The sequence below is a fragment of the Artemia franciscana genome, unplaced genomic scaffold (genome assembly GCF_032884065.1).
Source record: "Artemia franciscana unplaced genomic scaffold, ASM3288406v1 PGA_scaffold_1180, whole genome shotgun sequence".
NCBI lineage: Eukaryota > Metazoa > Arthropoda > Branchiopoda > Anostraca > Artemiidae > Artemia > Artemia franciscana.
Genome location: NW_027062618.1, coordinates 1,830,792 through 1,960,222, shown reverse-complemented (window position 1 = coordinate 1,960,222; position 129,431 = coordinate 1,830,792). Strand labels below are relative to the sequence as shown.

Below are 129,431 nucleotides of genomic sequence, written 5' to 3'. Positions count from 1 at the left end.
CAGACAGACCGACAAAATTTGCGATTGCTACATGTCACTTGGTTAATACCAAGTGTCATAAAAACAAGAATTATGTGTTCTTCATTTACTCTTAAGTTTATAAAAACACAGTAATGAAACAGATGGACTAGTTTGTAAGTACTTCTTATCTTCCCTAGGATCAATTACTAAGGCAGAGGCTTCACCACCGAAATAAATTATCACGTATTGCAAAAACTTTTGCTAAATACTAGTGAACTCGGTATTTGAACCATTTTACCTTTTGAAAATCGAAACGGTGAGAAAACTGCAAAGTCCCTGCTGCAAAATGTTTATTTGGGTCATTGCTGCTAATCTAATAACATATTTTGCTGGTTAGACAGATTTATGTAGATTAAACAACGCTTTATAAGAAAATTTATTGTTTGGATACAACTGCATAAACCAGGGTGCAGAAAGATACGGAGATTGGTGTTGCACCCACCTGCAGTTATTCTATCGTGGTACTTTGTCTGTGCAGCAAATAAAACACATATATAGATATTCCACAAATCAGTCGGTATTGACAGTAGACAAAATTAATTTTACCGGATCTTGGAAGTCATAATTAAAATGAAATTAAAAATCTAAAAACAAGTAAAAATTTAAATTAAGGCATGTTGCTTTGGAAAAAAACATGTTTTTAACAGTCGCCTGTGATAATTAAAAGGGCGTCATAGGCTATTCCATTTTTGTAACTTTCCAGAAGAGCCAAAAACGGAAAAAAGCCAAACGGAGTGTATGTCTCTTTTTACCTTCAAAGGTCAAACAATGTAAAAGGAAAATGAAAAAAAAAAATCAAATATGATAAACTAGAGTTGTTTGAAAACAAAAATTCGATGTGACAGTCGAACAAGGCAGGAAAAATATTGTATTATATTTATACAGCCATGGTTCTGCTCTGATATAAGGTTCTAACATAATGAAATTAAAAATCTTGTGTAATCTAGGTTAAATTAACAAGAATCGCAACAGGTCAAAAGTCTTTTATTAGTAGGCTTCTATGTTTTAGTGGAATATTCTGTAATTTCAAATCAGTACACCCAGATTTAATTATATTTTAACCTTCATAAGTTCAAACTACTTTGGGGTTGAGCGTCGAAAATTTCCTTCTCTTCTTTATTACTAGAAATGTTTTACGTAGTTAAAAACATATACTTATATCTATCTCTATTCACAGTTGGGACACAGGGACACAACTACAATGGCGCGTAACGACTTACGCGCGCGGGGGGGCTTGGGGGGGCGCGAAGCGCCCCACCAACTAGGTGTTGGGGTGGCGCGAAGCGCCACCCCAACAGCTAGTATATATATATATATATATATATATATATACTAGCTGTTGGGGTATAACAGCTAGTATAACAACTAGTATAACAGCTAGTATATATATATATCTATACTAGCTGTTGGGGTGGCGCTTCGCGCCACCCCAACACCTAGTTGGTGGGGGCGCTTCGCGCCCCCCCAAGCCCCCCCGCGCGCGTAAGTCGTTACGCGCCATATTAAAAATAAGTTGTCTGTGTGTGGATCTGTGGATCAGGTGACGTCATGTTTGTTCGCATATGACGTCTGAATTATTTCACACTAATACAAAAGAAGAAAAAAACTAAAAAAGGTAAAAACTACAAAAAAAAACTAAAAAGAAAAAAAAACTAAAAAAGCTAAAAAACTAAAAAAAGGTAAAAATCTAATAACTAAAAAAAAACTGAAAAAAATAAAAAAAGGCAAAAACTACAAAAAAAATAAAAACTAATAAAAAAACTAAAAAAGCTAAAAAACTAAAAAAACTAAAAAAAGGTAAAAAACTAAAAAAAACTAAAAACTAAAAAAGAAAAAAACTAAAAAAAAGGAAAAAACTGAAAAATAAAAGAGAAAAAGAAAACTAAAAAAATATGAATAAATATATATAAAATAAGTTGTTTGTGGGTTATGTCTGTCTGTCTGTCTGTCGAGTGACGTCGTGTTTGTCCGCATATGACGTCTGAATTATTTCACATGACCGGGACACAGGGAGTATAAATGACGACCAGGACATAAGTAAAAAAAAAACTAAAAAAATGGTAAAAACTACAAAAAAACTAAAAACTAATAAAAAAACTAAAAAATCTAAAAATCTAAATAAACTAAAAAAGAAAAAAGGAAAAAATAAAGAAGAAAAACAAAACTAAAAAACGAATGTATATACAGACCGGGACACCGGGATACAAATGACGACCGGGACACAGGGAATATAAATGACGACCGGGACACAGGGACACAACTACAATGGGGACGCCGGGGGGCACAGGGGGATATAAATGACGACCGGGACACAAGGAATATAAATGACGCCCGGGACACTCAAAGAGAAATCACAGACTGGAACACCGGGACACAAATGACGACCGGGACACAGGGAATATAAATGACGACCGGGACACAGGGACATAACTACAAAGGGGACGCCGGGGTGCACAGGGGGATATATAAATGACGATGGCGACTCAGGGAATGGTCGATTAGCAATCACCATCAACAAAGCTCAAGGGCAATCATTAGAATCATGAGGTATAGATCTGAATACGGATTGTTTTCCCATGGACCATTATATGTTGCATGTTCAAGAGTCGGTAAACCTGACAATCTATTTATATGCACAGACAATGGGACAGCAAAGAATGTTGTATATTCGCAAGTTTTACGTAGTTAAAAACATATATATATATATATATATATATATATATATATATATATATATATATATATATATATATATATATATATATATATATATATACATATATATATATATATATATCTATCTATATTCACAGGTGGGACATAGGGACACAACTACAATGGCGCGTAACTAATATGGCGCGTAACGACTTACGCGCGCGGGGGGGCTTGGGGGGGGCGCGAAGCGCCCCCACCAACTAGGTGTTGGGGTGGCGCGAAGCGCCACCCCAACAGCTAGTATATATATATATATATATAAGTTGTCTGTGTGGGTCTGTTGGGTGACGTAATGTTTGTGTGTTGACTGACGTCATGTTTTCAACTGACGAAATTACAGACCGGGACATCGGGACACAAATGACGACCGGGACACCGGCACATAGGGAATATAAATGACGACCGGGACACTCGAAGAGAAAGCGACCGGGACACAAGGAATGTTCGATTAGTAATCACCATCAACAAAGCACCGGGACACAAATGACGACCGGGACACAGGGAGTATAAATGACGACCAGGACATAAGTAAAAAAAAAACTAAAAAAACTAAAAAAAGGTAAAAACTACAAAAAAAACTAAAAAGAAAAAAATGTATACAGACCGGGACACCGGGATACAAATGACGACCGGGACACAGGGAATATAAACTAACTACAACGGGGACGCCGGGGGGCACAGGGGGATATATAAATGACGACGGCGACACCGGGAATGGTCGATTAGCAATCACCATCAACAAAGCTCAAGGGCAATCATTAGAATCATGAGGTATAGATCTGAATACGGATTGTTTTCCCATGGACCATTATATGTTGCATCTTCAAGAGTCGGTAAACCTGACAATCTATTTATATGCACATGGGACAGCAAAGAATGTTGTATATTCGCAAGTTTTACGTAGTTAAAAACATATAAGTATATATATCTATCTATATTCACAGGTGGGACGTAGGGACACAACTACAACGGCGCGTAACTAATATGGCGCGTAACGACTTACGCGCGCGGGGGGGCTTGGGGGGCGAAGCGCCCCCCAACAGCTAGTTGGTGGGGGCGCTGTGCGCCCCCCCAAGCCCCCCCGCGCGCGTAAGTCGTTACGCGCCATATTAGTTACGCACCATTGTAGGTGTGTCCCTGTGTCCCACCTGTGAATATATATATATATATATATATATATATATATATATATATATATATATATATATATATATATATATATATATATATATATATATATATATATATATATATATATATATATGTTTTTAACTACATAAAACTTGCGAATATACAACGTTCTTCGCTGTCCCATTGTCTCTGCATATAAATATATTGTCAGGTTTACCGACTCTTGAACATGCAACATATAATTGTCTATGGGAAAAACAATCCGTATTCAGATCTATACCTCATGATTCTAATGATTGCCCTTGAGCTTTGTTGATGGTGATTGCTAATCGAACATTCCCTGTGTCGCCGTCGTCATTTATATATCCCCCTGTGCCCCCCGGCGTCCCCGTTATAGTTGTGTCCCTTTGTCCCGGTCGTCATTTATATTCCCTGTGTCCCGGTCGTCATTTGTGTCCCGGTGTCCAAGTCTGTAATTTCTCTTTGAGTGTCCCGGTCGTCATTCATAATCCCAGTGTCCCGGTCTGTATATACATTCGTTTTTGAATTGGTCTTTTTTTAGTTTTTTACCTTTTTTTAGTTTTTTAGTTATACCTCATGATTCTAATGATTGCCCTTGAGCTTTGTTGATGGTGATTGCTAATCGAACATTCCCTGTGTCCCCGTCGTCATTTACATATCCCCCTGTGCCCCCCGGCGTCCCCGTTATTGTTGTTTCCCTGTGTCCCAGTCGTCATTTTTGTCCCGGTGTCCCAGTCTGTAATCTCTCTTAGAGTGTCGCGGTCGTCATTTATATTCCCTGTGTCGCGGTGTCCCGGTCGTCATTTGTGTTCCGTTGTCCCGGTCTGTAATTTCTCTTTGAGTGTCCTGGTCGTCATTTATATTCCCTGTGTCCCGGTCGTCATTTGTGTCCCGGTGCTTTGTTGATGTTGATTGCTAATCGAATATTCCTTGTGTCCCGGTCGCTTTCTCTTTGAGTGTCCCGGTCGTCATTTATATTCCCTATGTCCCGGTGTCCCGGTCGTCATTTGTGCCCCGATGTCCCGGTGTGTAATTTCGTCAATCAACAAACATGACGTCAGTCGACACACAAACATGACGTTACTCGACACACACACAATCACAGACAACTTATTTTTATATATATAGAAGATATATAGATGTCCCGGTGTCCCGGTCGTCATTTGTGTCCCGATGTCCCGGTGTGTAATTTCGTCAATCAACAAACATGACGTCAGTCGACACACAAACATGACGTCACTCGACACACACACACAGACAACTTATTTATATATATATATAGATATATATATATATATATATATATATATATATATATATATATATATATATATATATATATATATATATATATATATATATATATATATATATATATATATAATATATATGTATAAATATTTATATATGTATATATATATATATATATATATATATATATATATATATATATATATATATATATATATATATATATATATATATATATATATATATATATATATATATATATATATATATATATATATATATATATATATATATATATATAGTATATATATATTTATATACATATATATTGTGATTCTTCGGCACGCTTTCTGTTCTTACTTTCTCTATCAGCCGCAAGCCTGTTTTCTTGCTGTTCTTGTGATTCCTCGGCACGCTTTCTTTTCTTTCTTTCTCTATCAGCCGCAAGTTTTTTGGCATAGACTCTTTGAGCAGCTTCTTCGGCTGTTACCATTGTAGGTTCTTCAGTCATTTTACAATTAAACATTTTTCCGTCCATGATCTTCTTACAATTAAAAATTTGTCTTTGAACGATTTTCTTAAATACCTTTAATGACATCATCATCCTACAGTGGCAGAAGAAACAGCAGAGGAATCTGCTCAAAAGGTTAATGCCAAAAGGCTTGCGGCTAAAGATGCAAAACCACGCAGTTAGATGAAAATCAACCTGGACAGCGAGAGTCAAAACGCATCAAAACTGAAAATGATAGCGATGATGATTGGGCTTGGGATTTTGACTTGGATAAGGTCATCAATGCCTACCAGATTTTCGTTAAAAACAGGGGGATATGTAAATGACGACGGGGACACAGGGAATGTTCGATTAGCAATCACCATCAACAAAGCTCAAGGGCAATCATTAGAATCATGAGGTATAACTAAAAAACTAAAAAAAGGTAAAAAACTAAAAAAAGACCAATTCAATATAATTCCTATCCAATTCGATAGTATAGATCTGAATACAGATTGTTTTTCCCATGGATAATTATATGTTGCATGTTCAAGAGTCGGTAAACCTGACAATCTATTTATATGCACAGACAATGGGACAGCCAAGAATGTTGTACATTCGCAAGTTTTACGTAGTTAAACTAGATGTTGGGGTGCACCCCAACAGCTAGTATATTATATATATATAAATAAGTTGTCTGTCTGTCTGTCGAGTGACCTCATTATATGACGTCTGAATTATTTCATCATATACCAATTCAAAAACGAATGTATTCAAGCCGAAGTAGCTGAGTTGGTAAAGCGTTATGTTCCAGGTTCCAGGTCCGAGAGGTTCCAGGTTTGAACCTTGGCTTTAGCATTAATACAAAAGAAGAAAAAAAACTAAAAAAGGTAAAAACTACAAAACAAACTAAAAAGAAAATACTAAAAAAACTAAAAAAGCTAAAAACTAAAAAAAAACTAAAGAAAAGGTAAAAACTAAAAACTAAAAAAGAAAAAAAACTAAAAAAAACTAAAAAAAGGTAAAAACTACAAAATAAAACTAAAAAGAAAAAAAACTAATAAAAAAAACTAAAAAACTGAAAAAGAAAAAAATATTAAAAAAGGAAAAAACTTAAAAATAAAGGAGAAAAAGAAAACTAAAAACCGGGACACAGGGAATACAAATGACGACTGGGGCACTCAAAGAGAAATTACAGACTGGGACACAAATAACGACCGTGAGATATAAATGACGACCGGGACACTCAAAGATAAATTACAGACCGGGACACAAATGACGACCGGGACACAGAGAATATAAATGACGACTGGGACGCTCAAAAAGAAATTACAGACTGGGACACTGGGACACAAATGACGACTGGGATACTGGGAATATAAACGACGGCGACACACGGAATGTTCCATTAGCAATCACCATCAACAAAGCTCAAGGGCAATCATTAGAATAATCAGGTATAGATCTGAATACGGATTTATTTTCCCATGGACAATTTTATGTTGCATGTTCAAGAGTCAGTAAACCTGACAATCTATTTATATACACAGACAATGGGACATCGAAGGATGTTGTATATTCGCAAGTTTTACGTAGTTAAAAACATTTACAACACATTTTAATGTGTTTCTGCTGTTGCATTGGTGATTTCTCTTTTCGTTACATATATATATATAACGAAAAGAGAAATCACCAATAGAACAGCACAAACACATTAAAAAAAAAGAAAAAAAAGAGAGACAGAAGGAGAAAAGGAAGACTGTTTTCCTAAATCAGTTATTAATATAGACCAGCACTGGAATGAGGCCTTAACCCTACTCATCCATACAATCACATAGGTCAAACAGCATAGCCATACACAATCAACCATAAAGAATAATCCATGGACAGGCAGTCATGTCGTCAATAAGTATAAGTCGTCATTTACCAAACAATAAAGACAAATAATTCAGAGGCAACAACCCAACACAAGGGCTCATCAGGAGAATACACTTGCCTATAGGGATTGTCTCAGTGTTCATTGAGACAACAGCCTCTAAACATGCAACTCATTTTTACTTTGCCAGATGGTGTAGATTATAAACGGTTCAACCCTCCTGTGTGTAATGAAGTATGCACTGTGCTTACTCTTAATGCTGACCATCAAATGAAATGGCTTCCCATCAAATGAGTTTCCCATCAAATGAAATGGCTGTAAAAGAACGTGGCGAAAATCTTGTCAGTAAAAAAATACTAACCATCGTCTGGAGCCCTTCACCTACCCAATGCTTTATCCACCTGGAGCTTCGGGATGGTCAAAGGCTATTCTACTACCTTATATAAGTCGTCCACATATGACACGGCTTGCATTACCGAGGTATCCTATCGCTTTATGGCGTCATAAAGCGATACGAGGCTACGAAAAGCCTTTCTGTGCAAGCTGTAACACCTCGCGTCAGATTGGTTTTAATACTTTGTATTTTGGTGGAAGACTTTTCCAACAGTACCTCGTTGATACCGATATTCGTGTTGATCCTGATTGTATTGACTGAATGAAATATAACCAGAAAACTATTATGGATGAAAACTACTTAGGTGTTACACGACTTCTTAGACTTAGCCTCGAAAAAGGATGCATTTGTTGGTGAAAAAGTAATACTACCGTCATCATTCGTAGGATCAACGTACTACTTTGCTGAACATTTTGAAGACACCTTGGCTATTGTTCGTCGCCTTGGACCCCCAGATTTCTATATTACTGTGACTTGAAATCCTGATTGACCTGAATTTAAAGAAGCAGCAAGTAATGAATTCCGCCTTATTGTTACTGAATTATGCAACAACATAATCAAGGCGAATATCATTACTGGTAGAAAAACAGGAGAAGAAGTTCACATTTCTCGACTTACAGTGGACAACTTGTATGTACTGTTCAATGACATAAATTTCCACTTCGATCCGAGTTTGCCATGACTATACATAAGTCGCAAGTTCAAACTTTTGATTTTGTTGTTGTCCTTAGTACTCCAGTTTTTAATCATGGAATGTTATACGTGGCACTTTCTCGAGTGAAAAGACAAGGTAGCTTAAAAATTCTGCTACCACCTGAAATTTATATAACGACCATATAACGAAGTGTTGAAAGGAAGGCCTGACAACTACCAACAAAACTTCTTATTGTTGGAGTGATATTTCTTTTAAAAAAATTAATTAAACAATTAATAATTGTAATATATATTACATCATTGACATTTCAGGTCACAAGAACATTCTAAATAGGTCAGGACTTTAGGAAAAAATTTATATTTTTCCCAGGTTGCTTGTAACGAACCTATGCCACGTATATATATATATATATATATATATATATATATATATATATATATATATATATATATATATATATATATATATATATATATATATATATATATATATATATATATATATATATATACATATATATATATATATATATATATATATATATATATATATATATATATATATATATATATATATATATATATATATATATATATACATGTGATATATTTTCATATATATTATTTTAGTTTTAGATACTAGTTGTAGTGTTTTTTTTTCTATGCTGAAGACGCCTTATTCTATACGGGTGAAATATTCGTCTGATTTTTGTTCTTTTCGTGTAACTTTTACAGATCATAAAAGTTTTTTTTGCAACCAGTGAGAAAATGTTTGATATCCTGTACAACCATTAACTCTATTATAGTACAACTATTAATCCCTACTTGTGAAATCCGAGATGAAACAGTTTCAGAAACAAGTTTATTTTGCTTCAAATATTTACATTTTTGCTAAAAATGCTACAAAAATAACAGCATCAACCATGGTGAGGGATTTGTAAAAACTGCAAAGGGTTACTTTTTTTAGACCGGATAAATTCACAAAGAAATAAAGTGTATCTAAGTATGAAACATTCAAGGTCATAAATTGAATAAGAAAAATGTAGGTCAAACTAAATAAGTATGGACAGTACATATTATAAACAACCGAATTTTAAACACCATAATATAAACACCAAATAAGAAAACTGATCAGGATGCAAGAATATACTTGCCGATAATAAAAGTCATAATTGCAACGAAAATAGTAGATTAAAATACAGATTCAATCAGTACAAATACAAAATGTTAACATATAAACAAGGTCGTATCCAAGGGGAGGGTTACCTAATAATTTTCATGTAATTTTTCAAACACTTTTAAATTTAAAAACACAATCGCTATTTTACATAGGGGGAGAATTTTCCAGAGCTGACTTTCCGTGGGGGATACGCTGCACCCCGGAAACAGCAGGGTTGAATTCAGCGATTCAACCCTTCTTTTTCAGTGAAACCAACTGAAGGCTATGCAACAGTTCACTTTGCAAAAACAACACAATTATTATGTCATATTTCAATTTTTGCGTCATTGAATTTCCTTTCTTTTCAGATTGCAGTAATGCGCAACGGGTAAGTTTTTTCAATCGACACCACTGAAAAAAAAACACCTTGTTAACATATAAACAAGGCCATATCCAGGGAGTAGGTTACCAGGCTTGGCACCCCCCTAAAAAAATTCTTGTCCAACTCATAAAAAGGAAACAAAAAACCTTTAAACAAACTTTTAGTGTTATGTAATTTGTTTGTACCCATCCCCCCAATCCTGCAAAAGACCCCTCTCCGAACCAAAAAACCCTGGATACGCTCTTGCATATAATCCAACACATATACGACCATGATGAAAGACCAGGACACAGTGGCTGATTTAAAAGACAGCACCCCTTAAAACAAAACAAAATGTTGTACAAATATATTTCTTAAATTCAAAAATGCTTCCCTTTGTTGAACGTCCCCCCCCCCTCTCCCAGTCTATGGAATTCTGGAAACATAATCCTTTCGTAGTACCACGAATTGGACAAAAAACTTCAATTATTCTCCCATGAAAGATATTACATTTTGGGAGGTATTTTACGAGGCTGCAAAAATAAATATTTGAAGAGAATCTTCTAGCATTTAAAAACTTTCTAATATTTTTTTCAGAAGTGCACTAATTTGCCCATGCCTTGTGAGTTAAAATATTATCGTGAACTCGAATGTCGACAGAAATCTATTAGGGAGTCAAGGATAAATTTCAGAAAAAAGACGGAAAAACGCAAATCATATGAAAATACAGAGAATTATGAGAGAAATCATAAAATGTCGAAATTTTGGGGTTTGACCACGTATTACATCTAATCATACCATATCCAGTGGCGTCAATAAGGGCAGTGGCCTGCCCCCTTCCCCTGAATACTACCTTTCTGAGGGATAATTTTATTGAAAAATGCCTTTTTAGTATTTTCTGTAAAGAACGGAAAAACGAAAAATTTACCCCTTAAGTTAAAAAAATAAATTTGCCCCTTCATCAATTTTTATGGTTTGATCACATGCAATAGAAAAACGTTTAATGCTTGGAATAAAGCTTCTAGGTATAAAACCTAGTCCCACTTAATGATGTCTAATAATTAATTCTCCTTGAAAGTCAGAATAAAATACTTGCAATAGAACTAAAAAACAAAAAAAAATATTTATCTGTCAATAACGAAACCAGCTTTTTACTAACTAAATAATACTTATAGATATACTCTTTTGAGTTTATACATCTTGAAAATAAAATCCCACTAAATGAAAGCCGAGTGAAAGTAATATTTTTGTATTCAATAAACTAACTAGTCAGTTTAAGACACCTCTACACAATAGACTCCCCCCTAAAAAGGTCCGCACAAGGAGGGGTCTTTAGAATAGACCTATATAAATGAAATTGTATATATAAAAAGGATTGTTTTGTCATTTTCGGCCTGATTAAATAAACCGCTCTTGAAACTGCTCATCTTGTATATTTGCAGTAAACACGATTGGCTGCTTAACTTCTATTTTTAACCATAAAACTGGTAGTTTCATCTTTTTTCTAAAAATAGGCAGTTGTCCTAATTCTAGGAATAAATAACGTAGAATCATCAAAGCAATAAATCTGTAAGTTTACTGAATATCAGTAAACTATACGTTTGTTTAGAACTAGACCAAACAAGGTACTAACTGTGAACTAGTTTTCAAAAGGTCTAGAGAAGCCATAAAAATTAAATTATCTTCAAAATACTAAATTCAACAACATATCAAAAAATTATAGGCTAAATAAATTCTGTTTTTACCCTATACACAATTAATCCTAGATTCACTCTAAAATTACATTAAGGCTAGGAAAAATGTTAGCAAAATGAATGAATTTCGGATGTTTTGAGAGTTTAAGGTGGAAGAAAAGACTTTAATTTTTATTAGTAAACATGGCAGTGAAGAATAAAAGTAGTATAGCCAAGGCGCAGGGTATTTTTGGCAGTTGAAAAAGTTTGGAAGAAATGTCTTAAAACCAAGATTAGAATATTAGGTGTCATGGTAATAACAACGGCCATGCATCTCTAAAACCTGGGCACTTTAATAGGTTGACGGAAATTTTTTAGGTACTGGTTTGACTGACCGATTAGACTGGTTTGACATCAAACAATGAGGACTAATTTTAATTTTTAAAATTAATTTTTCTTAGATATGGCTGATATGCCATTTTGACTACCTACACACACACATATATATATATATATATATATATATATATATATATATATATATATATATATATATATATATATATATATATATATATATATATATATATATATATATATATATATAGTCTATTTTGATTTTGTTCAACACTGCCTTCACCTTTCCCTCAAACTAATAATAACTCAACTCAGCACCAGGCTGCCTGAGATCAACACAGCTATACATGTTCCCCCTGCATCTCAATCAAAACCTTCATTTTTGTACCCTTCTAAGAAGTTTCCATTTCCCTCAAATCCTTTTTCTTACAACACCCTCTCATCCCATTTGGGGGCAACCATCAAACAATGAGGAATCACTAATGTGGTTGGTTCCCACTTTCAAGTGGTGTCATAAAAGAAACACAATCTACCTAGGACCTTCTTCATGGATGGTAGATTGCCCAAGATTGTGCTTCTTGACAATCCATCAGGGACCAAATATAAAGCAGGTTGCCCTTGAAGGGGCTAGGAATAGGTCATAAGAAGGATCTAAAGAAAACTAAAATTTCATTGTAGGAACTGAAGAGACGAGCTTTGGACAGGATGAGGTGGAGGAGGAGCCTGTGCTGGTCTCAGGTTAGGCGTTACAATAATCTGTTAGTGGTAGTAATACAAGTAGTAATCATGAATATTCAGAGGCAATAGCTTGTAAAGGCATTAGTCTTTTTAAGAAATCCTTTAATAGCAACAAAAAACTATTGTATATTAACACTATTGTCTACACCTTCAAACTATTTGTCAAAAAATGGAAATCAGTTTTTATTATTATACCTTTTATACAAACAGTATGTCTTATTTCTACTTATGATTTTTACTTATGAAGTATCCCTCGATTTTTACGTTTACTTTACATGAATACCTTTTTAGATACAGTGTACTTTTTTTCTATTTTTATTTATTTTTTTTCTTCCTATAAAATATCTACTATACAAGCGAATGCGGAATTTCTATTGTATCGTGATTTTCGTTTGTTGTTAAATACAAGTTCAGACTAACTATTTGGCTGTTTATAACTCATGTGTCATTTGAAGTCGTTTCTTCTATAACAATAAAAGTGCTCAGATAAGAGGGAAACCCCCTGATCAGTAAACCCTACTTGGATGATTAGAAAAAGTTTGGCACAAAATCACTCTTTTGAACTGACGATTCATCCTCCCAAGAAAATTTCTGGTCCTTCATAGAAAGTTCGAAGCATTGTGCATTTGTCTACCAAAAGCTGTTATACGGGTAAAAATAAAGACAGTATAACAAGTAGTTTTAAGTGTTAAAGTTGCCGCAAAATATTTAAAATTTATAATACCTTTAAAATATTTCTGTGTTCGAAATTAATTATTTAATTTGTTTAATAATACAATTTAATGTTTAAGTTTTCTCTCTTTTGCATATTTTATTTTATGTTGAAACTTCATTTTCTGTTTTTGTTCAATTTATTCAATCAATTAATTACGATAAGATATTTAACTAATTAAATTTATTTATAGATTTCACAGGAGAAACTGACAACCATTATAATGTACTTAAGTGTTGCATTAAAACAAAATGTTTTGAGAAAAACCAGTCTTATATGACTTTATCTATGGTATTTAGAATGGGGAAAAGGACTGAAAGTACAAAAAAGGATAGGTTTCAAAATTAAAAGCAAAAAGAACTGTTACTACTTAAAAAACAAAAAAAACAACTCATTTTTACATATTCTTGATCTCCAAGGGGGAAGTGGGATCATGTCTCAGATTTCATACCATGGCTCTATCCATAAAAATATAATACACTACTGAAAGCCTACGCTATAAGAAATCAAACTCTTTCAAACACTTTAAACAACAAAGGATAAGAATAAAATAAATCGTTCAAAAAGTAGGTTTTTACAAATCACTTATTTCAGTCTGATATTTTTACTTTTTCCTTCAAAGTTTATTGTGAAGCACAATATATTTGCCTCAAAATGTGCACTCTGATTGTACAATTTTTTTTTTATTTCAGTTTGTTAAAAAGGCCTGTCTTTGCAAGTTTTCACTTTTAGCTTAACCCAAACACGAGATCACCAAGACCCACTCTGAATGAAAATAAATTATTTTGATAATTTATTTCTTCTAATAATCTCTAGGGCAATCAAAAAGACAACAGGAAAGATAACTGCCAGTGCCACTTTCCTAGCCAGATGCTTTCCCTTTTTTCTTCTTTTAGTAGGTCGGGGACTATTATCATCATCTTGATTCCTTTTAGCAGGATCCCCAGCATTTATATTACTTTTTGGAATAGGTAGAGTTGTTGTTTCCATGTTATTTATGAACTGATCAATGAAAATATGAGGTATGGAATTAGCTGAGTTGAAAATCGGAGATGATGTTCTGTTGGAGACAGCTACAATGGTAAGGTCAGACAATATCCTAGAAAATAAATATTCTAAGTTTAGTAAATTAAATCTAGGTAATTCCCCTGTAAAAAAAAAGAATTGTTTTGTTGTCGATTCCACCCTTCTGAAAGAGAAAAATTTGTCCTTTAAGAGGCATTTTAGATTTTATACTCTTTTTTATGGTTAGAGTTGCATTTACAACAATTCACCTCCACGATTCACTGGATTCTCCTTTATCAAAAGTTTATCAATTCACGATTCTCCTTTATCAAAAGTAAGAAACTAACAGCAACAACAAAAAACGCACGCTTTAAAAAAAAAAGAAAAAGAGGAAAAAAGAGCAAACTTTCACTATGAAATGGCCTAAAATAGCCTCCATGGTTCAAAATCCGAAAAACTGTGCTTAAGAATATTTTTAGTATGGTATTTATACCATTTTTAGTATTTATAGGATGGACATAAACATGTTGAACGGTTCCTTTCGCATCAGCAAATTTTCAGCCCTGATTACATATTGTAATATATTTTTGACGAAGAAAACAAAAGTAAAAATAAAGAAAGTAGTGTTGATTTTCAAGAATCGATAGTGATTGGAGGGAACTAAAACCCCTTCCACGCCCACCATTTCCCAAACACATCTAACCAAAATTTTGAAGTAGCCATTTTGTTTAACGTAGTTGAAAGGTCCGGAAATTATTATATTTTCCCATTGAAGAGATACAAAGTGTTTTATAAATTCCTGTCAACAGAAAAAAAAAACAAAAAACAAGAAGGCCGAGTGGGGGAAAAATTAGAAAAAATGAGGTATTTGTAACTTTCGAGTGGGTGATCGGATCTTAATAAATTTTGGTGTTTAGAAGGGCTTCGTGTCTAAGAGCTCTTATTTTAAATCTCAATCGGCATTAGGCCTCTCCTTTTAAATCAATCTATTGATTCTCAGAATTTTGCTAGAGCTCATACCATATGAGCTCTTAGCTCTTTTTTTTTATTTAGATCCAAGTGCTCCAACCAATTTCCAAAGATAGCCATTGCATACATTGAACTGATATTTGTCTTCATTTTGAACTGGATTTGTCTTCATTGGTAATTCATTGGTAAGTCATCAAAAAGTTTGGGAAGGGAAAGGAGGTACTCCAGGATTTATCTTCATTGGCAAGTCATTGGAATTCATTGGTAAGTCATCAACAGTTTGGGAAGGGAAAGGAGGTACTCCAAAATTTGTCTTCATTGGTAAGTCATCAACAGTTTGGGTAGGGAATGGAGGTACAAGATTTGTCTTCATTAGTAAAAGGTCTCAACTAAGCTCACAAAAGTATCGAGAAAATCTCATTTCTGAAAAAAATTAAGAGATTCAACCCCCTAATCTGACCCATTCACCCCTTATCAAGTGTATTTTGCCAAATTAAATTACATCTGCCAGTGAGATATGGTAGAGGTCCTCCTAAAGTTGGTAAGTCAACTTCAGTTGATAGGAGAATTTCTGTCCAGCTTCCAGTCAACATGATCCAATCTATGCTGACTCCTGCTTTGAATGAATAGAGGGTAACTGACTGCACTTATTTGACATCTCACTCAATAGTTCAACAGTTCTAATAGAGAAAATGTTTTTCTACTGTCACCTTTGGGACCAAGAGAACTGGAGGTTTTTTTAACCTCTAGTATGGTGTAAAAGTGAAGGGATAAATAAATCCTTCATAGCCTCAGAGTAACAGCTTTTGGATCAAAATTACGTCGCCCCTCCTTCGGCAATATGCAATGGTGGCCATCTGCGGAGCTGGTGTGTGCTGTTCATATGGAGTTTGTTGCGGCTTGGAGACAAATTTCCTTGTCTGGACTTCTTGGAGCACACTTTATGGCCTTAGCATCCATGTTCTACTGCAGTGGTGCTACCACCATACGAAACTCAAGGTGGCAATGGGCAATGGCTTTAATTAACTTCTTAATCAAACGTTGTTTTCTTGTAATAAAAGTATGGTTAATAAGCCAAAAGACTGGGTTAACTTTGGCTACTAGGGTTTGTGTATGACTACAAAGTTTTATCCCATTCTGAATTATAACTCCAAGGCTGTTCTCTTCTATCTTTCTTTTGAAAATGATGCTTTCCCAAGTGCTTAAAACCTTATTCTTGGTTTTTATTATATTAATCTTGTTGAGTAATCTTGGTTAATCTGATTTATCTTAACCTGCCTGAAATAGGGTTTGGTCTTCCGCAAGGATCTGCGGTTGGGCTGATACTCCTTTTAATTTATGTTAGTAACCCCACAAAACGAGGTTAAAAATCTAAAACCTACCAGTTGCTGCCGTCTCTGTCAACCTGTATCTGTCACTAATTGTGACAAGAGTTTGTCCTTCTCAGATTCGCTCATTGCTTTTGCGGATGACAGCACTCTCGGTACAGATGGCATAAATGCGTCTGATCTCCATTCAAAGTTTTATGTCAATTACCTTGCCTTAAATGTTGGAAAGGCATGTTCTCTTATTTTTTTCAATAGTTTCAAGGGCTTGACATAGTAGATCCAGGGATCGATGTGTTCGATTCCTAAACATCTTGTTTGATGAAAATGTTTGTTTTTTCTAAATGAAAGTCTCCAGAAGCAATCGTCTTATTATTTCTGAACTTGCAATAGCTTACGGATACCTTATACTCCATGAACTTGGTCTGACTTCAACCCTCTGATAGCTTATAACATGATCTGGAACACTCTCCTAAAGTCTACAGAGAACTGCCACTCGTTTAACATCTCCAAAACGCATGTTAGAGAATTTCTTGTTACTAATTGAGTTCCCCAGCTTTCCTTGGAGTTGATGTCCCTAGATTGGGCTTTCTTTTTAATCCAGTTGGTGAATCGTACAACTCCCCTGCCTGGTGATTTTTGGGATTGTTTAGATTGGCAACGTGAATGCATTACAACAAAACGTTTATTGTATGTATTTATTTCATTTTTGTTTCTCACCTTTTTTTTCCTGGCCACTGAGCCTTATGGGGGAGACTAAGTTGAAGTGTTTGTTGTAAATTAATTGATGAATAAATAAAGTCTGAAACTCTGTACTTAGTTATTGTTTCAAGTTGATCACATTTAATATAGAAGTGCAGCAAGTGTTGTTCTACCCAAGATGCAAAACTTTATATCTTAAGATATTGGTCATGTGACCAGTCTTTCTAAATCTTATTGAAAGTGGGAAGTCTGTTCTTCCGTCTCAGTGGCCTAGAGAGTTTAAAATTGTCACCATACAGAGTAAACAGGCTGTGCAATCATTTATGTATATGCTAATTGGAGTTGCTCCTCGAAAGGTTCCTTGTGTTACACCACTGATAATACGAGATGGGGTTGAGTAGGTAATGTTGTCATCATCATACTCAATACCTTTCTTTGACCTTTCGGATGATGCCTCAATTTCAGGTTCAGTAATATACCACGGTCTCATTGCTTCCTGTAATGGCGAGTTCGAAATGATATTTACATATTTTGGAGTGTAGTGAAAAGAATCCTTATTTCGAGTTGAACGTTTCTATTTCTCATAATATAAAAAAAAAAACCATTGCCATAGCTATGATTACTGAAAAAAAAATGAATGTGGATTGACAGTTTAATAATGCATCTACTGATATATATATATTTTAAAGTCTTCATAATTTGGGATTAGTTAAAGTCGAAAAAGTGAAAATATTTAAAATGTATTTTGTTTTCTGTATAGTGCCAATTATGCTCTGGTCCTCAGAAGGCATGGGGGTTGTCACTGCTACTCATTTTAGTTTTTGCTCGTTTTGAGTTTGACTTGGTTATTTACTGTAATTTCAGTTTGTTTCGGGTTTCGTTTACTTATTAACAGTCATTAATGGTAGGTTTACCCTTGGAAAATTATTTGACTTTATTTCTGCTCATTCTTGGGTTAATGCAGCTCTTTAATTTTCTTTGGAAAATCTATTAGGTGGAAAGATTTTTCAACTATTGTCTGTTCAATTGAAGAAAAAAGAATATTTTAATCTTTTCAGTTTTTTCTTTAAGAATCCATGTTGGAGAAAATTATTCAATAGTTTTCAATACCAGAAACTCTTTTGAAGAACTGGACATAAACATTACTCTTTACTTTAGTTTTACACCTCTTCAAGTTTTCTTGAAAAATAAAACTTATTACCATTCCCAAAACATTGTATCAATGCTATCTTAACAACCTGGATGCACTTACACTCTTTTTATTTAGTTGAATTGTAATAGCAGAAGTAGTAACAGAAGCAATCATGAAAGTTTCAACTTAATACCCGCAGTCGTTCTTGAGATATTTCTGAGACGTCTTATTGGCAAGCAGCCAATAAACGAAGTGTCAATTGATTTAGTTTTACAGCAACATAAACTTTTTTTGGAAGTTTTCACTTTATATCCTATCCTATTCTAGGATATACCCTTTACATTACCCTATAACCCAGCAGAAGTAATAGTATGAGCAATAGGAGTAATATTAGTGATAGCAGTATTAGCATTAGTAGTAAGCAGTGATGGTATCCACATTGTGTCCCTCTTCATGTCCCGGTAGTTAAACTTACTACTTTAAGCCGTTTCTGAGATATTTCTGATTAGCTCTTTTGATAACCTGCATACACATAATATGTTTCTATTTAGCCCAACATCTCCTCATCAGTTAATACCAATGGCCTTAGTAATATTAGCACTAACAGTAGTGGTAGCATTACTACGAGTAGTGGCAGTACACACACAATGCATTTTCATTAGCTCAACATACTCCCAAGTACGTTCTGAAAGTTTCAACCTAATACCATAAGCTGTTCTTGATAAACTTTTGATACTGCCATTTGACGGCCTTGTTCGCAAGTATCCGTTGATGGCAGTTCTAATTTTTTGGATTCTGAGCTAATCGCAGAGATTGGCGAATGGCTTGCATTGTGGTTGTTAGATATTTGGTTTTAATTCTTACAATTTTTGGCTTTTATTGAACTTTATTTATCTTTTAATTTTTTACTTTTTTCATTACTTTTGTTTTTTCACATTGACTTTCCACGTTCGTCTGTTTGGTTTTTTCTTTGACATTTTCCTTGAATTCTTAGAATATTATTTTGTTCGGGCTGATGAAGAGAGGTGGTCATCCTCTCAAAATATTCGCTTTGTGCGTTTTTTCAGTGTTTTTGTTTGGCCTAAAAAAGCCCCATTTTTGATAGTTTTCTTTTTTTATAATACCCCCAACATTTTCTAAAAAAGTCTCTTTATTATTCTTAGCCTTAATAGTAGTAGTAGCAGTAGAAGTAGAAGGGGTAGTATACATATAGCATATTTTGGTTGGTTCAACATCCCCCATAACATTCCCTGAAAGTTTCACTCTAATACCATTAACTTCGGTAGTACTAGTAGCAGTTGTTGTAGAAATAGTTGTAGCAGTAGCATTTGTAATAGTAGTTGCAGTAGCAGTAGCTGTAGTAGTGTCAGTAGTTGTAGTAGTAAGCATGTTTTACTTAGTTCAACATACCCCATAACATGTCCAGAAAGTTTCAACTTAATATCCTAGACCATTCATAGTATGCTGCTGATACGTCCTTTTGACAACCTGCTTGCACAGTGAGTGTTTTTATTTGGTTCAACATTCCCCTAAACATTCTTTGAAAATTTCAACTTCCTACCCTTAGTCTTGGCAGCAGTAGTTGTAGCAATAATACTAAAAGTAACAAAAGTAAGAGCAGCAGTACTAACAGTATGCACAGAGTTTCTTTTGGTTAGATCACCTCCTTGTCAACACACCCTGAGAGGTACAAATTATTACTCTAAGCTATTCCTGAGAAATTGCTTGTACATTCTTTTGGCAAACTGAATCCACACAGTACGTTTTGAATTACTTCAACACACCCTAATGTTCCCTGAAAGTTCCACCTTAATATGCTTAACCTTAGTACACGTAGTAGTCGTAACAGTAGAAACAGTGGTAACATGTACATAGCACCTGTTGGTTATTTCAACATCCCCCTCAACATGTCCTTGGTCAATTGGTAATCCTCCTCATCGTTCCCTTAAGTTCCAACTTAATACCATCAGTTATTCCTGAATTTCTCACTTTTACCAACCTGTATGCACATAAACTGTTTTTATTTCGTTAAACACTCGCCTTTACATTTTCTGAGAGCTTTGCCTGAGTGCCTTTTGTCTTTTTTAACACCAAGGTCAACCATTCCCTTTTTCAAATTGTACATAAACAGTGGCCAAATTACATAGCTTACAGCCCTTTTTCTGAGGGCTGTAGAGGGTTGACACAGCCAACATCACAAAGACATAGTTACTGGACCTTGCACATAAATTGAACAAAACGGCTATCACAAAAGTTTGATTGAATGAATTTAAGAATTATTAAGCTTGAGAGAGGGGTTACTTGCCCTCCAACCACTTTTAAATCTTAAAAAGGGCACTAGAGCTTTTAAGTGCCAGTCAATATTTCTATGATAGCGCTGTGCTGTCTATGATATTGCTTATATGCCCTTTTGAAAACTTGCATGCATATAGTATTTTTGTGTAGTTGAAACTTCCCCTAGAGGTTCCCTGAAAGTTTCTCCTTAATAACCTTAGCTTCATCAGTTACAGCAATTGTAGCAGTAGTATTAGTAGTATACAGACAGTACCTTTTGTGTAGTTCAAAATCCACCACATCATACCCTGAAAGTTTTAAACTTAATAATGTAAGCTATTCCTGGTATATTGCTACTACACCATTTCAACAATCTACATGCTCTTAGTTTGTTTTGATTTAGTTCAACATCCATTTAAGTATTACTTGAAAGCTTCACCTTAACACCCTTAGCTACAGCAATAGCAATAGTTGTAGTAGTAGCAGTATGCATAAAGCACCTTTGAGTTTTTTCAACATCCCCCTCAACACTTGCTGAAAGTTTCAACTTAATACCAAAAACCTTTCCAGAGACATTGCAGATACATCCTCTTAACAACCTGTATGCAGGTAGTGCGTTTTGATTTAATTTAACACTGTTTCAATATTACACAAAATTTCCACCTTAGTACCCTTAGCGTTATTAGCAGTAGTAGTAGTAAAAGCAGAAATATCTGTAGCAGTAGTAACAGAGCTGGTAGCAGCAGTAGGATGCAAATATTGCCTTTGGTTAGTTCAACATCCCCCAGAACAAGCCTTGTAGGTTGCAACTTCATGCACCAAGTTGTTCTTAAGATATTGATGATATGCCCATTTGACAACCTGAATGCAGATGGCATCTTTTGATATTTTGGCATGTTTGATGGCATTCCTGAGATATGACCTTTTGACAACCTGTATGCATGTTTTGATTTACTTCAAATTTCCCCTCAATATTCTCTCTAATTTTCACCATCATACTCTTAACCATAATAGTACTAGCATCATAGTAGCAGTGCTAGTAGTAGGAGCAGTAGTGTTTATTAGTAGCAGTAGTAACAGCAGAAGCAGCAGAATTAATAGCAGTGGTAGAATGCTCATTTTGCCTTTTGGTCAGTTGAACATCCACCTCATGATGCCCTGGAAGTTTCAACTTAATACAGTAAGCTGTTCCAAAGATATTACTAATTCACCCTTTTGTGATCTGCATATACATAGTATCTTTTGATTTAGTTCAACTTTCCCATCAGGATTTCCTTAAATTTTCACTTAAATATCCTCAGCCTTGGTAGTACTTACTACACATACAGTAGTTGTAATAGTAACAGTAGTGGTAGTAATTGTTACAGTAGTTTTAGCATGCAAATATTGCCTTTTAGGTCAATTGATGATCCCCTAATCGTTTTCTGTAAGTTCCAAATTAATAAACTCAGTCTTTCCCGAGTTATGCCCTTTTGACAACCTGTAGTCACATAACATGTTTATATTCAGTTCAACACTTTCCTTGGCATTCTCTGAAAGGGTTACCTAAATGTCCTTTGTCTTTTTTGACACTACAGGCCAAACATGCCTACTTTTCTCAACAACAAATACAATATGTAAACAACAGGTGAGTTGCATAACTTATAGCCCTTGCCCTGAGGACTGTGGAGGGGGGGTAACACTCCCAGAGACATAGTTACTGGACCTTTCAACAATGCTAAACAAAAAGGTTATCAAAAATTTTGATTGGATGTGTCTGGGTAATTGATGGGCATGACAGGGGGGCTGGTTGCCCTCCAATCACTTTTGTCTCTTAAACAGAGCACTAGAACTTTCAATCTCCAATCGAATGAACTCCTTCCTTCTATGCGCAGTGCATTGGTGAAAAAAACAATTAAGTAAAAAAACACAGTTTATTTCGGTATTTGACCAGTTAACAACTAATTGGATTTAAGCCAGATTAACTCTGTACCTGTTTAGTACAGAACTTGAAGGATTATTTAGAGATTGTGGCTTTAAGTTAATATTCGGTACTATTATCGTCTGAGTCATGCATTGAAATTATTGGATTACTTGCAAAGCCTTTTGCCAGTGACTTTGGTTTTCAGGGGTTTTTGACTTGCATTGCATTACCCATTATATTGATTATTGAATATTGTATGGGGTTGAAGTACAAAACATGGACCGAAATTGAAAATGGAGATATGATTGGTTATCAGCCCTATATGGAACTTTATCCAAAGATCCATTAAGAAAAATATAGAAAGAGACAAAATTTTGAAACATGAAAAATTCTTTAGCAAAAAAGCCTTAAAGGACGCTATCAATACTTGCAAAAATAAATTTAACATTGACTTTCTTGATGGTCGTGGAGGCAGGCACCCACCAGCTTTATTTCTGGGTGATATGTATGATTTACTATGTTCTCATTTGAGTGATGGTCGTTCTATTGCAGGATTTGTAATAACTGAGCCTAATTAAGTTCCTGATTTGTCTAATGACATCAATTGGGCTATTGCGTCAAGATTAAATGACTGCAAAAGTTTATTTTATTTTTTAGTTGAAAAAAGTTAATTCAGCACTTAGTCCACTGGTTTGGCCTTCAAAGCCAGAAAGAGAAACAAACAATTCCCGTTATTATATCTAATACCCCTCCCAAACTAAAGAATGCCAATCCTGTTAAACAGAGTGAATTTATTAAAAATCTAAAAGTTGATGGTATAGAGAGAATTATCAAAAAGAAAGATAAGACAATCCTCCATGTGAAGGATAAGTGCTCTGCAGTGGCAGCTGTTAGAGCCATGCCTGTGCAAATAAAAAGCAGTGATCAAAAAATAGTTTTTAGGGATTGTTCATACCGATAATGATTTTGATGTTGGAACTATTCCAGGTATGTGTAGTGATATCATGAATGCTAAGCATTTTGGTGTCTCTAAAACGGGTCTATTTTCTTTTCAACATGGTGGGAACCTTGATTATGCATTGAAATATGGAATTAAAATCGAATATACATATTCCAAACTTTATAAGCTGACAGAGACCCCTTCAGTGTTAACAAACCAGTATTGGTCCAATAAGAGAGGCACACTTATTCCCATCATTTAACCATGTCATTTAACCAAACACTTGGAAAACTATAGGTTCTATGACTATCCTAGCTCTATGACTATCTACCTTAGTCCTACTACTCTAAGAATGACGTATGGACGGATAATAGATAGATATATCTATTAACAAATGAGCCAACATAATTTTTTACAATCCTAATAAGAGGGGGGGGGATTAACGCCAGAATTGCCTCTCAATCAATTGGACTATCTGTCTTGGCTTTTTCTACAATTAGACATGAATTGATGCCCAGAACTATTCAATTTTAATTCAAAACTTTCAATCGTTTCAATTCAAACTGTCAATTGTTTGGTCACACAGCCTCTAAGTGTACTAAAATAGCTAAAGACTCATGATGTGCGGGAGACAATTAATCTTCAAAAAAGGAGCCCTGCCACAGCGTTCAGGTGAAGTGCAGCAACTGGTGGCAATCACACTCGTTTCAGTTTTTATTGTACCATACTAAAGAAATCAGCAAGCAAAAGCACATATTTTTCTCGTTATTGTTTCTCTCTATGATTCTAACTAGTTATGTTTTTTTTTCAGAATGTGAATGTTACTAAAGAGAAATTGGACTTAATAAATATAACAATCAGTGAATTTGATATTGTTTGTATTTCTGAGCATTTATTACTACCAGCTAATTGCCAGGCCTTAAAATTTTTTAATGATTTTAGTTATTACATACAGCCTGCCAAGAGTACTAAGGGTCACCCATCTGGTGGTCTCTTGATTGTAGTTAGAAACAGGTTTTGGAATACTTTACTTGAGCTTTTGGAATTTTTCTACCTGTTGATTTGGGAAAATTTGCTATTATTTGTGTTTATTTACCAACAAATTACCTAAATATTCAGATCAGAGATTTGCAGCAGAGTGTGTTTCATTTTCTAAGTTATTAGCAAAAATCAGGGCCAGTAATAAATTGATTTTAGCTTTGGGGACCTAAACACTGACTTGACTGACGTTCCCCTAACTCATTTACAAATTTTGTTATCTTGTTTGCCCAGTGACTTATTTATTATGGACAAAACACGTTCTTTCACTTACAAATACTTTTTTGGAAGTGTTTCTCATATAGATTTTGCATTGACCAATATATCTGAGTTATGGTCTCAGTTGGTGTTCATCTCCAATGAACTTGTTTTAAGAAACCATTCTCATCTAGAGCTACTAGTCCCTAATAACCCTTCATCCTTGCCTACTAACCATGTGCCCAAATGGTCCAAAAAACTGAATTGGAATTATATAAATCTACATTATTATCAGCTTACTCTAGATTCTCTACTAGATAAAATTGAAGTTCCCTTCCATCATTTAGCTACTTCTCCTTCATCTAATCTTCTAGACCTTGATCTTTATCTGGCCCAGATAGTTCACGCTTTGGAAATCTGAGCCACTACTTCTGTTCCTCTTGAAAGAATAAGGAGGGGTACCAAGAAAATAGGCTGGGGTTCAGAGAGAACATTTTGTATCTCACAGATTGGGATCTATTTGAAAGAAAACAAATATAAAGTTAACTAAGAGAGGGTGTACCTCAAATTTATTCAGTGATAAATTAATTAGGGTGTTGTAATCAACCAAGTCAGGTGCTTAAAAATATGGACTTGTTGTTGAGAAAGTACCCATAAATACAACAACTATGTTTTTGTTAGAGGACCCTTTAATTTTGACACCAATTGTTTCTTGTTTGTTTTACATGTTAAGTGAAGTTTTGACAGAGTCAACTATATTTCAACAGGGCCTGTTGCTGTCTCAAAAATTTCAACAAGATATTCTCAAAAGAAATGAATCTCATAATAGAAGCTAATATCTATATTTGAATTTGGCTGAAGGAATATTTTTAATCAGTCTGGTATTCTACTACATCAGACAAGAATTTTACACACTTGGAACAAAGTTTTGTCAATATAATATTAGCTGCCATTTTAGCTTAATTTTATCTAGAAAATGCCAATATGGCTATATTTTAGAGAAGACCAGATGCATCTTGATGCATTGGTGCTGACCCAAACTTTTTCTAGCAAAAATTAACCAAGTAATGACAGTTTGAAAATTACATAGCTAAAAAATTGCCAGGGGCTCATTTTATGATGAAAACAGGAAACTGATTGAATATTCTTTTCTTATCTGGGTGCATTGGATACAGTGTCTACATTTTCTGCATTTCTCAAATCTCATATTTCTCACTTCTGTTATATTAAAGCAGCAGTTCCTCAGATGATGGAAAAATCTAGCATCAAATCAGTAAAACTACAATTTAAAAAAAAATTCATGTGAAATATTATTACAAATAATAATCATCAAAATCTCTTGTTGTTGAGAAAGTATCTGTAAATTTGACAAATATGTTTTGGTCAGAGGACCCTTTAGTTTCAACAGCAATTGTTTCTCATCTGTTTTACATGTTCAGTGAAGTTTTGACAGGGCCTGTTGCTGTCTGTAAAATATTTCAACAAGGTTACTACAAGATAGTCTCAAAAGAAATTAATCTCATAATAGAAGCCAATATCACATTTGAATTTGGCTAAAGGAATATTTCTAGTTGGTCTGACATTCCACTACATCAGACAAGAATTTTTGACACTTGGAACATAGTTTTGTCAATATAATATAAGCTGCCATTTTAACCAAATGCAGCCATTATGGCCACATTTTAGAGAAGATCAGACCTATCTTGATGCATTGGTGCTGCTCCTAACTTTTGTTTGCCAAATAACAACCAAGTAATGACAGTTTGAACATTATATAGGGTAAAATTCTAGTTAATTGACTTCTTGCTATCTCAGAAAGGGTTTAGGTTAGGATAATGAAACTTTCAGGGATGACTCTACTGGCTAAAGTATGTTCCGGGAAGGTATTTTAAAGTACCCAACTCTACTCCTTCTCCCTCTAGAGGGCCCTGAAATTTGCCTACATGACAGGTCTATATCTATTGAAATTTTGACAAAACAACATTTTACCTTAAATTTCAGTTAGGCCTACTAGTTGCTTTTTCTCTGACTTTAGTTATGCAAATCAATTCCTGTTATTTGAGTAGAATTTTGAGCCATATCAATGTTTTTTTTTTAATTTAGGAAATGTATTTGCATATTTATAGAAACCTTATAAAATGGAATTGAGCAAAGTTATGAAGCTGAAACAATTTCATTGTATTTCAATTAAGCAGAAGATCTATTTTCCAAGGTTTCACTTTTATAACACACACATTTTTAAAGGTCATCAAAGGTCAGGGCCCTCTAGAGGTAGAAGGAGTGGAGATAGTTGCTTCAAAATACCTTCCCAGAACATACTTTAGTCTAGATTCATCCCTAAAAGTTTAATTTTCCTAACCTAAACCCTTTCAGAGATAGCAAGAAGTCAATTAACTAGAATTTTACCTTATATAGCTAACAATTGTCAGGAGCTCATTTTATGTTGAAAACAGGAAACTGATTGAATTGAATATTCTTTTCTTATCTGGGTGTAGCAGATATAGTGTTCATATTTCTTATTGTCAAAATATAATGAAGGCTCCAAGAGATGGAGGTTGAAGTTACAACTAAGCAGAGCTATCCTCTTTTGAAGGAAAATTTTGACAGTGCGTGTTAGGCTACTAGAACAAGCTGTTAAGCTACTTCAAGGTTCCCTTCAATGCCTTTCAGGGATTTGTAATTATAAAATTAAGTACATTTAATAAAAACTATAAAGCTAAATCTATTTGATTTTTCACCTCCTACCTAACAAATTAGTCGAGAAAACTGAATATTTATCAGAAAATAGCCTATGCTAATTTTAAGCTAGCCAGTTCTGATCTATCAGCCCAAACTAATCATATATTATATAGAGCTCGGTATAACATATTCCAATTTATGTATCCCAACAAAAACCAAGTTGAAAAAACAATTTAAATGAAAGAAATACTCATGCAGATCAGCTTCTACAGTGGCAATCCGTCTACATGTGGAATTTTCAAATATTTCAGCACTGAGCCAGTGTTGCCAAAAAAATATTTTAAATACCTTTTCAAACTAATGCCATTACAAACCATAGAAATATTTTGAAAATTAAATGTCCATTTAAATAATACAAACTCTAAAACATGGTCATCCATAATGAAGGATAGAACGGGATTATTTTTTGTTGGTCCCTGAGGCTAGAAGTGGGGAGGTACTCTAGATGTAGACCTAAAATTTTATTCAGCACGTTCAACTGCCAGATACACATTGTCCTTAGTAGCTCAAGTTAACTAGCATAAGTTGCAAGATTTTACTTAAGTCTCTTCACATTGAAATTTTTCTGTTCACATTGAAGCATAAGGACTATTTTTATTATTCCAAAAAGAAGGGTTATGAAAATAAAGATTTAAAATTTTCATTTTTAGGGAATGAAAATGGATGAGACATAGTTTATAAATACTTTACACAAACTTAACATTTCGAAAATTCCTCGTAGAAGAGAGGGGTCCATTTCTCCCCAAGGATTAGTCTAAACATTTTGTTTCCTTTTTTTATGCTATTTCAAAAAAAAACAGAATCAACCTCAAGCTTACAAATATAACTAGATAACTGCCAGTTAAAATACATTATGAGTTTCTGCTATTATAATAACAGTTTAGAGGCTGTGACAATCATCATCCCTCTTGTGTTCCCTCAAAATGGTTAAAGGATGTTTTATGTTGGTATTGAGATGTCCTTTTATTAGCCAAAAAAACTTTTTATACCCATTAAATTTAAGTTGGAATTGAACAAAGCTTCAATTATTAATCTGTTTTCTTTAAACAGACAGGAGGAGTAAGTCTCCCAGCTTTGGCAAATTCAATTTTGTTTTTGGGACTAGCAAGGGAGCACAATGTAGGTCACAAATTTATAGCCCGAATAACCTTCTAGTACGAATAAAAATGAATTTCAATATACAAAGTAGACAAAAACATTCTTTTAGAAAAGAGAAGATGACAAACGAATAAAGAAAAATCCCTTTTACCCCATTAAATAAAACACATATGCATTTGTCTTGTTTAAATATAAGTTGAGTGCTCCACCAGTTTTCCCTTTACAGAAAGAAACTTGGTAAAGTTTTATACTATTTACTTTTTAATATCTTGAAAAGTGGTTTTGTTAGGAAAATAAAACTTTCAGTAGTCAGTCCAGTGTCAAAAGTACACTCCATGAAGGTACTCCCAAATTAAATTAAGCCTCTTTTTATTTCAGAGTCTTAGAGATTTTCCTTCTAAACAAGTCTATACCTATTGAAGTTTAGACACAATAGTATTTATCGTATTTTTTAGTTTCTTTTTCTCTTGCTTTTATTTTGAAAATAAAAAATTGAAGCTAAAACAACTTGTTTTTTCTTAATGAAATTTAATTGCGGCTTTTTAAAATCATATAAATTGGGACTGAGCAAATTTATGAAGTGGAAAATAATTTTCTTGCATTTCGTTTGAGCAGAAGATCTATTTTATAAGGTTTCAATTTTCTAAAACAAAAATTTTTAAAGCTCATCAAATGTCAGTACCCTCTAAAGGGAGAAAGAGTGGAGGCAGGTAAGTCAAAATATCTTCCCATGGCAAACTTTAATATGCAGATCCATCTCTGTAAGTTTTATTTTCCTAACCTAACCACTTTCTGAGATATTAAAAAGTACCTTGTCTAGAATTTTACCATATTAGCTGCGTTTTTGATTGCCTTTTAATCGCCGTTTTGCATAAAATCTGTTTTTGATGGTCGGTAAGTTCGCCGTAAGTTATTTTTGTTTGCTCGACTAAAACTCTAAACAGCGATGTCAAACGTCCAAGGCAAAAAACAATAGAAAAGCGAACCTTTCCATCCATTCATTGGATGGAATTTTTGGGGGGCGAGGGTGACTAATATTGCCTTCCAGTGTTGCAAAACCATTAGCAATAAATTGGAATTTCTAAAAATTTTTGGGGCGTTTGGACGATTCATTTTGGGCGAATTTAAGACATGAGTTTACACAATTTTCACAGCATTCATGTTCTCTTTTGGCGAGATATTCAATTTCAAATTCAAGAATGGAAACATAACGGTCTTAATTTGTTAAAGAGGTTACCTATAGCTAATTTTTGTTATTTTTATTCTGTTGCTCACTATTTTTTGTCTGTCTACTCTACAAATTGCTTGGCTTGGGCTATCTTCTAATATCTGGGGAACTTTAATAGGTTAGACTTGCTTGAATATTCCCAAAAATCAGTGACTTGGTTACAGTCTAGTGCACCTTACATTTTAAAATTTGAAACTCTGCAACAGGGTAATACCCAATATACTAAGATCTGCCCAGCCTAGCTGACTCTTGGAAAAAAATATTTTAATTCAAATATATCTCATTAACATGGAGCTGACTGTTGGAAAAATATTTCAATTCAAATATATCTCATTAACATGGACATTAGGTTCTTGATCTTGGAAACAGTTTATGCCCAGATAGTCTTAGTCAGCTAAGACTAGGCTATTTAAAATTGGTTGACTACAATTTAGGACGATTTTTATATTTTAACTAGAAAAATATTTAGGCAGTAGCCTATAGCCTACCAGTTAGGCAACATCCTAGTCTAGTCAATTTAAATGAACTTATTCTAGGTAAAATTCTAGTTAATGGCATTCTAGATCTCTCAGAAATTAGTTGAGTCATGTGAATGAAACTCAGGAATGTATTCAGAGCCTTAATGATTTCTTCTGAAGATTTCCCAAAATTTAAGAAAAAAGAACCTTGATATTGGCTAGCTTGAGATTTCTACTGAAATGACAGCAATCACATCTTCAAAAACCAAAACCAATGTAAAAGAGAGTGAAAACTGAAAATTATGGTTAAATACTTTTTCAGAATTCAGATAGACATGGGTCTGCTATATAGCCTTTGCTACTGCTACTAACAACTCACCACAGCACCAAGCTGCCTGAGTCCAACACAGATATACACACTTCTCTACCCCATTCCATTCAAAGTCTCCCTCTTTACACCCTCCCAAGAAGTTTTCATTTCCTTTAAATCTTTCTTTTTGACCTCCTCCCACCACAGATGATTACAGCCTGCTTTCCATTTAGCCATGAACAGTTAGCTGAAAAGGGCAATCTGTCATCCTGCGTTTGCAGAATGTTCCCTAGCCATTACCTTAAATCACAGCTTAGAGTGAAATAAGGACTCTTGATCCTGTTGAATCACTCCTTGTGATAACAGTTACATATATGTTTGATTAGATTCTGGTGCATCCTAGTCAAATCTCCATGTGTTTGAATGCATCTGTTGATTCAGCAGAAACAGTCTTCTCCTTGAGGTTGTTCCAGAGGTTCACAATCCAGTTTGAGAAGAAGCTGCATCTTGCTCCAGTCCTTGCATGAAGTTTGCAGATTTGTTTTGGGTGTCCTTGTATTATGTGAGAGGGGTCAATCTCCAGGAGCTCATTTTCTTGATTAGTAGAGAGGAGTTTGTGTGCCTGGATCATATCCCCACATTTCCACCTGTAGACTAAAGAGGGGAGGTTGAATTTCCTCAGCCATTCACTGTAGGGCTTGTTTTCCATACCAGCAATCAGCTTAGTGGCTCTTTGTTAGATTTGCTCAAGCAATACCTTGTCCTTTTTGAATCAAGGGGTAGCCAATCTGTTTGAATAGGGGTGGCAATCTGTCATCCTTCATTTGCAGAATGATCCCTAGCCATTACCTTAAATCACAGCTTAGAGTGAAATAAAGACTTTTGATCCTGTTGAATCACTCCTTGTGATGACTGTTGCATATGTAGTTGATTAGATTCTGGTGCATCCTAGTCAAATCTCCATGTGTTTGAATTCATCTGTTGATTCAGCAGAAACAGTGTTCTCCTTGAGGTTGTTCCAGAGGTTCACAATCCAGTTTGAGAAGAAGCTGCATCTTGCTCCAGTCCTTGCATGAAGTTTGCAGATTTGTTTTGGGTGTCCTTGTATTATGTGGGAGGGGTCAATCTCCAGGAGCTCATTTTCTTGATTGGTAGAGAGGAGTTTGTGCACCTGGATCATATCCCCACATTTCCACCTGTAGACTAAAGAGGGGAGGTTGAGTTTCCTCAGTCATTCACTGTAGGGCTTGTTTTCCATACCAGCAATCAGCTTAGTGGCTCTTTGTTAGATTTGCTCAAGCAATACCTTGTCCTTTTTGAATCAAGGAGTAGCCAGGATGGTCCCCACCTCCAAACATGGCTTATCAGTCCTTTGTAGAGCTTGGTGATTACAAGTCTGCTTCTGCTGGTAATGCTGTGTTTAATGATGCCAAGGGCTTGGCTGAGATCTTCTGTGAGTGGGAGCTGAATTTAAACTGGGAGTCTACAACAACTCCAAGGTTTCTCTCCTCCTGAACATGCCCCAATATGTATCTCAACCTTTCTTTCATTAAAGCCCTAGAAAGCAGGATTGAACCACACTTTTTTGTACATCCTATTGATTAAAATATGGTTAATTAGCTGGGTGCACAGAACAATTCATAGGCCAATCCACTATCACCCTAGAAATAAGAAAAGGGTAGACATAGTAGCTTAGTAATAGCCTACCTTCCAAGGATATTTTTTTGGCCTTGGATTTATTCCTGAAATCTTTATTCAAATGGCTCAACTCCCTAAGTGGCTAATCCTCCTACAGGAAATCTTACAGGTTGTTGGTGATTTGCTCAGGAATATATCCAGAGCCCTCTTTGATCTCTTTGGAAGATTTGTTGAATTTTAGAAGAAACATGATATAGGTCGAAATTCTACTGAAATATAGAGAATTGCATTTTAAAAACTAAAGCCAATAAAAAAGAGATTGAAAACTCAAAATTAAGGTGAAACATTCAGATGTACTGTAAGCTAGGTTGGCAAGAATTTTTTGGAGTATCACTATGCATGGGGTTAGGCAGGGGGGGTACTTTCACCCCATATTTATAATGCTTATATTGCCAGTGTACTATCTGGAATTAAAGTATCTGTTTGACTGGTTTTTCAGATCTATTGTATTTAGCCTATGCAGATGCTTTCAATTAGTCTTTCTCAAGTTGGCCTGTCATGTTCTGTCCAGTTATCTGCCTCTTCTATTTAAAATATAGGGCTATTTCTTTATGTAGGTTTTTCAAGCCAGTTGATTTTCCTTGCCAAGGAGTTCTAAGTGTCTTCTATAGGGGTTTTGGACAAGACAATTCTAATAGTGTACTTTGTGTTTTGATTTGACTCTATTTTTAGGATTTTGGGCTATTTTAGTTTTTGCTATGGGACATGATTGTCTCTTCCTAGGTTTCTAGCTACTGCTGCAACCATGGTATTTTAATTCTTCAGTTCATATCCTTGGGCCCACACTGTTCCTGCTCCACATAAACTCTGCCACCACAGGGCTAAGCAGCCCCCACAAAATCTATGGAGACAACACAAAGATCTACTGTACATACAACAGCCAAGACAATGTAGACACCCTGCAAAGAGACATCAACATTTTCACTTCAAACCTTTCAAATCTCAGCCTCAAACTCAACATCATGAAGTACAAAGTAATGTGGATTGGAAGACCCAAAGACAGCTGCCCCCTTCATCTAACAATTTGAGACAAGTTGGTCAAAACATACACTATGCCAGTCAAAGATAAGGAAAAAGACCTTGGCATCATCATTGATGATAAGCTCAAATTTCACCTCCAAACCAATGCAGCAGCCAACAAAGCTTGGCATCATCATTGATGATAAGCTCAAATTTCACCTCCAAACCAATGCAGCAGCCAACATAGCTAATGGGGTAGGGTCCTTGATCCACTGATCCTTCAAGTACTTCAGCAGAACGATGCTCACCCAGCTGTACAAAACTCTAGTCTGGCCAGTCATTGAGTACAGAAACATATCTTACATTGGGGACTGTACAACCATGGAAAGGGTTCAATTTAGAGCAAACAAAATGATGCCAGGCCTAAAAGGGAAGCCATACAAAGACCACATAAAATCTTTCAAGCTGCCAAGTCTGTCGTACAGATGTAAGTGAGGAGATGCCATCCAGATGTTCAAGATGAAAGCCAAAATAGAAAATCTGCCCTTCAAAAAGTTCTTCAGGAAAACAGCCATAAACCAAACCAGAGGCCACTCAGAAAAGTTGTACAAGCCAGAAGCCAGAATACATGCCTGTGTAAACTTTTTCTCAGCAAGAGCAGTCAACACGTGGAACAACCTGTCTGAACAGGCTATCCAAGCACCAAACATCAATAGCTTCAAAAACAAATTTGACAAGTCCTGGGAGAAACACAACAACAAATTCAACACATTTGCTGAGTGGTCAAAATAACTTAAAAGATCAGCTGACTACCAACCCATCAATCAAACAGAGGGAACTGAACAGGCAGGTCAACTACCAGATGGTGCTGAACAACTTTAAGTAACTAAGTATAGTTTGTTCTTTATTGTATTTTGTTGCTATAGGATTTGTTTAACTCTTACTAGATTATAGCTCCCAGTTTACTGTACTCTTGTTTTATTCCTCATTATATTAAAATTTAACTTAATATTGGCTAGAGTGTGTTCTTTACTATAAATTTCTAAATTACTATGACCACAAAATTACCATTAAGACCTTGCCTAGATTTATACCTGATTACAAACAGAAGAAACTTGCAGCTTTTATCTTTTTTTTGAATAGTAAGGGACAAACCTCAAAGAATCACACAGCCAAGTCCAATATATGCAATGGTTTGTTTTTCTAATGATTATATTTTAATATAATTACCGCTGCAACCCAGATATCTTTTCAATGTAAGGTTTTACCCATAAAATGACTTATCAAGTTCATTAAGTTGTAAAAAAAATATTTTAAAATTTGCAGGTATTTCTCTAGTTTGGATTGAAAATTAAAGTTGTTTCTGAGACACCATAAATATTTTTGCAGTTTTCACAATAGCTTTAACAATTCTGAACTGAAAACAAGAATAAAATAAAATTCATTTTAAATTTTTACTACGGGAATATAGCAAAACATTATAGAGATGCTCAATTTAGGAGTTAAGCCAACAAATTTGATTCCAGGGGACAATTGTAACTTCAAATTGAGAGATGAAATAAAATTATTTTATTCAAAATTTTCAGAAATTATACTAGTTTCAATTGACAAATCAGATTTTTTGTTCAAATCCTAAGAAAAAATACTGCATTATATACAACTATATCTACAGGCTTTTTATAATGTTAAAAACACTATTTTCATCTTTGTATGCAAGATGATGTTTATAAAATTTGTTATGTAAGTACTATAAAAAAAATTCATTTTTTTTTGTAAAAACTGACATTATCTTTACAATTTTTTTTTTACAAAGAGCACTAGAAATAGCAATTTTTGTTAAGATAAGCCATTAAACAATTCCTTATGATGTTCCAGTGCCCCACTAGCTGCAGAGAAAAAAGAAAGAAAAAAAATATGCTGTCAATGCAGAATATTGTGCTTGCAGCCACTGTTCTTGTTTATCAAGACAATGGATTTTCCTTGTTATTCAAGCCAAGGAGCTGTAGGTTTCCTATACAGGTGTTTTGGAAAAGGCAATTCTAATAGTGTACTTTGTGTTTTGATCTGACTCTATTTTTAGGATTTTTGAGCTATTTTATTTTTTACTGTGGGATGTGATTGTTTCTTACTAGGTTGCTAGCTACTGCTGCAACCCAGATACATGTGTTTAGTTTGTGTTTAATGGTGTTGTTTGGATTTGATCCCTTAGATTAAACCTTTTTCTTATTCCACGAGTAGATTCTTTTTGCTGGCTCAGTCCCACTGTTTATAGGTCACTTAGCTCTTTCTGGCCTCAAGTTCTCAGGGATATTAAATACAAACTTAAGCTAGTTTATTTGAAAATTGCTGGAAACTAGAGCCATTATTGAAGACAAGCTTTATCTAGACTATACTCCAGCTGTTGTGACCATTCTGTACTTTTTTATGCTGGTGTTAGCAGTATTCATAATAAAATTGCTTTTGGATAGGTCAACATAAAATATTATCAGTATCTTAAGCTTCTGCTTTATCTTTCCTGATCTTTCCCTAATAGTAATTAAATTTTGTTTATATTCTGCAACAGATATTAATCAAATATTTCAAATAGTCACTTCTAAAGCATCAAAGGATGCTCCATTATGTCTTGGTCCATTCCACTGTCTTATCCAGTTTTTTTTTTTTTTAGATAGTTTCATTTTTGTTTGTTTTTTTGTCTTAACTGTCTTTTTTTTCCTTTATTTACTCTGTTCTTGTAAAGTTTTAAGTTTTCATGTATGTAGCATATGTTTAACATAAATACATCCCATATTAGAATATGCATATCCTGTTTGGGGGCCTTAAATTCATAATATTGAATATCTAAGTGATGATGTGAAAGGAGTAAAAAAGAGCATTTAAAATTATCCATGTGGAGAAAGATTTGTAGGTTATAAGTCTGCTCTTGAGTCTTTAAAGATTGAAACTCTTAAAGATTGTATGTTTCAGTTGATAATGCGTTCTGGGCAATTTCTCCTTGCTAGCTCCAAGCACCAACACTTTCTATCCCCTGCTGCCAAGTCAGTAGTTCTTACCAGAAAGAGGAAAAATTAGTGCCAATGCTGTCTTATAAATGATTTTTGATTTCTATTCTTGTTTTGTCATGCTCAACAAGTATAATTTTGTATCTGTGGTAGAATAAAAATAAATTATTATTATTTATACTGAGACAAGGTTAGGATCATGCCAAATTCAGGTGCAACTAGGCTGTAGCCTTGTGCTGTTTTTTTTTTAACCCCACATGGCTTGATTATCATTTCTAAAACATAGACAGGAGCACCCTAATCTTGGATATGATCTGGATAGTTTTAGATAGCTACAATTACCTTATTAGAATCTTGAAAAACAGTACTCTTATTTAAAATATCTTATATATGCCCTAGGTTAAATCAAGTGAACATTAAGGAGAACTTGTACTTCAATATTAAATGTCTAAGTGATGATGTGGAAGGAGTCCAAAAAAGAGCATTTAAAATCATCCTTGGAGAAAAATTTGTAGATTACAAGTCTGCTCTTGAGTCTTAAAAGATTGAAACTCTTAGAGATTGCATGTTTCAGTTGATAATACATTTTGGGCAATTTCTCCTTGCTATCCCCAAGCACAAAATTTTCTATCCTGTGCTGCCAACGCAATAGTTTATACCAGAAAGAAGAAAAATTTAGTGCCAGTGCCTTGCAGAACAATTTAACAATTATATTGGATTGATTTAACAATTGTTAAATGATTTAACAATTTATTCATGCTGTTTGTTTTTTTTTACCAGTGCCTATAACAAAATGCCTTAGGACTAGGTTTGTAAATGACAGCAACATTTAATTTGTAAGTTTTGTCTACAACTATGAAAACTGTCTTTAAATGAATGATTTCTAATACTTATTCTCTTTTTTTTATGCTCCACAAGTATAATTTTTGTATTTGCGGTGGATTAAAAATAAATCATTATTATTTACACTGAGAGGAGGTTAGGATCATGCCAAATTCAGGTGCAACCATAGCTTTGTGCTGTTTTTTAACCCCACCTTTGAATTTAACTTAGGCCATAAATAAGATGTTTTAATAAAATGGCAGTTTCCTCATGAAAGTATTCTATATCAAAGATAATTTGGACATGCCATAGCCTATTATAATATAATGTTAAATTCAGAAAAACCTTGACTTCCTTCTGATTGAAAAAAATGCATTTGTAAATAAAAACATTAAAAGCCATAATTAAGGTTATGTTTTGTAACTTGAACTACATGACAAGTTTTTCAACACAGTTCTCCCTAAATAGAAAACATGATAAGTGTCATAAAACAAATAAGAATAAAAGTGCCAAACAGTGCTTCCTATCTTTTGACTACAAGCTAAAACAATCTCAGCACTCTTTTTCTAGTGACACTAGAGTCACTTTTTTGCATCAAGGGTAAACATATGGAAACATTTGCTATCTTCTGGGAATTATCAAGTGATCCTTATTTGTAATTGCTGAACTTACAGGTCAACCTGGAACTTGAGGCCAGAATGCCTTTTTTAGAAAGCAAGTTTGTATCTGAAGTTTACATTAGAGATAACAAAAAGTTTTTGGGAGCAGTCTTGGAGTTGATTTTGAGCGAAGTACAGTGTTTTTTTTTTTAAATATTGTATTGCAACTTAAAATGTTATTTTTGATTTAAGCGCTTGATAAAAAATTATCTTTACATTTTATGTTTTGTATTTTTTCATGTTATTGGGGTCTTAGGTTCAATCCTCATGTTCTCAGGAGCTCTCAAGTGCCATGCTGATGCATCACTTCTCATGGGCCATAAGATGTTCTTATATCATTAAGGTAACTTACAGTAAGTTTTCAAGCAAGCTGGTTCCCTTGGAAGTCTCATTAATTAGTGTTACTTGCAGCTAACAGACAGACAGTCACAAGGTGATGTCCTTAGTTAATCTTTTGGTAATGTTATGAATAAGAAATAATAAAACTTCATCAGAATTTGCCACTTCTAATTAAGCAAATAGGTGAAACCAAAGCACTCTGTTTTGATACATTCAGCATTATAAGATAAGTGCAGTAATCCCAAATAATATATTGTTTAGCTTTTCACAGAGCCAAACATAACATATTATTGTAATTTTTAGTACAGGCAAACATAACACTACATAAATATAAGTCAAAAGCTATCTGCAATGTTGACATAAGTCTTCATTGTTACTACTGATGTCTGTTCTTGTTGATTTTATTGTTATACTGATGTTGTCCTGCTATGGAATTTCAGCCCTAACTCATTGATTTTCTATTCTTACACTGCAGATAAATCTCAGCTGATCCATTAAAAGTTTGCACCAATTAGGAATAACTAACAGTGTTTTTTGTGGTCAGGGAGTGCATCAGGGACCATTAATTGTCATAGACTTTTAGCATAACAGAGGAACAGTGTCTTGCCTAAACAGAGCATCTAAAAATGCATAGACAAAATTCAAAAACAGTTGGACAAATGACATGCATGATGAAGGATCTTAAAGACCATCTACAGCCGCAATTGATGCCAGCATTGAGCAAATCTGCAATGTGGTTTTGTTAGACAGATGAGTGATTATTGATGAAGTTGCACATCATCTGCAAATTAGTTATGGTTCTGGCTGTAAAATCATCCATAACATACTTCGATTTAATAAAATCTGCATAATATGGGTCTCAAAACAAGTTACAGTATTGCATAAACAGATATAAACATATCCAATTTGGACACACAATTCAAAACTCATCAACAATCTTCACATAGCAGATCCTACAAGAGCTGTTGCTAAATTTATGGAGAAACACAATCACAAGATTTCGAGACATGCTTGGAGCCAACTTCTTGAACTATAGTTACCTTGTCATAGTTTTATAGTGATATTCTACTTTTGTTTTATTTGTTTTTTTTTCTCTTTGCAGTGCTCTGTCATTTTCTTTTCATACAAGACAGGTTTTCAATAAATAATAATAATAATATGCTTTGTGATCTTCCAAAAGCATTTAGTTTTTTATGCTAACAAGAGTTTTTGAAACTTTTTTTTGGGTAGAAACATCACTGATGATTAAACTTGGATCAACCAGTACAAGCAGAAGAGTAAATGGCAGAGTCTGCAGCCCCTGATGCACCTTCCAACCATAAAAACTAGATCATTGCTTGTAGTTCCTCACTAGCCCAAAATGTTTACAGAGTGACCATGTTCTATCTGCAATATGAAAAGGACAAATTAAGGAGTTAGGCTCAGAATTTCATAGCACAACTACAACAGCATAAAAATAAAATAAAAAAGGACAGAGGTCAGTAGTAACAATTTAAGAAGAGTTACACTCTTCTTGCAGTTTGAATTAATTGTACTTCACATTGAAGTCAAGTTGCCATCAAGTCATGGCTAGTTGGGTAAAAAGCCGAGACAGATAGTCTGAGTGAGATTGTCTGATATGAGCTTTGCCTACTGGGAAACCCCACTGGAATTTCAGTGGGGATGATCAAGATTTTTGGGATGATTTATGATGGACATTTTCACTGGACTTGTATGCAAAACAAGGGACTGAATTTACTTTGACTCAAAGGCAATCAAGTGTCCTAGGCCTTATGGGCTCACCCGCTTAGAGTCTCAGGCTGACTACCATGTTCCAGGATTGACACAAGACCAATAATTCCCCTGAACTTGCAAGCAGATGAGGAGACCTGTAGTTTTCCAAATGTTTGGGTAGACAGCAGGAGTAACTATGATTCTCTTTTGGACAAAATACTTGTGTGTTTGCTTGTGGTGAGGCACACCTGCCTAGAGTCTCAGACAGGCTGACCAAGTTTTAGAATTGCCAAATGACTGTGAAGTCACTTATAATTGCAGGGAAGCAAGCGTCCAAAGCCTAATAGGGCCTGCCTGCCTGAAGTGTCAGGCAAGTGACCCAATTTATAACCTCAGACAGTTTCTCTAGCAAAAAATTCATTTAATAAGGGTTGACCAACAAATGTAAGAAGAGTCTGAATTGCCCTAAACCCCCTTAAAAGATAGTTGCCCACAAAAGTGCTTTTTGTACTTTCAATCCGTTCTCATAGAAAAAATCCTATCATCCCCCTCCCCAAAAAGGGTTGTATTGTTTTGTATCTTTTCAAAATAGTGTATGCTTGGGAGCCATTTAGTAGGCCTATAGTTTGGACATACTCAGAGATCATGAGGGAAGAGGGTTATAGTTCAAGATCTTGTTCTGGAGGATGGGGGATATATTTTACTTTTAAGAATTTGGTGAGCCAAGAGTGTCACAGTAATTGTATAAATTTCATTCTAAATTAGCAGATTTTCAACTTTTACTGATGAGGCCACCTTTGCAAACCTGTATGTGTATTTCTGAAGTTTTCATTCACACAGTGTGAAGGTTATTCCTAGATAATTAAAAATCAATAACTTTGATAGTGAGAACAGAGGAAGATGAACTTCAAAAATTCTCCCTTGGGCTTTTTCTCCATTCCTGGAAGTTTTATTCACCCAGTCCTGCAATTTTCCAAGATAATAAAAACTGCAGATTTAAGATTATAGTAATAAAGATAATAAAGATGTATGGTAAACACGTAAATCTGTTTATTAGCCTAATTAATTACCATTTCTGGATTTTTTGTACAAAAGCAAGAAGGATTCTCAGGTTGACAGAAGTAGAACAATATCCTTTTTTTTTTCAAGAAAAGGTGTGTTTAATGTTTTGATTCCTTATGCCATGAAATCACAGTGGTCAAACTGCTGTCTTATCTTTGCATGGGATGAATTGGAGTAGCTTTGCATTGGAGTAGCAATGTTTGGAAATTTTGACAAGTAAATTCCTTATCAAGAACTTCCAGAAAAATTTGGTAAAGTTTCCAAAAGTTAGTAAAAGCAGAAACTACTCTCATCAAACTTGAGATGTAAGTAGGAAGTGTGATAAGAATATCAGCAAGATCCCCTAGGTTTAGACCAAGGTAATCCTATCAAAAGTGGTTAATTAGTTGTTGTTTTGATTCTTACAGTACTTTTCCTTGTAGATACCTGTATAGCCTTGAAAGGAAACTTGAGGATTGCTAGTCAAACATCTAGTCAAACCAGGTGAAAATGGGGGCTCTTGGCATGGATAGTTCAGAACTGAACCTCAGTCTTTGGTGGGAAAGAGGTGTATTTTCATTACCCTGGCAGATTGGAAATGACAGTTCAAGGGGTAAGAAGAAAGATAGAGATCATCTTAAAATAGTCAGCTACAATGTTTCTCGTGTAAGGTAAGTTCAAGTCAAAATTCTTGTTCAACCTGTGTTTTAATGCTGGGATATATGATGCACAAATGGCCAATTTGTAGGTGGAATTTGAAAATTAGTTGTGCAAAATCAATTGAAAAAAATGTGTATTTTGAGGGTGAAACCAGTTTTAAGAAAAAGTTTACTATAGTACCTAAACAGAGAAAATTTAGCAAAAAATAAGACTGAAATGCGCATATGCTTCAAAAAGAAAAGAGGGTGTCTATATGTCTGTTTTATTTATCAAATATCTCATTTAAAAAAGAAAACGAAGAGCCGCTGTGCTAAGCCGTTAGTAGTTTGGCACCAAAAATTGCCATTTGATTTCAAGAGGGGGAGACCCTCTTGGCATACACAGGAGGTGAAAGGAATATTTCCTTTAGAATCTAGATAAGTTTATTGGAACCAATTCCAAAAATGTTTGTTTGAAAATGAACTTGTGAGCCCATTCCAAAACATCTAGCCCCCTCTTAATTTCAAACCTGTTTGTATTTTGAAATCTTCTTCTTTTCCTTAATTGTAGAATTCGTTGTTGTTTTGTAGAATTTGTCTTTTTTTTGAAAAGATTTATGAAGATTTCTTTGATTTGTGTCAAGTAATGGCTCTCCTAAGAAGTGAAGATTTCCTTTTTTTTATCCACTTTCAATAATGTATGCTATCACCCATGATGATTTCCTGCCTCAACCCATGATGAATACAGATTAAGGGAGGTCCTAAGTTCTCCGTATATGGAAAAAGTTCCCATGCCAAATATGAAGAAGGAAAATAACAGAGAAATAATAATAATAATAATTTATTTATAACCCACAAAGTACATTAAACTCTGGAGTAAACACACAAAAAAAGAAAAAAAACAAGACAAAAAACATAACAACATAAATAACATAGCAGCATAACAACATACAACATCAGTAAATTACCTCAATTCAAAAAATGGCCAAAGAGGGTCAAAAACTCCAATCATTTGCCGAGTTTTAAGACATATTTCTTTAGATAAATGATTCAGTCGCGAGGGCGCATCAACGATGTCAAATTTAGAAACGACTGTATGATTCCGATACCACCATGGCAGACGCAGCAAATACTTGCAATACTTAAAATATCCTGAGCGTATTTTCTTTGTATCCTTTTTGCGAAGGAGGAAAGCAAAACTAGAAAGATAAAAAACAGCAGGGGCGCAAAAACTAGAATAAAGACGGCATAGTCCTTTTCGGTTATACCGACCACGATTTGATGAAATTTTCGCGTATCCAACCCGCATACTTTTCAGCACGCTGGACGTAATAGCGGAGCAAGTAGACGAAAGTGACGCGAAAAAAGAGAGACCCAACCATTTAATACTTGCTGAACATGGTATAGTTGAAGAACCCAAGCAAAGAGGTGATGCTAATGGAGGACTCACAAAACATAAAAACTCACATTTGGAGGCATTAACTGAAAGGCCTACTGTGGATAGTGCGGCTGAAAGCCGGTAAAAGTTGGTAATTACGACTATGTTTTGTCCAGCTAAGAAGCAGAGCATCATCAGCATATGCAACGTGACTAATGCCTAAATTATCATTGTAAAAAATTGACGGTTGAAGACGTTGGAGACACGAAGCTAAAACACATTTAAATATGCTCGGGGATAACATGGCACCTTGCCTATATTCAAATAGCTTACTAACAAAACAAGACACAGTGATAGGACGATAATTAGAGCAAGCACTGGGGTCCTTACACCTCTTAACTATGGGAGATATACAACCGGACAAAAAACTATCTGGCACAACGGACTGTGACAAACACATCTGAAACAATAACGGCAAATGCTTTAGCAGTTCAGGACAATCATAAGAAAAAAACTTGAAGCGAAGACCAGCACTATCGAGAGACTCGGCCTTATTCACTTGCTTAAGAGCTCGGAGTATAACACCAGATTCCACCGACAACACTTGAGATTGGTTGATACGAATTGGGAGGATTGAGTTGACAAGCTTTGTAAAATGATTTTGGAGATTAATATTAAATGAAAGCAAAACATTTTTATAATGAGAAACGAAGTCACATAGCCGAAGAGACGAATTAGTTGGAGGTGAACACTTTACACTGTTTATAACACGATCCCAGGATTTCTTGTCACAAGGACCATCCCAGGCATTCAGTCTCGCTCTACGCAGGGAATATTTGTACTCTCGTTTGGTTTTCTGTTTTATTTGATGTACTGAACCAGAAGAAGGACGATCACAGGCTATCCACATTCGGAGCCAGAACTTAGCTTTTTGTTTAGCCATCTTCACTTTAAGATCAACTTTCCAAAAGGGATTGCGAGTACCCGTTCGCACGCACTCGGAGGGAACAGCTTTTTTAGCGGCAGACTTTAGACAGAACAATATTTGCTGATAATACGAGTTGATATCTATCCGAGTTGTAGATAGAGATGTTTGCAATAAGTGGAAAGGCACTTTAATAGATGATAATAACTGGGACAATGTCAATACATAAAGTGGAACATTGGTATTTTCCCAATTTAACTTTGAGAACCACTTGGGAGAGTTACGTTGCACAGAGCTCGCCATGGAGCAAGATAGTTGGCACGTGATTGGTAAATGATCGTCGCCGATTTTAGAGTTGTCCACATGAACTATTGATGAAAATAGAGTTGAATTTGACACAATTACATGATCAAGGTTGAAAGTAAGACCATCACGATTGTGAATATAAGTAAATAGAAGATCTTTATCAGCAAGATGGAATCCTCCGGGTAGTGAATCGAGAAAGATTTCACATCGGTCAGAATTAGATAATAAGTAAGTGTTCATATCGCCAGCGAGAACCCATCTGGCATTTTGTTTTGAAAGGTCGTTAAGTAGTGTTCGTAGGCGATTACATGCTTGTGAAAAACTAGACAAAGACTGCACAGTCTTTTTATTACAGGGGAAATAAATGTTTATAAATGTGGTATCACCACATTTTATCGCTAAGATGTTAGCGTCGCTTTGTAATAATATCGGCTGAGTCTTGGGTCTGAAATAGATGGCCAGACCTCTTGATGGTCTACCACGGGTTTTCTGGGCGACTCTCAAGAAGGTATAATGGGTCCGAAAACGCTTTAGGCTATCAACATTCACTTTAGAGAGAAGGTGCTCCTGTAGAAACACAATATCATTTTCAAGCAGCTCACTAATCAGTAGATCCTTGTCTTTTGTACCATTAATATTAAGAGACACAAAGCTAAACGGAGTTTGAGCATTCATTTATTAGTATTGTTGAGAGCCGATCGGAGAACTTTGCATTTCAGACTAAAACTTACGTGTTCCATAGTACAATTTGCACATTTTGGCGAGGCTTGGCAAGGGTTTTCCTTGGAACTCACATGAGGGCCAGAACATCTGGATGTGCTGGTGAGCGGGGACAAGCTCCAATCATGTGATCAGTACTTTGACAGTGAAAGCATCAACGCGGAATGGATTGAAAGGGCTTAGCGCGAAAAATTTCGTACTCAATACGGATTCCAGACTCCAGTACCGCGTTCAGAGCGGTTTTGTCGATAAACGAAAAGTGCGAGAATTGCCGATTTGATTAGCACTAATAAGTCCTTCCACTGAGGCCTCTAAATCAGCTCTTGAATAGTTATGGGGTATTTCACGGACAACAGCTAAAGGCTTTCTATCAATTACTTTGGTTTCAACGTTTGGAATGGAGCTAGTAACAGCTGCAGCCAGCGTGTCGGCTGAGCGCTTATCACGTACCATCACAACCCAGTTTCTGCTATGTGGCTTAGATTTCAGATTTACGATCCCGTTGTTGCCATCCAACGTTTCGAGCTTCTTCATGCGAAGGATAGGGTCGCTGAGCTCCGGGGGTGGGTTTCTTACAACGACAGCGTAGGACGGTTTTTTCGTGTTTTGAGTAGGGGCTTCAAGCTTAGACTGTCCCTCAGTAACCTTGGACGCAAGATCTGGCAGCTGTTCAAGACAAGAGTTCACCTTGGTACTGAGGGTACTGAATGCATCAACAGGGATCATTGGCACTTTTCTGGGACATTTGATAACAAAGTCCAGAAGCTTTATGTTCTGGGAATCACACTTTACAAGCAAAGAAGTAATGTCCGAAGCACAGTTTAATGCAGCATTGGCGCCTACGCGCTTCGATGGGACTTTATTCGGAAAAAGCTTTAAAAAAAGCAATTTACGGGTCTCACAAAGAGAAGAAGACTCGAAGAAATCGGCCATGTGCTCTTTTATCGTATCAGTCGAAACTCCTTTAGCAAGATTTTTCTGTACAAAGCACAGGATAGGATTGTAGAAAAGTTCATCTCCGCACCAATTACCAGTTCCCATTTTCTCTAGTTTGAAGGTTCACTTGCGAGAGAAGTAAGGGAAGTGTTGGAGGCTGCCTACCTTGTCCCCGCAATTTAAGGGACAAGTCCGGCGGGTACCACGGCTCTTGCAAACAGCTCTCCCCCACCCTTCTGCTTACTTTTCTCCTCTCACCTTTATCGTAATGCAATCGTCTATAATATCGGAAATTATAATTATTTTCGCAACTGCTTAATCCTGACCTATATCATATATAGGTCATGAAAATATCGATCGATAAGAGAAATCACAGTTCCCAAGGGAATTTTCACTCAAGTCTGAAAATAATCCGCTTATTTATAATTCTTTGGACATTGAATTAATTATTATGAAAATATTGGCTTTATGTCAGGTAGAGACGATAATCTTTTACCAAATATTAGTGATAGGTTCAATCCAAAAAGAGGTCCTCACACCTTGAACTCTGAATCAACACTGATTCACTGAAGCAACACTGAAATATGCACCATGGCTAAAAATGGAGGGGAAATAGCTGAGTAGGGACCAGGCTTGGTCCTTGACTGTCAGGTCTATAGATATCTTGACCAGATTTGACTAATTCAAGTCCATAGTTGGCTATGGAGCATGCTTTCAAAGGTTTTAGAAAGGGCTAAGGTCTACACATAAAGGGGATACTGCAGCCAGACTTGACTCAGCGAGGTTCACAGTTGACTACAGACCACACTGTTGAAGATTTTAGAAGCTTCAAGGCACACACATAAAGTGGACACCTTGACTCAGCCAGGTCCATAGCCAGCTATGGACCACACTGTTAAAGGTTTTAGAAAGTTCTTAAGTGCACAAATAAATTGAACCTGGAGCAAAAGCCCAGTGTGCATGTTGACAACCAATACTAGACTGAAAGCAAAATCGATTGAATCAAATATCTATCCCTTTATCACGTTATGGAAGTAAAATATGTTCAAGAATTTTTGCTCAAATTGCATTCAGTAGTGACAGGGTGATAAAATGAGCATTATGAACTGGATTTTCCATGTGATAAAATAGAAATGACGTTACTACGCATGAAGCTGTCAAGAACCAGCAAAGATGTCCAACATATATGGGACAAAAAAAAATATAAATGAGAAATTCAGAAACTCAGGCTTAAAATCTGTAGAAACTTCTTTTAAATAAGACCTAAATTCAAAGTAAAAATGAAAAGTGAAGTAAAATTTCTAGTAATAACATCCTGGATATTATTGAGGAAGACTTTATTATTGTTATTATTAATTATTGAAAACCTGTCTTCTGCAAAATAAGATGGAGCACTACAAATAAAAAAAAACAAAAAAAACAAACGAGCACTACAGCTATGACAGTTTAACTTATGAAGAAGAAGTTGGTTCCAAGCATGTTCGGAACTATCTTTGGTGTTTTTCTCCATAAGTTTAGCAGCGGCTGTAGTAGGATCTGCTATATGAAGGCTATTAATGAGCTTTGAATTGCATGTCCAAATTGGATACTTCAGTAGGTCATTTACGAAACGAAAGAAAGTGGAGTGGATTTTCAATTTATCAGCATTTGTAAGAACCTTCCAGAAGGGTGCAATGTAGAGGATGGGGGGGCAACAATTTTGTATAGTGTTGCCAGATAACGGTGATGGAAACGAAGCCTAGCAGAGACCATGGAAGCATATGAAGCTTATATGTGGCGTTTGATGCCTTCTGCTTGGAGATGACGAGTGTGAGTAATGGTATTCCCAAAGGAAATACGAAGATAAAGTATTTTGTCAGACAGATGGATCTTTAAAAATTTTAGCATAATTTCATCAGGAAGTTGGCCTTTCCAGTTCAAAAGCACTACGTTAGGTTTCTGAGCATTTAATGCAAGACCAGATTTTAAGAATTTTGTTTGCAGTACGTCACGACTGCAAACAGTCCTGACAACCGCAAGACCGTCTGCACATCCAGTGCCGCGTTGAAAGGCAAATTGATCTGAAGGCGTGTAACATTTATCAAACTCTTTTATGAAGAGTAATTTATAAAGCTTGAATGAACTGGTTGATACAGTTATAGGTTGGAAAAATGTGTATTGATTGGGGGTGTTTTTTTTCAACATAGGAGAAAGGTCTCCCACAAAGAATGCTGGCAGAACCAAACCTTGTGTATAAATCATGTGGTATAGTAACGTAAGATGTTCTAAAAATGCAGGACCACGATTTTCATATGTAGAGTGTGAATTCCATGCATGCCTTGTGACAGATTTTGGCTTAAGGCGCATAATAGGATCGGCCAAAGACGTTACAGATGTTACATAATCAGAGCCAGGGAACGCATACAAAAATTGTTCAACCTCTTCAAGATATTATGTTCAAATTGGGGGTCTGGTGGAGAGGATTTGGCCTCATAGAAAGAATATCAATCAGATGGAGGAACGTTGGCTGCAAAAAGGGATGTTTTAAGGATTCTTGGACGGAGCACGACCAAAAGAAATGAGTATTGTATTTGATTTCTCATTTTGTCTGTTATGTGGTTTGCTTGTGGTGGTTCTGAAATTTCTTGGCAAACTTCTTCTTTGTTGTGATACGGATGTGGTTTGGAGGATTAGACCGTGATTAGTCGTATTCAATTCATAGGTGTAGCCAAAACTTCGTTGAATCACGTGATTGGGAGAGACTTTGATTTTCTTGCCACCTAGGAACGGCTTAGATGGCGACGCTTCAATGAAACAGCATGAGCCAATATTTAGCCAACTTTTAACCAAAATTTTACTTTTTTTTTGAATTCTTCAAATCTGAATCAGGAGTCCAAATAGGCTCAGATAATTGTAATCTCTTCAGTTTATTTTATTTATCTGATTATATGAATATGATAATCCTCAGGGTCGTACTTACTCATATTAGCTTGCAATTTGTGCAAATGATAGTGCATCGAGCATAACTAAGTAGTGTGGACAAATTCAACCATTTAGATTTTTCGAGGGGGGGGGGCGTCAACTCTTTAAGTTCTAGATCCTAAATATCGATAAATGAAAATGAATGTGAAAATACGTCATATTTTCCTATTTTTCAACTTTTTAAAGCTATACCAGTATCCTAGATTGGTTTTCTAGTTTTAAAACGTATGTTCACTCAATCTAATGAACTCATTTCTCCTATCAATAGTAGATCTGCTCCTTTGGATGCACTAGTAGGCTTTCTTGAGGTGTGTTTAAAGATACTTGTTGTTGAACTTTAAAATGTTTCTATATTATCATTTAGTATTGTACATAAAACAAGCAACATTATTGTGCAAGTAAAATTGAATGTAAGACTTTGTAATCAGACTCACAAGGCTAAGGACCTGCAAAAGAATCGTAAACCCCTGGTCTTCGTTTGTATTGGATTCAAATCAGCCAAGAATAAAGAAATATCTGTCACCGAATGCTTTTGTAATTACTGCAGCTGAGGTTTTTGTTTTACTAGATAAAAAGATGTACTTCAATGGAGTTTTGTAATTAGCACTAAATCTCAAAGTTTTTTCACACTATTGACTGCCTTTTTGAAGACAGGCTTGTACTTGTCAGACATGGATGTCAGACATTGTCAGGCTTGTACTTGTCAGACAAGTACGGTTTGTTTTTGATATTTTGAGGTTAAAACTTTCTTAATGTTTGTCTGAGTTAAAAAGCTTCGAGTTTAAAAATATGCTCTTATAAAAAGAAAACCATTAGCTTAATCTTAAACCACGCGGATCGTGTAAAAAGCCCGTTGCTCCTTCTTTATTAGCGTGCAAACTGTCTTGAAGGAGAAGAAAAATGAATCAAACTTCATCCAAACACTTGTTAGAAAGAACCCACACTCCTCCCAACAGAGGGAAGGAATTTGAACAGAAAAATGCACTTTTTATATTTTGTCCCCATTGCAAATGTCCTTTAACAACCTTCTTCTTTAATGTTTTGACTGGCACTTGTGCGCACTTGTCTTCCAAATAAGTTTGAAACGTGGCTTCCAAACAAATCAGGAATTGGAAGTATTTTATCATAAAAAAAGATAAAAGAGTAAGTCACTGTTTTTACTAACAGGAGTAAGCCATAGACAGTGCCGTATCCAGTTTTTTTTTCGGGGGGAGGGGATTTACACCAGGATTATTTTTTGGGGATGGCTACACAACAACCTCAAAAAACGCTTAAAAATATGTTTATATCCATTTTTGTTACGTTTTACAAGTCAGACAAATATTTTGAAAGAGGGGGGGGGGGGACAAAACTTCCTAACCCGACCGCCCCTCCTGAGTACGGCTTTGGCCATAAATAACATCCAAAATCTTTGAGGGTATTCTGCATAGACGTATTTAGCACTAATGTATGTATGTATGTATATATTTATTTCCCATCAAAGGAAACAGATGGAGTATAAGATAAAAAAAGCGAAAAACACACTACAGAAGAATACACACACATACAAGAAAAATAAAGAACAAATGGATATCTGACTACAAAAAACAAAACTATTGCCTCAAATTATACAAATGGCGTTTTCCTTAATTTTAGCAGAGATTATTCTAATTATACTGGAATTAATCAAATTTAGTAATGGGAGGACATAGCAGACAATTGAGGAAAAAAATGCACATATATTCACGGGCTCTATTGTCATTTAAGTTTTATCTGAAATGATGAGACATGTATAAGCTAACGACATTTATGCTTATTTCTGTGGTCACCTCTTAATCCTAAAAAATTCTAATTGAGATTTTATAATTTTGCTTTAATCATTTACTACTTCTTTATTGTTTAAGCGCTTTGCTGAAGGAAAAAATTGAGAGAGGAGGCATTATGTTTAAAGACAGCAAGATTGGACTTCATCATGTTTCGATTCTTATCTGTGGGATTTGTCGTATTCATCGTTTACAAACAAACTTCCTCCACAGTAAGTTTGCTGCTATTTATGTATTTACATGTATTTTCTCACTAATATTTATAATTTTGTATATAATAGGTATTTTTTGGTCACGCGATTATAGGCTTGTATATAGCTTTGGAAACCAGAGATTGCTAGGATAATTAAAGGGTCCCATTCCCTTGGATAGTTCTTTAACAAACATGGTATATTTTGACAATATTTAGAACCTTGGTCCTGAAAGCAGTATTGTTGATACTGCTCCCAGTTTTGGCTTCACAAGTGTGAAGCCATTCTGCATTTTAATTGTAATTGGCAATCTATTAGAACTGGTTACTTAACAGTTTGAATAGTCCGGGTGGTGCTAGCAATGAATTTTTTTGTGTGCATTTGAAGTCTGGACTGTTTGTATGTCAATGTCAGTTTGAATTTTGTGTCACTATCCAGTAGCATCACAAAGTGTGAATTTATGCTCATCATTTTTGTTGTCAAAATGAAGGACTTTGAGCTTGAAAGCTGTGGTGCAGGTTCTACGCTGAGTCCAAAATCCAGTTTTGGTTTCACAAGGTTCACAAAAATATGAGGGAAGGAGGAATTTCAGGGGTAAAAAGGTAAAGAATACGGCATTGGATTTCGACATACCTACCGGGAGTCGTGATCTCCGTTTCATGACCCTTAAGCCAGAAGTGCAAGGGGGACCTGGGGTAGTCATTTTTGGTTTTTCGTGCATCCTACCGGTATACCTTCCTCAAATTCCTCCAGGTACCCATTTAGAGATGGGCCGGCTCCGGCTGAGTTTACAGAGTCACACCACTGACGCCGGTTAAAATCAAATAACTAGTGACAGTAGGACTCGAACCTCTGTCCTCACGGACAAAGGGTCTCAACTTTAGCGTGCTTAAAAATTTTAGGGGCGAGTAACAAAATAAATGAAAATAAAAAAAAGGGTTTTTCATTACAAAACCATTTTTTAAGGCGTGAATGACAAAACATCTAGTGAGGTGAACCCCCCTTGACGCCCCAGCCTGAAAGTGGGCCTGCCCCTTAAAAAGCCTCTAGGTCTCAAAACAAATAACAAAACTTTTCTTTGAATGCAAAGATGCCAATTTCTTTGCTACTTCGCACTTTATTTTGAAACTATTATAATTTCTGAATTGTCAATGGGATTTAACTATTGACATTTGATTTACAAATGATATGGAAGAGCATGGACTGAAACAGGAAGTATGAACTAAAATGATATGAATTTACTGAAGTTTACCAATATGACTTTTGAAAAAGGGGAAGCACCTAACGATTTTTGGAAAATTTTTAATTTGACCTTCGTACTATAGAGGTAACAAAGGGAACGTGTCTATTATAATAACCAGCCCACCAATAGAAGAGCTTTAGTGGAGATCCTATCCTTGTGTGGTTTGCCAGATAATTACATAAAAGTACCCATATGGATCTACGACCGATATGGGTTATTTTGATGGACTTTGTCCTAAGGAGCACGGCAAATGCCTTGGAAGAGTATGGACTGAAATGGGAAGCTAAAACGCCCTTTGACTTGCATTATGCAGACAACTTCAGTGTCCTAGATAAGAATATTAGCAAAATGAATTAATTTTTGAGATTTTCAGAGTTTTTGGTGCAAGAATAGGTTTGAAAATTGATTTCGACAAGAGTAAATCGCTTAGACTAAGAATGAGTAAAGCAGTGATGTTGTGTAGCAGGAAGACCAATAAAATGGTTGTCTCCACTTACTTCGGCAGGGGTATTTATAAAGATGTTGGATGCAGTGAAGATACAAAAGTAGAATAATCCAGGCCTAGGGTGTTTTTTTACAGTCGAAAAGATTTCGAAGAATAGGAAGATAAGTCTAGAAACTAAGATTATAATTTTAGAAGCTACAATGATTACAGTAGTAGAGTATGGTTATATAGAGTGGAGGTTACGGATGACAGAGGAGTTAGATCTTTTCTTGAAGAATGATCTACCAATAGTTTTGGCTATCTGTTTGACTGATTAGTCTACATATCAACCAGTAAACTGAACAAAAAATGTGATTTGTTCCACTTTTTAGGACTAGAATGAGAGTGAGGTGTTACTAGTAGTAGTAATTTATATTTCAAATTCATTTTTCTTGTAGTTTTTTTTAGCTACTATTTAAAGTCTTTTTGTCCCGTCTAAAATTTTGGTCCTTTAATAGAAGCAATTTTCAGCTTTTTTTTGCTGAAGAATAATGTCAATATAGCAACAGGGTGGTGCTAAAATAATATTGGAATAGGGTTAATTTTGCGGAAACAAGAAGAGGTGCAAACAGTGTTGCGCCTCTTCTATTTATAGATGAGAAAAATTGTTGAAAACTCGACGTTGATAATGTTTCCTTTTACATTAATTTAAAAAGGAAAGCTTTTGATGGAAATAAAGAGCGAAGTGGGAAGTTCAAAACGAAACAAAAACTGCAGCATATATCTGCAAAACAAGCTAAAATGCACTGACTCGTGATATAAGCCTGTAATCACCTTTGGTATCAGAGCGGAGTGATGCTCTACTTGTCAATACGCGTATGGGGTTTGACTCGGTGCCGCAAGGCTGGGTGACATGAAATACCTGTCCCTGTAAGAAAGACCTTACAATTGAGACATTGTAGTAAGCTGTCGATACCCCATGTGCCATATGTGGTTTTGGAGTTTTGTATTTCCTCAGACTTGTTTTCCTGGGTCTGTACAATTCCAGAAACCAGTGCCTAACTGTAAACTCGAGACCGAAGCAAAAAAAAAAAAAAAAAAAAAAAAAAAAAAAAAAAAAAAAAAAAAAAAAAAAAAAAAAGCACTTTTTAGGAGCAGAAAAGTACGTCAATTCCCTACAAAAAATAATGTATTTTATAAGGCTCTCAATAGTCTTTCGCTGCTCATGACATCTATAGTTTAAATTTTACGGAAAAAACCAAGGAAGTTTAGTTTTTAGTGAAGTTCTAGTTTTTCAGAATCCTTACAACTACCCCCCCGAGGTTTGCTTGGATTAATATATTAATACTGAGATAAAAAGAACTCATGAAACTAATATGTATGTAAAATGCTAAGTTTTTCCGAGTTCGCTGAAGTTCAGTGCCCTTTAGACGGGGAAAGAGTAGAGCTAGTTGCTTCAGATGACTAAAACACGGGTAGAGGACCATTGCCTGAGTTGCATATTGAAAGGCAAATTATATGATTTATTCAGGGCCGGGTAGGAGGAGGATAACTACTCCCTCCTGACCTCGTTTTGATCCCCCTCAGACCTCAGTTTTACCCCCTCCCTCAGCTGAAATTTAGTTTCTGCAAAAAAAGCTTGTCAAAGCTAAGATAAGCCTGCATAATTCAAGTATCCAGAGAAACAGGTCAGTTTTCTTTAGTATATCTTTACCCTTATTGTACTATATGGCTCATTTTCCCTTTTTCATTTTCCTTTTCACTAGATTTGGAAAAATTGGCTCGAACTTTAGTTTTAAGACCACACTGGCTATTCACAATGAAGTAAAAATGAATAAAAAAAGAAGCAAAAGGACAGATAACAACAAGGATAAGTTTTAGCCAGTGATTGAGACACATGTAACAAAATAGGTATTTTAGGAAGGACCTCCGCCAAGCTGTCTGCTATGTTCAAAGAAATATAAAAGAAAACTAACTTTTTGAAGTACTCATGACCTTGTTGTTACCTGCCCTTATTGTACTATATGGCTCATTTTTTCTTTTTCATTGTAATTTTTATTTTATTTGGAAAAAACTGCCTCGAACTTTACGAACTTAAGTTTTTAAGACCACACTGGCTATACATAATAGGTCTTGCTGCTAAATCGCCGGGGGACCTACATAGGCACCTCAGGTGCTGGGGAGGTTGGAGTTCAGCCCCCCTCAGCGTCTTAAATTTTCTTGAACTTCTTGGCAGTTATAGTTCAAACTATAGGATAGAATTATTTTTGTTTTTTAATTGTATTTAATAATTATGTTTTTTTAATTATCCTATTTAATTAAATAGGAAGGACCTACCTCTTGTTTTACTAATATCTTCAGATTTTTGTTCTATCTGTTTTTTTTTGAACTGTAAGTGGCATCGCTTGTGACGGTTTTGACTCTGTCACTGGGTTTCCATCTGATTTGTGTATTGCCTAGAAGACATGAGCTCCTGTCGTGATTTAGTGTTTTGTAGTTCCAGTTATTGTTTGTATTTGAATCCGTTATGTATAAAGACATTTTCTTTTTCAGACGATTTCTTAGAATTTCTTCTCCGCGTGAATCAGCTGGACTTAATGGCACCAATCTGCATCAATGCCAAGTGAGTCTGAATTAGAATAGAATATAAATTTTTAAAAAATCCTATTGTTAGATACGGTGTGCGTTGTTAGAAACGAAATATTTTCGCTAGATGATGAATCGTGGAAAAAATGGGTGTCTTTGTAGCAAAAAAAAAGAAGGAGAAAATAGATTACCAAAGAAATTATGATAAAATTGGAGCCAATTGTAAATCTTTAATTGGGTGTAATGCAATAATGGAAACAAAGTAAGTAGAAAAAAACTATATTGTAAGTTCAAAGGCTTGCTAGAATATAATAAGCGGCAGTATATACAAGTGTAGAGGGATGCTCTAGTGCTCTTGATTGTTTCACGATCATTTGAAAATCAAAATGGTTACCTCCAGAATAATAGGCATGCGCTTGAAACTTACATTTTTTCTGCCCTTTTGTATTATGCCTTGTGGCTTAAGTGAATGACTCAAGTAAATATAAATTTTTATCCCCAATGCCATAATTTCTTTCCTCTCTCTCCCCTACGCTGCCAGTATCTATGATATTGCTTCATCTACTCGACTAAAAACTTGCATGATTTTCGGCGTTTGCTTATGTATTTTAATATATCCTTTCACGGGGTTACGAAGAGTGTGTATCTTCCAATCAGGTCAAGATTCGTTGGCCTCTTAGATTTTTTTTTTAATATTTACCTAAGCTGTGTTTTTTTCCCTTACTTTCGAAAAGATAGAATCTTTGAAGTTTAAACATCAAAAAGAATGACTGAACATTAAAATTGAGTGTAAGGTGCCGACCCTTCTACTAAATTATAAGGTGTCTAATAATAATATAATTATTGGTTCTAATAATTATAATAATTCTGGAATAATTCTATAATAATTCTAATAATTATAATTGTAATAATTATAAGGTCTAATAAATAAGGTGCCGACCCTTCTACTAAATTATAAGGTATCTAATAATAATATAAGTATAAGGTCTAATAATTATAATAATTCTAATAATTATAATTGTAATAATTATAAAGTCTAATAAATAAGGTGCCGACCCTTCTAATAAATTGTAAGGTGTCTAATAATAATATAATTATAAGGTCTAATAATTATAATAATTCCAATAATTCTGTAATAATTCTAATAATTATAATTGTAATAATTATAAGGTCTAATAAATAAGGTGCCGACCCTTCTAATAAATTATAAGGTCTCTAATAATAATATAATTATAAGGTCTAATAATTATGATAATTATAATAATTCTATAATATTCTAATAATTATAATTGTAATAATTATAAGGTCTAATAAATAAGGTGCCGATCCTTCTAATAAATTATAAGGTATCTAATAATAATATAAGTATAAGGTCTAATAACTATAATAATTATAATAATTCTATAATAATTCTAATAATTATAATTATAATAACTATAAGGTCTAATAAATAAGGTAATATAATATAAGGTGTCTAATAATAATATAATTACAAGGTCTAATAATTCTAATAATTCTATAATGATTCTATAATAATTCTAATAATTATAATCATAATAATTGTAAGGTCTAATAAATAAGGTGCCGACCCTTCTACTAAATTAAATAAAAAAAAACAAGTTTTTTTAAATGAAAAAAACTTGTTTTTTTTTAAATTAATTTCTGGACGTTTTTTAATTAATGCATGTTTTGATCTTGGCTCTCCACACATAAATAATTAAAACGAAATTTGCATAATATTTTTTTTTTGGCTAAATGGCTTTCTCATAGTTTTAATCGGAAGATTTTGAGAAAAACGGAGAGTGGGAGGAACCCTAGTTGCCCTCCAATTTTTTGATTACTCAAAAAGGCAATTAGAACTTTTAATTTTTTTACGAACATTTTCATTAGTAAAAAATATACGTAATTTACGAATTAACTTACGTAACAAACTTCTATATTCTTATGTTTCATTGCGTATATGAGGGTGTTCACTCCTCGTCGATACCTCGCTCTTTACACTAAAGCTTAAATTCTGTCCCAGTTCCTTAAGAATGACCCTTGAATAACAAAGGCCGTAGAATAAATAGTTGAAATTACTAAAAATACTTTAGCGTGAAGAGCGAGGTATTACGAGGAGGTAAACCCCTCATATGCGCAATAATTTCTGTTCGTTTTAAATTTTAATGCTGCTCCTCACTTTCAGTAGAAAAAAACTTTTCATATTTATTTTTTCATTATTTTTTTTTTAAATAATGCTAGAAAATCCTGCGCTCCCTTCATGGAAATTTTCTTCCCCCATGATAAATTCCTCCAAGGAAAGTTCCCCTAACATATCCTCCTCTTTTCAACCCTTCCCCCCAACCAAAAAATCCCCCTGAAAACGTCTGTACACTTACAAATAACCATTACTATATGTAAGCACTGGTCAAAGTTTGTGACTTGTAGCCCCTCCCACGGGGACTGCGGGGGAGTAAGTCGTCCCCAAAGACATAGTTATAAGGTTTTTCGACTACGCTGAATAGAATGGCTATCTCAGAATTTTGATCCGGTGACTTTGGGAAAATAATTAGCGTGGGAGGGGTGCCCTCCAATTTTTTTTTGTCACCCAAAAAGAGCACTAGAACTTTTCATTTCCGTTAGAATGAGCCCTCTCGCAAGATTCTAGGACCACTGGGTCGATACGATCACCCCTGGGGAAAAAAAAAAAACAACAACAAATAAACACGCATCCGTGGTCTGCCTTCTGCCAAAAAATACAAAATTCCACATTTTTGTAGATAGGAGCTTAAAACTTCTGCAAAAGGGTTCTCTGATACGCTGAATCTGATGGTGTGATTTTCGTTAAGATTCTATGACTTTTAGGGGTTGGTTACCCCTATTTTCTAAAATAAGGCAAATTTTCGCTGGCTCGTAACTTTTGATGGGTAAGTCTGAACTTAATGAAACTTATATATTTAAAATCATTCTTTTGATGTAGCTATTGTTATAAAAATTCCGTTTTTTAGAGTATTGGTTACTATTGAGCCAGGTCGCTCCTTATTACAGTTCGTTACCACGAACTGTTTGATTATAAGGTGTCTAACAATAATAGAATTGTAAGGTCTAATAATTATAATAATTCTAATAATTCCATAAGAATTCTATAATAATTCTAATAATCATAATTATAATAATTATAAGGTCTAATAAATAAGGTGCCGACCTTTCTACTAAATTATAAGGTGTCTAATAATAATATAATTATAAGGTCTAATAATTCTATAATAATTCCAATAATTATAATTATAATAATTATAAGGTTTAATAAATAAGGTGCCGACCCTTCTTGAAATTCTTAAACTCTTATTGCACCAATTAAGACAAGGATTTAAAGAATAAAAAATTGCCAATTTTACAATTAGAGATTTTATTGAAAGGACTTGCTTTTGAATTAGATTAACATCATTTTTTTTCGTTATTAAATTTGAAAATAACTTCGTTATATTAAATATGTTAAATTTTAACCCTCAACTTATTGTTCAAATTAACTCGGCTCTATATATGTTATTCAAAAATATTCTAGTCTCAAATCTTTTAATGGTAATTCAATTATTTCTGAATTTAAATTCGGCGCTTGTAAATAGAAAGACTATAATCCTCAAGTTAGATTTCAGGAAACCTTTGAACAAGAAAAGTGTAAATTTAGGAGATTGGTATTAAAGAAAGGTGTAGTCTTGTGATCGAATTCCAAACCCATATGTGGCACGTGTCTGACTTTAAAAGCTCCAATAATAGCTTTAATATATAAAATATACAAGCTTCGAAACAGCTTTTCTAATAATATCCTTTGTAAAAAGAAGGATATATTCATATCACTGAGAAAGACTATGTAAGCATAAAATGACACATTTTTTGCTATATTCAGGCCGTTCAAACGGGTAAGTGATTTTTCCTTGTGTCTTTTTTTTAGATTATGGTGAAAAAACCTTGATTTATTATAATTTTATGGAAGTTTTTCTACCACGGGTTTATTTCCAGACACTGAATTCTCTTGATTTGTCTTTCAGCGTTAGTTAACGTGATTTTTAAGAGGTGGGGTTATTTTTCTATCCAGGACTATTGGATAATTTGACTGCCTTTCGAAATCGTCCCAAAAATGAACTAATGAAATTAAAGGACACTTTTAAAGATGGAAGCAGTTTGGTGTAATCTCTCATAAGTCTGCCTAAGACCTAAACAGAGGGATTTTCCATAAAGAATGACTGTGCTCTTAACAGTACTCTAACGTGTCTTTATCTACTGGTTTCATTTGAATTTACTTCATAGGGGTTTGGAGAGAAATGAAACGATTATGACAAATTGCAGGAAAAAAATTACAATAAATACTGCTAATATATATATATATATATATATATATATATATATATATATATATATATATATATATATATATATATATGTATATATATATATATATATATATATATATATATATATATATATATATATATATATATATATATATATATATATATATATATATATATATATATATATATATATATATATATATATATATATATATATATATATATATATACATTTTATGTAATACGCTCTCATTAAAACTATTAAATAATAATAGAGTGAAAAAAGAATGTGGGAGTATTATATTCCCTTTTAAAGTATTCTAAGTTTTATGCATCCATTTGTGAAGGTGTTTTATTGCCTTCAAAATTGTCTCAAATTTTAAACTGTATAGACAACAAATACAACCCGTGTAGTGTTGGTAAATACAAAATATAGGTGTATTAGTATACAGCATAATAAAGATTCTTCCTCCCCCCGGGATAAAGTGTGTATGTTAGAGGCACTAAGTAACGAGCCATATTCCTGTACTGTATCTTTCTATTAATTTTGTTAATTATACTACTTCAAATTTGCTGATTATTCTATTAAATTATGCTTTATTTTGTTACTTTAAAAGTTAGCCTTTCCACCTAAACATCAAAATAGTGTCTCTAACCCATGAACAAAGCCATTCCATTTCATGATCTCTTTATCATCTTTTTATTTAGGATACCCTGGCAATCTATATTTAACTATTACTTTTTACTTATAAGTTTAGACAGCTATTAACTATTACTTATAAGCTATTAATGGTTTATTTTATTATTTTAGGGGAAAAGCTACCCTCCAGTATGCTGACGAATCTCCATTCAAGGACTTGATTTATGATTTTATTTCTCCGTCGTCTGCTGGTAAGATATTTTACTCACTTATTTGATTAATCCCTTCGGCTTTTCAATTGTTAAGGGTATTTTACGTTTCCTTTTAGCAGCAGATTTCCTTTTTAGCAGCAGATTTCCTTTTTAGCAGCAGATTTCCTTTTTAGCAGCAGATTTACTTTTTAGCAGCAGATTTCCTTTTTAGCAGCAGATTTCCTTTTTAGCAGCAGATTTCCTTTTAGCAGCAGATTTCCTTTTAGCAGCAGATTTCCTTTTAGCAGCAGATTGTTAGCAGCAGGCTCTGCTTTATACTAGACAAGCGGTTCTTAAACTGGGGGCCGTGGTTATAGTGAGCCCGTGAAGGTTATCAAATAATGTAAAAGTTAAATGTAATATTTTGTATTACATTTTTATATTTCTACAATGTAACATTTAAAGGGATATATCGTATTATTTTATATGTCAATACTATTGATAAATAATCCTAGGATAACACAGTGGGCTGACGCTGTGCTTTGAAATACGAGGCCCAGGGATTGATCCCGCTGTAGTAAGGCTGGGTGAGAGGTTTACTACTTACTTCTGTAGAAAAAGACCTAGAAATCGAAAGGCGGAGTCGAAACCCTATGCGCCTGGAGCCTGGAGGATCCTTATTTTTTTTTTTGCTATTAAACAGGGGATCCTTATCGGTTAATTAGGACCTTTGGCTATAATTATCATATAAATATCCTTTTAGTAAGCTAACTTCTTTCCCACTTTGGAACTCTCTGTTTCTTCCCTCCCCTGCTTACTCTTAAATACCATGTAATTTCACTTTTGTCCTTTCCTTGGTCTTGCAGTTTTGCTAATTAGTTAATTTCGTTTTTATCTATAGTAAATAGTTCTATTACCTATTAGTAAATAGATGGTCATAACAGTGTCGTACGACAAAAATTAAATTTTTGAGATATGAAACACAAAACCAACCTGAAATAGACATATACTATGCGCGTGTGTTTTTCATACAGCATGAAACATTGGAAAGATTTAGAGTTTTCCAAGATATAAATGGCCGTAATTTCACAGACCATGTTGCCTTATCAAATTGTATGAGCTCATAGAATTTCCATCTCATTGGCTGGTTAAAAACCAGTGTGTTACGATTAAAATCAGTTGGATAGTAAAGGAGAGTGCAGGCTATTGATTTGGAGCAGAGGGCACTCACAGGATCACCCCTGGAGGTTTATGATTGACTAGATCTCTTGAGCTCTATTCTGCGCACTTCTTGCCAGAGATAAGATAGAGTTAATTTTTTTCAGAGCATATTTTGTGAGCCTGATCTGTAAATGCTAGGATTTTTTTCACTTTTCTACATAAGCTTCTATTATCAATTATTTGACTAGATAATGAGCTCTCTTTAGAGAGAGAAAGTAAAGTTTATTGGAGCATAAAAAACAGTTCCTATACTATTTTGAGACATCGTTCCCGAGGGAAGATAAGTTTTAGGAAGAAGGGTTAATGGCTTTTGACAGCATGGACAAAATGCTATGACACTTACTCCCTACAGATAGTACACTTGTAGTCGCCGTACCGGTCATATCTGTGGCCACCCTACAGCCCAAATAACGGTGAGGGTAGAACTCGTAGAAGTCTCTGGACCGTCACCGATATCCTGCGAAAGATCGAAGGCCACGATAACTACAGTAGTAGTATCAGTGCCGGAACTGGTGGCGCTAGAGTACAAATGCTGGTGCCAGTGTTAGCCATGCATGAAAATACCCAAATTGAGAAAAATGAGTTAAACATACATGGTGATGTCGCTGAGATGATAAAGCAACATATGCATGAAAATACCCGAATTGAGAAAAATGAGTTAAACATACATGGTGATGTCGCTGAGATGATTAAAGCAACATATGTATGAAAATACCCGAATTGAGGAAAATGAGTTAAACATCCATGGTGATGAACTCGAGATGGTAGAGCAGCATATGCACACACATTTCTAGCCAAAAATATTTTTACATAAAATTACTGTTCATCTAATAATGAATTAAATTATAATCGTTTAAACAGTTTGTTCGGGATCTACCTTCGGAGGGTATTTTATTTCAATGGTAGTTTATTGATGTAACGAACAACGAGGCTGTAAAACATGTTTTCCTCTGGAGTGTGCTCAATTGGTTTTGGGTCGCAAGGGCAAATACCTTCCCTGACATTGGAACTACCAAAGACAATGAAAATGAAGAATGATTTTTGAATTATTTAAGTGGAAACTTTACAAAAAAGTGTATCTCCAAAAGTAAGAAAAATGGGAGTTTAGTTTTTAATGAAAAAGACAACTGTATGTAGTTACGGAGGTCTGACTCTGTAAACTCAGTCAGAGTAGAGCCAGCTCTAAATAGTTACGTGGAAATATCTAGGGGAGGTAAGCAGGAAGGGTGTGCGACAGCACAGGATGGCTGGCCCCAATTGCACTTCCTGGTTTAAGGACCTTGAATCGGAGATTAGCACCTCCGGTTTGAACTTTAAGGGCCTAGTGCCGTATCCTTCACCTTTTTTTACCTTTATTATATGTAGTTATGCAGCACTTGTTAGCAGCAGGTACCAAATTAAAAAAAAGAGGAATTGCACTTCCTGGCTGAAGGGCCTTGAATCGGAGATTAGCACCTCCGGTTTGGACTTTAAGGGCCTAGTGCCGTATCATTCGCCTTTTTTTACCTTTACTGTATGTAGTTATGCAGCACTTGTTAGCAGCAGGTACCAAAAAAAAAGAAAAGAAGAGGAATTGCACTTCCTGGATGAAGGGCCTTGAATCGCAGATTAGCACCTCTGGTTTGGACTTTAAGGGGCTAGTGCCGTATCCTTCACCTTTGTTTTACCTTTATTGTATGTAGTTATGCAGCACTTGTTAGCAGAGGTACCAAATTAAAAAAAAATGAATTGCACTTCCTGGCTGAAGGGCCTTGAAACGGAGATCAGCATTGCCGGTTTGGACTTTAATGGCTTAGTACTGTATTCTTCTCCTTTTTTTTACCTTTATTGTATGTAGTTATGCAGCACTTGGTAGCAGTAGGTACCAAATTCAAAAAAGAACTGTACTTCTTGGCTCAAGGGCCTTGAATCGGACATCCTCACCTCCGGTTTGGACTTTAATGGCCTAGTGCCTTATCCTTCACCTTTTTTTTACCTTTACTGTATGTAGTTATGCAGCACTTATTAGCAGCAGGTACCAAATAAAAAAAAAGAGGAATTGCACTTCCTGGCTGAAGGGTCTTGAAACGGAGATCAGCACCAACGGTTTGGACTTTAAGGGCCTATTCCCGTGTCCTTCACCTTTATTTAGCTTTACTGTATGTAGTTATGCAGTGCTTTATAGAAGCAGGTACTAAATTAAAAAAAAAGGAATTGCACTTCCTGGCTGAAGGGCCTTGAAACGGAGATCAGCACTGCCGGTTTGGACCTTAATGGCTTACTGTATTCTTCTCCTTTTTTTACCTTTATTGTATGTAGATATGCAGCACTTGGTAGCAAGAGGTACCAAATTAAAAACAAAAGGAATTGGACTTTCTGTCTGAAGGGCCTTGAATCGAAGATCAGCACCAATGGTTTGGACTTTAAGGGCCTAGTCCCGTATCCTTCACCTGTTTTTACCTTTATTGTATGTAGTTATGCAGCACGTTGTAGCAGCAGGTACCAAATCAAAAAAAAAAAAAATTGGAATTGCACTTCCTGGCTGAAGGGCTTTGAATCGGAGATCGGCACCGCCGTTTTGGTCTTTAAGGGCCTAGTGCCGTATCCTTCACCTTTTTTTTACCTTTACCGTATGTACTTATGCAATTCTTAATAGTAGAAGGTACCAAATTTAAAAAAGAAGACATTTTGATGAAAAATCAGCCATAATAAGCTAAATACATGTATAGCACCAAACCGCTTAAAAAGTATAGCTTTACTCGGAAGGTGTAGTTGCCTGTGGGAAGCAACAGATCGTTAATGTTCGAATTTTTACGGAAGAACGGCGCTGTCAAATTTAATTAATTATTTTTGCTTATTCATTTTCATGGTTGAACGTGGCAACATTTGCAAAATGAATACATTTTTCGAAATTTCGAGGGTTTAGAGTACTAGAATAGGTTTGAAAACTAACGATATGTCAAGTTTTACGGATGAAGGATAAATATACCAAAAATACCAAAAATAGTGTTTTTAGGCTATTCATGCGGAACCAAATCATCCTCGAAAGGGCTGACGTCCTTGACACCCAGACGCCCTTGAATGGGATGGAAATCGGTGATAAGAATTCCTTCAAAGGAACTGAAATTTAATAGAAGGGGGTATAGAGCAAAGTTTTGAAGAGATTGGGGCGGAGGATGACGGTGTTTGGATTTATTTCTCTTCCTTCGGTTAGTTTAGTTTCTTTAGCCATGGCTGTTTTTCCCCGTCTGAGGAATTCCTTATGGAACCAACAAAAAGTTACATTGAAGACCAAACTGCGGATATGTGACACAATGAGTGGTCGATATTACTGTATAGCGGCGAGACTTTGTCCTATAAACCTCAAAAGCCCGGGATCTGGATGTTTTTTTTTTATTATAAATGCCGTCTGTATGTCCTGCAGGTCAGGTGATCTGCGAGAGTCAGCAACGATGCCAACCGCAGTAAAGCTGGAAACTGGCCTCTTATATAAAATGTAATCAAATGAAGACACCTCTAATGGTTCGGCGACGTACTACTGTGTTCTGAAGACGCAATATTGAAGAGATATCTGAAATATATCCCGCTGTCATCGTGTAGGAAATGATTCTGCGGTTAAAAGATAATCTGACTATCCATCATCAAGTCCTTCTTGGAACTGCTTGGTCGGCTCAGGAAATACGGCAGACGCTAGGACTGAGAGTGGTTGTCTATTCTTTGTCGAATTTCAAGCGCCACGATGAGCCATTGGATTTGCAACGTGAAACAAGCACAAGAGTACAGCTTGTGCCTGCAGCCCTCGCATAAGAGTGCTCGTTTTTATGGTACTTGCCCGTCGGCCAAGTGCGCTACAGCGATCGCAGTTTCTGTCCGTCTGTCCGTCGGTCGGTCGGTCTCTCGGTACTGGTTTTGCTAGTTTGGGCACTTTCAAACAATCTAGGACGATGAAAGTTGGCAGGCGTATCAGGGACCGAACCTGATTAACTTAGAAATAGTTGCTTCCTTGATTTGGCCATCTGGGAGGGGGGGGGGGGGAGAGACAGTTAATTTGCAAAAATTAGAAAATATATAAAAAATGTCTCCTTGAAAGCCTGTATAGCACATTGGATATGGTGTTGGTACTCTACTCCAAAGGTCGTAGGTTCAGTTCCTGACATAGACAATTTTTATGAGTTCTTTCTTGCTCTGTCATTTTTAGTATTAAGTTTTAGCTTAATTTCAAAACTTTTTTTGAAATGTCTGGCCTTGACTAACACTTTTACCAAAAATACCAGATTAGATCACATTTTATGGTGATTAAATCTGGAATTTGCTATAGTATGGGCCAGAAAGTGTAGGAGGAGCTAAATCAAGCGATGGATTTAAAGCGATCAAAAATTATAGAAAAAGCTATTCAGCTTCAGAGGCAGAAATCCCGCGCAGTGGTGCTTATCATGGTCACCTCAAAAAAAAAAAAAAAAAAAAAAAAAAACATCACCGCGATAACATTGCGAAATGTTGGCTCTTCCGACCTCGTCACAAGTGCCACATGAGCTCTTGGCTCTGTTTTTTATTTTCTGCGCGGTTACTTGGGTGTTCGTTGTGTGTGTAAAGGCGTTTTGAGACAAAATTTTGTTATTGTCCGAAAAAAAGCTTACTTTAAGAATGTGAGCAAATCTGAGGAAGAACAGAAGTTTTCCAAAAAGTGCATTTTTTGCTGAAAGGTTTAGGCAATGTAAGTGAAGTTTTTGGCAGTTTTTTTTCTTCCTTGCTTAACCAAGTTCTATATGTTTTTGGAATAGGCTACTTACAATATTTGCTGAGCATCCAAGCAGTGTAAATTTTACATAAATACAGGATTTATTTTTCATTTGTAGATCGAGCTCGTCGTGCTACAAGAGTGCTGTATAATGAGCCGCTGGATTTCAATTTTGAAGCAGAGCCAAGGGAAATCGCTGTTCGAGCAGATGATTTTCTTCTTCGAGAAGAACTGCCTCTCAGTCAAGTGCGTAAATCAGGCTTTTCTTTTTGGATGTCTGTGAACTCACATGAGGATGTAGATGTACACTCTGGGTTTGACTCTAGAGAGAGTTCATGACTGTAGTGAAACCGTCACAAAATGTGGTTTTATACCACACGCAGGGAAGGAGGGGGGGGGGGTCAAATTCATCGCTTGCTCTTAGCTACTTATAAGTTCTATTATTTCTCTTATTAAGGGTTGACCATGAATGTTTGAACTACTATATTAATAGGCACCAAAAACTCCACCTTAAGCGATATAAAAATGTCTTTTCATCACGGATTGCGGGCAGAACGCCATCTATTATAAATTTGATGACAATCTAAGGGAAACCGTTCTTTTGAGCTTAAAAAAAATTCCCCTTTTGTACTTGTTTTGTCGTAAAGTTTATATTTACCGCCCACGGAAAATCTGACTTGCCTTGACTCTTCTTATGTGACGTCACCAATATATCAAGTTTATAAATATAATGTGTTTGGTTAAAAATAAGAAAGGATTAGGATCATATCTGCACACAGAGAGGGGGGGGGAGGCTGTCTAAGAAAGGAAGAATAATCCTCATAAATTGCTCTGAAGCTCTGACCCTTTGAAATTGCCCTTCCACCCCCCTGAGTCGAACCTGTTTGCACCTATGATTCTACAAGTTTCTATTTACCTAGGCTCTTATTGTGTCTTTATTTCACTTTCCTCATACGTTTTGGCACATATGGGTTCTACATGCTTGTAAAAGTGTAGATAAAAAAATGAATACACGTTAAAGACAAAGGAATACAAGCCAAACTGCCTAAGACATTGCTTTCATTTTAACGACCTTGGTTTTTGAAACCAGTCCATCATCTACGCCCGAAAACTACTTATCTTGTTTTACCGCGAATGATATTCCTTTGTATATTTATCTAAAAAAGAACATCTATTGTATATTTTGTCAGTATTGAAACAGGAAAGTTTTATTTATTTTAAGTGTAATTTTACCTACCAGAGAAGTTCATTTTTAGTCTAAAAATGAGAAGTTCATTTCAGCTTTAATTTTCTGATGTTTTTCGAAAATTTTCGAAATTTTTTTTTGTAGAATAAGATTCCTTATATTATTTAAGGAAAATGTCAATATTGCATTTTTACCTATCCATAAAGAGGCATATTTAATATATTTTAAGCGACCGGAAAAGCAAATTTCTAGTCTAATCTTCAACAAAAGCCAAACGAATATCCATCCAAATTAAGACATTGTTTTCATGTGGATTGTTTCGTCCGTTTGTAACGTGAAATGTAGTACGCAAAATATTATTTATAGTACTTGTTAGAACCAAACGCAGGGTGATGCCTTTGATCCCTTGCCCCCACCCCCGTGGAATGCCTATTTTTTGTTATGATTGTGCACATAATTTTTTATATTTTTCATATAATTTTCTTATTTCTGGGGCTTCTCAAATTTGTATTTTGCTCTCTTGAAACGTATGGCCCCTTTGTTAGTAGCTGTTGAACGGATATCCCACATAGTGTGACTTGAGGCTTGTTCAAACTTACATTTTCAAACCTTAAAAAGTAGTCCATAATATATTTACCCTTTTTTTTTTTTAGCATTTTTCGTTCCTGCGTTTGTGGTTGGTGTGTGTTATGATGGTTTTCATTTGGTTGGCTGTCTTATTAGTCAAGTATTGATTTTGACTAGGGAGAGGGGGTGAATATACTCTAAGAATTTAAATGGTCTGAGAGTTAAAGAGTCGCAGCTGTCTTTCATTACTCCCTTGGTGCCTTCCATTGGTCGTTATATCAATTAATAAATTCGGTAGTGGTAGTATCAATGAAGAAAACCGTTTTCCGTTTTTGAATTCCTCTTTTGCAAACAAATGAGACTATTTTGTTTACTTTTTTCAAATTTTGACTATAACTCTCTAATAAATAAAATGAACAGTATTGAGTTAAGCTTGGGTAAAAGTTGGATTTCATTTCACTATCAGATTTTACACAGCCTGAAAAAAGAAAAAAATAATTTTTTTTAATTAACATTAGGAAGAACATCTCTCTGGACTGCTACCCTATGGTATAGATGCATAAGATTACAAAAAGTTGACCTACGACTGGTAAGTCCAACTTACCAGTGCAGCAAGAGTTGTAGTAGCTGTAGCAAGTGTAATTGGCGTTGGGGGGGGGGGTTACTGCAATATGACGATGAGCTAACAGGAAGAGAAAAGTAAGACCAATATGTAATTGGCTGAAAGCCAAAAGGAGTTCTTGGTATCAATGGTGTCACTGTAGACGCATATATCAGAGTTGGTTGACTCATTTGATCAAATGGAAACGCTCCGCATGAGGGGGAGATCACAGTTCCATATAAACTTAAGAAAAAGTGTATTAGATTATATGTTAAGGAATAAAACAAGAAAATTCATTGAAAAATGGGATAAAAATAAAAAAGCTCATCTACAGTCGACAGTTTCATTACCAGTGACAATTATTTTAAGGCATTTTTTTTAGTTTAGTTTAGCTTATATGACACCTCTAGAAAAAAACATAATGTTTATGCTGCCTGAATTTTAGTGTCCTTCAGCTTTTGGTTTGAAGAATTTAAAATGTTCGCTCTTTTTCAGCTAGCGGCCATCGGTTCTCTTCTACCGGTTGATGGATTTCATAATGTTATCATAGATTTGTCTGATCAGAACCAAGGATTGAATCGTCCGGTACGTATTAATTTTCTGCTTCGATTTGGTACAGCCAAATCTCAAACTGAAAGGTCCTAACTGTTTTCACCAATGGGCTTGATTCAAATCAAAGCTGGGTGCTGACCTGGTTAGTAAATATTCGCTAAAGGTCTTGCAAACGTTGTGCTAAAAGGCTTATGAGAACAAAGTTCAAAATATGTGCAATTACCAACTGACTATTTTTTTCCAATCTGTAAAATGACTCTATTTCACTCTGTAAATTGTAAAAGGTTTGAGAGACCTTTTCTTCACGGAGATTCCTCATAAGGGGATAAGTTCCCGATAGAATTTGGAGAAAGGGTCCCCTCTATCTTCGTGTACACAGGTGTGATTCCTTTGATTCATTACTCCCCTTGAAAAGCCAAATTTTGTTATGATTGTGCGTGTGTGTGTCAAAACACACGCAATTACCAACTGACTATTTTCTATTCACTAATCTCATGTTCGTTTTTAGTTTTAATGTCCGTTTTGACTGTTCATTTAAAAAAAGAAACTTATTTTCATCTTATTTTTTTTTTTCTAGAAAGTGTGGCGCAACAACAGGTATTAATGAAAAATTGGCTCGATTTCAGCTTCCAGGGCGGTACTGAAATAAATTTGAAGATGATTGAATCACGTTTCCCAAAATCTTATTTTTCCGCAAGTCTACTAGAACCTAACGAAAAGTAGGACACCCTTGAAAGAGGGAAGACTGGGGGAAGGCTCATAAGAAAGGATTAAAGGAAAAATGAACTTCATGGGAGGGAGTAAGGAGTGATACTCTACTGAGTAGAGTGGAGGAATGTACGCTGCTGTGTTAGACTTAGGTGACTTGGTGTTGTGATAAGGTTTCAGTAGTGGTAAGTCAAGTCAAGCGAAAACCTAGAATAATATCAGAATCACGCTTGTGCAAACGAAAATGGAGGGGCTCCACCCTCCAAATTCTCCCTGGAAATTATCGCCCTATTGAGAAGCTCTGTGCAGAAAACTTGCGTAAATCATCATATTTGGGCCTTAAAAGAGAAGAAAAAACTTCAGATCCGGATTACGGGGCTTAAATACAAATCAAACCACCTGTAGCCATAAATACGGTCACCTGGGGGGGGGGGGGCGTAGGGAACCTACTGTGAATTCAAGAAATTATTTTCTCACATGGAAGTTTGTTTAAAAAAGAAGACCAAAGGTAAAGATGTTGTGTTAGAAAAAGGACTATTCACTAGGTTTTTCTGAAAAAATCAGGGGATTTCCCAAAGTCTTGGGTGCATGGGGCCTAGAAATTTAATATGAAAACTGTTTTAAGGACCAATAATGATCGTTGTGAAATTGCAAGAAAATAGCAGTGACAAACTTTTACTGTCAGTGATTTGTATTTTTTATGCTTCCAGTATATGCGTATACTACTTTTCTGCTCACTACATCGTTTTTCCTTTCCAATTTCATAAGTATCATTATTGCTATATTAAACATGTTGTAATTACATTTGAACAATTTATAACTTTAAAATGGAATATTTAAACTTACTTAAACCAAAACATGGTACATTTTAGCCTGGTATATTATTATATATTATTTTCGAAAAAAGGGGGAAACGCCCCCTAAAATACATAGAATCTAAATGAAATCACACCATCAGATTCAGCGTATGAGAGAACCCAACTGTAGAGGTTTCAAGCTCCTACCTGCAAAAATATGGAATTTTGTATTTTTTTGCCAGGAAAAAGCTCACGGATGCGTGTTAATCCGTTTTGTTTTTCATGGATGATGTTATCAGCCCACTGGTCCTAGAACATCGTGATAGGGCTAATTTGAACGGAAATTAAAGGTTCTAGTGCCCTTTTTAAGTGACCAGAAAGATTAGAGGGCAACTAGGCCCCATCCTCACCCCTTCTTTCCAAAATTGTCCGATTGTCCGATAAAAATTTTGAGATAGCCATTTTGTTCGTCAGAGTTGTAAGACCTAATAACTATGCCTTTTGATGTAACATGACCCTAACATAGCCCCAGGGGAAAGGTCTTTAAGTTATAAAATGTGCCCATTATTTACGCATAGTATCCGTTATTTGGAAGTATGTATACAATTTTAGGTGGGGGTGGGGACAAAATTTCCTCTAGGGGGAGGGGATGTTCAAGGGGAATTTCCATGGCGAGGGAAGTTTTTAGGGAGGGAACTTACCGGGGAAAATTATACACGGGGGGAATTTGCCAGAATTCCTATACAAAATTATTTTTATGTGTCTCCCTTTCTCTTTTCTGTCTCAATTTTACGCATGGAGTTGTTAAGGGTAATTGTCCTGGGTAAATTTTCACAGGGATTGAAATGTCCAAAGGATATTTATGCGGGCAGAGGTATCTCTACATGGAGGTGGGGACAGATTTCCTGCCATCATTAGAAAAAAAAGCTCCAAAATTAGATAAAAACCAATCTTTCCGCATGGAGGTGGGGCTAGATTTCGTGCCATTATTTAAAAAAAAACTCGGAAATTAGATTAAAAAAAACAAGTTTTTTCAACTGAAAGTAAGGAACAACATTAAAACTTAAAACGAACAGAAATTATTACGCAAATGAAGGGTACTGCCCTCTCCTCAGCACCTCACTCTTTACGCTGAACTTAAAATTTGTTCCAACTCTTTAAGAATGACTCTTGAAACACACCGGTCGTTTAATCAGAACATAAAGAAGCTTTTTAAAAGTACTAAAAAACTTTAGCGTAAAGAGTGAGGTGTTGAGGAGGGGCAACCCTCTTCATATACGTTTGTTCGTTTTATGTTTTAATGTTGCTCCTTACTTTCTCTTGAAAAACTTGTTTTTTCTATTTAATTGTACGTAGGAGCTTCAAATATCTAAAGTAGGATTGTCTAATATGCTGAATCTGTTGGTGTTATTTCATTAAGACCACGAGTCTTTTTTGGGGCGTTTTCCCCTTTTTTAAAAATTAAGCAAATTTTCTCAGACTCGTAGATCTTGATGGGTAGCATTAAACTGAATGAATTTATATATTTAGAATCAGCATGAACATTTGATTTTTGATGTACCGGTATCTATTATTATCATAACTATTTTTAGAGTTTCAGTTACTACTGAACCGCGTCGTTCCTTACTTACAGTTTGTTACCACGAACTGTTTGAAAATAGAATTTGTCTCTTAGTTCATCCTCTCCTCAAATACGAAAGCGACATTATGGTATTTCTTACCAGCGTAAAAGATATATCAGCCACTAGGCTTAAACGTAATCTTGAAGTCTTTTTCCTGTCTCTTTTGCTTAACTTTTCCTCATCTTTGACCTCTTCGTCTCTTGACTAGGTAAAAAAAAAATTCCAAAGAGCGAATTTTTATTTATTGGAACAGTCTTATGGTATTATTCATGGGAGTGATGTGATACTGATATAATTAGTAGTAGGAGTAGATGTAGGGCTCGATGCTTTCTTTTAATTTAAGATTGTTCCTCATTAATTTTAGAAAGCAGGTACTTAACCGTGTTACTAACAAAAAAGAAATGTTTTAGTCATTAGCTATAAGCAACATCATGGAATCTGCTTTACCTCTACCGATGTCAGAACCTGTTTTGCCTCCCGACACATCCTCCCTTATAGAGGGGAAAAGAAAGAGGAGGACGCCAAGGAAAACAGGGGACCCTTCCCAGATGGACGCAGTTCTACGTGAAATTATGAATCAAGCGTTCCCTGGCACAGAGCAACTTGAATTTCCTCCACAAGAACCTCAGACCAACGTCCAGGTACGTTCATTTGGGTATTATTTTATTTGAAAGTTCTACTATTTTTGTTAATGTGTAAGTATAGGAGGATTGGCCGTTCTTTATTTTGTTAAGAAGGATTCTTTGTGTATAATTTTTGTCTGCTTTATCTGTTGTTAAGCTGCTAGTGTCTAGAATGATAATTTTTCTAACGAGTGGGGTAAAAGTGGAGGAAAGAGGGAAAATTGGGTCTTTGAAATATCTCTGAAAATTAAACTTAATAAAAATGAACCATCTGTGCTCCCTGTTAGCGTTCATGTTAACGTTAGTTTCAGGAAGATTTTGAAGTTTTTCGTTCGGGATTTTTATTTACGAAGATTTCATTCTGGGAATTTGCTGAATTTTTACTCGGGAAAATTTGCCAAGTGTTTGGACTAGTAACGTCAGAGAAGTAGGGTGTATAAATTTTTATTTTTCAATTTTGGAATTTTTAAAAAGACTCTAAAGGGCACTTTTTCTTTTAGAGCAATACGCTCTTAAGACCTTCTAAGGTTTTTTCCAACCTTTTACTTTGTATTTTCTCTTGAAAATAACATGGGCTTTTGGTATATTCTTCGCAGTTTCATTAGGTAATTGTAAACGTTTTCCAAGTTTGCAAGTCGGTGTTCTTGAAGAGGGAAGGTACGGAGATATGAACTTGAAGAATAAGAAAATCCTGGATCTCTGAAAGTCAAATTTAGCTATCACAAAAATTGTTCAAGGAAGTGAAAAATTGCTCCTTACTTCTTTGAACATGAAAAATCTCCCTTGACAATTGTTTGGGCATTACGTTTTTCCTCGTTTTCTAAGGAGAGGGGACAGATGAAGTGATATGGGACAGATGATGAAATGATATAATATGATATTTTATATATATATATATATATATATATATATATATATATATATATATATATATATATATATATATATATATATATTATATATGGCTGACTATCTCTCCGTCCCGGTAAGACGTTTCAAGTGTCCAGCCTGCGGGTATGTATCAAGCAGATGCAAAAATGAAGCTATTTGCGCAGTATGCGGTTGCCATGGTCATTAAAGCTCCAAAACATCTCGTGCATTGTGCAAGTCACAGGATCATACCTGTTATAGCTTCAAATGTTTAGTCTCCCAAGAAATTTTAAGTAAAGTTAAGTCTACATAATGGCTCGAGCCTTGAGTCTCTGATAATGGAATATCAATTGCAAATATGGTTGACAAAGGCCTAGTCTTCTCTGAATTTCTAAGTACAAATGAAATAATTTTTCTGCAAGAACATTTTTTATCTGATGAAAGGAAAAATCTACTCAGCATTTCACAGAATTCTTATTTGTTATTTCACCCATCGAAAATGAACAAGTGCCGTGGCCAACCTTCAGGCGGATTAGCTATCATTTCACAATTTCCCGTCAATCTCTTTGAGTCGAATGACCATTTCCTTGCTGCTGAATATTTGGACATAATCTGTATAAACGTTTACCTGCCCAACTAATTACTGCTCTTCGCATCAGAGAATAAATTCATAGATGCTTACAAAAGGCTAGTGAGTTCTGTGAAGAGTTTTGTGAAGAGTGAGTTCTGTGAATTGCGACCTAACTGGCAGTTCATGGCCAAGAACCCAACTCCTTCTGAATTATCTCCCCCTTCCTACTCAGTTGCTGCCAAAACAGAAACTTTCACGTTTATTGGTTTCCTGTCAGCGACTTCTAACCTTGATCATTTTATTGCATCTTTCCCCTGTAAAAATGTCGAGGTAATTAGTGATGGCTTTTATTCGGATCACCTTCCAATAAAGTTGAAAATAAATGGTTCATTTAATGCCCCCAAAGAGCCAGTTAAAAAGTGGTTTTATATAAAAGACTGGAAAAAAGTTAACCGTGAGAGGTTTCGTCTTGAATGTGACAGTGTATCAAATATAATAAAGGTGCCCTTTCATTTATTGTGCACGCGCTCGGGCCTTATTGAGAAAGATATAGCCATTGGACTTACCACCTATCTAGCAGAAATTAACCATGCATTATAGTGTGCTGAACCCTCATCTGTCCCGTGCAAGCGTATTAGGAAAGGCTCTCAAGTTCAGAGATGGTAAAAAAAAACCCTTCCCTTATTTCTGCGTGCGAGTCTTCTAAGATTGGGCTGAATATTTGGAAGGATTGCGGCAGGCTGAAGTCGGGGACTATTAATGGTTTGTGGCTATGTTCTAAACGTTTTTTTGCTAAAGTTTTAAGAAAACATAAGGCTGATCTTATTGCGAAAAATGCTCATAAAATTGCACAAAACCCTTCAAAGGTTTTGAAAAAATTTGAACGACCTTGTGAACACATTTGTGCAAATAATATTCCTGAGCCTGAGTGGATAAATTATTATAAGCATGAGTTTTCTTCTCCCGATCCTGCTCTTGAATTAAAATTTGAAAAAGAATTAAGTGCTTGTCTGAAAAAACACGAACCTTCGACATTGATAATTAAGCCAAGTGATGTATCGTTTTATTGTAAAAACCAAAGAAAAAATTCCGCGGGAGTTGATGGAACTACTGCCAGACATTTTGGTTATGCAAGTGCTTTTCTGTTTTATCATTTACCTCTACTTTTTCAAATGTCTATTGAAAACATAATTGTTCCTTATCAATCTACAGTTGGTCAAATAACTCCTATCCCGAAAAAAGGCAAAAAAGGATTTTACTGCGTGTAATTTGTTCCGACCTATAACAGTTTCTTGTACTATTTTTAAATTATTTGAGTCAGTTATTTTGTATGAAATTGTTTCTAAATGTTGTGTCCCACCCCACCAGTTTGGTTACCAAAAAGGTATTAGCTGGGAGAATGCCCTTTTTGCTTTGATGAACGTTCTTGCTGATGCAGAAAGAAGTAGATCCATCCTTTGTACTTTAGATGTTGCTCGAGCTTTAGACTCTTGCATTTTTCCTCAAGTTTTACTTGAAGCGTATAAAAGAGGGGTACATTTTGGTATAGTAAAGTGCCTTCTGTATATGCACAATCACCTTAAGGCGAAGTTAAAGGGGGATCTTCCCTTTTTGATATTTTGAAAGGTGTCTGTCAAGGTGACCTTACCTCACCTTCTTTATTTAATAACTTTGTTTTACATGCCCAAGATTCTGTTAATTTTGGTTGTATTAACTATGGGTTTAACTTGTCTTTAATAACTTTTGCAGATGACGTGTTGAATCTAAAGTTTTACAGTGAATATAAAGACATTGATCTTTCTATCAATGTAGAAAAATAAACTGCTGTTGTAGCTTTCAATTTTAAAGAGAAAAATGACCCTTTTTTTTATCTTTAGCTAATGCTCGAGTCCCCCTTTCTCAAGAATTACTTTACCTTAGAATGCCTATCGGAAAAAATATGACAGAAATTGTGAAGTTATCCCTTGAAAACTTGAAGAAAAATCTGAGAATTACTTATGCTTAAATTGTATCTAATATTAAACGCATAGATAAATTAAATCTTGCGAAAATTTATAATAGCCTAGTTGTACCTTATCTCATTTCTCTTTGTCCAGTTTGGCAGTTTTTTAGTGAACCTCAGAAACTATCTTTGTAGAGTATATTTTCGTTATGCTAAATTCCACCTAGTTTCGCATATAAGTGTTATTGATTAAAGGCTACATGATTTTCGTTCTTCTCTGTCGATAGTATCTCATCCATGGTCAGCATTATATATTTATCAGCATTATATTTGTATTTATGTATATTATTTATGTATTTTATTATGTATATTTTGTGCAATTGTTGTGATTACATTTTTGTTGCTTAAACGCTTTTTTCTATCACACTATTGCCACATATTACCCCAAAACCCGGCTCTGAGAATTGTTAGGCTACACTTGAAATAAAAATCACTTTCAAGGATGCCAGTCTTTGATGCTCAGTTTTCACCGCGGTATGTTCTACAAAATTTTTAAACATGGCATTTGCACATTATTCATAATCATATGAGTAATAATGTATAACAATATTCTGAATAACAATATCGGTCTAATTATTTTAAAAGCCACTAGACTGCTATAATATCTGTTTCCTTTAAGTTGACATATGTCTTGCTTATCCTACTACATATAACTTTTATATGTTTTATAACTTTATTGTTTTATAACTTTTATATTTATATTTCGATTATACTACATATAACTTTTGCAGCAACCACTCTTCTCTCTCTACACGTTGTACCTAACCCTTTCTTAAACATCACTAAAGGCATTTTGAGTTTCTACATAATGAGAAAGCTAATATATGGTTGACGATTAGAACATGAGAGAACTTGCATCGAAAAACTGCAGGCTGTGGTCTGTCTCTCTCCAAGGGTTAACATTTTTTGTGTGTGTGGGGGGACAGGGGTCTATATCCAGATAGTCAAGGGGCATGGGATATATGATAATTTTTTCTCCACGTAATTGGGGTCAACTGCCCCCCTCAACAACCCCTGCTCTCTAAAAACATTTTGGGGGTCATAAGTGGCTCTCTAATGTGTACTATTGTATTATGTACTGTATACTATTTACATACGTGAAACTGGAATTATTGGGGAATAAAACCAAATACAGAATTGTCTTAAGATTTAGTTTAATTGACCAATTATAATTTACTTTTTTTAATTTTTTGTCAAATGAAAATATCAACTGAAAATGACTTAAATTTTTTTGCTTTTATTTTATCGTGTTAAATTAACGTGTAAAATCACTCAAATGGGTAGAAATCCAATCAGAAGATTAGTAAATTAGTTATTTCTGGTGTGACATAACATTGAAATATATGTAAATAGACGGGGCATAAAATAGCCCGCTATGATCTAAAATGTCTTCAGCAAGTCTTTAAAAAATATTTATTGGATTTAACACATAGCACAAGCAATTCCATCTAGTGGTGGAAAAAATCATTATACTCAGTCCCAAGGATGTTTCATAGTGTTATGATACCGATACCCACTTTTGTTTTTTATAGGTAGATAAATGACTTTCTTCAAAGAGTGGAAGCTGGTACTATTGTCGTAAAACAAATCAACTATACCATCTAGTATTGGGCGGATGTCTACATTTTTTTTGAACTTTCTAATTGTATTTTTTTTTTTAGAAACAAAGATCAGGCACTTATTGCTACACTAAGTGTGCTAATTACGCTGAACAAACCAATTTTCTTTTATTATTACATTAAAAGAGAACCAAGCCTGGCCAAATGCTAGATGGCATTGCGATTTTTTGCGGCATTAGTGCCAGTTTCCACTCATATATGTTACAATTTGTACTTGTGTTGAAATGATTTTTGTTTAATGAATCTCTAAAATAAGACCGATATCATTGTTGCCACTGTATTTTAGGGTATCCAGATATGCTGATCGCCTGCTGGTCTAGCCAACTTATCAGCTGGTCGAATACAAAAAAAGAGATAATTTTAAGTTTTACAATGGTAAAATTAAAGCTCGATTTTGCAACAAAAAAAAATTAAATTGATATGGTACCTGTTTCCTTTTTGCGCTTTAAAAATATTCCAGTGTATATATAATTCTGGTCTGTTCATATCCCACTGCGTATTCTGTTCTGTTTCTGTTCTATAATTTCTGTTCTGTTCTAATTTCTGTATGTATAATTTCTGTTTCTGTTCTATAATTCTGTTCTGTTTACAGCCTCCCCTCGAAGTTTTGAATGAAGCTCCAATGGAAGTCCAAGTCACACGAGAAATGACTGCTACGAATGCGCCCAGAAATACGGAATTTGACATATTCACTGGAGAAGCATTAGCTTCTGTTCCAATTCATGAAGCTCTTGGTTCTCCAAAACGTCCAGACAACACAAATGAACAAGATAGAACGACGGTAACTTGAACAAGTTAATTTTTTGTCGGGGAGTGAGCTCAATATTTGTAAGGTAGAATTTTCTTAGGGAAGGAAGCAGTGGTTTTGCACCGACCTAATAGACAATTTTAACCTGATCAGCATCAAAATCTTAAATCTCGAAAAATGCTTGACAGGAGTCGTAATATGGATTACCAGGATATGCACGTTGTTTAAATATATTTTCAGGATATCAGAACATAAGCCTGATAGAATAAAAAACGATGTTTTATAGATTTAGTATCAAGAATCAATATCAAGGATCAAAGTCTATAATCAAGGAATATCAAGGATGCTCCTTCATCCTTGACATGAAAAATTTTGATTCTTGTTATGCAAAATTTTGATATGCGGACGAAAGAATTTTCCAAATCATAAACTTCTTTAAATTTAAAATAATTTACGCCGAGATTGAATCTCCAAAACTATACTCGTACTACACCAGGCACTTATTACAAGGCTAAGTGTGTTAATTTCGCTGATCAAACAGATCTTCTTTTATTATTACATTAAACGGGCACGAAGACGTGCCAAATGCTAGATGGCATTTGGCCCAAGGATCAGTATCAAGGATCAAAGTCTGTAATCAAGGATCAAAGTTCAATCCAAGTCTAAAGATTCAGTATCAAGTATCAAAGGATGAAAGATGTTTTATAGATGCAGGATCAAAGTCTGAAAAAAAAAACGAAATAAGGAAAGAAAAAATTTGGCTTATAGGCGATTCTACCAATAGAGGCAGAATATAAGAATGATACAATTCTATGGATTTTTCAGTCTAAGTTTTTTCTTCAGTAAAGTATGATTAAGAGTTTTGATGAGAGTTATGACGTCGAACATGGCAGCTCTAGGGAGGTCTTGCAAAAGTTAAAAAAGAATCCTCAGAATTCTCGGTTTAGTCGTTAAGTTTCATGCATTTTTTAAAAATTTTGATGAACTAGCCAGCATATATTATTGCTGGAGAACGCCCTAGGAGAGCTAAAGCAAGTTTTCAATCACTTCTGTCCTGAGGTTTCTTGCTTCAGATGGTTAGTGTTAGCTGTCTGTCTGTTGAGCTGATGTTGAACATGGCAGCTGGGGAGGAAAGTCTCGCAAAAGTTTAAACGAATCCTCGATATCCTTAGTTTAGTCATTAAGTTCCAGGTATTTTTTTTTCGAATTAGCGAACAGATAACGGGATGATGGTATAACGCTCAAGAGGAGTTAAAGCCATCTTTCAAACATTTTTTATCGAAGTCTCTTACTTTAGTTTTTTTTAATTCGTATATTCACGGCGCCAGGTACTTAAAGACATCTGATATGCCGTTATTCTCGTTACCTCGTTTTAAAACCTCGAGTTTTTGAATGTCTGTTGAACTTCCTTTTGAAGGAGTCAAAAGATAGATTTGCAGGCACAGCATCTCCAGAAAGATCGTTTCAGATAGAAATGCAGCGCCGGATGAAGCTCTTCCTCGAGTACTCGGTTCTTGGAGTGTCCTCCTTTAGATAATTGGACCGAGCTCTGTGCCTTTGCGTTTGCCTTGTCGGCTGAAGTAATGGGGGGGATAATGTGAGGGAGCTCGTTCGAGGGAGATGAATTCGTGTACTTGTAGAAAACAGTCATCGACACTGAATAAAACCTTTCATTTTGAAGCTGGAGCAAGTCATATGTAGAAGCGCAGTCCATCCTGTTTGTCCTATTCTAGATCTTCTGGAGTGGGACTAACAGCGTTTTTGGGGCACCCGTATATGACCGGCATCCATATTCAGCTGTGAGTCTGGTACAGGACTTGTAAAGTGGGATAATCGAGCAAGATGGAACATGGTTTTGCAGCGAAGAGTAACTCTGATTTATCTTGCACAGGAAGCTCTCACCCGATGAGGGTGGTTGTTTCAAGAGAGATCGCAGGAGAAATGAATCTCTAGTAGACGAAGCTTTTCAACTCTCTTTACAGTTTCATTTTTGAAAATAAAAACTGGGGGTTTCACGTGGCACCTTTGATCGGGTAATAAAAAGTTCCTTTGTTTTCGATGTATTAAAGTTGATTATTCATGTGTAAGACCACTTTTCCATTTTATAAAAATCCACAAAGGGAGGCTTGTCCACAAAGGGAGGTCTTCGTCTTTCGGGATGGCTGAGTGTGTCGTGGTATCATCATTAAAGTGATGCAGAAGGCTTGCAAGGTTGTCTCTCATGTCATTTATGTTTATAAGAAAGATTGTAGGTCAGAAGACACTGCCCAGGGGAACCCCTGCTTTCACGAACTAAACCCATCGAGGACAACCCGCAGTGAACCATCTAAAAAAAGCTCCCAATCCCTCTTAACAGACATCCATGAGCACCGTACGTATGGAATTTCTTTAGCAGGCCATGGTGTCATACTTTGTCAAAAGTCTTGGCTATGTCGAATGTCAATCGCCTAATGTCGTACCCCATTGCCAGAAGTTCGATCTACTCTTGATGCTGGGCCACTAATTAGTATAATGTCGAACGTTTCCCCCGGAATCCATATTGGCGATTACATCGAAGGTCATTTGATTCCTGGAATTGTTTAAATGATTACTGGAGACGCTCTCATAGACTTTGCCAACCTAGAAGAGGAGGCTAGTAGGCCAATAGGAGCTCACACTCGTTGGATCGTCATCTGGCTTTAGGGAAGCTATAACATGAGCAGATTTCCTTGTTTGTGGGAAGGTTCCGAAGCGAAAGCATATCAGGAAAGCATAGTCCGGAAAGCATAGTCCAGCTACTTCGGCGCTGCAGGATTTGAGGAAAAGTGGACTACATTTGGTATGTTGTCAGGATCTGTGGCTTTGGTCCCATCAAGATACCGCAACATGAGAAAGATCTTGGGAGCAGAAAATCGACACGATCCAGGACGATACAGGTGTGATTGAAGAAACTTGGCCCTTGTCTACCATCTTTATCCAGGTTCGAGAATTCGGCAAAATCCTTAAAAAAAAAGCTTCAACCTTTTCCTGTGAATCTTGTACCACAGTTAATCCGTAGAAAAGGAAGTCCCCTCAGACGACGATAAGGCCATTGACGTCCAGAAAGAGTATAAATCAAGGTAAAAACAAGAGCTCATAGGGCACTTGTGACGAGGTCGGAAGAGCCAATAGCTCACATGGTATGAGCTCAGGCAAAATTCTAAGAATCAATAGATTTTAAAAGGAAAATCAGAGGCTTAATGCTGGTCGGGATCAAAATAAGAGCTCTGAGTCACGAGGTCCTTCTAAATATCAAAATTCATTAAGATCCTACCACCCACTCTTGAGTTAAAAATACCTCAATTTTTCTAATCTTTCCTCTCCCTTCAGCCCCCCCCCCCAGATGGTCAAATCGGGGAAAACGACTTTATGAAGTGAATTTGTGCAGCTCCCTGACACGGTTTTCATCGTCCTAGCATGCCCATAACTCCCCCAAAGAGAGCGGATCCAGTCTGGTTACGTCAGTCATGTATCTACGACATTTATAAGCGTTTTGCAAGATTTCCGGTTTCCCCCTCCAACTCCCTCCAATGCCAATAGATCTGGTCGAGATTTGCAATAAGAGCTCTGAGACATGAGTCCCTTCTAAATATCAAATTTCATTAAGATCCGGTCACCCATTCTTAAGTAAAATACCTCAATTTTTCTAATTTTTCTAAATTAACAACCCCCAGCTCCCCTAAAGAGAACGGATCCGGTCCAATTATGTCAATGACGTATCTATAACTTATGCTCATTCTTCCTATCAAGTTTCATCTCGATCTCTCCACTCTAAGTGTTTTCCAAGACTTCCGGTTTCCCCCTCCAGCTCCCCTCATTGTCACCGGATCTGGTCGGGATTTAAAATGGGAGTTCTTAAAGCACAAGATCCTTCTAAAGATCAAATTTTATTAAGATCTGATCACCCGTTCGTAAGTTCGAAATACCTCATTTTTCCTAATTTTTCCGAAATGCTCCCCCCCCCCAACTCCACCAAAGAGAGTAGGTCCGGTCCAGTTATTCCCGTCACATATCTTGGGCTTGTGCTTGTTCTTCCCACCAAGTTTCATTTTTATCTCTCCGCTTTAAGTGTTTTCCAAGAATTCCGGTCCCCCCCCCCCTAATGACACTGGATCCGGTCGAGATTTAAAATATAAGATCTGAGTAACGAGGTCCTTTTAAACATTAAATCGCATTAAGATCCGATCAGCGGATCCGTTCCGGTTATGTCAATCACGTATCTAGGACTTTTGACTTTTTCTCAAAAAGTTTCATCCCGATCCCTCCACTCTAAGCGTTTTCCAAGATTTAAGGTCCCCCCCCTCATCTTCCTACAATGTCACCGGATCCGGTCGGGATTTAAAATGAGAGCTCTGAGACACGATATCCTTCAAACATCAAATTTCATTAAGATCTGATAGCCGTTCGTAGGTTAAAAATACAGAATTTTTTTTCCAATTTTTCCGATTTAACCGTCCCCCAATCCCCTCCAGATGGTTGAATCGGATGGTCTAATTTAATCTGGTCTGATTCCTGATACTCCTGCAAAATTTCTTCGTCCTAGCTTACCTGGAAGTGCCTAAAGTAGCAAAACCGGGACAGACAGACCGACAGAATTTGCGATCGCTCTGTCACTTGGTAGATACCAAGTGCCATGAAAAAGAAGTGATTTTTGCTCAGAAAGAGGGCAAGTCCGAAATTTTCTACCGTACGACTGCCAAAGCTTGCGCATCACCTCTGAAGTATAAAAAATGAAATTCAAATGAAAAGTGTGCAAGCTGGTAACCGTATTCCTTGGGTTAATTACACTTCTGACGTAGTTACCAACTACTGACGTTCAAAGTGAGTGAAAATTGAGACCCAAAAGAGTGATTTTTACTCTTTCGCTTCCCCTCTAAGGTAAAAAAAGAGTGCATTTTACACGAAAAATGGACAAGTTGGCAACCCTGCTGCCGAATCACATGAACTGCTTCCTTGCGCGTGTTGATGAATGAAATCCTGTCCTCTTCCCTCTTTAAAAGTAGTCATCGCTTGTGTACCTTTTGTTTTCTTACACTGGGTGTCGAACCAAGGTTTGTCCATGCTGGACATCTTTATCCACTTCGAGGGGATATGTTTTTTAACAGAGTGAATAATGGCCTGCTGGTACTTCTCTTCTGCTTTCTCTGGGCCACAAGCGCCTCAGACTATGTGAAGGCACCTTGACCAACGGGGGCACAAGAGAAAGTTTCTCACAAAAATCGCTTAAGATATTTGTTGCAGACATGTGTTGAAGCTGCATTATTGCCGTGACCCAAATTGAGCAGAAATTAAAGTGGGTAGTAATAATGCGCTGACTCAAACGAGCAGAAATTAACATGAGTAGTGCTGACACCTTCCCAAGCCTTCTGAAGACCAGAACAATATACTACGAATGTGCACTCCAAGGAAAAAATTGAATGGGGATTGACAATTTAATATAAATATGCTAAAATTAGTCCTTAAAGTCTTAATAATTTTGATTAATTTATATTAAAAAAGTTCGAACTCTTAAGATGTATTTTGTTTTCAGTAAAGTGTAAATTAGGTTCTGCTCTACAGAAGGCACAAGGGTGTCAGCCCTACTCATCTTAATTTCTGCTCGTTTGACTTTGACTCGGTTATTTATTGTAATTTTTGTTCGTTTTAGATTTTATTTATTTATTTATGGGGATTTGCGGTATTTTTATTCTTGGAGGACTATGTGAATTTTTTTTGCTGCTTCACTCTAACGACAAAAAAAAAAAAAAAAAAAAAAAAAAAAAAAAAAAAAAAAAAAAAAAAAATTAGAAAAAGGCTAATAAATGGAATTTTAAGAACGTCTTTATGTCAACTGTGTAATTTCTTTTTAATTTGATTTTTTGCAGTCCTGGCCTCTTAACTTTTCTACGTTTTTAAAGTTTTTAATGTTTCTACACTCTTACTATCTTTAAACAGCAGACTTTTAGCTTTATCCAGCTAGTAAGTTACAATTTTTAAACTTGCTTTGCCTTTTTTAATTGTAAAATCCTTAGATTTATCTGAATCTAGGAAAATATTCGTTTATTTTCGATAATTCCCTACGAAAGAATCCTAGTAATCTAATATTTTCGTCTGTGAAGGGATACTTGTGAAACTAATGAGTCAATTTATTTGATAATCTTGTCCTATAGGTAGAAACTACAGCTAAATCGTAAAATTGTTTGTTTTATCGGGAACATGAAGATGAAAGAAGAATAATTTATCACGAATGTTCTGTGTGTATGCGGATAATCTTGATAATCTCCAGAAAGGGGCGTCGTATCATAGTGTGAAGAACGGTCTATGTTCATCCTCTAGAAGTGTAGTTACAACTCTCCAAAACAATTCCCGCGTATTTTGTTTTTAAGATTTATTTTTGACGATCTTATTTTTTTTGTGTTAATGTTGTTAACTTATTGTATTGTATATTGTATGTATGTAAAAAGTTATTTTTGTTGCAACTTCCCGTTTGAGATTATTAGCCGGATTTTGGGAAAAGTTGTTGTTCTAGGATAATTTAATATAAACTTCAAGTTTAGAAACATGAATCAGGAACCTAAGAGCTCAAATCTCAAGAGTACAAAGAAATCTCTTACGAATCAATTAATTTAATAATCCTGGATATTGAAAGATGTTATAAAAGGGGGTGGGATATTAAGGTGTTATAAAATTCAAATTTTCGATCCATTAGGAGTCTAGTTGTCAAGGCTCCATTGATTTAATAAAAGAAAAAAAGATCCCGTTGCAGAAAATTGCAAGGTTTATCCGCAGGATATAAGCTAGTTGTATTGAAATTTGCACATCTCTTAAATCTATTGTTAAGTGCTCCCAGAACTGGTTTTTTCGTGCTCGACGCAGCGCATTGCACGCGCTGCGTTTCTACTATATCTATTGTTAAATGTTCCCAGAACTGGTTCTCTTGTGCTCGACGCAGCGCAGTGCACGTGCTGTGTTTATACCATATATGTTGTTAATTGTTCCCAGAACTGGTTCTCTTCTGCGTGACGCATTGTTTCTACTATATCTATCTTTAACTGTTTCCAGAATTTGTTCTCTTATGCTCGATCCAGCTCAGTTCACGCGCTGCGTTTATACTATATCTATTGTTAATTGTTCCTAGAATGGGTTCTCTTATTTTCGACGCAGCGCAGTGTATGCGCTGCGCTTATACTGTATCTATTGTTAATTGTTCCCAGAACTGGGCTCTTATGCGCAACGCTGAGCATTGCAAAGCAAATGTTCAAAACATATTTAATAATAAATTAGATTATTTCTTGCATTTTGCCAGTTTAAGCTGGAGGGTATTGGCTTTTTTATACAGAATTAAGCTTAAATTTCCTATTATTTATTTCCAATATTCTTTGAATTGAACTTTCCATTCGGGAAAAGTTTAGGAAACGGTACGAAACGGATAAATGTAGATCAATTCAATTGACAGGTGAGAGACCCGAGAACGTCAATGCCACTGGAGCCACTACTCGACCAATCTGAAGTAAAACGTTTACCAAAACGTCGTAAGGCTGGAAAAGGGAACTTAATTGTAGATCAACAGATTATGATCAATCTCTCTACCTTTGAAGAGTATCTATCTGATAGAAATCGCTTTGCCGTGAGTTTTTCCTCTTTTTCCTTTCATGTTCTGTTTGCAATGTCACTGTATTTTTAAGAAATTACGGCTATAGTTTAAGGAGTGTGCCATATTTAAGATGTAATATCTTTTTATGGTATGTCCCTGTATTTTCAAGAAACTACAGTGCAATTAATGAAAGCGCAGCATAGCGTTTGTGTGTTGTATTTATGTTTGCAATGTTTTCTTTGTATATGCCCAAAATCCCCAAGAAGAGAGTAATATTCTGTTTAGAATCTCTTATGTCCTTCTTATTCTCTGTATTTTGAGGAGTGCTATCTAGCCAAGATTCTCACAGAAGTCAGAGTTAGGAAAAATTAGCAAATTTGGGCATAGGGAAGATATTAAAAATGTTGGAATTTTAATTTTAGGCTATTTTCTATTTGAAATAGACAAACAAAATTGTTTGTGTGAAAGCTCTATTCCATAAAAGACTTTGATATCCATTTAAACGGTTATTCATAACCTGTGCTGCAATTCTGTTCGAGATTGGCCTTTGTTTTTTGTATAACAAAAAAAGAAAGAAAGGAAAAGTAAGAATTAATTAGTTAAAGTAAGAAATGAATAAGTAACGAAAAAGTCATTAGTGAGTTGATGGCGGAAAAGCCAGAGAAAAAATTCTTACTTGGCTTATCCTGCTTATGAAAAGCAATATAATTTTCTAAATCATCCTTTTGAACTCCTTGAATTCAGGGAAATTCAAATCCATACCATCAGGAATCGATCAGGGAAGTAATGTTGAGGGGAATCATGAACTAAACCAGTATTTTGGCAAATCTATGTTGTCAAAAAGGCGTATCTGCAATATTTCGGGAGCAGCTATGGGCATTAAGCTGAAAATTTCTAGGTATGTTGAAGCGGATTTTGAAATAAATCTAGAAATTGTGCACATCCAAGCTGTCAAAAAGGCATGTCTGCAACGGCTAAAGATGTTAAGTTTATGGATCCCTTGTCTTATTCGTTCCTTTTTGTTTTATTCCTTTCATTGACTGAAGATCTTTGTTTGAAGATTTACCATTTAGCTTGTTGTGTCCTTCAACGTCCTCTGAAAACTTTTAAATAATTCAAAATATAAATTCCAAAGATTACTATTGATATTTTTAGAAGAAACATTCTTTTTCATACAATACCCCGTGTAACTAGTCTCTGCAATTTTGCAAGCGGTTTTCCTATGCTACTTATAAACAGGAATCAGGGAAGCAAATTTACAGGAACTAATAATGTTATTTATCAACAATGTTTTATTTTATCTCTTTCTTCTTGTTTTTGAAGACAGGCTCGAACGTCAAAAAAATGTCGAATTTAAAATCTTGTTGTTAGGCTTAGAAACTGCCTCAACTTCTGACACCAGATGTCTACTAGGCATCTTGTTACGGGCCTTAAGAATGCTTGGATTCTTCATGGTGGCCAGTTTTAGTGACAATTTAAATTTTTAAGCTATATGGTTCTGAAACGTGGGTGTTCCTAAAGACGGAAGAAGATCTATTTTCCAGAAGAGTTGTCTACGCGTTGTTTTGGGTACCCGTCTGACTTACCGTATTTCAAGCAGTAAGCTTCTCAAAAAATGTGGTTCTATTCTACTTTCTAAGGTTATTATGAGAGAAACGTTGAGATGGCTAGGACGCGTTCTGCAGATGAAAGATGATAGGCTGCCAAAGTTCGTTCTTTTCGGTCAACCCCCTTGGGCCGACCGAAAATTAGGTTGTTCTTGAGTTGGGTGACAAGAGGTTGTAAGTGAAGATTTAAGAGAAATTAAAATTTTTAGGGAGGGTATAAAGAGGAAGGATTTGAATATATTGGGATGGAGGAGAATCGTGTGTAGCTGTGCTGGCCTCAGGTGGCCTGGTGCTGCAGTCAGTTCTTAGTAGTAGTAATATCGTTTGAGGTAATTCTGAGTTCAAGTCTTGTTCATTCGTAACAGATCAGACTGGTGGATCAGAACAGAACAAAATCAGACTAGTCTCTAGTTTAAGTTTAGGATCGTTCAATACTTTCTTACAGGTTTTATTTTGTGGGAGATTCCTCGTAAATGCTTAGTTTGAAATTTATCGTTGAGCCGCTCCCTTGTACTCGATTCTAATTTATCGTAAAACGGTTCAAGCTAGGGCTTTAAACATGGAACAAAATATTACCCGGAAACAATGTCCTTGACATGGACCAGAAAACTGCCAGAAATTTTCTGACGACCAGTGTCGGCTCGAATTCAGACGTACTAGAAGTTTGGATAAGCATTCCTCAATGAGCTTCAGTTATGCTACTGTTGAATATAGTCTGAGATGGTAACATACACATGATTTTCTTATATAGGAGAGAGAGGGGGAGGTTTTGAAATTTGTCAAAGTGGCCTACAAAGAACGGAAATCGTGAGAAAACTGTGGCTTCAATAATAGTTTATTAAGAGATGTGTGTTTTCTAAATCACATTAGTTAATTTTATCTTTGGTTCAGTCTTTTATTGTGACTTTTCAGTAGGCCTAATCATTTAATTTTGAAGTCTTCCTACTAAAAAAGTCGAAATAATTAGGCTTCTAGTTGTGTTTTCATGTGACCACTTTGACTTGAGACTCTTGCTGGGTAGCCAGTGTAGAGGAAACCAGATATTTGCGCGATTAATCGTCCTCAAACTGCTCTGTTTTACGTGAGGATTGAAGTTTCAATAGGGTCGATGCTGCGCTTAGTGAGGCGAGAGTAGATAAATATGACCACACACCGCGGTAATTCAAAAGGTGGTATGTTAATTGTTTTGCCGCACTGGTATTCTTAGCCCTCTTCAACTCATCACGTTCTTCTGTGTCTTATTTAGCTCTGTATATGTTTAGAAAGTACTGTTTTCATAGAATGCTGTATCCCTTTTTTTCGCTCAAAAGTAGTTATTAAAGAAAGGCTCTTTTATCGTAATGTTTTTGTCGTATATTTCTAGCGTAAAAATTTTTCTTTGCATAATTAACTGCTTGTCAAGGCCAGTAAATAAAACCAAAGTAGATTTCAGTTTTTCCTTCATCGTTCTCCTTTGGAATTTGTGTATTTGAGCGCAAACCATCGGTGCTCTCGAAGAGAATATGAAACCTATAAGAGTGGAAACGAGGCTAGTGTCGGCAAAAAAACCCAACGCCATCTAGCATTTGGCGTCTCTTGGCATTTTTTCAAGCTTTGCAATCATTTTTCTTTCAGGAACTGAGATCAGATGCTTATTACTGCTCTAATTTTACCAAATACACCAATTAGATAAATTATTCTTATTGTTACTCTTAAAAAAGAATCCAAAGGAAAGCCAAACGCTAGATCGCGCTGATGGTTTTCTTGTCGACACTAGTGCCAGTTTTGGCCTTGCAAGCTACCTATTCTTTCTAGGTTCTACTTCAATGAAAAATTATTTACCCTAAAGTGTTAAATTGCATTGGAAGTTAAAGTTTCGCAGGTTAAACTTAAATTATTGCTATTATTAAAATTTAATACCTGTTGTTTGAGGTTTTTCTAAACATGAAATAATTATAGCTCCAAGTCATTCTGTAGGTTTAAATTTTAATATTAGTTTTCTTTAAGACAAAATTCATTGAGCCAGGCAGCAAATAATACAAAACTTGATGTCCCATTATTTGACTTGCTCTATATAAAACACCCTCGTTGTCACACAGTTATTTAGATTTCTATCCTCTTTATTGAAAGGTGAGTCGATTAACCACTAGATCGTAGTAACTTTGATAATGTGGTAACTATACGTGGCAGCTATGTCAGTAACGAATAATAAAATTTCCTGCTGTCAAGATCTAAAGACTCTCGCCTTAATTTATCTCTGTGGATATATCAAACGATCATTGCAGCAAACAATATATGAAATATATAAATATATAGTCATCTATTGAATGTATACTGTAAAATTGTAAATCAAATCGAGCAATTGAAACTGACCAATTAGAGAAATTGGCTAGAAACCTTCAAACATAAAGTGTTTTTCCAAAATCAGCAAGGTAAATCCATGGAAATGGTCTATTTAACCGTTGCATAACTATAAACTGTTATTTGAATAATGATATAAATGGGAACAGACGGGTCAAAATGGACAAACAGTTTACCTTTTCTAAATTTCTGATTTTACACATGTAATTAATTATATTATATAATTTCAGTGCTTATGTTACTGGCTTATGTTTATACTAATTTAAAAAAACCTTTTTCCACAAAACAAGCTTTTCAAAGAAAGGGAAAGAGCTCTATTTAGTCAAAAATGAGCAAGAACAAAATAAAATAATCTTCCAAGTGTAAAACTATCAAAAACCACTATCAATACATAAATGAAAATCAAAATAAACAGAAATTACAATAAATAGCCAAGTCAAGCAGAAATTAACACGAGTAGGGTTGATAACCCTCATGCCTTCTCAAGACCAGAATATAATTTGGGTTTTAATAAAAAAGCAAGAGCTAAGAGTCATATGGGACTTGTGACGAGAGATCGGATCCGGTTATGTCAATCACGCATCTAGAACTTGTGCTTATTTTCGAACTCACCAAAGCACTAGAAATTCCCCCCAACTCCCCCAAAGAGATCGAATCTGGTCCAGTTATATCAATCACGTATCTAGAACTTGTGCTTATTCTTCCCACAAAGCTTCATCCCGATCTCTCGATTCTTAGCGTTTTCCAAGAGTTCTGTTTTTCCCCCTCCAACTTCTCCCGATGTCACTGGTTCTGGTCGGGATTTAAAATAAAAGCTATGAGACACAAGATCCTTCTAAATATCAAATTTACTAAGATCCGATCACGTTATGTGTATAAGGATTATCAAAAGTGTGAAACACAGGGATAACCAAGTATATTAATTTGGAAAATTGAGGAGAAATGATAAGGGATATGATCAAAAAGATAACATTTGCATGCTACAAATACTATTACAACTACAACTACTACTGTCAGACTACTCCATTTACAGTATTGAGGGGAAATACGAAATAAATCAAAAGATGCTATGTGTATGCAAATTGTCAAAATTGATTTGGGTATTAAGTTGGAACTTCCAGACAATGCTTAAAGGGGAAGATTTTCTCACCAAAAGGCAATATGCGGACATTAATGCTAATGCTACTGTACTTCTAGATGTACTGGAGAGTTATTTGTGTGGCAGAGGCGCCATTTTGGGGGGGGGGGGGTCAGGGGTTGGCAAATGCCCACCCCAGATTTTCCAGGGGGGCCCAAGCTTCCACCACAAAGGGCCCTTTGCCGGCCGTAATAATCCTTTATGTCCAATATAATCCATTCTGTCCCATTGATTTGAAATTAATGCACGCCTATTAACCAAAGAGCGTAATTACCTGACGACCCTTTGGTAATTACCCTATTTACTATTAATCATTGTAAACTTTGAAAGTAGGTTAGGTACATAATAAAAGTCTCAAGTTCGGTCAAATGCCCATTTCCTAGATGGATGATTATATCAATATTATAAAGTCTGAGTATTTTCAGAATTCCTCTAAGTTGACAGATTAAAATAGGTCAGTTCCTGTAAAAATGTTTCGATGCTTGTTTCCTTGTTTTAGTGAATATAAGCCACCGTTTTAGATTACTAGAGTCAGTTCTTATTCTGTTTCTGTCCTCGTTTTATGTACATTAACTGTATCACATGTGTAAATAAACATTTTTATGCTCGACACATAAACCTTATGAAAGTTAGAGACGCTTGACATCCTCTATTGGTCGAACCCCAGATTGTAGGCCAACGCTACCATAAGACTCTAAAGACGAGAGCACAGAGAGAAGTAAAAGACTTTACATCATTAAGCCTATTAGTTTTTTAGTTTGGTAAATATAAAAGTACTAATAGCTATTAGCATTAGAACTCAAAAGATCACCAAGCATCTGAAACAATTTGTGACAACTTCGACCTTAGGAAAGAACTTCATCCAATCTGGAAATCGGACTACTACTTTGGAGGATGAAGTGAAGCGAGAGTACTCCAAAACTTTCGACCATCTACTAGCCGAATTTGACAGAAGGTTTACAGATAACTTGCCAGTGATGAGCATACTCGAAGCCTTGGAACCAAGCTTGACCAAGTTTATGGACACAGAGTAGCTCAAGCGTTTCTCTGCTCTTTACGGGGAGCTGGATATCGACAACTTCCTTCTCGAATCTCAAGCTGGTATTGCCAGGCGTTTCTTGCTCGATGAGGAGAAAAAGCCAGAAAACTCTAGACATTGTCGACCATCTTCAGGCATTACCAGCAGCTTACTCAGAAGTAATTAAAGTACTTCGTATTGCTGCCACACTTCCTGTGACAATAGCGAGGAATGAGCGTCTGTTTTCTAGCCTAGAAATAGTGAAAACTACCTGTGGTCTACAACAGGAGACGATCGTCTCAGTCACCTCCTTTTGATGTTTGCAGAGAAGGATTTAGTAAAAAATGGGACTACGACCAGCTTGTTGACGATTTTGCAAAGATGAAATCTTGGCAGTTCCCCTTGTTACCTTGAGTGTTGTAATATTTTTTTTTCTCTTGTTTTTCCTTTTGTAAATATATTTAATCTGAAAGATTTCTGCTGAAGGAAAACCAAGATTTTTGCTACAAGCCTCAGCATGTTAATGAAGATTACTTTCACCGATGTATTGTTTACTTAAATAAGAAAGTTTCTCGCTGAGGAAAGCCAGCCTGTAGTCTGGTTGAATTTTTACTTTCAGTTTAATCACTTAACCTCGTTCATTGTGATCTTCGGTGTTATAATTAATCTTAGAGGTCAGTGTGGCTGAGTTCCACATTCCTTTAAAGTACATTTCCAAGCAACACACGGGTGCTGAAAATGCGTTTTTACTTAGAATATTCGATCAATGTGCTGCCAAAACTCACATTTTTTCTTACGCGACACAAAGTGAGTCGAGGGGGGGGCGATGGAGTTCATGCCCACCCCAAGATTTGGTCCAAATGGTGCCCCTGTTGTGTGGTACTGTTTCTTCAATTTTTTGAAGAAACTATTACTGTCTCTTGCACTTTTAGTGAAGTTCTTGAGCATGTACTACTATCTTTTGTGACTAATAATATGCTTGAGGGAGATAACCTGTTTGGATTTCGACCCAGTGTAGGTTGTTAGCTTGCGCATCGTGTATTATCTTCTTTGCTCATTGAAAACTCTTCTAAGGGAAAGAGTATCTAACTTGTGCTTTAGATCTATCAAAAGCTTTCGCTAGTCCGTGTCATAGTCAGCCTTTTTCTGCTCTTCACGGTCGTGGTGTTATTCTGTCAGTTATAATGCTTCTTCCTTATTGGTATTCTAATTCCTTTCTTCGGCTGAAATCGGCATCAGCTAGTATTATTGAAATGAAAAGAGGTTTAAGGCAAGGTGGGGTTTTATCTCCGACCCTATTTAAATTATTTATTTCAGGAGTTCTGGCAAGGATATCGGCCACCTATCTCTCTGGTTTTTCTGATATTTCATATCTTGCCTATGGTGATGACCTGCTTCTGATAAGCCGCACTGAAAATCTTTTATTTAACATGGTTTCGCGTGTTGCTACTCCTTTTTCAGATATAGAACTTCCTCTTAATGTAGATAAATGTGAATTTCTTTCTTTTAACAAAAGTTGCTTTATTAGATGCGGAAAGTTGTGAGTTTTTTTTCTGCTCTTTTCCCCTCCTTCTATGTTTTTTCTCTTTTGTTTTAGTGTCTTTTATTTTTTATGTATTACTCTGTAACTGGTGCCATGTGATTTCTATTTTGATTTGCATTGTATTTTTATATGTTTTTCTTCTTGTTACTCCACGCATTATACCTTTGTATAGTGTGGATCAAAAATAAATAACAATAATAATAATAGATATATATTTCTTATATATAATGTTTTAATGGCTTACCTTGTATATTACCCATTCAATTAGTTATTTATTAAAATTTTAGGGTTTATCTTTGCCTGTCAACCATATCCTACTTGATTCGCGAGATTTAATGAAAAAACCTGCACCTGGACGTGCCGTCGGACTGTCTCTTCGCCGCATGTTTAACAATCGATTCATGTCTCATACTCCACCCCTTCACGAAGATTTTGATGGATTTGAAATGCCTCGACACTTGCCACCTACTTTACACCCGCCTACCGAGACGTTGCGTAATCAGCTTGGCAGAGTAGATAATGAGGTACGTTGTCGATTCCTCTTTCTTATTTAAAGGCTCCTTCAGAGTGAAAAACGTTGCGCAATCAGCTTGGTAGAGTAAATAATTAGGTGCGTTCTCGGTTTCTCCTTCTCATTTTTAAAGGCTCCTTGGGAGGGAAAAACGTTACGCAATGAGCTTGGCAGAGTAAATAATGAAGTGCGTTCTCGGTTTCTCTTTCTTATTTTAAAGGCTCCTTGAGAGGGAAAACGTTACGCAATCAGCTTGGTAGAGTAAATAATGAGGTACGTTCTCGATTCCTCTTTCTTATTTTTAAAGGCTCCTTGACGGGGGAAAACGTTGTGCGATCAGCTTGGCAGAGTAAATAAAGAGGTGCGTTCTCGGTTTCTCTTTCTTATTTTTAAAGGCTCCTTGAGGGTGAAAAACGGTGCGCAATCAGCTTGGCAGAGTAAATAATGAGGTGTGTTCTCGGTCTCTCTTTCTTATTTTTAAGGCTCCTTGAGAGGGAAAACATTACACAATCTTGGCAGAGTAAATAATGAGGTGCGTTCTCGGTTTCTCTTTCTTATTTTTAAGGCTCTTTGAGAGGGAAAATGTTACGCATTCAGCTTGGTAGAGTAAATAATGAGGTACGTTCTCGATTCGTCTTTCTTATTTTTAAAGGCTTCTTGAGAGCGAAAAACGTTGTGCAATCAGATTGGCAGAGTAAATAAAGAGGTGCGTTCTCGGTTTCTCTTTCTTATTTTTAAGGCTCCTTGAGAGGGAAAAACGTTTTGCAATAGATTGGCAGAGTAAATAATGAGGTGCGCAATCAGCGCAATCAGCTTGGCAGAGTAAATAATGAGGTGCGTTCTCGCTTTCTTTTTCTCGTTTTTAAAGGCTTCTTTAGCGTGAAAAACGTTGCGCAATTAGCTTGGCAGAATAAATAATGAGGTGTGTTCTCGGTCTCTCTTTTTTTTTATTTTCAAAGGCTCCTTGAGAGGGAAAAATGTTACGCAATCAGATTGGTAGAGGAAATAATTAGGTGCGTTCTCGGTTTCTCTTTCTTATTTTTTAAAGGCTCCTTGAGAGGGAAAAACGTTGCACAATCAGCTTTGTAGAGTAAATAATGAGGTGCGTTTGGCGTTTTTCTGTCCTATTTTTAAAGGCCCCTTGAGAGGGAAAACGTTACGCAATCAGATTGGCAGAGTAAATAATGAGGTGCAATTGAGGTTTCTCTTTCTCATTTTTACTAGTTCTCCGTTAAAATGGGCAGATATTTAAGAAAGTGACGGTAGGGCTTGAGAATGTCGAGACAGGAGGATAAAATAGGTTTTCGATGAATTTTAAACAATGTGGTTGTCAGCAAACCACTGCAATAGCTTCATTAGACTACGGCAGATTTTTTCTCTCACCGATGATTCATCTTTACCTGTGACGGAATTAGCTGTGTCGTCTGCGAATAGTAGAGAAAGTGTGTCGTCTGCGATTGCGTCCATAAGCTCACTGACGTATATTAGAAACAGAAGTGGTCAAAACTGAACCTTGCTGTAATCCTACCTTTCCTGAACATGGGTTTTTTAATCGATCTTACTCTACCTTCATCCACAAATTGATTCCTACTAGTAAGGTAAGACTGGGTGAGTAAGCGAGTATTGCCTCTTATTTCACAGGTGTCAAGCTTACCCAGAAAAATCAGATGACAAATCGTATCAAATGCTTTCTTCACATCTATAAAACAGCATGAACAGCATGCTTCACATCTGAACAGCATGTTCATGAAGTTCACATCTGAACAGCATGTTTTTGTGCTCAATACTAGTAAGTAATTCTTGCGTGATCCATGACTTTTTCGGTGTCGCATACCTACCGAAGCGCCTTTTCAAAAAAGCAGTTAGGATCAAGAGAAGATGAGAATTTTTCAACAAATAGAGCAGCCATTTTGAGTCCGTTTCTTCATAAACTGAGTTCCAATCGGTACAAGCTAATGTGGTGCTCAAGTTTTTTTCTATGGGTATATCATCAATTGTCCTGCTTACTTTTGTAATCCTCTTAGGTCACTCGGTTCGCTGCGCCTGAAGACTGTACTAGCCCAACGGTCAACTGCCTGGCGTGAATCTTTTCGGGGAACCTTTACGCTTGTTAAGGCGAGCCAGCCGGGTTCGAAACACCCAGTGCTAGCAGCCGCAGGCGTAGATGACTGCAACACCACAGTCGATCCCAAATGCCTAGACAAGTATGCGTTGGTCCTGACCGAGTTCAAACTAAGGAAATCCAAGGTTCTCTTTCAACTACTGTATTAACTGAAAATGCAGGACAAGCACGATACAACCATTAACATTTATAAAAACGCTCAACAAAAACCTAAAACCTAAATCACACTTACTTATGCTATATTCTTTTTAGACGACAAATGATTTAAGAACAACAAAAGCACCAAAGCTAGGAAACTTTACTTTTTATACTTTCCCAAATACACATTTTTTCCAGCTTTCCCAAAAAACTACATTTTTCCAGCCAGGTACTTATCTGTGGTTTAATGATGTACGTCGAATCGGCTAAAACTCGATAAAGATTTATTAATTAGATTTTTGGAAAGGAATGGTTTTTAACATTTAATCAATAATAGTTTATATTCATTTAGTTATGCTTATTACACTTTTATATTCGAATTTGATTTCCCACGGTTAATCAAAGATTTACCAAATAGGATAAAGTGATCCGAAGCATCAGTTAAGACGATGTAACTCAAATACAGACTAAAATTCGTAACTATGTTATGTATAACCGAAGCAGACTGTTCACCAATACGTGTTGGTATTCTTACTGTTTGGACTAAACCCGGAGAAAACAAGTACTCAGTAAATCCACAGGCTGAGATCTTGAGGCTTGTGAAAAGATCAGAATGTTCATCACTGGCTGACCTCACCGATTTAAGTAATTCATTTAGGTCAAGTTTTTTTTTTCTTAAAATCATGGAGCCGGTCAGATGATGTCTTATTTAATAATTATCATCAAATCATCATAAAAATAAAACATACCAAAATCAATCTGGAATGATATGCTAATAAGCAGAAAGCGGTACCTAAGATTCCAAGTATCAGAGGAGCAAGGAGGTTGCCATAACAGATTCCAATTCAACAACAGCGATGCAGTCATATAGCTCTCAAAATTCGGAGGCTCAACATCCGACTTATTAGCTGCAGAAAGAAGGACCGAGCTGAACGAGAACTTTTTTTGCAAAACCAAAACTAAACAGAAAAGAAGGAAAACACGAAGATAATCACACAGAATAGCAAGATACAAAAAGCACACTAAGGCCAGAACCATTTATATCTCCTTTTTCCTTTTTTTTCACTCGCGGAAATCAAAATGAATTCAAATCACTGTCGCAACTTTTTCATTAATGCAAATCAAACGTAACTAGACTCGAGTCCACAAAGATGAAGAAGACCTTTTGATTTTCAGCCATATACCCGTACCTTTTTGACAGACCCGATAAGACGTTATTTCACCTTTTGTTTTCACCTCACGTGACTTAGTTAACAGCTCACTTCTTCGCAAACTCAATTCAGGCAGCAAGTCTGTACAAACAACTACACCACTCGCCTTTAGTTTACCGACGTTCGACATTACCACTTGAATCTCATTTTCAGATCCTAATGATACAAGCACTGGCTTCACCTGCTTTGGTTACTTATACGTTCGTGGGAGTCAGTAATATTTGCCAAGCGAGAAGCGAAACGGTTACTGGCTCAACAATACCTAGCTTATTCCTGAAGAGGTTTTTCACGGTAGTTTGTCGGGTTTCGTCAGATTTTTCATACCGGTTGCTCTCTTGTTGTCAATTGCCTGTCATTAAATGATTTAAAGTCGTATTAAATCATCAAAATTAATTTAATTAAAAATGAATTAGTCTGTAAAACTGTTAAAAATTATTATTGCTGTCGACAGCAGTAAATGAATTGTATTCAAATCTTTATCTAAAAAATGTCAATTTTTTTTTTCGTTGGATTTCGAAATTAGTGTCCTAAAAATGTGTATTGTAGCATTTTGTCTCCTACCTCGCGTTGAACAGATGCTAGTAGATAAACTTAATAATTGTTGGGATGGGCTCCAAACCTTCCCTCTCCCCCGTAATTCAAAATTTTCTTGGATTTCTCACCACTTCTTAAGCAATCAGTGAATTGTATGCACATTTTACTAGGTTAAATGGAATATATATGTGTACATTTGTTCATAAAATATAACCAACAATTTGAGTCCGTAAAATAGTGGCGCGTACGGATGATGTAAATAATGACAGTTAAATGACACCGATGCATTTTTCTTTTGCTGCATCGCCGGAACAAAAACATATAATCATTTGATTTATTACTCGTTTGGGGACAAATTTTTGTTTTGTGAAATTTTCATAGTAACATTAGGTCAAAACTTTGAACAAAGGAATAAACTATAGTCAAAAAAGAAATATTAACCTTAAGTTGTACTACGTAATTTTCATCAAATAGGGCAAAAGTATCCAGTCCATAGCTCACAAACTGGTCAGATTAAGAGGCATCAGGTAAATCAGGATAAGGATCATTTACTATTACTAATACTGCTGCTAATAATTCACTTTGGCAACAAGCCGCCTGAGGCCAACACCACTCCAGAGACTCCTCCTCCACTCCAATCTATTCAATGCATCACTCTTTACTCCCTCCCATGAATTGCCATTTTTCTTTGGATTATTCCTTATGACCTCCTCCCAACCCACTCGGGGACGAATTGCTTCTACTCAGGCGCGAAAGGGGTGGCCAAAGAGAACAATCTTTGACAATCTGTCATCCGCCAAACATGATTTAGGCGTAACAGCCTTTCTTTCATTATAGTCCGCGAAAGTTGTAATCAGGTCTTAATTCTTGATTTTAACATTCCAAGTAAATTCTGTAACACAGGCTCTAGTTAGAATCAATATAGTATTTGGTCGTAAAATGACCAATCAGTTAATATAGTGCTCAGATTATGGTAAGATGACCAACTTTATTGATTGTGTTATTGTAAACCCGATACAAGATCGATACAATCGATACGATCGATACAAGATACTAAGGTATATAGGAGTGCAAGGATACACTCTAGTTGTGTCTAAGATTAATTTAAAGCTGAAATTTTGGAAGGTTAAATGCCTCCTGGTAAGTTATGACGTTGGCAGATTCCGGGATGATAATTTGATAGAAAATTTTCAGGAACAGTTGAATACTAAACTGGCGAGTTTAAAATTTGACAATGTAGAAGATAGATGGAATAATTCTTGGAAAATAATTTGTGAAGTTGCTGGTGATGTCTTAAAGAAGAAAGTTAGGAATACATCTAGCAATATTAGTAAAAAAGCTTTGTGTTTAATAGAGAAGAGCAGGGGATTATGCAAGAATCATCTGAGTGATAGATCATAAGAAAATAAGAGGAATGCAAAGAAAGTGGAGAAAGTATTAAAATATGAACTAAGGAAAGGGGAAGTGTAGACCATGGATAAAATTGCCGAGGATCTGAATATGCAGCTAGACGGTATAATACTTACGGGATTGTACCTGCATGATAGTAAGATGACCTTTATTGATTATATTAGTGTAAATCGAAGACAGACAGGATTGATACTAGATACTAGGGCATATAAAAGTCCAGTTATTGATATTAAAAGTAAACATTGAACTTCACCTTCTAGTAGTGTCAAGAGTTAATCTCAAGATGAAATTTGGGAAAGGTAGCCACCTTCTGGGAAGTTATAACTTTGGTACGGGGCCTCAATTAGTGATAAGAAAACTGTTAAAGAGAGATTGGTTGACTATTTTGAGAACGCGTTTAGTCGTGATAAAGTTACAGGGAATTATATAGAAAGAATGAAAAAGTTTCTGACAATTTGGATGTGAAGGAAGCATTATTTTGCATAGAAGAGTTAGAGACAGTTTTAAAGGATTGAAAATTAATAAGGCCTCAGATGCTGATAGTGTGTTAAATGAGTTTTTCAAATATGGTGGTTGTGAAGTTAGAGATAATTGCTGAAGATAAGTTGCGAATATGATTTCTGAATAAGGGGAAGAATCTAACGATTTAAGGAAAACTTTAATTACACCCCTAAATAAGAAAGATGATAAGCTTGAGTGGTAGTTGTAGAAGAATTAGCTTGGTTTCTGTAGGAACTACCACTACTACTAATAATAACTCACCGCAGTACCAAGCCACCTGAGGCCAACACAGCTACGGACGCTCCTACTGTACCCCTCGCTTTCTGTAGGAAGCAAATTATTTACTATAATGATACTTTTTAGACGCAGCAATGCTGTAGATTAACTTTTAAGACAAAAGCGGGGTGGTTTTCGGAAGGGGTTGGATTTGTCGGCGAAATTTTTACTCTTAGACTAATGATTTGGAAGTGTTGTTTGACTCCTTTAGTCCTTGGTTTCACCAATTATGAACAAGCGCGTGATTCAGCAGATAGTAGATGGAAGTCTGGATAGTAGATGAAGTAACTGGAGGTCTATGGAATACCAAATAAATATTTCAAAATGATAAGTGCGATTTACGAGACAATGTGGCTGTGGTTTAGGTGTGAAATGAGGTTAGTAGCTGGTCTGGTGTTAAATCAGTAGATAAGAAGAGCTCTGTTCTATCTCCATTTACTTGGGCTGTTTTGACGGAATTTGTCCCAAGGAGCCCTACAAATGTTATGGTAGAGTATGCAATCAAATTGGAAAATAAAACTGCTGGATTTAGATTATGCAGATGATTTGTATGCTCTAGATAAAATGTTAGCAAAATGAATGGATTTTTTGTAGTTTTGAGTTTTCAGGGTGCAAGAATAGTTGTTATACAAGATATTTTATATGGTTACACAATAGTTATACATGGATAGTATTATTAATAAAGGTGGTAGATGCAGTGAAGATGTTGAAAGTAGACTAGACAAGACGCAAAGTGTTTTTTTATCGTAAAAAAAGTTTAGAAGAATAGGAAGATTAAGTCTACGAACCAAGATTAGATAATTGGATGCTACAGTAATGGCTGTTGTCAAGTAAGGTTCTGAAATGTGAGCACTGGAAGGCGAAGGAAGATTTGCTAGATATTTTACAGAGGAATTGCTTTTGGATAGTTTTGGGTACCCATTTTACTGACCGTATTTCACATACCAAGGTCCGAGATAAATGTTTTTTATCGCATTTTCTAGGGCTTTAGTGAGAGAAAGTTTGAGATTATTTGGACACATTTTGCAGATGAACGATGACAGACCGCCAAAGATCGTCCTTTTCGGTCATCCATCTAGAGCCAAACAAAAAACAGGTCATTTTTGAACGGGGTTGGAAAGATCGTAAGGAGGGATTTAAAAGAATTTTGAACTTCTTTGGAGTGGATAAAGAGGCTTTGAGCAGATCGGTAGGGAGGAGGAGCTTCTGTAGCCGTATCGTCCTTAGGCGGCTCGGCGCTGAATCGAGTTCTTTGTAGTAGTAATTGTAGTAACGATTATTCAATTTCCGTTTCACTTATTAAACTACTGAACGATAACGGTTTGACAGTTTGCAAGCTTTCAAATTTGTGAACTTAAATAAAATATTTAAAATTAATAACTATGCTACTTGCCAGTATCGAATATCTCTATTAGCTTTTTCAGTACCCTATCTCTCATATTTGCAAGATGAATTTACTCTAGTATATTCCTAATTTTCCACTTTGGGAGATACTTTTCTCATCGTTCCTAGCACCTAGCATCTTTCGAGTCTTAATACTTCCAATGAACGGGGGTCTCTGTTGATGACCTTTGAGAGAATACTGGTATCTCCTACTGTCAATGGTTATGTTTATAACACACTATTTGTTACTTTAGATGACTAATTTAGACAACAAGTTTCAACAGTCAGCGACTCTTCCGAATCAAACTACTGAACAAACTTTGCCTACGATCACTCTGTCAGAGCCAGAAGTCATCCGAGAAGCCAACGAGCAAACCAATTTATTAGATGAAAGATTCCAAGGTAGAGTAAAATTGACTATAGGTTTTTTTCTGTTGTTTTTTTTAGTACTCAGCTTTAAATAAAAGAAAAGAGCATAAAAGGTTTTAAGTTCAATCATTTTCTTGGGAATGCTGATGGCAATGACTTAGTATTAGAAACAAGACTAATATTCCTTGCGCCAGTAGGAGAAAACCTTGATTTGAAGCCTAAGGCTATTCTCGTCAAAACTTGGTGCTTCTCTAATGAGAGGAAAAAGAAGATGAGATGAGGTTATTTCTCTGATGAGTAGTGGCGTAATTTTGTCAAAATTCTGCGGAGGTGGGGAAGTTGGAGTCGATTTTCCTAAATCAAGTGACGATGACAGTGAAAACTGGAAAATGAGTCATGCACTACCATAAAGGCAAATATATACTAAAGAAACTGACTTATATCTCTGGATTCTTGAATTATGCACGCTTATCTTAGATTAGACAAGATATTTTGCAGAAAATAAATTTCAGCTAGAGGGTGGGGAACTGAGAGGTAAATTTGGGTCTGGAGGGAGTAGCTGCCCCAATGCCCGTGGCAAGCTACACTCCTGCTGATGAGCCTCTACCTCATTTTGGTTTCTATTTCTAGGGTACGAAAGTTTACTAGTATACTCATTTTGCTTTCTACTACTAGGGAACTAAAGAGTTTAGGTAAAAGTATAAAGGAAACCAAAGAGACTAGGAGTCTCTATATCTCTGACGGGCCCTATCTACCCTCTTTTTTATATCTTTTTTTTTGAACAACTAACTATGTATTGTTTTCTTTTATTCATAGAAAATGTGAGAGGCAATTGCAATAAATTAAGCCACTTTTGCCTCATACAATTATCAATCAGTGATAAGTTTCTGATCATATCATATATCAGAGACACTACCACATTGTTTTATTTCTTATTTAAAGTTTTATGGATATACCTTCATATAAGATACCCCTCTCAAGATTGGCGTGAAGGACCCCATATTTTTGTGAAATTGCAAAATAGTCGATAAAAACGCACTTTTTCATAACTTTCTTCAACCTCCTAAGAAGAAGTTGGTGAACCCACCCCTAATTAGGAGATGGGTTCATGCGCATATTAGGTTTCAAGTTTACTTAAATGTTTAGCTTTAATCGAATAAAGGTCACTTTAGTCATTTCTATTGTTCTTGATGTTGTTAAATTTCAAAATTTTAGGTAATTTTCAGCGTTATCCTTTGTTTCTGCGTTAGGTCTAACGCGAAATGTGGGTAGAAACCATCAGAAAAACAGCTGTAATTAAGGTTGGTTATAAACTTTACGTTTTTTTAAAATTACATTATACTCTCTTTTTTAAACTTAACTTTAGTCTTAGTGCTAATGCTCTCATTTGTTGTGTAATCTAGAATCTGTTATTTCTTAAGTGACGTTTTTAGGTGGTTTTTATTTTTAATTAAGGGGTAATTGTTTTTACTCTTGGTCAAAGAAGAAAGTATATTGCTAAGGTTAAGAGAAACGAAGGTCGTGTTTATGCCCAATTTGTGGATTTATTGATCAAATTGTGTTCCTTTTGATGTGCGATTGCAGAACATTGAAAATTTTTTCCCCTTTTGTCATAAAAATGAGACAAAAGTGGCTTAATTTATTTCCATAGCCTCTCATATATTCTAGAAATAGAGAAAAAGAATGCATAGTTAGTTGTTTAAAACAAAAATGAGAAATAAAATAGAGGGTAATTACGGGCCCGTCAGAGGAATAGAGGATAAATAGAAAAATGGATATACCTTCATATAAGCTACCCCTCTCAAGATTCGCGTGAAGGACCCCATATTCTTGAGAAATTGAAAAATAGTCGGTAAAAAATGCACTCTTTCATAGCTTTCCTCGAAGTTTAAGTTTAACTGAAGTTTTATTTTTTCTTTTCTTCCTTTTATTATGTATTTAGGTTAGGAGAAACGAAAGTTGTGTCCATGCCCAATTTTTGGACTTATTGATGAAATTGTGTTCCTTTTGGTGCACGATTTGCAAAAATTGCTCTCCTTTTGAATATCTTTGAACATTTTGAGAGATAATATCTTTGAGTCTGAATTATGACTGCCTGTGGATTGTAGGCGGTAATAAATATTAAGATACTATCGTGTAGCTGGGAAAACCTCTCAGAATAACTATGGGTCGCTTACCATAAAATAAAGATAAATTTGAGATTAACTGTCTATTTTTTCATTATATAATGTTCGATATGTTTCCAATATTTCATATTCAGTCCCATATTCATCAGCGGGAAGTAACATGCCAGCTAGTCAATCTAAAAACTAGGTCGTGATGCTATAAAGCAGATAACAATTTCCCCAAAGAATGGACCTTTTGGATCAGGTCAGTCCATAGGTTTTCTTATGGTCACAGTAGAGTACACACTTTTCATTCGTTTTTTAACCTAAAAGCAAAGGACATCATCTCGTACAGATTGCAGAAGTGTACCGCGTTTGTCTTGCGGCTCAAGAGTCAGATTAGGATTCATCTTTCTTTTTTTGGAAGGAGAGGGTAAGAGGACTTACATTTTGGGGAAGGGGTAGACTATTTTTTTTCTTTGGTCCTCACTGAACAACACACGCTAACTGTTTTTATGTTTTATTCTTTTTTTATGTCCCTCATCCTGCAGGCTCTTTGGCTAGTTTCTAGAATATCCGTTTTTTCCATTCTAGCATTAAAAAAAAATAATGATAAAAAATAATAAGTAAAAAGTTCACAGGATTAAAATACAAGAAGTTTTCTTCTTGTTGTCTTTAGACAAGACGTTTTCTAAAGACATTTATTTTTCCTCCTATTTTTTTTTCGATTGAAGATTCTTGACCCTATGCTCTTCAATTGCTTTTTTGTTTTGTTATTTTTTCCTTTCGTCGGAAAAGCTTTGCATCGATTTCCTCTTTTTATTAATTATGTGCAGACAGACACTTATTATATGTCGAAAGAATTGCAAGATACAACCTTAAATAAGTAGAAAAAGATATTCTTTCTTATTCTATTAATCTTTTTTATTTTATTATTTTACAAAAATGAACTATTTTTACTTTTATTTTTTTTTTTTTTCATTTTTACTTTAAGTTTTATCTCTTTCTAAATTTAATGTTTATGTTGTAATTAACCATCTTTGTATTACGATTTACAACAGTATTGTTAATTGATTTCTAATTTTATCATGAAACACAAGTTCCGCAGTCTTCGCTTGTCATAGCTCTTGTAAATAAACCATTTTTCTTATCTTGTTTTAAAATAATTCCTATTATAGTTACTGATCAGCCTGTTTGTAAAAACACGCCGCTGGAAGGACGTGATTTAGTTCCTCTCCAGGCAATCGATCCTCGGATGGACGGCTCTCTTATGGAAACATTAAATGAACCGACGAGGATTTTACCTGCAGATGAGACCCAAGTCGTGGCCCCTATTGAACCTGTTATGGCTCCCGTCCCTATAGAAGTAGAAGATGAAGATAAAGAGAACAAAGATGCTGCCGGCAATAGGTATTTTTTGTTACCACTGGTTCTAACGCTGGTATTTGTTAAATATTTATGAGGATCTATGGCGTTCGCTATCAATGTTTCAGAAGGGAGGTTTTAGAAGAAAACTTCAAATTTTATTTAAGGATCTAAACAAAAAGTGCTCAGAAACTCAAAATAATCCTGGAATTTGAGGGGGGTGCTCTACGGGTATCCATGGGAGGTGCAAATACTTGATTATGTATCGGAGGAGAATGTATTGATAATAATAATAAAAATACATATTTGAGGATTTAAATGTAAGTGCCCAGAAACAAGAAAATTTTGAAATTCTCTGCGGGAGAAAGGGGGGAGGGTCGAATAAAAAATGAAAAAAACCTAAAAATTTTGAAAATAACCTTTTTCAATCTTCATTATAAAAAAATCAAATAAATCTTTGGTGGTCGCAGAAGCCCCCTCAACTATATTTTGAAAATAGCCTTTTTTAATCTTCATTGTATACTACAAAAATTGAAGAAATTAGGGTTGGCTTTGCGGCTGTCCTCATTATTTATTAAGTATTTATAATACTGTATTGTGTTCGCTATCAATATAGATGTTCATCTAATAATTGATTTGGACCCAATAAATGACTTAAAATTGATTAAACTGTGTCGTTTGTTTTAATTATGTCAAAACGTTACGGTGGACGTGCTCACCCAACAGAGTCGAAGCTCAGGCTACAAGGACTTGTTGCTTCATCATGTGGATATCTTTATTGTAATATTTCGGCGAACTGTAAACAATAAGATGAGAAATATTGACAGAAGACATCGTTTTTTCTGTTTCATGATAAACATAGTAAAACCAAAGAATAAAGTATTTTGCGCTGAGGAAAGGGCAGCGTTCTCTGGGATTACTAAGGACCTGAATTTTCAGACGTTTGGGTGGTATCCTGTAAAACCAGCTTTAAGGTAGTAGATAGTGCTGGGCGATATTGAATATCAATATTGATATACCGCACCAAATATCGATATTTGGTGCGCTGATACACAGCATGCACAGCTGTATCCAGAAATGGCATAGCCTGTTCGCAAATTATGTTTAGTGAGGACTCTCAAATGTCGCTCAGAACCTCCGAAAGTCTTGGCTAGATAAACTACCTTTTGGGATTATATGCCTTGTTCAGATCACACTCGTCACGATTGCTACATACTTCAGTTCGCGTTTCAAGAAATCATATATTACCCCTGATGATCTTCTCAAAGTTGAGAGTAAAATAGCAAGAGAGATTTTGCCTTTCTGGAATCTCTATCAACAGATGCAAGTGCATTCACAGACCCTGCGATTCAGCCGCTACAGAATTAAACCAGTTTGTGGGGATTACATAACCAAGTTTCAGTAGTCAATGCAAGGCAACCTTCGTGAGCAGTTGCATCTGTCACGGCTTTCCAGATCTTCAGTAGGGAGTCTTTAGTTCCAAGAAAAACTGATCCACTCAAGTCGTGGAAATCTTGTAATATGGGTCTCAGAGATATCAATATGAATTTGCCGTAAAATTAATGTCAATGTCCACCACCAGTGACCTTTCTGAGAGTGAATTTCAAGCCTGGTCAATTAATCCTATAGTTCGTGGGAACAAACTGCAAGTAAGGAGCAGCTCTGCCAAATAACAACTGAAACTCTAGTTGCGGAATTGTGATAACAATAGGTACATCAAGTTAATTGGCTTTCACATCGACATTAGATATATAATATTCATCAAGTCTCATGTACCCATAACAAGCCATGGAAGTATGAGAACATCTGTATAACCTTTGAGAAAGGGCGATAACGCCCCTAAAAAGTCAAAGAATCTTAATAAAAGTCGCAAAATCAGATTCGGCATATCAGGGAGTCTTACCGTAGGGGTTTCTTAGCTTCCATCTGAAACAATGCTAAATTTCGCAATTTTTGTCAGAAGAAAGATCACATATGTGTCTTTTTTTTTTTTTTTGTCAGTGTGATCGTATCAAGCCAATGGTCATAAAAGATCGGAAGAGGGTTCGCTCAAACGGAAAATACAGTTTTATTTCTCCATTTTGTGAACAAAATGATCAACGGGAGCTAGATCCCCCTCCCACGCCCCTTTTCCCCAAAGTCATCCAATTAAAATGTTGAGAAAGCCATATTGATCAGCATAGTTGAAAAGTCATGTAATCATGCCTTTGGGAATGACCTGAAAATATCGGGGGAAAAGGTTGTAAGTTATGATATATGTTTACGTTGAGCATTTGTTTTTGGGAAGTAAACAGACATTTTTTGGGAGGGGGAATTTTCTGCAGTGAGGATTTTTCAAGAGGAGATTTAGCCATGGGTAGGAAAGCCTCCGGTATGACTTTCCAAAGGGAAACCATACACGGAAGAATTTACCAGAATCCTTATACTAATTTCTTTTTATTTTACTTACTTTCTCTTGGCCAATTTAATTTTACATTTGGAGATATAAAGGGGAACTTGCCCAGTGAAAATTTTCAAAGGAGTTGAAATTGTCGTGGAGTTTTTGCGTGGGGGGGGGTATTTTTTACGGCAGAGATTCTCTATGGAGGAATTGTGCGTGGGAGAAATTTTTCATTGGGACTTGCTTTCAGAGGGGAGGATTTCCAGGAAACATTTTCCACGGAGGGAGGATTGGCATGTTTGAGTAACAATTGAATAAAAAAAAATTGTTCAAGTCAAAGTAAGGAGCAGCATCCAAAGTTAAAACGAACCAAAATTGTCTGGCGTATGAGGAGTGGGCCCCTCTCCTCAATACCTCGTTTTTACGCTAATTATAACCTTTTCCCACAACTATTTAAGAACAAATCCTGAAAAAAAGAGCCGTTCAATTAGAATAAGGAGATTTTTAAAATACAAAAGAAATTTTGGTGTGAAGAGCGAGGTATTGAGGAGAGGTTATGCCCCTCATGCATGCAACGAATTTTGTTCTTTCGAGTTTTAATGTTGCTCTGTACTTTCAGTGCAAAAAAATCATTTAATCGCTGAAAAGCAAAATCAACTCTCAGGAGAAACTGTTAATATGCGGCTTATTTTGAATAGCCAAAAATTGCCAGTATCTTTTTTTTTATCTTGAGTCCGAGTAATTCCAAATCAGGGTTTTCGTAATATTAATTCATATAATGGCAGTTTTTTGTATTTATTCAAAATTTTGAAAATATTGCGCAAAATACCCTTTAATTACAATTTTTGTTCTTGAATTTTGACAAAACCTCAAGTTAATCTGAGCAAAAAAACCCTGAAAAACTGAATACTGAAATATAGAAATCGATATTTCGATTATCGAATATTGAAGGCGAAAAACATCCATGTATCGATATATCGTTTACTCGAATTATCGCTCAACACTAGCAATAGATTCTCCTGAAAATCCCCCTTAGAGGATTGCTATTCCGCTACTAAACGGAAAATGGAACGTTTGTAATGTTTTTAAAAGGATTCTTATTAAAAATAAGCCCTTGCTGATATTTACGAGTTCTAAAGCAGAGTTCTTCCCTTATCAATTGATGGGTCTCAGCTGACCAACCTTTAGGCTTTTCACCTTTATATTTGATATATTGTGCTTCTTCAAAAAGTCAATGTACCGTCTTTGGTTGTAATCAGCCTGCAGACTTCAGTTTGACCCTGTAACTATTTCTGCTTTAATTTCTCTTATGTAACTTGTCCTTTTATTACGGTGTTTTCAATTTGGGTAAACAGGGCCGTAAAAAAAATCATTTACTCTCTGAAAGGCAAAATTAACTCTTCTGGGAAACTATTAATATGCGGCTTATTTTGAATAGCCATCACCATCATCACCACCTTTAAAGAGAAAATGGGAAATGCCTATGAACTATTCTCCAGCGTGAAAAATCACTGAATAGAAAAGGCTCGTTTGCCTATAATACGTGTACTTCTTTTCAGGCTTTCTTCCTGGTTCTGCCAGGTTTTTGTTTTGTTTTACTGTCTCTGAATGGAAACAAATTGGTTCTCTGTTTTCGGATTTTCCAAAAATCTTTTTCGTATTTCAATTTTGGAGAAAAAACGAAACAAAATGAGAAAATGTGTGTTGTAGTTCCTATAGTAAATTTTTTAGTATATTTTTTATTGTTTTAAAAAGTAGAGTTGTGACAAAGTCAAACTTTAGCGTAAAGAGCGAGGCGTTGAGGTGGGGACAACCTCTTTCATATACGAAATAATTTCTGTTCGTTTTAAGTTTTAATGTCGCTCCTTACTTGCAGTTAAAAAACTTGTTTTTTGTTTGTTTAATTGTAGTGTAGGATCATAGTATAGGATCCCTTGTCTGTTTTTTTTTTTGCTTCTAAAACATCGAAATAAGTTTCAGGAAACCTTTGTTAGTGCGATGGAAGAAGAGGATCCTTTTGATAGTTACCATTTTTGTCACCTAATATTATACTTTCTGTTTCCAACACCATCTCCCGCTTCTTCTAGAAAAAACCTTTGGTGAAGTTGAAACCATAGGTGAAGGAGGGGTCTCTTTCACTTTGCTATTATAATGTCACAGTTCAAAAATCCTTTCGTGAATCTTGTTTTTAAAGGTTGTAACGTATATATCTTTCAGCTGAAAAGTAGGTGAGAAGTTTCGGAAGTTCTGGGCCTTTTCGTGACCTCCAATTATACAGATTGAAAATCCTCGCACCCTTCAAGTTTCTTTGAAAGTTGGTCTGTAGTAACATTGATAATTACCTATGAAACCAATCATTGTAATTTCTTGTTGAAAAGTATTTCTTTTTCCCCCTTTAACTCTGAGAACTCCTTTAACTCCGGGCAGGAACTCTATTGTGACTTCTAAAAAATGCCCGGCAAGGGTTGGCTACGCACTGAACTATTGTTTTCTTCATAAAAACAGTTGGTAAGCTATAATTTTTTACTGTCCTTGATGATTAGTTTTTCCTTATTTATAAATTACTTAGAATTACTTATAATTATTTTTCGTTGATTATAAATCATTTTGTTAATTTCAGAAGAAAGCGGAAGGAACGGAGAGAAGCTGATGATGGAACAAAAAAGAAAAGGAAGCCTCTGGGAAGCCAAACATCTCAGGAATCTCAAAATCAGGTTTCTTTTTCATACAAATAAAAGTCCAATGGACACAAATTCTTTTATTTGATTCTGAATATTTCAGTCACGTATACAATTGCCGTCTTCAGCAGAAAAACAAATTTTCTGCTGAAGGTCACTGTATATGTGCCCGAAATATCCAGAAAATTTTTGCTGTTTCAATTTCATCAAATAAAAGGATTTATCCATATTGAACTATTATATATACGTCATGGAAAGGCTGTGGGGTCTTCGAAAATACTTACTTTAGTTTCATATTTTATTATGTAGATTCATGTTTTATTTCATATTTTCATATTTTATTTTATTTTCATAGTTTCATATTTTATTATGTGGATATTCTCCGCAAAAACGAAATGGATGAGAAATAAAAGAATTATAAAAAAAGGAGATATGTTACAAGGAAATTCAAGAGATTCTTACCTAAAAATGTACTGTTTTTTTTCAAAACCCACCCCTATCCTACCCCACTTGATCAATAAAAATAATTAACCACAGTCAAAGGGGGAGGGGCTACTGCGTTATTCTAATAAAAAAAAAGTGTAACATATCTACCTTTCACTAAATAGTCGGTGGGGAGGTTGGAGGATGCACGTTGAAAATTTGTGCATAATTTGGTTCAAATAAGATGCAACTTACATACCTTTGGGTTAAAATTTTTTTTAATGACTGTGGCGAAATACTGCTTAGCTTCTTTTCCTTTTTAGAAAGGTGGCCGGGGTAATAGTAAAGCACTGACTATATTGGTATAAAACTGTCGACGTGCAGTAATTATTTTCCCTTTCGTTTTTACTTTATTTTTTGTATTTATATATTTATTTGTAACGCCTTTTTTAAGTGAAATAAATAATTATTTAACTTATATTTCAGGGCTATTGAACCAATAGCCCTCTGTTGGTCAAACCACTGTTACAGGAATGTACACAAGACATCTTTAAGTGTCCTTTATACTAAAAATGCTATTTTCAATAATCATATATACATATTCAATTTTTGATCGAATTAAAATAGCGATGTTGTATGTCGTTTTGTTGGCGGTACTTATATACCGCTGCTCAGTAAACCGCTTGAATTCACGAAACTTTAGGGCGTAATTTATCACAACCGAAGGAGGAGTAATTACTGCGTGATTACTTAATAGTCGGTTATTGTGTGATACCTTTTACTAAATAGTCGGTGGAGAGGATTTGAAAAATGAATTTTTCAAATCGAGGGGAGGGGGGCAATTTACTGTTTAAAAAGAATTCAATGACGATGCCAAAAAAGATGTTTTTCTATGAAAATTTCCTACCAAAACGGTGTTTTTTTTTAAAATTAGGTAACTAGATAGGAGGGGTTACTGCGTGATTATGGTAAAAAAAAAGTGTAACATAACCACCTTTTACTAAATAGTCGGTGGAAAGGATTTGAAAAGTGAATTTTTCAAATCGAGGGGAGGGGGGCAATTTACTGTTTTAAAAATTTTTAATGACTATTCCATGTAAATGTCCTGCCAAAACGGTGTTTTTGAAAAATTAGGGAGAGAGTGCAAATTCAGCCGTTGCGCTCCCCTTGCCTAATTTACGCCCCCTATTACTATGAAATATCTTATTTTGCCTGGGCCGTAATTTTTTGACACTGTTTTCTTTTCTTCATCAGAAGAACTAATGGTTAAAACTATAAAACACAATTTAAAAGTTAAAATTATTGGGTTAAACATACAACACATAAAAACCAAACCGTCATTATAACAAAATTAACAAGTCAACTTTATAACATTCAAATTTATCGTTTTAAATAAATTTCTCTGCAGTTAGATGATTGTTTTTTGGCCGAATATTGAGTACTGCCAGAACCTAGAAAACAACTTAAAGGAAAGAGTAACTACCGCATATAATTAGCCCGATTTAAGATAATCTTACTTTTGTTAAGTAATATAATTAGGTAATTAAGTAATATACAGTAATATATAGTAATATATATATATAATATATATAGTAATATAATATAGTAATTAATTAATAAGTAAGTAATATAATATATAATATAGTAATATATAATATAATATAGTAATATATACTAATTAAGTAATATAAACAAATAGTATTTGTTATAATATAATTAGCCCGATTTAAGATAATCTTACTTTTGTTTGCATTATTGGCAATTTGACAAAAGGTTGATCGGTCGAGTTCCAAGTTTCAAGTTCCATAAGGAAGAAAAAAACATAAGACAGTGATTGGTTTCATTTTATATATTTGGTATATATTGCAGGCTCACTGTGAATGCATTATTTAAAAGGAAAATTATCAGCTATTATGTCTCAGATGCAATTTCCGTAAGTTTAATCTCCATTCATTCATTGCCATTTGTAAGTCAACAGTTTGACCTATACTCAAATACAATTCGTCGGTATGGTATCCATTGAATAAAAAAGACAGAGCAAGGGTTGAAAAAATACAGCAAAGAGCAACTAAGCTTGTACCTTATTTGAAACATTTGCCGTATGAAAATAGACTGCACAGGCTAGGATTGTCAAGTCTTCAATTCCAGTGGGATAGGGCAGACATTATCAACACATTCCATATAATCAAAGGCATTGATAATATAAGTACATCACTGTTCTTCACATTTAATGACACTAACAGGACCCGTTATGACCCATAGAAATTGTACCCCTCACTTTCAAAAAGGAAAATAGGCCAAAATTCATTTTAAAGCAGAGTTTGGAAGCCATGGAGTGACCTTCCACCTGAAACATTTCTAACAGACAACATAAACAGATTCAAAACAAAACTAGCAGAAAGTAATTTTCACAATAAATCATTTTTAAATCATTTATAGTATTATTTGTCAGTGTTTGTTGTAGTTGTTATTTTCATAGATTTGTATGTGTGTATTATGTTGTCAGTATTGTCATAACTTCTTTTTATTATGTTTAGTGCGACAAGCTTGAAAGCTTTCCTTATTTGGTATTAATAAATTATTATTATTGCATTATTATTAATTTTTATAATGATTTGCAGGGTCGTAAATTAATCCATAAGAAATATTCAATTGAAGTCAGTCATAAATTATAATCTAAAAATGCTATAATTTAGACCTTAAACTCCTTAAATAAAGACATTCAGTTCTAATTAAGTTTACATCATCAGCAAGTGTTAATTTGTTGTTTTGTTTCGGTTTAATTTCCTCTTTAAAGTTCAAGACTGTAATATAATGTTCTAGGACCTAAAGTTCAAAACCTAATGATGTTCTAGCATGCCTTGTAGTAAAAGGTTAAAAATCAGTCAACAGAAATATCATTTGAGCAATTTGACAGTTTTGGGAGTTTTTTGTGGTGGTAGAAGCTGTAGATTTTTGGTGATACAGGGGAGTATTATTTTTGTTTAAATTAGCCCCTCATTAGCTTTTCGGGTTATTGGAATATTCAGTATCTATCAGTTTCTATTAATTCTAAAGAAATATCATTTGACTAGTTTGGCCAACGATGGGGCCTACAAAATGATTTTTAAGGTACCGAATGGCCTTAATACCGATACATTTAAAATAATACCTATTCTGCCTTTACCGCTAGAATTTCTGGAATCCTAAAATCATTTCTTTTTAGACTCTTAGTTTTGTGAGTGTAACGACTCGTTTTCATTTGCCAACCCGTGAGAGCATTCTTCAGATGGTTGATGAAGGTCTCAACAACGGATTAGACAACTTTCATGGTATATTCAAGGATCTCAGCCGTCCTCAGGCAGCTACTGCATTCGGATTTTTGCTCGGTAATTTTTTTTATAGAAAATATTTTTTTTCTGCAGGGGGAGGAGGAGGGGGTTAGGGATTTTAAAAGTCATAGATACAGCGTTCGGACTCGCCTATAAATTCCAATAAATTCCTATATTTTGATGCACTCCTATAAAATGCCTATGTTTTGGCTAAAATCTTATTATTCCTATATTTTCGGCTGAAGAGCACTAAGAACATTGTTCGAGATTTGGAATTTTCACTGCTCATTAAGTAAGCCAAGATGTGCTTTCTTTGCTTTTGACTCTGCTGTCTTTTGGTGTAGGTTGATAATTAATTACAAAAGTTGAGCTGTTCGAACTTAACTAACGCTTTGTGTTGGGCTTAGTTAGCTGCTTCTGCCTCGGCTATGCTGTTGTGTTGACTTAATAGCCAATGTTTGATTTTGTCATGTTGGGCTTGTCCGAAATGAGCGAAGATCAGTATATAGGCTAGCAGTCTCTGCTTAATGAGACTGGAGTTCTTGTGACTTATGCGTTTCCTGGCTGAACGCTATTTAAAAGGCTGATACGGCCCAGTTTCGGACATATCCACATTTTTTCTTTTTATGGTCTTTCAATCTTTAGATGTTATTTCGCGGGTGATGCTTGGTAATTAAGTATGTGACCTACCAAGATTAATAGTTCATGGCTTGCTAAGATGGATTGCAGCAGTAGAAAGATTGGCAAATGGTATAAGACTGGGAATGACCAGTACTCGTCCTTTTGCAAACTCTGCTTGAAAAATCTTGGTTGCAAGCTGGGATTGCTCAGCTAAGCCAACATGTGCAATCTGCAGAATACAAAGCCGTAGCTACTGCTCAATTACATCCACTGCAGCTTCATTTGACCGGAAAATCTTGAGTTGATGAAACAACCAAGGATAAACCCTTAGTTGGTAAAAACATGTTTTGTGAGCGTGATGCCGCTTATAAAGCTGAGTTAATATGGGCACTTCAGACGGTACAGAGTTCCATGTCTGCTGACTCTTCAGACCTTATTGTCACAACCTTCCATGCAATTTTCCCCGGTAAGATCCCCGACGGAATGTGCCTAATTGCGAAGAAACTCACGTATCTGATCACCGATGCGCTGCATCCTTACTTTAAGCAAATGCTTGTGAAGGACATTTAGTCCTATTCTGTACTAGAATACGATGAGACAACCAACAACGCTGGTATGAAACAGTTACAGATACGGGCTTAATATTGGTCCTCATACGAAAACGAAATCCAGAGCAGACATTTATGCACAAGTTTCATGGGCCAAGCGACAAGTGATGACCTGTATAGGAAGATTATGTCAGCCATTGAGCAGAATCAGCTGCCACTTGAGAAACTGATCACGCTTGGAAGTGCTGGACCAAACGTCAATAAAAGCGTTTGAAACAAGTTCAATGCCGAAAAAAAGAAATTGACGGAAAATGGAATGTTGAACATTGGTACTTGCAACATCCATATAATCCATAACGCTTTCTTGAAAGGTCTTCAGGTGCTCGGAAAGGAAAGTTTCGACTTTGTTATTCTTGCACATTCATTTTTTGACGGCTGGCCTGCACGTTGTGAAGACTATCGAAAGCGCCAAATAAAGTGAGAGTACCGGAGAATGCTTTCATAAAGCATGTCCCAAGCCGCTGGCTGACGATTGGACGTGGCCTTGCTAGTATCATGCAGCAGTGGCCGGCAATCTTTCCTGAACTTCGTGCCGAGAGATAAAAAACCGAAGAAACTTCTGTCCACTCCCAAATTTCTGAAGATTGTGGCTTACATCAGAAGTGCGATGATGAGGCCCAACTTGAGTTTGTTCTAGCCTCAGCAGAACTGTTCACGAGTTTCACCCAACTGTTCCAGAGAGAAGAGCCTCTTATTCATGTTCTGCACTCGGAGATCAAAATCTAGTTGTGGCGTTTTGCGGACAGGTCTTTAGTCCAGATTTCGTAACCGAAACTGAAAATCTATCACCAGAAATGTTGAATCTTGCTGAAACATTTTCAGAAAAGCCCATAGCTTCAGAAAATGTGGAACGAGCTTCCTGTCAAAAAGCAACACTGAAAGACAAAGCCATTTTCTATGTCAATGTGCGAAAACATTTTATTGCGGGTATTCGCCATATTTTAAACAAATGTCCTCTGTAAAAAGATGGTTTTCTAGAGGCTTTACGCTGTTTGAGTCCGATCAACATGAAGGATTCAAGAAGCATTGCAGACGTAGACGTAGCTTTTTTGAACGGAAGCTGGACCCCGGGAGGACATTACTCGAATCGATCATTTTTGGAACCATTATTTTGGACTGGCGAATGAGCGCGGGGACAGCAACTTACCAAGCTTATCAAAGCGGTGCTGACGTTATCGCATGGTAGCGCAGATGTTGAGTGTGGGCTCTCGCGTTCTGTTAGGATTCTTGGCGAAGACCAGGCGTTGTTGTCTGAACGCGTTCTTGATGCGAGACTCATGGTATATGACACGTTGAGACTTCATGGAGGAAAACCAGAACGGTTTTTATTTCAAAAGAACTGTTGAATCTGGCACGTTCCGCACGGTCTCGGTATCAACAATATCTGGATGAAAAGAAAAAAGAAGAGCTATCCGAGAAGGGTTAAGCAGCTTTCGAAGAGGACAATCTGTGGAAGTTATAGGAGGTTCTTGCCAACAAAAAAAAAGAAATAGAAGACCTGGAAAGCAAAAAGAAAAAACTTCTAACATCAGAATAAGAAAAGATAACAGTATCAGATACTCTACTTCAGGAAGCGACCTACAGAATGAAGAAGGCTGCCGAGTCCAACAGTTCCATAGACATTGGCTTAGCTGTTTCTTTGCTTGAAAGAGCTGTGAAGTCCAGAACAAGTGAGAGAGAGAGCAGATTTTGTAATTTGCGAGAATGGAGCAGTCTCCTGCAAAGAGAAAAACTGATCTCATATCGAAATTGATGCCCAAGAAACAGCAAGAGTGATCTAAGTAATTTACCTGTAGCAGTCAATCGTTGGCACAGTATGTGTATCTGATTTTTTACTGTTTTTTACTATTTGTACAGTTTGTATTGGAAGTAAAAAAAAAAAAAAAAAAAAAAAAAAAAAAAAAAAAAAAAAAAAAAAAAAAAAAAAAAAAAAAAAAAAAAAAAAAAAAAACTCGAGAAATAATGAATGTATATGACCAGGCATCCCACGCCATCTACCACAGATCTGGCCCCGGAGACTTCCAAATCCTGTATTTGGCCTATATTTGGGCTCGGGAAATCCTACAAAAATAGGACAGAGCCTATAATTTTAAACGAACCGACCTGTCCGAACCCTGTAGATAATAAGATGACAATTCCTTTCAAGAAAGATAAAATTCCTTAAGATACGAAAATTAAAAGATAAAACTGATATATCCTCCCTACCTACATTAGCCTTCTGGTACTCTCTTTGAGAACATCCTAGCAGACAAGAATCACAGAAGGATGAAAGTTTGAGATACGACCTTTAGACATGACAGCGACTATATCAAATATGAATCAAATGTTAAATAGTATGTTTTTTTTTAATTTTTTTTTTTTGGGGGGGGGGGGATATTAAGAGTATATTTGGCGTAATTTACTCAAACTAATAATGCAAGGTGTTTTTCATTATATTGTTATCTGTCTTATAACACCCACCTTACAAAGATTCGACGAATTATAATTGTAAATAAAATTTGAATAATTTTACTCAATTGCGCAATAGAATCTCGAGGTCCCAACCACTAACACTGGTAAAGCTGGCTATTTAAAATCGTTGCTTAAAATTTCAATCATTGCTTAATGGGAAGGTTCAATCATCAGTTCCCTTTTCAAAAGGGGGACGAAGTTGAATGCAAGAACTACTGGGGAATATCGCTTATAATCATTGCTGCTAAGATATTTTTCATTGTCCTTCTTAACCGTTCAGCTCAATCAGGGACACTACTACATGTCCGAACTAAGCGGGCTTTCCACCTGGATTTGGGTATATTTACCAACTCTTCTTGCTCCTACGGGTTCTAGAGCACCACATGAAGCATAATATTATAGCATCGCCGTAGCCATCTTCTGGTTTCATATCAATATACAGGAAAACGATGTCCCTGAGAAGCTCATACGCCTCATGACGCATACTTTTATCATGCACTGACTCTGAAGTCAGTGACTCTAGATCTTCTAACAGCATAGGGTTTTTTGTCAGTTTGAAATACATAAAATTAGGAAACCCTAATGTGGTTGGAAGGCGTAGTTGTACCCTGGTCTGACCCCTAAGAGGAGGGGATGTTGAGCAGGAGATTACGTTTACGGAGTAAACAGTGATCGAAACGTGTGAACTATATGTTTATTCCCAATTTATAATTTACTCGGATGAGAGAGGGGTGCTCTTAGAATCAGTATTGAGGCCAGCCCCTCCAAGTGTATAGTTGGTGTTGAATAAGGATTGAAAAAAAAACTTGACGGTATGTGACTAGAAATTTGTGACTATACAGCATATTGGGGTCCATCAATGAAAGAACATACTTTAGAATGTCGTCCAAGTCTCTCTGTGCTCAAAAGACTTAAAGTTACAATTATTCTCGAGAGTTCCGTCAGAATAGATTGTGTAGAAGAAACCCTAAACACAAGTATTTGGTTCTGTCAATATATATTGGATTGTTTTGAAGCCATCTAGTCTACGTATCAGCTTCAAACGTCGTTCCTAGTGTTCCCTTTTTTCTCGCAATATCTTTCTCGATAATAGCATTCTAACTTGTGCACGTCTATAATAGGCATATATAATCAGGATTTAGCCATAGGTTTTTAATGATTATTTAAGTTATTTAACCAGTGAGTCAGAGAAAATGCATAGAAGATTTATCAAAGTCTGGATCAACATAAAGATAGAGAGATGGCCTCACTTAAGAGGTCGGGACGTGCTTTGGACAACGAAATTCACATTCACTGCATTAGCTAGAATGTGCCAGTTGTCCTGTATCCCCTCCATTGTACAAATATAATGGATATTCTGTCATCCATTATAAGAAATTCCTAAGAGATACGCTTCAAAACAATCCAATAGGTAATGACAGAATCAAATACTTGTGTTTAGGGTTTCTTCTACGTAATCTATTCTGACGGAATTCTCGAGAATAATTGCAACTTTAAGTTTTTTGAGCACAGAGAAACTTAGACGACATTCTAAAGTATGTTCTTTCATTAATGGACCCCAATATGCTATATAGCCACAAATTTCTGGTCACATATCGTCAATTTTTTGTTTTGCTGGTTTTTTTTCAATCCTTCAACACCAACTCCACGCTTGGAGGGGGTGGCCTCAAAACTGATTCTAAGAACACCCTTCTCTCATCCGAATAAATTACAAATTGGGAATAAACATATAGCTCACACGTTTCTATCTCCGCTCACTCCTTAAACGAAATCTTCTGCTCAACATCCCCTCTCTTCTTAGGGGCCAGACTTGGGTGCAACTATGCCTTCCAACCACATTAGGGTTTCCTGATTTTATATATTACAAAATGACAAAACGACCTATGGATGTTCCATCTATTAACATAAATATGCTAATTCTGCTCCTGATATATTCATGTCTGTTGTTGTGAAGTTGCACATCTCATATTCTATACCATGTTGCAACAGGTTATTATTTCTCAATAGTAAGCAGAGTGAAGTTGTAAAAATCATGATTTTTACAGTAACACCTTTAAACTTCGAAACACCTTGAGTATCACCTCAATCACCTTGAAACTTTGGGCAAGAGGGACCATATATTTTTGTTGGGATTGGGGAGGGTAGGGTTTTAGAGGGATACAGGGTAAGAGGTGCCACTTGTCCTTTATTCCATCCATTATACAAATAGATTTTTGCATAAAAATCATCGTTTCATCGTCAGTAATAGTTTTTGAATAATTAATGCTTTATAATGGTTATTTGTTGTCTACTTGAATTGTTTAACTCTTAAGGACTTTTCACGGTAATTTTCCATGGTAATTGGTTGTGTTGACTTTTATGCTTAAAATTTTTTCACACCAGGCTAACGTAAAAATTCATAGAACCATCATAAGTATCGTCTATAATCATTCCAATCATCATAAAAAAAACTACTCTAAATTTAAAATGGGGGAAGGGAAATAGTGAGTCATGCTCTGTTTAAACATGAAGGTTTTGTTAAATTATTTTCAGACTTTGTCAATTGCTTATTCAAGAATTCCATTGTGTTGATACTGTGTTAACTTTTGATAACGTAACATAAGCTTGCGTAACGTAAAAAACTATGTAGAGCTTATGCCTACCTGACATGCGCAGGCTACGGATCAAGAGGAGGAAATACTTAAAGAGGAGGAAATCTGCTGTTACAATAAGAACTCATTATAGTAATCAGTTGGGACTAATTTTCTTGTGAATTCGCCATGGTTTTTTTATTCTTAAAACCAAAAAGAAAAAAAAGAGAAGTTCTTGATGTAATGTCACCAATCTTTATCCTCTTTATACGATTTTGGATTTTGAATGATTTCTTATGTTTTTGGCCGGGGGGGGGGATGTTTATGATCTTTGGTTATAAGTGCACATACAATGCAATTTGTCTTGATCAACATTTATAGATTTTCGATAATGATTTTATCGTCGGCTTAGGGAGGAGGGGGTCTTTGGCCTTTTGTATGGCCCGAGCAAAGAAATGAGTCCTCTTGGTGGATGTAAGAATTCTGCTACGAGTCAAAGAAAAACAGATCAAGTTCACTAAAAATAGTTATTATCGGGAAATATGTTAGAAAACGCCATTAGCGTTGAAATTCAGCCTTTGTTTTGTTTATTTCTGTTCGGACAATATTCTACATGACACCATGGATTTTACATGGATTTTGGATGAACTTTTGTTAATCACCCATTACTTTTTATTACTATAAAGATTATTGAGATACGTATTTTACCGTTTTTGTGTAACTCGACCCCTGTGTTGCTCAACCTATTTAATCGAATCTTCGTTCAATTTAACCCCAATTTAACTCAACCCCCATTCAACCCAACCCCGTTAAACTCAGTCTCATTTAATTTAACCCCCGTTTAACTCAGCCTTCTAACCTTTAGGTGAGACCTGATACTTTAATGATTTAAAAGAGTTCAAGCTTTAATATTAAATCGTACTTCTAAAAGCTTTTGTGGTAAACGTTTTAGCGACTAATATGTCGTATGTTCAACTGGATTCCTAGTTGAAATGCAAAAATGACGTTTGATTTACCATCCAACGCTCTTGCCAAATATAATAAGGTCCACGTTATTGCGGTCCAGCTTTTAATTGCATCCCGCCCAGAATTGTATGATGTTGTTGTTATTTCAAAATAATGATAATCACTGAAATGTGAGTATTAGTTTTTAAATATTTCTTTAAACAGCTTTCTACGATATTCCAGTGCCCTAATAGTGCTGGAGAAAGAAAAAAGAAAAAAGGGAGTTTATCAGCGTTTCCAGCTCTTTTTCGAAATTCCAATAACTCTGTTTATTCAATAAACTTCTTTTATTAAGTCGAATTGATATAATAGCTATTATTCCTGAATTAGCATTAACGACAATTTTTTCATACGGGGCTCTTTTTTTCTTAAGCTTCTATGGGATGTTGTTTTTCCTGTAGTAGATTGCAGCTATTGCTGCAACCTAATGCAGAGAAACACGCAGCCTATGAAAAATCTTGTTAACTTGAAATATATAAGACCGAAGAACACTTTTGTTTTTTAGTTGGGGGGAGGAGCAAAGAATAGCCTAGCATTGAAGTAGCATAAGATGTTATAAAAACACTGACATCAAAATTAAATGAAAACTAATAAAGATCATCTAGCCCCCTCCCCACAGTGAAGTGGTCACAGTACAGTGAAGTGATAAAAGATACCTTTTATCACCTCCAAAAAACGGGTTGAATTACATTTCTTTTATTAAATTATTTTTTTTAAGAATGTTTGTACTAAATGGGATTAATTTGTTTTGGTTAGGTAGGGGTTAATTTGAATGGGTTAAATATTTTTTATACGAAAGTTTAAGACACTTATCAGTTGCTTTCAGTTTGGTCCTACGTCTAGATGCAAACATAATGTAGAATCTTTTGAGCCAGTGCCCTCTATGGACTCCTGGAACTTGGCTAACTCCTTTAATATCTCTATTCCAGGTTTAATATGCCAAAATTATGATGCTTTCTTTTGATTTGCTTTTCCTGGATCCCTTCCGAAAAAAAGTTCTTAGTATTTACTTGGTGCCGCAAGTAAAAGCATAAGCCACTTTATTACCATCCTGATTTAGGACCAGGAATTACCATTTATTACCATACCTGATTTATATATACCTGATTTAGGACCATTCCTGATTTATTACCATACTAGCATACTAGGCTAGATGTCAATGTCTAGGTCTAATCATTTTCGATCAATGACAATATGCTTCCTCTTATTATAAGTAACCCTGATTAGTCCATAGTGATGATGGCTAGAAATTCATGTTCAGCTGAGTACAAATGTGAACAGGGCCTTAAACAAAACGATTTGCGTCAGTAAATGCTGATTGTGTTTATTAAAGCAAACCGTAGTTTGACAATTTTGATTTGATCAGACTAAGCCGAATAAAAAATGTAAGAGAGTTAAATAAATAAAGGTTAAATGAAATTCAAAAAGGAGAAAATTCCTAGAAAGAAAGAACAAATTAGTTTGTGCACAGAAAAAATGAACTAGAACGAAAAGAAATTCAAAGCTTAAAAATTAGTTTTATTTCAGATATGCAACGAAACAGAATGATCAAAATATCTCAAAGTCCAAGTGAAGACGGTAGTTTCGGAAATCCAAGGTCAATCAAGATTGCGCGGATGTCAATGTAGCTGTTTTTTCTTTCTTTTATATTTTGTTAATTTTGCTAATTCTGATGGCCCAAGGCTAATAGTTTATAGGCAGTTCTTCAGCTTGTTTAATGTTTTTTGTTTTCTTTTATTGTTGCTTTGAAGCTTTAGGTTATATTCATTTTCATTAAGTAAAACTGTTTATAGTCTTTTATTATTTTTTTTTAATGATTACTATACAAGAACCTTCATTAGCTCTTTAACATGCTGGCTAGTTTAAGCCATTTTTGTGTGTCCTTTGGATCGTTTAAAAATATTTAAGTTTTACTCTTTTATAAGTAAAAAGTAATATTTTTATAAGCAATCAGTTTTTTCTTATATTTTTTGTACAATTTCCTTTTTTTTTGGTTAATTTTATTTGCAAGATTATTTGATGCTTTAACTTGCATTACTTTTCATAAATACTTATAATTATTTACTTTTCTTTCTAAACGCTTTTTGCATTTATTTCAAAACTTTTTAATGGGATAAAAAAAAAAAAAAAAAAAAAAAAAAAAACATCTTATAGGTATCCTATACAAGCAAGACCGTATCCAGGTGGGGTGGAGGTAAGGGGTTCGAGCCCTTCCCCTCGCTGAAATGTTTGTCTGACTTGTAAAAATGTAACAAAAATGGATGTAAACAATTTTTTATGCGTTTTGAGGGTTTTTTGTATACCCCCCGCTCCCAATACCGAAAAAAAATTCTTGTGCCCCCCCCCCCCCAAAAAAAACAAAAAAAATCCTTGATACGGCTCTGTATACAAGTCTTCAAATCTAGTAATTTTAAGGTAAGTTTTCTTTTTTTTATTAATCTAATGGTTCTCCATTTAAGTTTTCAAGCATTTTCTTTTTTTCTTTTTTTTTTTTTTTTAGATCCAACACTTTAAATATCTTATCTTTTCATCTCTTTTTTCTTTCCCCGTCCCCTCTGTTTTAATCTTCTCACTCTGTTTGTACTGTTTAAAGTCATTTTAATTTTTAAAAGTACAAATATTTGATCAAAAACAAAGAATAATGTGATTGAACTAAAGTGATATTAAAAAAAGAAAAAAAATATCTTTTTTTGAAAAGTATTTTAGAAGTGAGAGTAGTTTTTAAGGAAAAGAAGTGTTTTACTTGTTTCATTTTGTTTTCTTTGTAAGGTCTTTTCCGCCGTCCCAGCAAAAAATCATTTGTGAAAATGTATGATTAATAGCTGTATTGCCTCGGGCAGCAGACATTTTTTTCAGCATTTAAACATATAAGCGGAATTCTGCTATTGGTTCGAAACGGTGTTCTGATTCAATTTCTGGCGCAAAATTGAAAAATTAGAGGAACAAGAAAATAAAACTTTTAAACGCTAATTTTGAACATGTTGCCCAATTTATGCCTTTCTTCAAACTTTTACTACCAAACTTATGATAGTTAACAATTCCTTTCCCGTAATATGTTAGAAATTAATGTAGCAAAATAAAACAACTGGGACGGTTGAAATATGAGTTTTTTCTTTTTTAACTTTGTATTAACGTTCTGACGTTTAACGTCCTTTTTCTTCGTGTTTTGTTTCTTCTTTAATTGGTAGACCTGTGAAGCCTCATTCATCTACAATTCGTAATTTTTTTTTTACTCTGAAAAGTTAGTATCCATCTGTTCTTTGATTCCCATATCTTGTTCTTCCCATTATAATATAAATTGAAGAAATAATATGTAAACTTTGTAGAAATCTTATATACTTGAAGAAATAACTTGAAATATAACTTGAAGCTGTCGTTTAAAAGTTTTTTCTATGAACCATCATTTGGCTATGATTCCACATTGTTAATTTTAAAAAGGGGGTTCCATGCTTTTTAGTCCTTAGGATAGGCCCTTAGATTGTCATTGTCATTTTTCTTCTTTTTCACTCTCCAGTCTTATTCAAAAACTTGGTTTTATACAACACAGTTGAATTGTTGTTTTATGCTTATTTTCTAAGCACATAGGACACTTGCATAAGTACAAACTTGGTTTTATTATTTGATTGGTTATTATTTATTTAAGTACAAATATTAGCACAAACTTGGTTTTATGCAACACAGTTGAATTGTTGTTTTATATTGTTTTTTTCTAAGCACATAGGAGACCTACGTGTTTTGTTTATCCTTTTGGTAAGACCTGTGTACATGACGTTTGCATCTGCATGTAACACATTTGCATACTATATACGTCAGCCAAAACTAGAAAGTAAATCTGCCAATGAAAATCCATGCAAAATATTTCTCGGTCTCATTGGTTTATTTAATTTTCAGGTTTTTTTTCGCTAATGGAAATACGGCTTTATTCTTATCGTTTTTTGATCTAGTCGCACTACTGTAGTCACAGCTTAAAAAAAAAAAACAAAAAAAACGGAGTCAAATACAGTCGGTGTTCTTTGTTCGAATCTTGTGTTCCCCGGGCATTAATCTTTATACCAGAAAACAACCAGTGACGTGCGCTTTATCAGCAAGAGCGCGTTGAAATTTCGTGTTTTCGGGAAAAATTTGTTGGAAATCTAGAAACTTAATCAAGATACACGGAAAAAAGGAGGGTTCATGCCGCGCCTCTCAAGCCCGATTGGTTAACTGAGTTCCCCAGTTTTCTTGAAACTTCAAATGTAAACGAGATTTAAAGATATCTATATTCAACCCGAGGGCGTGCCTTCAGTAGTTTCTAGCTCAGCAAGATATGTATGACAATCTATTTGTCAAACTTGGACTATTCGTTTTACCATCTCCTGACGGCAGAAATTGTCATGGTACAAGCTTGTAACAATTGGTTGTGTTCGAAAGTGTGCCTTTTAAAATTAATTTTATTTTACGTTATTGTATATAATATGTTTAATTAAAGGGTTTAGCAGGGCTACTATTTTTGATTAAGAAATGCCCATTTTGTCCAACTTATCATTTTTCTGTTTTGTTGCTCGCTTTTTAATTGCTTATTGTTCTACTGCTTCATCAAAGGCAGTCTTATTCAGTGTTTAGAGGTAATTTATGTGATTATTTTTGATTGAATCTCTTGGCATACTGTGTTTTTAAAGTTTTAAATATAAAAAGCATTCTTTTGACACTTTTTAAGTTGATTTAACTATATGATTAATGGAATTTAGATTACTATGTCAGTAGCAAACATGGTTGCATCGACTGTTGGCGCGATGATTTTATTATGATTATTATGATTTTTTATTCACTCCGGTCTGCTTAAATATTTTATGCCATTTAGTCAACTCAATTAAGATTCAGGACGAATAGAACCTCGACTAAAACAAAGAAACAAAAATAAAGAAAAAATAATAATAAAGAAAAAAATTTGGCTGTGTTGACTCATGACGTAATATTTAAAAATGATTCAAATAATTTGAAAAATGAATAATTCTTTGGAAGAAGATTTGAATAGACTTTTATTTTAAACATTAGCGAGTAATAAATGTGTCAAAACTTATGGCGAATGGTGAAGCCCAGATAAAAAAATGAAAGATAATTTGAAGTTCTTAGCAGACGAATTAAATTCAAAACATTTGAATTCAGGAGACTAAATTTTTGCATGTGCCATTAAGTTGTCAGTTTTGCCTTATATTTGCCTCCAAAAACTAATCGGAAGTCCAGAAACTAATTTGAAGAACCAACTCGTGGCCAGAAGTCCTCGGCGGCCTACTGCCACATACTACGCTTACGTTGTGCTGTTGCGTTTGTGGTGGAAGGTCAACAAAACGATTTCACTGGTTTGGTAAGGATTTTAGTCATTACTTAAGGAAATACTAAAAGGATATCGCAAACTTTACCATGTTTTAGTAAACTTTTCACTTTTCTGGTGTTGATGGGTAATAAAGTATTTCACTCACTCATTAATAACGCCATAACGACAATGCGTAACTTTGGTGCATAATTTACTGCCAATGAGGAGTCCGTAGGGATGGCGAGTTTTTTCAGCAAAATGCCGAATAAGAGTATATATGAGTAGTAGTTTTTAAATGAGTCGTTAAAGTCGTCGATTGAGTCATTAAATCTCTAGGCTGTTGTGGAAGCGTACTAGCCAATAACAATTAAACTAAATTACCTTATCTTGATTTCTGTCTGACCACAAGGTCCTTCTCCTTGATCGAATTTTTCAACCGAACAAAATTCACCATGAAATTTCGGAATGAATTCCCAGTTCTAGTTATGTAATTATTGTTTCTGGGTTCTAAAAACTCTGGCTAAGCCTCTGCCCTCCCCCTGAAATTCTAAAAAGTACTTTTTGCATTTTCATACATACCAAAATCTCTCAGCCACTCCCGCTTGCTTTCTGGAAAAAAATGTATTTCTGACCTAGCTTGCTCGTATACTTAAACGGAATTTTCAGTTGTAGTGGGTCCATCTATGTTGTGGTACCCCACCCGGGGCCTCTATCTGTACTCTGGTGCCCATGCCATGGCCTACAAATGGGACGTTTTCCATAAAGTATTGGATCCATCAGGATTAAAATTACCGAAAGCATAAGTTCTGTATTCGTCATTCTGTTTTAATTATGTTTGACAATGAGTGTCGTCATTTATGAGTGTAATCTATCATATATGTCGTCATTTGTAACCTATCCTTGACAGAGATGCAAGTGCTATTATAGTCTTTTATGTAAAGATGTAGGGGTATGTCAAACTTGTATTATATTACAACATTATCTTTTGTTAATTAGAAGGGGCACTAGATATTTCAACTTCCTTTGGAGCCTTTAAACAGCTCTATATGCTGTTCCAGTGCCCTGCTAGCAGTGAAATAAAGGATAAGAAAAGAGAACACATGAGTCCTACCCCTGCAAAAATTGATTTTCCTTGTTATTTAAGGTGGACTACTTGTATCTTTAAAGGATTTTGGTAATGGTTGTTCTAATGATATATTTTTATTTCGATCCGACATCCTTTTTGAGGGGTTTCAGACTATTTTTTTCAAAATTACCTTTAATTTTTTTTTCAAATAACATTTTACTGTTAAAGATTCTTGAATCTGGCACGAATAGGATTTTTTTTTTTCAGCGCATGTTTTTTTGAACGAATTTTCAATTTTTGTTACCATGGTCCGTGGTTCGTTCTTTAATAGTTTCTACCTGTCCAAACAAACATTTTAAATCTCAGCCGTAGACTCCAAAGAATGAATGAGGCCTTTGTCACACTTCAAAAAGAGTATCTTAATCTTGGCCTTTGCTTCAGTGCAGATAGGTCAGAAATAGTGTTTTTTAATTGAAAAAGTGAGCCACAGTCCTCTATGGCGCGTGGCGATACCACTGGTAGAGCTGTCGACCACCTTGTTTATCTAGGTCTTACCAATGGTTTGTCGTTACTTCGCACCCGTTCTAATCTCCTAGACCATCTCGTCTGACGCTGAAACCATGGTAAATATTATTATATTGTTTTTTGTCTTGTTCGGATCATACAATACAGTTCTTCTGTATTATTAGGTTTATCACCTGTATTTCATAGTCTGCACGAGAGGTTTAATAGACGTCATTGAATTCTTTAAGTAGGATGTAAACCCTTTGCATAATTCTATTTAGCTAAACTTGGGGGAATAAACAAAAGTGCATTAAAATTGAGCATTTTACCTCAAAGTATAGAATTTTGATTGGGGAGTAGATGATTTTCCACAAAAATAGTTATCGCTCAGAAATGAGTGCGCTGAGTCTTCACTTGTATTTCTCTTTATAATATTCCAATATATTTCGTATAATATGAAAATAACGTATAATTCGTATTGTGTTCTTCTGCTATTTCTTACTATTTCTATAACAATAAGAAGTGTTGACTGCAGTGAAGTAAATGCTCATTTAGAATCTAGTAAACAGCTTATGGCAGA

At 35.3% G+C, this 129,431-nt stretch overlaps 2 protein-coding genes and 1 long non-coding RNA gene across 3 annotated transcripts in view; 2 read left to right on the top strand and 1 right to left on the bottom strand.

The window, feature by feature from the left end:
- Positions 1-14,220: 14,220 nt before the first annotated feature.
- Positions 14,221-28,053, bottom strand: LOC136041235 (uncharacterized). The gene is made up of 2 exons (XR_010620980.1): positions 27,969-28,053; positions 14,221-14,652 (listed from the first exon to the last, which is right to left on the bottom strand). It is a non-coding gene; the product is annotated as an uncharacterized LOC136041235 (long non-coding RNA).
- A 13,497-nt stretch (positions 28,054-41,550) lies between these two features.
- Positions 41,551-124,236, top strand: LOC136041251 (uncharacterized). Its single transcript, XM_065725857.1, has 15 exons — positions 41,551-41,774; positions 50,851-50,981; positions 55,181-55,250; positions 60,356-60,435; positions 66,432-66,559; positions 69,163-69,252; positions 72,757-72,987; positions 78,624-78,812; positions 86,233-86,403; positions 94,304-94,540; positions 102,357-102,504; positions 105,755-105,986; positions 110,942-111,035; positions 114,628-114,790; positions 123,516-124,236. Exons 1-15 carry the CDS (start codon positions 41,614-41,616, stop codon positions 123,614-123,616), a joined length of 2,226 nt encoding a protein of 741 aa, XP_065581929.1. The 5' UTR covers positions 41,551-41,613; the 3' UTR covers positions 123,617-124,236.
- A 5,070-nt stretch (positions 124,237-129,306) lies between these two features.
- Positions 129,307-129,431, top strand: part of LOC136041261 (dnaJ homolog subfamily C member 3-like) — a 3,146-nt gene continuing 3,021 nt past the window's right edge. Inside the window, exon 1 of the mRNA XM_065725872.1 lies at positions 129,307-129,431. This exon is cut by the window's right edge and continues 3,021 nt beyond it. Coding sequence (XP_065581944.1) covers positions 129,307-129,431 — 125 coding nt within the window.

Excerpts from the sequence above, each read along its gene's own strand:
- LOC136041251 (XM_065725857.1), top strand. The coding sequence starts at position 41,614 with ATGGGGGCTCTTGGCATGGATAGTTCAGAACTGAACCTCAGTCTTTGG. Across the intron at positions 60,436-66,431 it reads TATTTCTCCGTCGTCTGCTG|ATCGAGCTCGTCGTGCTACA; the intron begins GTAAGATATTTT and ends TTTCATTTGTAG. Across the intron at positions 111,036-114,627 it reads CTCAGGAATCTCAAAATCAG|ACTCTTAGTTTTGTGAGTGT; the intron begins GTTTCTTTTTCA and ends ATTTCTTTTTAG.